General features: G+C 36.9%; 5 protein-coding genes across 7 annotated transcripts; 2 read left to right on the plus strand and 3 right to left on the minus strand.

The window, feature by feature from the left end:
- Nucleotides 1-496: 496 nt before the first annotated feature.
- LOC105041189 (pyridoxal kinase) lies at nucleotides 497-29,586 on the plus strand. The gene is made up of 13 exons (XM_010918047.4): nucleotides 497-651; nucleotides 755-869; nucleotides 7,868-7,961; nucleotides 8,118-8,222; nucleotides 11,539-11,622; nucleotides 13,522-13,595; nucleotides 17,343-17,407; nucleotides 20,373-20,436; nucleotides 21,818-21,883; nucleotides 24,922-24,978; nucleotides 26,862-26,906; nucleotides 27,009-27,062; nucleotides 29,185-29,586. The coding sequence occupies exons 1-13, from the start codon at nucleotides 575-577 to the stop codon at nucleotides 29,323-29,325; spliced, it is 1,041 nt and encodes a 346-aa protein (XP_010916349.1). The 5' UTR covers nucleotides 497-574; the 3' UTR covers nucleotides 29,326-29,586.
- Nucleotides 29,587-42,492: 12,906 nt separating this feature from the next.
- LOC105041188 (multicopper oxidase LPR1 homolog 4) lies at nucleotides 42,493-47,558 on the plus strand. Its single transcript, XM_010918046.3, has 4 exons — nucleotides 42,493-42,570; nucleotides 43,923-44,170; nucleotides 44,657-46,123; nucleotides 47,152-47,558. The coding sequence occupies exons 1-4, from the start codon at nucleotides 42,516-42,518 to the stop codon at nucleotides 47,203-47,205; spliced, it is 1,824 nt and encodes a 607-aa protein (XP_010916348.2). The 5' UTR covers nucleotides 42,493-42,515; the 3' UTR covers nucleotides 47,206-47,558.
- A 629-nt stretch (nucleotides 47,559-48,187) lies between these two features.
- On the minus strand, nucleotides 48,188-54,670 carry LOC105041187 (multicopper oxidase LPR2). Of its 2 annotated transcripts, none has more exons than XM_010918045.3 (3): nucleotides 54,349-54,669; nucleotides 49,893-51,347; nucleotides 48,188-48,340 (listed from the first exon to the last, which is right to left on the minus strand). In XM_010918045.3, exons 1-3 carry the CDS (start codon nucleotides 54,556-54,558, stop codon nucleotides 48,287-48,289), a joined length of 1,719 nt encoding a protein of 572 aa, XP_010916347.1. In that variant the 5' UTR covers nucleotides 54,559-54,669; the 3' UTR covers nucleotides 48,188-48,286. The 2 variants fall into 2 exon arrangements, with proteins under 2 accessions (XP_010916347.1, XP_019704589.1); XM_019849030.3 differs by lacking the exon at nucleotides 48,188-48,340 and adding an exon at nucleotides 49,536-49,751 and having other exon boundaries at nucleotides 54,349-54,670.
- Nucleotides 54,671-66,333: 11,663 nt separating this feature from the next.
- Nucleotides 66,334-72,953, minus strand: LOC105041185 (multicopper oxidase LPR1 homolog 1). Of its 2 annotated transcripts, none has more exons than XM_010918043.3 (4): nucleotides 72,900-72,953; nucleotides 72,173-72,410; nucleotides 68,484-69,938; nucleotides 66,334-66,726 (listed from the first exon to the last, which is right to left on the minus strand). In XM_010918043.3, the coding sequence occupies exons 2-4, from the start codon at nucleotides 72,395-72,397 to the stop codon at nucleotides 66,673-66,675; spliced, it is 1,734 nt and encodes a 577-aa protein (XP_010916345.1). In that variant the 5' UTR covers nucleotides 72,398-72,410; nucleotides 72,900-72,953; the 3' UTR covers nucleotides 66,334-66,672. The 2 variants fall into 2 exon arrangements, with proteins under 2 accessions (XP_010916345.1, XP_019704518.1); XM_019848959.2 differs by having other exon boundaries at nucleotides 72,870-72,952.
- A 31,730-nt stretch (nucleotides 72,954-104,683) lies between these two features.
- Nucleotides 104,684-111,499, minus strand: LOC105041186 (multicopper oxidase LPR1 homolog 1). The gene is made up of 4 exons (XM_010918044.2): nucleotides 111,386-111,499; nucleotides 110,468-110,700; nucleotides 106,781-108,235; nucleotides 104,684-105,037 (listed from the first exon to the last, which is right to left on the minus strand). Exons 2-4 carry the CDS (start codon nucleotides 110,690-110,692, stop codon nucleotides 104,984-104,986), a joined length of 1,734 nt encoding a protein of 577 aa, XP_010916346.1. The 5' UTR covers nucleotides 110,693-110,700; nucleotides 111,386-111,499; the 3' UTR covers nucleotides 104,684-104,983.
- Nucleotides 111,500-144,179: the final 32,680 nt, after the last annotated feature.

Consider the following 144,179-nt stretch of genomic DNA (forward strand, 5'->3'; position numbering starts at 1 on the left):
TCGCCCTCCTAAAAAAAAAAACCTAAAATCATCGGTCTAAGCGATGATTTCAGTAAAATCGTCGTTCCAAATAGAACGATGATTTCAATTTTTTTGCCAAATCTATCTAATTCACTTGGAGATGGACTGAGGTGGCCATGCAATCATTATTTGAAGCGGCGGTTTCACGGGGCATTAATTTTAGAAATAAATTGGATGAGGAGGTATTTTTAAAAATATATAATAAAAAATTAATAAAAAAATCGATTGCTATCCCTTGTACCTTGAATTGTTCGTACCGTGCGCCGATGACTCGCTGCATGTGGCTCCTCCGTCCTGCACCCGCCACCGCATGAGATCCGTGGCTTGACCACCAGCGGCCGCCAACCCTGAAACACACCTCCAACTCCAAGCACTTTCATATAAATTTTATTTTCCCGACTTTACTGGGACCGTTGGATGCAACAGCTCCATAAAATAAAAAAAGGCTCCGAAAGGGCGTATCCGTAAATTAGAAAGATATCCTTGCCTAGGGGGTGCACGCTAGCGCTTTAAAATTGCGCCCATCCCGGTCTTCGCTCCCTCACAAAGTCGTATGAGAGGCGTGCTCCTCCCCAGTCCCAGCCGCCCCGACCTCCGACCAAGAACCGCCCTTCTCCCCATCGTCTCTAGGTAAGAAAGAAACTACCCTCATCTTCCCCCTCTCGCTTCTCCAAGAACGAGAAAGATCGCACCTTTTTCGAGTGTCAGAGGAGTTCTTCTTCCTCGCTGGCAGGTCGTGGAAGCGCTCCTTCTCGAGGAGATCGGCAATGGCGCCTCCTCCGATCCTCTCCTTGGCCCTCCCATCCGAGACCGGCCGCGTCCTCAGTATCCAGTCCCACACCGTTCAGGTTTCATCCGAATTCTTGCTTCTTCTTCCTCGATTACCTTTTCGTCCCTCTTATTTTCCTCTTCTTGGTTGTGGAATTATATACCTAATTTTATGTTGTCTTTGATCTAATCTGGTTTCTTGATATAAGTTAAGCTGTAAACTTTGCACCCTAACCCCTGGATTTTACCGTGGAAAATGGCGGAAGTTCTGGTTAACGATGAAAGAACTGAAGAGAGGCTTGCCTTTTTATTATGTTTCTCCTTTTTTTCCTTCGTTTTCTCGGGGGAAAGATAGACGGGGTTCAAGAAAGGGGGAAATACCTCCAGAACAAAGCTTTTGAAAGGCCAAAATGTGCCTTTTACGGTCCACCGACCGAATGAGTGATTAATACAAGAAGATGTGGGAAAAATATAAGATATAACCTTGATGCACCATGAGATCGGCAACATGAATTGAGTGCAGCCTCAAATTCCCGAAAGATTCCTAAATGACTCCCTTGACTCAAAAAAGTTTTTTTTTTTTTTTTGAAATCACGGGAGTTTTGTCAACAAAAGAGGGAAAAAAAGAAAACACACGATTTCCTCCTCAAGAGATATGCGACACATTGACTGAGATAGTTTCTTTAATTTTGCGCTCATAGAGTCAAAACCCCAGGAAATATGGTCAAGAAAACCTGTATATATATATATGGTGTGAGTGAAATACCGAGAAGTCACTTTTTCTGGAGCGTGGATTTTCTACCGTACCACGTGTGAGGACAAACTCAGGGACAAGCATTCACAATGGAGACATATTTTGTAGATCAGCGAGCAAGAGGGATGATTAATGCAGAGTTTTAAGTTGTTGAAGTCCATAAATATTGGGTGGATGTCTGGTCAGGACATTACCTCCCAAGATTTTTTTGGTACTGCACGATGCAGTAGGAAGAAAAAAGAAATAAAACAGAAAGAACAATCAAAATACGTGGATCAGTTACAAAAAGACTCGCCTCCATGGGACATGTAAATTTCACTGTGAAAAAAAAAATTTACAAGAGGAGATCTCACCTTTAACCCTCGTACATCCAATTTCTCTCTCACAAAAAGTTTTTCCTCACAAAAGTTCTTTTTCTTGGAAGATCCCCCTGAACTTCTGAAGCGACCACTGTCCGCTGTCCAAGAGCCTTCCTGCTCCTCCTCTTAGCGTCATGCGGCTCACTCTCTTCACGGGATTTTCCTCTTCACTGGATTTTCTGCGCCCACGCGAGACCATGGGCCGCCGACCACAGGTCTTCACAACAGAAAACCACCACGGGTTACTGTTCCTGTGAGAAACCAAGCCACCACATCGCCAATCCACTGTTTCCGACCTTTTAAAGGCTTTAATCATGAGTTAGTTTAGGATTAAGAGTCCTAAGATCAACCAAATAAGGCCCTGCACCGTTGGATTGAAATCAGAATCATCCCAGGCCATCCGATCGCGCTCAAAACCTCCTGAACCAACCGCGACTTCGGTCCACGTGGCTCCCGTAGACTGCCAGCGCCTCGTGGGCCACACCAATGCTGCGTGCCTGGGCCCGGGCCGTGCGCCCCGAGCGCACGCACCTGTGCTGGGCCGCGCGCCCTGTGCCGGATCGGGCCGCACCCTGCATACTTGGCACGCACGCTGCCGTGCGCTGGACGGCGTCCCGCCTCCTGCGGCAGCGCCGCCACCGCTCCGTCGCTAGCCGCCGACGGTCCTCTGTCGTCTCGGATTTCGTGTAAGCTTCAAAAGCACGTATCTCCTCCGTACGAGCTCCGTTTGAGGTGATTTTGGTCTCGTTGGACTCCATTTTTCGTCGTGGATCTCACTGTGGGCTCAATGTGGATTGAATATTGAGATGTCAAATCCTAACAATCTCTATCTCGACTCGATATTTGGCCTCTTCCTAACTTCGAGAGCTTCTGAATCTCCTTGCCCTCATGTCCTGGGGCAATCACCTGCTGATCATGGATGAACAAACATGAAAGTCGAGTCAGGCCGCTCGATCCCATCTCCGTTATATGCTGTGCTCCTCATGACCTGAGATCTACTCGAGGCATCATCCTGCGGCAATAGGAATCTCACCTTGCGACGTCGCCTCTCGTCCTCCCGAGTCTCCTGTCTCGTGCCCAATCCACCTCCATCTGGAGCTCCACCTAGCTTCCGAAACTCCACCTCGCACTGGGCTTCCTGCCAGGTAATAATGTCTTCTGCTCTCCTTCTTCTCCTCCAGCATAATCCTATCGCCGCGTAGCACCCTCAGGATTCCTCCACCAGCTATCGTTCTGCAGCCTTTCGAATTCAGTCTGCTAAGTGAGATAAGATTCTGTCTGAAATTGGATATGTATCGGATCTCCTCTAATCTCCCACTGTACCATCATGTGTTCTCCAGCTGGCCATTCCAATGCCTCTGATCGCACAGCTCGATCCATTCGGCAGATATACAGTGCCTTCACTGTTCTCCAGAGAGTCAAACTGCTCCTCTCTGCAACATACATGATGGGTGCATGCAGAATCTAATATCCACTACTGGAAAGAAGTAGATACCTCGTCAGATATCTCCCTCTGAATCACTGCTGGCCGTCGCCACAGCAGCCACCGTTCGATTTTTTAGTTGAGGGCAATCTCTGGCTAGATGCCCAAACTCCTCACATCGATAACAACTGATTTTGCTCAAGTCCCTCCTGGACTTGGATCGCCCTCGTTGCGATCTCCTGTCGCTTCGTCTACAGCCTCTTGCTCCTCCAGAAGCCACCAAAGCTAAGCTACCGCTACCTGAGCTCGAAGCCGGATTCTCTCTCCTGAGAACCTCGTTCTGGAGTATTGTCGTGGTGACCTCGTCCATCTTGATGGTGCTCTTTCCCACTAGAAGAGCAGTCACCAAGGATTCATACGAAGGGAGAAGCGATGCTAGCAAAACCAGCGCCCTGGTCTTCTCCTCAATATTCTCGCCAACGCTGAGGAGGTCGGTGAGGATCTTCTGGAAGGAGCTTAGATGCTCCTACACGCTCTATCCCTCAGTCATCCGCAGTTGGTAGAACTGCCTCCAGAGGAAAAGAGTATTGGTGAGAGACTTCGCCATGTACAGCTCCTCGAACTTCGACTACAGCATTGTCGGAGAAGTTTCGCTCAGCACATGGATCACCACCTCATCCGCTAGGTATATACGGATGGTATTCATCGCCTGCATCTATAGTCGTTTTCAATCCCGCACCTCCATGGTGATTGGCTTTTCCTCGCACAAGAGAACATCGATCAATCTCTGTTGGATGAGCACGTCCTTCACCTTTGCCTGCCACAAGGAGAAATTGTTCTTACCATCAAATTTGTTGATCTCCATTTTGATTGTTCCTATTTTCTTCATCTTCAGTCTTTCTCACCACCGCTTCAATTTGCGTCTTTGTACCGCCTTGCTCTGATACCATTTGTTGGATGGATGTCTGACCAGGATACCACCTCCCAAGACCTTTTCGGTACTGCGCGATGCAGCAGGAAGAAAGAAAAAATAAAACAGAAAGAACAATCAAAATACGTGGATCAGCCACAAAAGGGCTCGCCTTCACGGGACATGTAAACTTCACCGTGAAAAAGAAATTTTACAAGAGAAGATCTCATCCTCAATCCTCGTACACCCAATTTCTCTCTCACAAAAAGTTTTTTCTCACAAAAACTCTCTCTCTTGGAAGATCTCCTGAACCTCTGAAGCGACCGCTGTTCGCTGTCCAGGAGCCTTTCTGCTTCTCCTCTCAGCATCACGCAGCTCTCTCTCTTCACGGGATTTTCCTCTTCACCGGATTTTCTGTGCCCATGCGAGACCATGGGTCGCCGACCACAGGTCTTCACGACAGAAAATCACCACGGGGTACTGTTCTCGTGAGAAACCAAACCACCACATCGCCAATCCACTGTTCTCGATCTTTTAAAGGCTTTAATCACGAGTTAGTTTAGGATTAAGAGTCCTAAGATCAACCAAATAAGGTCCTGCACCATTGGATTGAAACAAGAATTTTCCCAAGCCATTCGATCGCGCTAAAAACCCCCTGAACGACGCGTGGACCGTGACTTCGGTCCACACGGCTCCCGTAGACCGCTAGCGCCCTGCGGTCCACGGTGGACCCCACGAGCGCTGGGCTGGGCCGGGCCACGCCTTGTGTGCCTGGCCCGTGCATTGCCGTGCGCTGGGTGGTGTCTCACCTCCTGCAGCCGCGCCGCCGCTGCTCCGCTGGCCCGTCGCCGGCCGTCGGCTGTCCTCCGTCACCTCGGATTCCGTGCAAGCTTCAAAAGTACGTATCTTCTCCGTCCGAGCTCCGTTTGAGGTGATCTTGGTCTCGTTGGATTCTGTTTTTCGCCGCGGACCTCGCTGTGGGCTCAATGTGGGCCAAATCTCGAGGCGTCAAATCCTAACACATAAAGATGTAAACTCAATGGCTGATTCTATTCAGGAGGAAGCCAACCCTAAGAATAGTAAATTAGGAAAGGCCTTCATGTGGAAGTGGTAGGACTTGGGTCCATATTGGCACGTTATCTAGTTAGGATTGTATGCATTTTAGCTAAATTTAGTAAAGTCCTTTTCTTATTCAGATTGGAGTCCTTATATTGGTGTTATTCAAAAAGTTTAGTTATATTTTTCAGCCATGGAAGGTTTCCTAGTGGATTAGAAAATAACTTTATGAGTCTCTTTTGACTAGAAATAATGTTTGTAAGATTTGAATTAACTGAATCCTGAAGTTATTAGGCTTGTTTATGCAGAGTAGGCATTTACGTTTCTGTTAGTTTGTGAGGAAGTTTTAGAAGATTTACTTGTACCACATGTATAAGTATGTAGGTTAATAATAAACGTATTCTTATTTAGTTTGATCCTTTAGCAGATTTTAATTCAATACAGTTTCTCCAACACTTACTCCTGGTTCTGGAAGTATATTAGACAAAGATTTAGTGTGGCATCAATTCAAAGTAAGCATGCAAAAATTCAGTTAAGATAATTCATTGCTAAGTAGGCACACAAAAATCTCTATCTAAGGTGCATCACTTGCTTTGAAATCTCACATTGCTCTTTCTCTAACTATTTGTTTGGCATGTTTCATTCAATATCTTTTGCAAAACCATGTGTGCTCGAAAACCAAACTTTGATAATATATTTTATGGTAGCTTTTGATACACTACATTTGTTAATTTTTTCCTGCAATCTAATATATCTTGTATTTTTTATATGAACACTTTTTTATCATTATTGCGTACTATTTTGCATAAATAGATCTGTTGATGAGAATTGATCTTGATGGTCAAGTTCCAAGAGGGGCTAGATATAATTTTGTTTATCAGATCTTACAAATTTGTGGATGGAGGATTCTGATTGAGTTCATGATAGATTACAAGGGAAAGTACGTGAGCCCTAATGCCAAATCTACCATAATGTATGGAAAAGAAAACATAAAAAGAAAAATGTTATTACATTCTTCTTCAATCTCTCAGGGATGGTCTCACCCAAATGACTTAAAGCTTGAAAACATAGCCTATTGGGCCTGTAATTTAGTCAAACTAATCTTGACCTTTGAAACAGGGACTGGGGAAAAGAATCTCAAGATAACACCTTCATGCCATAAATGAGCCCTTCTGAAACATCTATCACTCTCAATGGTATGCTTTAGTAAGGGTTCCTTTATCATATATTATCAAGCTGAAATGGATGCACGCATCCTAAGCTGTGCTCACTATTTTAAAATGTTGTAGTGCATAAGGCCACATATTTGGCCACACGTGCTTTTGCGGTCTCTTGATTGCACCACGTACCCTATATTTGGCTGCTCTGTGTGATCTAGCTGCATATGAGCTGAAAAGATGGTTTGCTTAGCATGTGGACACGTGTATAATGGAATAGCATTATTCAACAGCACATGTAGCCAATTTAGCATTGCGTGACCACATATGTGGCCACTCTTATGCAAGCCTATGTGTAATGAGGTAGGTTCAATCTAATGGTTGAGTTGGATGTGGGTTTCAAGCAAGATTTTAAATTCTGTGGGATGGGGTTATCCTGATTTTTTCATAGAATGGGACACGTCGCCGTCCCATTTTGTCCCGATATTTGGGACAGAGGATGTCCCAAGGCATCCCAATTGGAACATTGGGATGCTAGCGGGACGGTTCTGTGCCAACACATAGGATGGTACCTTATCTCAGTGTCCCACAGAACGTCTCAGGACGTCCTATTGGGACCTAAATCTCTAGTTTCAAGTGGCTTGGATACATGTATAATAACAATGCTGGTATGTTAATTATGCTATAATTATTGCTTCTACGAATAAAGGACTAAGCAATAAGCACTAATTACTAGACATTATTGTTATTAATATTGCTAGTATTTATCTAAGTATTGCTATTATTATTTAAACATTCAAATATCAAGTGCATAAATTATACTGAAAATAGAAATTTTATAAATCTAAAGCTAAGGGTTTTTCTATCACTAGACTAGATCATTAACTACCACTTCTTTCTTGTTATATTACGAACTCTTACTTTAGGATCCTTAATGATTGAAGTAGTCAGCATAAGGGTTTGAACTTGCAAAACTTGGAGAGAGTCAATTACTAATACAGAAGTTTTGAGCAAGGTTTTAAATCCCGTGGGATGGGACTGTCCCCATTTTTTTATGGAACGGGATGCACCGTTGTCCCGTCCCTTGGGACAGAGGATGTCCTAAGGCATCCCGATTGGGACACTGGAACACTAGCAGGACGACTTGTCTCGACACATGGGATGGTACCTTGTCCTAGTGTCCAACGGGACATCCCGCGGGGATCTGAATCGTTGGTTTTGAGATAACATAGAGATTTTGGATCAATCCTTGACAGTCATAGTGCCAAATAGAGTATTTAGAAAGCTGGCCATTTATGGATTTAATGTTTTGGTCGCGCTACATTGCATGATGACTTTTATTTTGTTTGTGGCTTCACTTCTTGGTAGTTTTGCCATTTTTATATCATGATGCTTACACTTTCTGGTTATTATTCATAGGGATATGTTGGCAACAAATCGGCCGTCTTTCCTCTTCAACTTCTTGGCTATGATGTGGATCCAATCAACTCCGTGCAGTTCTCTAATCATACAGGCAAGCTGCTTTATATAACTTCCTTCAAACAGTCTCAGAAATCAGAAGCTCAATATATGGTGCGACTTTATCTGCTGCTGTGTACAAGTGAATGGCTAAATGATATGTGGTTTGATACATGGTGAATCATGGTCTAATTAATAAAATGTTATGCAGGATACCCAACGTTTAGAGGGCAGGTTCTCAATGGTCAACAGCTATGGGATCTCATTGAAGGTCTAGGAGCAAACGAACTATTATACTACACTCATCTGTTAACAGGTAACTTATTCCATTTTGTGCCTTGCTGCTATAAGTTTGCTGCAATTACTGCCCTGTTTATCATTGTTTCCATGCCATTCTCCAATTGACTACTGCTTGAAGGTTCTTGGAAGTATGAGATGGCATTTTATCTTAGTTAATCTTGATTTAAAATGCTCATTTTCCTTGCTCGTCATTTTAACTTCTTTCATTGTTTTTCTTGTTAAGGATTTTTCATGTACCTATATGCGGCGAATGAAGCCAATTTTTAGTGTATTTGAATGTTTAAGATTTAGTATATTTATAAATCAGTGTTTGCCATACTGGTTAGTATCGGTGCATACAGACCATACTGTACTAGTGTACTGCATTGGTACCAAACTGATATGCAATATGGAGGTGTACCAATATTGTAATAGGATGGTACTGCCGTATAGGTATGGGATTTGGTACCAAGACACCAAACCTTGATATGAATTATTGCAAACTATTAACTAGGAATATAGAAACATGACTAAGTGATTTAATAGGTGAGAATCATAGTGAGGGCCTGTGTTGGTGTGTGATTAGTCCTATATAGGTCGTGCATTGGGAAGATCTTGGATATCTATGTAGAACCAAGAACTTAAGTCATTCCTTTGGGCTAGCCTTTTTGGATGAGGTCCGGGTCTGAACGGACTCAACCTATAGCTCATGTGGATTAAGAGACATTATAGCATGGGCTCTTTAAGGATCTGACCATGGGTTGGTCGTGGTGTTTGTGATTAGATTTGGACTTTTAGCTTGGTAAGGATGCCGGAGCTTAAACGAGGTTAGTATGTGAGAGCTTATGTTGGTGTGTTTATATTTTCACATTAGCTATGCATTGGGAAGGTCTTGGGTACTTATACATGAACCCAAACAACACATTTCGAGTAGCCTTTTTAGGTGAGGTCTTAAGTTGTTACAATCATACTTGTTAATTTACTATTTGGGGTCACATGCACTAGTGCAAGAACAGATTTTAGAGATATATCTTTTGAATTTATTTATTAGAGAAATTCGAGAGTGAGATTAACCTTATAGTTTAGGGTAAAAGAAATTTTATCCAGATCAATTTTATTATGCACAAGAGACTAAAGGAATCCTAATTTAAACTGCAAATCAAGATGTTGGAGTTATTCTGAAGACAGAACCTTAAATAAGCTTTCAGTAAGATGGAATGAGTAAATCAGGAATAGGCTTGAAGGGATTAAAGAGTAGGGTAAAAATGTTAAATTAAAAGATAAATATAGAAAAATGTAAAGCTGGTACGGGGATAAGGGATTTTCGACTTGCTTGATTAAAGATCAAAATGGATAGTTTAGGGAGTAAAATATGCAAAGGATAAATAGGGAAACTGCATATAAAGAATATGCCACTGTTAGCAAGAACACATTTAGAAGGAATATTTACAGTTTTTTGATGCAATTACTGCAAAAAAGAGAAAAATTTGACAGAATTTTTTTACTATAGAAAGCTAGTTAAAGGCATATCATGGAGTTGCTGCCTTTGTTGGGCCCTGGACTTACCACCAAAGTCTCTTGAAGAAGACCTAATTCTAGATAGCCCCTCTCGTCATCCTCCCTCACAAATATCTACTACTATAATAAATAACGGGAAGGGCGTTGAAGCTTGCTACTCAGAGCCGGAAGCTTTTGTCCCAAAAAAGTCCAGTGTCAAGTGGATAGAGGGAAAAATTTCTGCTTCTCTCAAACTGTTTGGCATAGCATGTATTTATCTCTCATGGTGGGGCCCACATCCATAGTGTTGGGATCTGAACTCTCTAAAATTCCCTCCCAAGGTCTTCCTCTTGATCACTTATGTTTGGTTTCTTCCTATCTATGTCATGGGGCCCAGAAGTGTGCTTTCCTTTTTGTTTTTTAAATTAAATATGTTCTCTCATGATTATACTACAGTAAATAAAACAAAGAGTGCATGAATTTAAATATGGGTATGTATCAAATTTACTTCAAATATGTTTAGTGGGAGAGTCATTTTGTAGCTGGACAATGCCAAATGATCCTTCTCAAAATCCATCAAATGCCCTTCTCCACCTCTAATCCTGATAATCCATCAGACATTCTTCTTATTTAATCTCTTTTTGCTTTAATCAAATCATCCATCAAATACTACTCTTCTGATCACAGCCATACATTGAATACTTTTCCTTCAGAAAAATGTGGTACTTTTAGTGTAAACACATACATTGCACATGTAGAAGCTGCGCAGCTTTTGCTTTCTCAAGAAAAAAATAAAAGTTCCCTACACATACCCACAACCTCTTTCAAGTGAAAAAAAAATGATGTTTCCTTGCATGCCCTGGCCTCACCATATCATGGGAGAGAAGATCTCCTTCCTTGCCCCAATCCCACTTTATCATGGATTTTTCCCCCTCGCATGCTCAATCCTTTGACAAACAAAGTTTTTGACAAAATCCTAAACCGACGAGTGATGCATGGGTGATGTGCCTGCTGTATTCCATTCATTCTAATGTTGAAAAGGATCATGTTTGTAAGGATTCAGCCCCTTAACCTGCACACAACAACTAAAGATGAAAATGACTTGTGGAGGGCTCGATTTCAAAGCTACTGTAACTCTGAGAAATCAAATATGACATTTCATAGTCCTAAACCTAAAGATTTCTGGGAAAATCTGAACCAGTATTTGCCATACTGCATGGTAGAGAGTGTACCATACCATACTGACACTGGCATACCATACGGACCCGCATACCGACACTATAATAGGATGGAATTGATATAAGGTCTAGTACCAAGATGGCGAATCTTGATCTGGACTGATGTAAAATGAAAACTGTAAAAGCAACAACATTCTCTTTGTGTCTCATCCACTTTCTGCTACTACATAGCTCAGAACTATCTGCCATAGGCAACAATAATCACAAACAGGTGTAAGATTTTTTTGGTTTTCCCCTTCTCTATTCTATATGCATTATAAACATGTGCTTGTTCAGCCATGCACAAGTATGCTGTTGATGCTTTCAGTATACGGCATATTAATTTTCTGGTGCTTGAGCACTATTGACAGATTGCATGCTAGCAACATTTAGCCACGTACTTCCTTTTTTTTTTTTTTTTTTAAAGTTTGTCATGATGTTTGACAGGACTTAATTGCATTCATGAACTAGATATTAGATATTTTATCTTAGTATTTACCTAGCCATGTATGTATGTGGAAACCATGAAGTGGCCCCACGATCTCCCATCATTCTCTATCTACCATTCCTTCCATCTTCTTGTTAAGTTTTTTTTTTCTCATGTAATGTGGCTTTCTCTGTTTTTGGTGCACTTTTCAGGTTATATTGGTTCAGTTTCATTTTTGGATACTGTGTTACAAGTGGTGGAGCGATTACGCTCAATCAATCCTGGACTTATTTATGGTAAATATATTGACTTCTTATCTCTATTTCCTTTATCTGGCAACTAATATGTTCATGCTTCATCTTCTAAATACAATTTGTGCTTGCTATTAATGTAACAAAAGGCATATTGTTAGTTACATCTTTTATAAGGTTGGTCATGTTTGGTTGATCATCAAATTCTTTCAGAAGCCTTGGCATTTATCAAAAGTGGGTGAGTTGAGCAATAATGTCCAGGAGTCTTTCTGTGTAACATTTTGATGCATGTATCTACTAAATGCTAGAGCAATTTTCCATTTTATTTTACAGGTAAGATTTTTGATTTGTGTACTCTGACTGAAGGGAATGGAAATGATACCTGAAACTTTAATTGGGGATGAATTAGTTTCATCAGTTGGATTGAGAGATCCCGAAAGGATAGGACATCATTCAAAGTCTCATGTTGCAAGGCCTATCTAAAAGCAAACCAAGTACTCCTTATCGGTTCTGATTATCTGAACATTTTAGTAAGATTTTGTAGTTATTTGCATGTGACATTGTCCATAAGGAATTTAGTCCACCGCAGTTAAGAGAAAGGTACTTCTTTTTTTTTTTAAATGTGGATAGCAACTACTATTTCCAGAAACAGTGCATATATGTGATATCTATCCATATCTATAAAATCTAGCCTAACCTTGCCAATTAAATTGTATTGAGTTCATTTCAGGTGAACCGATATGTAAAAAATTAGATCTTTAACTATCTGAGGCCAAAAATGGTCTCTCAAAATCTTTTACCTGGCTGAGTTGCTGCGGTGGACATATACCAGTATACCTGTATGGATATTGATTCTATCCAAATTATTCTTGATTATTCTGAATAAAGAATTTAGAATTTTTAAAAAACAATCTTATAATCCTAGAGATTATTTCCATAATGTTCCATAATACTCATATTCTTTGGCTATATGTTACCCATCAGATTACATGAAAAACCTATATTAATAAATATAACTTATTTAAGAAACATGAGGAATGTTACTATGACAAACAGAGAGCTTTAGCATAGGACTCATGAGGATGTATTATGCCATGTTTGGATTGCATCTATAAGAAATTCTTCTTTTATGGTCTAATTGTTTTGTCTATTTGCATGAACAAGATAATTGTTTGATAGATACTTGAAACTTGTACATTGACCAGTAATATTAACTCAAAATATGGGTACTAGCACCTATCTTGTCTAATAGTTGCCTATTATTATGGGTGATATTTCATCTATTTTGTGTATCTTCTGCCACATTTTAATAGCCTGCTTGAATTCAATCATTCTGATTGAATGAGACACACGTTCTCCCTATTCATTCCATCTAGATTTGTTTCTCTACATGGTCAATTAATATAGTCACTCATCTTCATTTTCCATTATTTCTCCATCTTTAGCCAAATATTTATTACCTGTATGTTAAGTGCACCTTTGCAATTGATATTCTCGTTTTTTCCCCTTCACTAGCCTTATCACATTATCTGGAGCTTAATTAATGTATTTACTAATCTACATGCAAAAGTCTCAGAATCTTGCTTTGGCCAAATTGCTCGATACTTGTTTTCAGTCTTCTTTTGTTGTGCAATTCACCAACATGACAATTTGTATCAATGTTAGCTGTACATAATTCTTGTGAGAAATTCTGCATTTTCAGCCATCAGTTGAAGTATGAGAGTTTACTAGATGAAGGACCCCTGTTTCCAGTGAAAACAACTTACTATTCTGTGATTTTCTGTGAGAAATTTTCCTCTGGGCTTTGTTTTCCTTCTAACAGGACTGAAGAAAATACTGTCTTTTGACTTGATGACTGGCTTTGGCATAAAAAGTTCGGATGTCCAAATATAATGCTCTCAGAAAATTTCTCTTGTTGGTATTTATTGAGTTTATTCTCTCCAGTCTGTGATCCGGTCATGGGAGATGAAGGAAAGCTTTATGTTCCAAAGGAGTTGGTTGCTGTATATCGTGAAAAGGTGATTTATTTTTGACAGTTTGACCTATATTTAAGATATGACCATCTGTATCTTGTATGCCACTTAATAAGCAAAGGTTAAGTTCTGTGGTCACTTGTTCTGTTCCTGTTCTATTATTGGATGGTATGTATTGCTAATGTTTGATGAACTCACAATGCAGTAACCGAGAATTATCATAACTTCTCTTTTCTGTCAAACTATATGGAAATAGTTGGAACAGTTTTCTATAAAAATACTAAAGTATAATGGTTAAAATTTTTTTCCTGCCATATAATTTACTCTTCAGGCTAGCTCCTAACATGAGGTTGTACTGTTTTAAGTCTAACAAGTTAAACGCATGTGCTTGTGCACATGATATACTATTGCTTGTGTATATAGAAGACTGTCCAGAAACAAATTTGAACTAAATTGGAATATTTTTATTGCTAGTCATGCTGTCATATTCATATTTGAAACATATGTTATAGATTATCCAATTTTTCATAAAATGCTTTGGATTTGATCATAATAATCCAAAGAAGGTATGTGAGTTTACTAACTCCATCATTATGCACAGGTTTGCCAAGAATAGCGACCTAAAGTTTTATGTTAATGTGGGTCTATACTCTTACCAAATCTTGAAAAAGTAGTTATAGTGGACATTTATGATATGTTACATGAAGCAACTGCATGATCCCCTTTTTTTTCCCCTTCAGAGCCTTAAAAAGATTGATGATTTTTTAATTTAACAATAGCTTGAATATCATTCAAATCAAAATATTAAGAACCATATAACATATCATGGCATGGTAACTTTTTTCCCTGTTATACTAAACAACCATTGTCTAAAGGCTACCTCGCTTATATCTAAGTCACTATTGTACCTTGGGCATTTTTATCCCATGAAGCTAAGGCAGTTGATCATCAACGTCTACATCGAAGTTGTTTAAGAAAGGCTTCCTTTCTTTGGTTATTTGAGAAAGTGAGGGTGACACTTTAATGGGACCATGATTATGGAAACCTTCGTAAAGGGATCAATTCATTGAGAAGATTTGTCAATTTTGCATAAATAATTCATTTAGTTATTGATTTTGCAAGAAAAGTCTTTTTCTTGCATAATAGTACATATTTAGAGATTTTTGGATGATTGTGTCCTTGAATCTATATATGAGATGGGTGATTCAGATTTACTAGATGCCCGATGCATATAGTTTGAATATCTCATATACACTTGTTTAAATTGCTGCCTCTCTTGTACTTGGATCCAGGGGCAAAATCACTAGGGGATCCTAAATGTGCATCATTCTGGAAGAAAGGTTAATATTACCAGTTATTTCAAAATCAGTAACCAGGTGGGTTTTTGGTGCAAAATCCACATAGGATTTGGATTGTGCTGGGAGAAGTTTGGCTGTGAGAGAGTATGATGGAAGAGTGAGGACCTGAGTTGTGATGGTTAAGTATCATAAATAAGTACTTTTGAGCTATTTCTGGCAAATCACTTGAGCGATCCTCTGATTCCATGATGTCTCTCTTAAACTCTTGTTTCCATTCAGGATCAAGATAATGGGAAAAAGGATGGAGCCTCCAGGGTCTCTGATTATTTTTTTTTGGTGATTAAGTTAAAGACAGTGAGAGGGATGGTCGGTCTTTCACATGAAAGACCTAATCTGGACCCCCATTCATTTAATATGTATATTAATGATTTTTCTTCAAATATAAAGCACTTATTTTCTTCAAGAAAAGAATGTTAGGCACTCATTAAGATCTACACTTTCCAATCACTTGATGTTGCAAGATTATATAGTTGGCTAGTTAGCTAGGCCTGTTCAATTCAACCATGGATTGGAGAGGTTTCCAACTCTCCTTTTTCTAGTTTCACGGCCAACATAAACTACTATACCTTGGGACATCAATTTTTACAACATTCACATTTTAGCCAAGATGTTCAAAACTTCCTTTTACCACCGTTCATTGGATTTTCTTTTAGCAAACATAATAATGGGTTTGTTATCCAACACCTTGGCCCAAAACTCGAGATGGCTACGTCATACAAGACCACCAGAATAATGATGCTAGTTGAATGTCGGTGGTGGATGGAGTAGGCAATACCAAAGGAAAATGGATTTTGGTGGAGCAAGTATAGATCTTGTCGTGGACATGTCCTAAAGATGATGCATATGGCTTGAATTATCCTATTAAAAGACCAAGAAGTCCCAGTTAGGGGGTCATCCAATTAGGACAGCTATCCAACCCAATTTAGGCAAACTTGTTTTGTGACAGACCTGGCTGTAACCATTTACTCATGCTGATTTAGACTTTCCCCAAATTTATCCATGAGCCCTAGATCTTGCGTGGTTCCCAATTGAGATCCCAACTCCATGTATATAGGGTGTGAATGTGGTGAAATCAATTGTTAATCAACTTAAAAGGACTCTTGGAAAAAAGAATTCACATGTAGTTTGACACAGTATGAGACCATGTATAGCCATTCTATTTTACTAATCCTATAGGCTTGCAAGGTAGATTCCCTGCAATCCAAGGATGATAGGGAGAAAAGGGCAAAAGATGTTGAGAGTATTTGAAGACCTTGGTACGGACTTGAGAACCTAGTCAACCATGGTGGAGTTGTGGCAAGTAAGGACCTTTGCCTCATCCAAAGGTTCAAGGTGAGGTGCTTGGAGAATGTTCTAAAGGAATAGACTGGTGCTTGATCTAAAATATTTCACTATTTGATGTATAAGGTTCGCCGCGGTAAAATCCTATTGCAGCATTAGTATGGTATGGTATGCTGCACCAGTATGGTACCTATGTGGTGTGGCACACCCCGTACCGGGCGGTATGGGGTAGTATGGCAAACCTTGATGTATAAATTATTTTACTACTAAGCAATAGTTTGGATGAAGAATGTTCAAAAAAATTAAAATATTTAAAATATTAATAGGTATATATGATAGGAGTATTTTGAGAATATGAAATGACAAGTATTTTAAGAATAGTTAAAAATTTTTTGATAGTTAAAAAAATCCGAAGATCATTAGTGTTATGAGATAGGGGCATTCTAAGAACAATGAAGGTTTTTACATGGTTATTCCCACATTTATATAGTTATTAGGTTTATCATCTCCTAAACATAAAATTTGTTGTTTTAGCCTATGGCTCGATTTTTAGTGAACTTTAATTCTAATTAGTGGATAATTTTTACCCTCTTCCCAATTTCTAAGAAGTTGCAATTTCTTTTTTAAAAAGATAATTTTGTTTATTGACATGTTTATATAAGCTGCTGTCATAGGTTGGGTGAAGCTTTGTTCATCAGCCCTGAGATTGTTTATATAACTATGATAGGCATCTTGAAATGTAAATTTGTAGATTGAAGGTTGCTCTCTACGGTTGGTAGAATTTAGCTTTCTCCAGCCTGCCTAGGTCCAATTAGCATAATCATGACACCTTATGCTGAGTATGGACCCATTAATGTTGTATTAAGCCTTACCCCAGCTTGTTCATTGATGAGTCACATAGCTGTAGCCTGAAATGGGCTTATAGTGGCTTAAAGATCCTTGAAGATAGCTTTAGCCTGTGTGGCCTCCTGGCCTTAGTTGAGCATGGTCAAAATTTCATGTTTCATTAAAGAATTCCGATAGAAATACATTAGACTCACATTTAGTTGTTTTTATATTTTTATTCCTTGTTTGTTATTATACACTTCTAATAATTATCTTGTCAGGCTACTTTATGATGATTTACCAACCATAATAATTGTTTCCCTGTCAGGTTGTTCCAGTTGCTTCAATGCTTACGCCTAACCAGTTCGAAGTTGAACTACTGACAGGTTTGAGGTACTTATGCCTCTTATTTTTTGTGTGAAAGACGAAAATTTATTTCCCTATGTCTTTTAGATCATCAAACATAAACTTATGTTGCAAGGATTGGTAAATTTTCCTCCTATATCTTTCTCAAATCATCAAATAAAAGATTACGATTCGAAGACTGTAGGAATTTCTCAAGCTTAGGTGCAGTAATGTTTCAGTTGGCTTCATCACTTGATCATAAATATGTAATTATTAATTTATGTTTCTCATGGCATCAGGACTGTAGGAATTTTCATTCCTTAATTATTTTGATTTTTTTGCTACATTGGGAAGTTGTATCATAAATATATAATTATTATTTCACACTTTTTATGCAGTCATGCTTCACAGCCACTACTATTAGTTACAGGATGCTTTGTTATGCTGGAGAGTTCAGGTTTTGGTTGGTTCCGCTCCATTTGTGCCCCCCTTACCAACCCAAATTTGCCATTTCGACCAGGAACCACACTGGTTTGGGTTAATTTGGCATTCCTTCTCTTGCCTCTTTTATTTTTTTTCTAGAACTAGGGTAACCGTAAGAGTATAGAATCCCTCCTACCACCACTGCCCTTCCCCTCCACTTAGGGTTGAGCACTGTGATGTGGGCTCTTACAGCACCTCCACCACTAGGTCATAGACCACCCCATTGTGGCTTGCCACCATGAGAAGCCTCCTAGCAAGGGCAATGCTACAATGCATCCACTCCTCATGGAGGTGGGACAGGCTAGGGATGGTGGCTCGAGCAGCATGGGCAGGGTCAAGGGCCTCGACCAAGGCATAGGTTGGTGGGTGACACCCATTGATGCTGTAGATCCCATAGATGAGAGTGCCTATGGTGGTAATCTCATTGGCTATGGACCTGTAGGGGTCAAGATACGAATGGTGAAGGTGGGCTTTGAAGAGCTGGGATGGAAGTGAAGGCAATGCCACGGAGGGCACTATTGAGGAAAAAGAGGACAGGGCCGAAGGTCGTGCAAGCAAAGCCAATGTTGAGGGGCAATGGGTGGGGTGGGAGGGTTAGAGTTCCAGCATAGGGTGGGGTCTAGGAGGTACTAGCGAAACTAGCCGGTGGAGACCTGAATGTTGAGGCAGAGGAAGGGTTGGATGAAGCTAAGGCTAGATTGGATGACAAAGAAATCAGAGAGTGGAAGAGGGAGTGTCAGGACTATGACATGAGGGCCAAGATGGGCTGGGAGGATTGGGGACCCTGGTTTACAGTGCCCAAGGGTGAGATAGTTATTTCTTACTCTGGTTGACTAGCTAGGGACCATGGTTAGTATGGGAGATCGAAGCCTATTAAAAGGGCACTTTTGCAAATAAATATAGCATTATTTGGATTAATTTTTATAGGGATAAGGGGAGGTTTTGCTAAATTCATGGGCTATGCATGTTGGGGCATGAGAGTTTCCTACTACCAAAACTATGAGGCTAGTTAGTGGGCCAGGTACCCTATTTTTCAAATTATTTCTATGTTGAGGAGAGTACGAAATATTTATATGGAATATGCTTTTAGGTGTCTTTATCTGTCATTATGATCATCATTCCTAACATCTGCTTGAATTCATTCACTTTCCTCATCTCATTATGTTACAATCTTAGTCCTATGCTGGTATTTCAAGTACAAACAATAATACAAGTTTCTTGTCATCTTATTTTGATATGTACATAGTTTAGTTTCAGTGACTGCAGATGAGAAAGATGCTGCTCATGAGATCGATTTCTACCATTTGTTTGAAATGATTGATTGTAATCTATACCAATTAAACTGGGCATAATCAAATTCTAATCCAACTTAAAGGAGCTTTGGTATATTTATGAGTTGATGGTTAGATTATGCATCAGAGTGGACCCTTTATATGGCCGATAATGCCCCTGGTCTCATGTTGTAATTTTGAGTGTGGGGTATTTTGTACCATCTTCTTCTACTTTTTTTGTTCTTATCATCAAGACTAAGCTAATGTGACTTTTTATTGACATATTTATTGCTCTCAATCATGCTCATTGCACTGTATGATACTCCAAAGCCTGTAACAAGAAAGTGAGATTTATGGAAACCTTATTCCAGACTTCTATTTAAGCTGAAGGATGGTTGGTGATACTCATCTTAAATCTGGTGACTCCATGTTGGTGTCTTCTATCCTGGGATTTCATGCTTTCTTCGAGCATTTTCTTGTAGTTTTTTCCTTTTCGATCTTCCACAACACTCCAGTCATCATTTAGAAGAATTAGATGCATGATCTGCACAATATCGTTTAAGAATGGAGAGAGGAACTAGGCAGCCACATTGTTCAACTGCTTTATGAAACTTCCTAGGTAATGATCTCATGGGCTTACTGATACCATTGCAACTATGTATTTTGGTTGAAACCAGTCCTGTCTCATTAGAAGATGTGATATTGGAAAATAGTAATTTGATCCTTCTTTTTAGTTTAACTGGGCCAAATGGATAACTATGGTGGACTAGATTTTGATTGCTATTATTTAAACCAATATCAAAACAACCAATAGGAGTAACCTTAATGTTAAATAACCACTTGACAAGAAATAGTTTTTGCCTAAGGTGACAAAATGTAAATAAACAATAAGAAAAATCTAGAATATCCTTCTTGTGTTACCAGCATCTGTTCATCTGGTGATCACGCTCCAGATTTCTTCTTTCTGCATTTCATAAGAATATATTATTTCATCATTTATATATTATTTGAATTAGTATTACACATGTGATGGATAAATTATGTATCTTTTTGTTAATTGTTGAACTTGGATGTAACTTTATGCCATAGCATGGTTCTCCCTTGTCATTGATTTCCAAGAGTTGCTTCACATATCATAATCTGTTTTCCATGCAATCATACCTTGTATGAATAAATTTTTCTTCTATAGAAACTTGCCAATTGCTTGTAGAAAGATTATATTATCCATTTTGGTCATCTAATTGTTTGGTTAATTGCAGGGTTACTTGCGAAAGAGATGGACTGGAAGCTTGCAATATCCTTCATGCTGCTGGACCTACAAAGGTTCGTATTTCATGTACAGCTTTATGATAAAAGCTGCATGTGAATTGCCTTTTTAGTGTGAAGTGCATGATTGATTTATCTCTAGGATTGCATAATGGATTATGCTGGTGCCAAATTTTATAAGCTCACCTTTGCAATTAACATATATAGATTCTTGATTTGCAATGTAGAATTCATTTTTATTTAGTAAAGATATTACCAAGATTATCAGAATTACAAAATGCATTCTTTTGCTCCATTTTGCAAAAACCTTGTATTTGTATATATGTAAAGATATCTTCACAGAACAAGGACTTTAGAGAACCAAAATATTTTAAGAACCACTAATTATTATGTAAGCAAAATCTTTTTTGTTATATATATATATATATATATATATATATATATATATATATAGAGAGAGAGAGAGAGAGAGAGAGAGAGAGAGAGAGAGAGAGATTTTGTTTATTATATATATATATATATTTATATTTATTTATTTATTTATTTATCTTTAGAATAATGTTTAAATTCATCAAAATTTGATTATGCAATTAGGAACAAAATATTTTGTAAAACATGCAAAATATAAGAACAATGCCAAGATTATGTCATTTCTGTATCGAGGCTTATTGATTCCATAACAAATTTCTGGTGGTCTCATAATTGTGGCAGTTCACTGAAGCTTCATGAGCTGTTTTGTGCTGTGGACTGATTACTGCCTTGGTAGCATGCATTACTGAAAATAATGTTTAGCTAGTGGGGATACACCAAAGATAGAACCATGTTTAAGTTGGTTGCTGTTGATGCCTTTATTAGGCTACCCACATCTTTTCTCATCCTTAGTGTAAAAGCAGGACTTGATAACCTAAACACATGATTTACATCTATTAAGCATTTGATGCCACATAATAAGATATTCAAATATACAATTTCAACTATTATTAGGTAGTATTTTTATGGGAAGAAGATGAGTGAAAACCAAATAATAGAACTGTGCAAGCTACTGCAGTCTAGAGGTAAAGATGCATGTGTCTGTTTTGCTTGGTCGGAGGGTAAAGTGTTTGGTTCTGCAGCAACCCATGGATCTGTGCTAATGGCCAACTAACGAGAAACCATTAAACTCTGACTATAAGTACTTTTACAGTATGACCAGTTACAAATCCATGTCCTTGATTGATTCTCACGAGACTATAATTCCTGTCGAATATATTAATCAAACAAGCATATATTTTCTTTTTTCAGGCATTCATTTTGTATTTTGTCTAGCTTAGGTCCCTGATACATAATATAGTATATTACATGAATGATATGGCCTGTTTTTTAATGTTTGCTAAGTTACACTATTTTTCGCTATTCATAAATTAGACGGCATAAAGTTTGTTTTGTTTTCATACTGCAGGTTGTGATAACTAGCTTGCACATAGAAGACAATCTCCTCCTTATTGGCAGTCATCAGAGAGTAAAGGTACCACAAATCTTTTTCTATGAATGCTATTGAAAGAATGGGAAAAAAATGTGTTGCAGAAGCTAATTCAAATATGTGAGATATGAGTTGTTTTATATGTTGTTTGTTTTATGCTTGAAATTGTGCGGCTAAAATGTTTTCCTATTGAAGTTTGCATTGATTGGTTCTGCTTTGCTATCAAACTAGAAAAATCAAGCTTGATGAGATATCTCACTAAGTCATTATTAATCATTACAATAGTTCCGTGAATCATATGGTGCTGTTGATTTTGCTGAATGAGCTCTTGATGCTTGTTTAAATTTGGGTCCTTTTGATATGATAATTGGGTGTTGTTAGGGTTGGAAGTGGCCTTGGGCCAGCTTGAAGCCTATTGGATAGGCTGACTTCATGTCAAGCCATGGGTTAGGCTCGAGTCGATTCGGATTGGATTTGGGCTTAGATTTAGAGCCCATAGGTAGTTTGGGCTAGGCTTGAGTATATATTTGGCCTAGCTTATGCTCAGCCTGAGCTTGAGTCCAAATTGAGCCTGATATCAAATTCGGAGACGGACTAGACTAAGGGAGAGAGAATGGGATGCCTTACAGTGCCGACTGTTGGATCAAGATTAGGCATCGACTGTAGGGCCAACAGAGGCAACGGCTCCACTAAGGAAAGGAACTCGAGGGTTGCGGCGCAAATGTCCCAGTCGTTGACAAAGAAGTCCTTGGGCACGTGAACAGCCCCTTGGATGGTGACGATGGTGGCGCTAACCATGAGAGTGGAGGTGAGGAGGATGAGGGCGCTGACGGTTGCATGGTCACCTTTGGGGCCAGTAGAGGCAGCGGCTCCACCAAGGAACGAAAGGAACCCAGAGGCGGTACCACTAGTGTCCTGGTCGTTGAGGAAGAGGTACTCAGGATGCATTATCGGTGAGGGAGTCCAGATTGGAGAAGACAGAGCGGTCGATGAGCTCTAGCCAAGCATGGTGGTTGGTGAGGGAATGGCAGATGGAGTCAAAGAGATGAGAGAGGAAGTGGCAGAAGGTTGGGTTGGCTAAATTGGGCTTTTTGGTTTGGGCCCGTACTTGGGCTCAAGTCAGGCTCGACCCTTTATCTTCGAAAAGTTTTCAGGTCAAAGCTTCGCCCACAGCTCGAGTAAAAAATTCAGGTGGGCTCGGGTAGAGGCATGGCCCAGCCCATTTCCAGTTCTATGTGTTGTACATACATACACATGCATGATGGAGGTAGATTTGGCTACATCGAGCTGATCTCCACTTAGATCTAGTCAGATTTAAGTTGGACAATTGCCCCTTGGAGGTCACTGATGCACTTTTTTTGAGTTCATTTTGCATCCCATCTGATTGCCACAATTGAAATTTATTTAGTCATTGATGGTTTTAATAGAAGTAGACTTAGCTGCATGCAAATGAATCTCCAGTCAAAACCGATCAGGTCTAGGTTGGTCAATTGCCGCTTGGAAGTTACAGATGCACATTTTTCGGGTCATTTTGTATCCAATCGGATTGCTATAATTGAAATTTATTTACTCATCGATGGTTTTCAACTTATAAGTGGGAATTTGCTAGCACATGTTGTTTTTTGTTTTTTTTTTTGATACTGCATTATTTTTACAGAATTTTATATTGATAATGTGCTGCTTTTGCTTTTTATTGATTTTGGAGAGCTTTATAAGAAAGTTTCGTCAACTCTTATTCCAGGTTTCTGTTCCACTACCTGTGATCCTCCTGCAAATTATGCTCTCATAATTCTCTCCCGACATCACCTTTTGAAAGACATTATTTTGCAGTTCGCTATAATACAAAATGCTAAGAAATATGTTTGCCTGGTCAATAGGGGGAAGCTTAATGGGATTTACATGGTGTGTGGTTACTCACAGAAGTATTTGAAGATGATCTTTGATATATGGCTTCGAGCATGAAGGATATTGACTAGGGTCATAGGACTTTGAGATGAGACATTAAACATCTGATCTGATACTATAGAATCACTTTTAGGAATGGCCCTGGAAAGGAGAAATCAGAAAGGTAGAAGAAAGTAATTCTAAATTTATAGAAAAACATATGCTATGTCTTTTTTTCATTTTTCTTTTTCTTGGTCGGAGGTATCACATATTGATGTTTATATCCTGGAATTGGTAAGTGGTGATCATAGGAATCTTGGAAGTAGGATCACTTAGGAAACACAATGTACACTATAAAATGTTGCATAACTATAAATATCTCAAATGGTTGTTTTTTCTTTTTTAACTAGTCATTTGGTCCATCATATCTTGATAGGCTTGATGAAGTCCATTCCTTTCAGTGGTATAACTTGGATGCTTTTTTTTTGGTAAGAGTATAACTTGGATGTTTAAAGATGGTTGTAGTTAAATGTGGTTGCTGTAAAAGATGCATTATCATACAATAGGGTCGGAAGTATCTAGATGCAAGGTGAATTTGATAAAGCTAGAACCTGATGCAGATATGCCATTCCCGGTTGAAGATTCTGGTTATCATGTACTAATATGTATATTGCAGGAAAGAACTTTTGTAGGCATTCCAGTATAACCTCATGCATCTTTTTCTTGTGAAAGTTGCACCCTGTGGTTAACCTTTTGTATGATAAAAATTCGGTTCTTTGAGATAAAAAAGAACACAACATGTTTGCTCTGCCATCCATGTGTATGGTACAAACTTCTGACAGAAATTATATATAGTGTCACTAGGGTTTAATAGTTGGCTAATGAGAACGACAGGCATAGTGGAAGGGTGCATTGACCATGTGGATTCATGTCCAACTCCAAAGTCCAAACTACTGAAATGTGTGTTTGCTTATATCTCGATTACAGAGTGATTTCAAATTAGATGAGCGGTATTCTTGTTGTTACATTAACAGGTTTTATTCTGTCTTTTCTAGTCAACAATCATTACTTAATTGGAATATATGTCAGTATGTTTTCTGCTGTTACAAGTAATATCTGACCCAATGTTTAATTGTAGATCTTTTTTTTTAAAACTCATTTTAGAATAATTTAATGCTTTTTACCTGATTGATTTGCAGGGTCAGCCTCCTGAACAATTTAAGATAGTGATACCCAATATTCCTGCATATTTTACGGTACATGTCTTCTAAGTGACACAGTTGTTTATTGATGTACTTACAAATGTTTGTGGTTCTCCAAATTATATTATTCTATATATTTTTGCTTCATTTGGCTAGGATACGAAGTTGAATTTCTTAATATGCTTTTTGGTGCAATCTTTTGCCAAATAATTTGTAATTCTTTTCAAACCAAAAGTGTGCATTTTTTTTTTCAAATTTAGTTAAATTAATCTCTTCTGATCTAGGCTTCATATGTTAGACTTGTGAAGCTTTTTCTCTTATTTTCCTTAGGTATGGGTATAATTTCATGATCTAGGTTTTAGATATTAGATTCACAGTGATTTTATTATCCTTTCTTGAGTATCTTGGGTTGTAATGCAGGTCTAGAAATGGGCTGGGTTGGGTTGGGCCACACCCCTATCCGAGCCCGGCTCGAAATATTTTTTTCGGGCTTCGGGCCAGGCATAGGCCTGAAAATTTTTTAAAAACTCAGGCCCGAGCCCGGCCCGTCCCCAAGCTCGAGCCCGACCCAAACTCAATAGGGCCGGCCTAAATTATTTATTTGGGCCAAATATTGGGCTAGTCCGAACCTAAAAAAATGAAAGGATAAAATGAACAAGGAAAGCAAACAACAATCTAAAAGTTTACAAATATTCTAATATTTTATCATCACAATTAGCTAACTAACTGACAAGGGATTAGGCTAACTCATGACTCATCCTAAACAGCTAAACCCACTTGACTAGGAATCAGATTGGGGCTGGATATTCGGACTATTGATCGGATTTGAATTCAGGCTCAGACTTGGGCTGGGCTTGGGCCGGGCCAAAGGTATACTCAAGCCCAGTCTAAAAGACAACAGGTCCTATAATTAGGCCCAAGCCTGGCTTGAATTATTTCGGACCTAGCCTGAAGCCCAACCCAAAGTTGGGCTGGCCCAAACCCAGTTCCAGCCCTATTGTAATGTCATGATGATGGTGATATTCTTTATCTTAATGCTATTTTGTGGGCTATAAAAAGAATTCCCATCGAGATGTTTTTATCATTGATATTTCAATTTGGTTCTAGTCAAGGTATTTTGCTGTAAGTGGGTCATATCCCATATTTTTCTTGGTAGAAGGTTGACCACTTAAATATAAGTTTGTTTAACAAATTTTTTATATAGCCAAGGTCTGAAAATTGGTACCAAGAACTGTATTGGTACGTTACCGACTCGGTACGATAAGGTTGGCATGGACCATGGTATGGTATGGATTATGTATTGAGGGAGGCTTCCAATACTTTTCTCACTTTTCAGCTAGGTACCGATGGAAACTGGGTGGTATAAGTTGGTATGGGGTGGTACTGGGCAGTTTCACTTGATTCAGACTGCTACAAATAAGTTCGGCTCATATACTGAATCAAACCTTGGTTCCATATAGGTATCTTACTAGTATGGTGCTGTTGGTATGGGGTGGTCCATATCACTTTGGCAGATCTTGTGTACAACAATGGCCAGAGTAAAATTCCCAAGTTCGTTCAGCCTTGATAGCTGGAAAGTTCCTATTAAGGGTGCTTCACACGAGTAATCATCCTCAAAGTTATAACCCCTATCACTCTAGTGTGAACTTAGTGTCCATTCAAGACATGCTTTCTGATTGATTGGATGGCCATGACTTTTATTTATGTTTCCATCTAGGATGCTGTATGTTCTGTCACTCATCTTTATTTACTGCACTGAATCATTCTTCCAAGTAACCAAATTTCTTGCAATATTTTTGTGTTGCATGCACTTCAGCTGGAAGAAATAGTTGTTGCATACTAGCTTTTGCTGGTAGTCTCTCTTGCTGTTATTATTTGTTTATCCATCATGCTATTTAATCTGTCTTCTATCAAATTTGCTGGTGTATAACTTGCAGGGCACTGGGGATTTGATGACTGCACTTTTGCTGGGATGGAGCAATGTAAGGATTTTACTTACCATTTTCAGCTTGATAGCACCATATTGTGACATCTATTGATATTTTAGAAAGAAGTGTTCATTTATTTTGCATTATGCTGTTCAGAAATATCCAGACAACCTTGACAAAGCATCAGAGCTTGCAGTATCAAGTTTGCAGGTAATTATTTTTTGTGTCGCATTTTTCCTATGATTCACCTTATAAGATTTTTATGAGCCAATTTTTGTTAAGTGGATTCTTACTTTTGTGGAGCTGGTTGATTGTTATCTACTTATATGCTATAAGGTTATTATGGTCAAACTGAATTTTCAGAGAAATATACATCACAATTAAATGAGCTGTACTCATTTTGATAGAAAACAAAGTGGAATATGATACTTTATGGCCAATATGATATATTTGAATTTTCGTCCATAAAGCTTACATAAGAGTTCAAGCCTCAAGTGCCGGAATCATAACTGCTGCTTCAAATTCCTTTTCCACTCATGTTCCTGCTCCCTAGTCCCTAGTGCTTCCACCGCCTACTTATGGCAAACATTTTCTAGTGCTGTCATCTTTAATGTAATCTAAACCTGTTTTTATATTAAATTGTAACTGTAAGAGCTATTACTTCTTATAATCTGTTAGTTAGTCTGTTCAATTACAGCAACAAAAAATAGGTTTGATTTTATTATTTATAGACCTCTCATCATTTTTGAACGTCTTCTTGATAAATGCTTCCACATCCTTGCTTCACTTCCCTAATCCAAGATTTGCATCTGATTCAAGCATCAATGTTAAGAAAAATAGAGAAAATGTGTTTAACCCTCGCTGGTTTATTATTTGTTTAAGAACAGTTTGGACAAGAGTTACCTAAACAAGAATTTAATGGCAGAAGTTGAAATTCGATTGTATTACAAGTTTAATGGACATTGTAAATATGTTTTTTTTTTTTTTTTAAAAAAATGCATTAGAAATTTGAACATAAATTCGTTCTCACAAAAAAAAGAACATAAATTTATTGTGTCATCTCTTTCAAAGAAAGGGAAACTAAATGAATGACTTGTAAATTTCCAGATCTGAGATGATTAACTTTGTAAAGTAGAGAATGCTTTATTCAATTAAAAAAGCTTTGGACTAGTTTCTTGGGGAGTGGATTTTACTGTGAATTGGGAAGTGGTGCTTTCAATAGGTTATCACTCATCAAGGATTGGACAGTATAAGAAAGAAAAAAGAAAAGAAAGGTATTTAATTATTATATTGCTATGCCATAGCATGGTATATATTTGATAACAATGTAGTATAGGGCAATACTGGGAACCATGTCCCTTGTCGAGCAATTATGCTCTTGGCTATATTAGTATGGCTATTATTTCCTCATTAGCATTCCATCTATTTACTAATGTAGAGAAACATGAATATTAGCTGACTTGTATGAAAGTAAACTCGGAGCATATAATTTTATGCAGTATATGCATATTGAGGCATTAAAGGGTGAGCCTTAGTGCAGTGGGAAGGTTGCTCCATCATGACATGGGGCTCATGTTGGAAACATGGAAACAACCTTTCCACTCATGGGCGTAAGGCTGTTTACATTTGACCCTTCTTAGATGCTTGAATGTTTATAGCTACATGCATATTGAATCTTGTATTTTATTTGGTCTTTGACTACTAACTTAATAGGCTATCTGACTCCAAGGGTATACATTATCCATCATTTTTCTTGGATAACACATTGTAGTAAATAGCTTTAGTGACGTGCTGTAGCAAAATTATTGGGATAGGTGAACATGCTATAACAACTTTATTGTCTCATCTTGCCTTGACAATATAAAAGATTTCGGATTTAATTTTGGTGCAAACTTTATTCGCACTAAGTCTGTACAAGCTGTTTCCACAGTTTTAACTCCACTTTAATGGAAGCTATCCCAGAGTTAATAAATTGATATTAAAATTTATCTTATGATGCAAAAATAATGAAAAAAACAAATGTAAAAACACGTTAGATATCATGCTAGAGCATAATATATTGCTCTTGTCCCTAATATTAGTAGTTTCAATCCAAATGATTAAAATATATGTCAAAAAAAATTTTTTCCCTGTAAAGTGACATGCTGGTACTAGTTCTCTTGCATATTGAATAGAAGAAATCCAAAACCAGGATATATATGGATACGGGCTGATTCTAGCAACTCTTTTCCCCCAGCTAATGATCATATCTGCCCTAGAATGCTGTTCATTGCAAGACTTCTCTGGATATATGTTTGGCAGCTATTTAAGAGTTCTCATTCAATGTGTGCAGGCTGTGCTACAAAGAACAGTAGGTGACTATGAAAAAGCAGGTTTTGATCCACAGTCAAGCAGTTTGGAGATCCGATTAATTCAGAGCCAAGATGACATCCGAAGCCCACAGATTAAATATAGGGCTGAAAAATATACTTGAAGATAAAATGATCATGGCGAGAAGCTACACCTGCCTGAAGGATAGAGAGTAGAGCTGCTACATCATCATAGGCATACTGATACCATTTCGTACGTCATTTGCCTATCAAGGCTTTTTAACCATGTGGGTCGAGGATTTTGAAATCAAAAGGTCATCTCTCATTGATATTTAAAGATATTGTAGAACTATATTGCTCTAATTACAGATGTACTGGTTATTGACCATAAAATAAAATAGGAATCGCTACAATGCTTCTTTTTATGTTTTTATTGAAAAGCAGAGATTGGAACAAAGCTTGTACGGAAATCACTTGAATAGTGGCCGTTGTGAACTTTCTATTGGTGCTTTGCGATTAGTGTTTCGGAGGCTTCTTGTGTGATCGCGAGCGATCGGCTTCAATGTAGCGGTTGGCAGTGTCGGAGGAGATGGTGGACAACGAATGGTTTGGGTCTCTTCGGAACCATCACTAAAGGAAGTGGAGGTGCTTGTCCGACGGTGTTCGGAGGTGGTTGAACTCTCGGAGGATGAGGTGTGGGAGGAAACAGAGGGGTGGGCAGCTTCGACGGTGGTGGCGAGAAGCTTTGGTCAGTGAGTTGCGGTGGAGGCGATGCTTAGGGAGTTTCGGCAGTGAGCAGACGTGAAGGGGGAAATGGTGGGCTATAATCTAGAGCTGGGCCACTTTTTGATCTGATTTATGATGGTGGTGGAGAGGGAGTTGGTCGTCGGCCAGGCTTTGGCGATGGAGTCTTGGCGGTTGAGATTCAACCTTTCGGAGGGAGCGATTTGGTCAGCACTTTTGTGGGTCCGACTGCCGCATCTTCTAATGGAGCTATGGGGGGAGGCGTCCCTCCGAAGCATCCTCCATTTGGTCAGTGAGTTAGTGGCAGTCGATGAGTACACGGCTGAGTGGAGGTGGCTCGATTTCGCTCGGACGTGCCTCAAGATTGATCTTGCTCGGCTGCTGCAGTCGAGGGTTTTGATGGATAGACCAGAGGGCTGTCAGTGGTAGCGGTTTGTCTTCGAAAATCCAGATGGGATTTGCTTCCGGTGCTGATGTTTCCACGCTCCAGCAGCTTGCCCATTGGGCAGGGGAGATGGGGGACTTCCAATTGGGCTCACCTCATAGAACATGGTCATCGGAGGAGAGGAGGTACTCGGGTTGTGGCTGGTCGCTGTCCGGCAGTGGTTGTCGGAGCCCGAGGAATGGGGAAAAAAGGGGTCGAGTCAAATTAGGCCTCTGGCGTGGAGACCCAGTCGGGCCGACTCAAGATGGAGCCAACTCAAGGCAACTCGAACCGAGTTAACCCGGTTGAGGGATCCAACGGTGGCTGGATCAAGCCTGATAAGATTGTACGGCGGTGATCGCTTCCCCGCTCTATGGCTGGATCGGAGTCTGGGGAGGGCATGGAGATCTGTGCGGACCCGAGCTTGGGCTTGGGCTTGACTGCAGGCTTAGGCGTGCACGTGGATCGGACCGCTAATAGGTTTGGCTTGTTGGCGGCGGGCTGTGAAGGAGGAAGCCCATGTGATGCGGGCTTGCCTTGGCCTCGAGTTGGCCCGACTGAAGGAATGGGGGTTGGCATTGGGAAGCCCAAGCGCACCTAGCCCCGTGAATTTGATGTGGGCCGGATGCCTGAGAGGCCCAATGGCCGTGGAAAAGGGGCCAAGGACAAGGGGAAAGGCCTTGCTTCTCTAAACAGGGTCAAAGGCAAGGGTCCAGCTTGTTCAGTGGCTCAGTTGGATGCATCTGCTACCTTAGAAGGATCTGGGGTCTTCTTCTTTTCTACTGAGGCCCCAGAGGGAGGTGAATTGGCTATGGTTCAGATAGAGAACTTAGTAGAAGGTAAAGGAGGCCCAGTAGTGGTGGGACACCTAGAGCAGGGGATGGAGGTTGAGACAGCAGGCGATCTGGCGCATTTGGCCCCTACTTCGAGAAGTTAGGGCTTGGATCATGATGAGGCTCTAGTCTGACTGGATAAGCTATCCAGGGGGAGGAGTGACCGACAGAGATGGACTCGACGACAGGAGGGGCGGAGGTTGACATTCAAGTGGAGGGGAGTACTGGGATGGATTTTCTTTCTTAGCTGCCCTCCCAATGAGATTATTGATTTGGAACATCCAGAGGGTGGGCAAGCCCTCATTCCGGACGATATTCAGAAGACTCATCCAGCAGCACAGTCCAGATAACTGTATTTTGCTTGAGACCCATCATTTAAGGAGGAGCTTTGCTCGAGCCAGACGTCGTATCTCGCTAATATGGAGCACTTATGTAGTGGAGTCCAAGGGATTGTCCCAAGGATCATGATACTTTGGCGTCAAGGCTTAGTCAGGGTGGATGCATTCTATAGATATGAGCAGCAGGTAGCCTTAGTCATCTCGGAGTAGATTGATGGCCCCTGACTTCTTTCGGGTGTATATGCGAGCACTGAATATTGGGAGCGAAGGGTCCTATGGGCTGAGATATCCAGGCTGCTATCGCAGAGCCTTCTCTTATTACTGGGACTTCAACTGCATTATGGAGTCCCATGAGAAGATGGGTGGTAAGCAATATACTGATTTCATTGACTCCAGAGAGTTTAGAAAGTTCATCGACGATCTGGGCTTGATTGATCTCGGCTACTCTGGACCTAGGTTCACCTGGTGCAACAACTATCCAGGGAAGCCAGGGTTTGGGAGCAGATTGATCGGACACTTGCCACTACCATCTAGCTCCAATGCTTCCCTGGTCATTGGGTGTGGTACCTTTCGAGGATCGTTTCGGACCACTGTCCTCTTCTCATCACGACTGATGGCCCCCGACTGCCTAGAGCTTCTTTCAGATTTGAGAAGTTCTAGACATTCTATCCTCGTTCATGGGAGCTAATTAGGGAGGTTTGGAGGATGTCGGTGCATAGTGATGTGAGGTATCAGATGATCAGAAGGCTCAAGCTGGCAAGACGTAGACTCATTTGGTGGAATCATTTGGAGGTTGGTGACATCTTCAAATAGATTGAGGGGGTGGAGGTTGACATTGCGGAGCTATAAAAGAGAGAGAGGATCAGGAGGGGGGCCTCCAAGAGCCTGATTTGTGGGTGCTTCATCGCAAGTTCGCTGAGCACCACTTCTTATTGAGATAGCAGAAGACATTATAGAGACAAAAGTTTAGAGTGCAGTGGATCAGAGAAGATGATCGGAACATTAGATTCTTCTATCAGTTAACGATGATCCGAAGGGCTACCAATTGTATTAAATAGCTGAAGGAGAGTGATGGTAGGATGGTGGAGGACAGTGAGAAGATCAGAGATCAGATTCTTCAGTTCTTCAGATCTCGTTGGACTGCCCCTTTGGGTGAGGATGGTCCCCTTCCGGACCTCATCCTTTGCACCGCATCTCTAAGGAAGAGAATGAGGTCCTGACTCTTTCGATGTCAGTTGAGAAGGTTCGTGGAGCCCTTTGATCCCTCAAGGAAGATAAAGCCTTGGGGTCAGATGATTTTTCACCTTTCTTCTTCTGTCGATACTGGCCGATTGTTGGTGGTGAGGTGACTGAGGCTGTGCAGATGGTTTTTGAGACAAGAGGCATTCTGAAGCAGTGGAAGAGGATGTTGATCACCCTCATTTCGAAGAGACTTGATGCATCAGCTCTAGGATACTTTAGATCGATCAGCTTTTGCACTATTCTCTATAAAGTGTGTGCGAGGGTCCTTGTTGGTCAACTCCGATTGATTATTCCACATTTGATCAGTCAAGAGCAGGGTGCTTTTCTCAGTGATCGCTGCATCATCAATAACATCTTGCTTGCATAGGAGTTTATGCATGACTTACAGTGTGCCCCTGCTCGTTAGAGCTTGATGGCGATCTAGCTGGATATGGAGCGGACGTACAATCGGATGAGTTGGCCTTTTTTTACGGTGGACACTCCCGGAGTTTGGATTTCAAGATAGATGGACTGGTTGGATTATGGACTATGTGCAGGCCCTAAGCTATACTATCCTGATCAATGGCTCTCCGACGGACTTCTTTCACTCGACTGGTGGCCTTTGTCAAGAGAGCCCCCTCTCTCCCTATTTGTTTATTTTATGTGCTGATGCTTTATCTCATGCTCTTCGAGTGGTGGTCCAAAGGACAAAGCTAGAGCCCTACTGATCTGCCCCCAGGATGTAGCCACTCTCGCATCTTTTGTTTGTAAATGACTGCTTGCTCCTTGGTCAGGCTTCATTATGGAATGCTAGATGCTTCGCATCTATTATTGACACATACTGTCGGGCTTCTAGTCAGCTGATGAATTTATGGAAGTCTACTATCATTTTCAGCCCCAAGACAAAGATCCAGGTGAAGTAGGTGATTCGAGATAGGCTAGAGATCCCTGAGCAGAGAGGGGCCCTGACCTACCTTGGGGTCCTATCATGGGACGACGACTCCAGAGGGCCGATTGCAGGGCCATGGAGCAGTAGGTTCAAGGGCATCTCAAGGGCTGGTAGGCCACTGTCCTCTCAATGGTGGGGAGGATTATGCTCGTGAGATCTGTTTTGAGTTCAATACCGAGTTACCTTCTGGCAAACACCATTGTGCCATGTTCTAGTCTCAAGGGGATGGAGCAATAGTTTTGAAATTTTCTCTAGGGCTCCAAACAGAATAGTCATGGGCTTCATCTGCTATCTTGAGAGGTCGTCTGCTAGTCAATACATGATGGGGGTTTTGGTATCCGATCCTTACTGATTACGAGGGAGGTGATGATTGCCAGACATGTTGCTAGATTTCTTATCCAGTCTGATTACTTGTGGAGTAGGATGATGAGGGTTTGTTATGGAGATTGGAGATAGGCTTCTCAGATTTGCATGGACCGCAAAAGTTCCTTCATCTGGAGAGAGATTTACATCCATGCCTCGACAGTAATGGCCCAGATTAGGTGGCTTATTAGTGATGGAATCTCGATCGATGTGAGCCAGGATGCTTAGATATTCAATCTCCCCCTCTCACGTTGGCCCACCTATGTTAGCATGGAGGTGAATGAGGGCTTGCGAGTTAGTGAGCTTATCACTGACAACGGTAGGGGTTGGAGGAGTCATGATATCATCCGCCTCTTTGGTGGTCAGTTCGTTGATAGGATCCTTGCCATTCTAGTGCCTATCTATTAGAGTCATGATTTGAGGATGTGGGACCGGTCATGTTGCCCCAAGGCCCCTGCCTCTGATCTTGCTGTGATGTACAGATCTGCACTAGTACGGAGAATGGATCTTGCTTGGATATGGAGAGTGGTTATTCATCCCAGGATTCGACTCTTTATCTAGAAGGTCATCTGGGATCAGCTTTTGACTTAGATTCTTCTCAGGGATAGAGGTATGGGGATTTTGCCCATCTGTCCGATCTATGGGTTAGAGGATGAGACGATGGAGCATGTTGTGCTTCACTACCCGAGGGCATCCTTGATAAGGAGGATAGCGGGCAGCCAGTCCTAGGGGGGCACTAGTGGCTCTTGCCTTTCCTCATTCATGGATGCGATTTGCCAGAGTTCGATGAGTGCCAGCCTTCAGGCAATAGGATGGTATACATTGCATATCAAATTTGGCTTTCTAGAAACACCTTCGTCTTCGAGGTGGAGGTGGTGCCTACGCATCGAGTATTGGAGAGAGCTTGCTGTCTTACGAAGGAGTACCGTCGGTTCGATACTGCTGGATAGCCCCCAGGTAGCTCGAGATTTTGGAACTCCTATATTGCATACGCAGCGATGACCTGTAGGGTTCTTCTCATTTCCTGAGAGCCTCTCCTCTTGGATTTTGTTAAGATCAACTTCGATGATAGTGTTAGAGATGGCAGAGATGGTATGGGCTACATCATTCGAAATTCGGATGATAGGCTGCTTACTGTTGAGGGCTCCCTCCTTTTTGAGCCTTCGATCCTTGAAGCGGAGCTTTGGGCTACTTGGGCGGATATCATTTGTGCTCGGCAGGAGCTGTGTGCAGAGAGGATCCTTGTGGAGGGCGATTCTGCCATGGTCATTGGTTGGATCTAGAATGACATGAAGCACATGCCAGTTCATCCACTCCTCCATGATATTTGGGAGTCCCTCCGTTAGTGCTCTACGATGGTTATTCGTCATATCTATTGGCAGGCGAATAGTGCCGTAGACTGGATGGTCTCCTCTGTTGCTGATCACACTGATGATTGATCTTGGCATCAGGGAGATAAATGTCTCCGGATATTGTGTGACATTTTGTATTCTGACTCCTTGGATTGCTCTCACATTAGAATGGTATAATCACCCGCTTGTATCAAAAAGAAAAGCAGAGGTTGATTCTGACCGTTGATCATCTAGAAATCTAGATTGGTCACTTCTCAGTTACTTTTATTTGTCTTTAAAATTAAAACAGGTGTATTTGCATTTTGTCTGCATCAGAATTCAGGATTAAATGATCTTATCAGTTAAAATTCTGGGGAATTATGAATCGTCAACTAAGTTTACAGTGTTTTGACATCCAATATAAAGCTAGCTTCTGTGAGTACCACAACCTGCATTTGCCAAGCTGTTGCCCCCGCCGAGGGGATGATTGGATGGGTTTGATGAGAACTGCTGACATGGCAACCACAGTGGCCCTGAAATCATTGATGTCCATTTGGATGCTGGTAAAGTGAAGGCAAGGAAATTGAATGGAAGCTTGAATCTGATCTGTCTGGGGCCTCCAGGCATGATTTTTCGACAACTTAAAGCACCGCTAACGTGAACTTTCTTGTGTTTCAGGGCCCCTCATATGATACACCGCGCATTAGTGGGGAATAGTACTTGTTTTTTTAGAGGTTATGATTCATGGTTTTGTCAATCTAGTTATGATCGATCAGCATTTCTCATTTTCCATTACCTTCCCAGAATCCTCGTGCTTGTGACGTCCTGTACATTGGTGGGAAGTATTAGAGAATTCGATTCAGCGGAGACAGCTAATTGCACATGCTTGTAACGTCGATTCAGCAGAGAGCTAATTGCACATGCTTGTAACGTCCTGAACTTGGGCACCATATCGAGGCATGTTATCTGTAAACAGAGGACCATGGGCCATGGCTTATCACGAAAAAGGGTAAGACAAGCACCTATAAGTTGATTTTAGATATTTCAGTTTTGATGTCACATAAGTAGCAGTCAAAGTTGGCAAGTCCGAATCCATTGAGCCATGACTGTGCCTGCCAGCTCCTTACCAATTGAATCCTGATACATACTTCCAAAGAACCGCACTCCCATAAATTTTTCGTTCTGCCTTCCGATGTTGCTCACATGCCTTATGGCATTATGATCCTTGGTGCATCCATGAATTCACAAAGATGTGAATAATTGACTTCACCTTTATAACTTAGATAATAAAATCTAGATTATTTGATATGATCTAGAAGATTTAATACTACAAAGAATTAAATATTCTAAAGCTCCCTTTATGTGTAAATTGTCGCAAAGTCAGTATCTTGTGTTTCGTGTCATTGAACTCGTGTATTTGCGCAATATGCAGTTCTAAGGCAATTATCAAGAACCGATGAAACTTCTTCATCTACTTGTCAAAAAGCAAGAGGAAACAACCATAAAGAATTAGCCATTTATTTCCTTCCGTAACGAGGACCAGCAAATTGTGATACAACGTAGATTCCAATAGAAAGTCAAGTACCGCCTCTCAAGAAAGCGTGCCACACCAGCTCAGCTATATGACGTGTTCCTACATGCATTCAGATGATTTACACCCTTCCTCATTTACGTCTACACGACTTCTTGACAGCACCCTTTGTTTCGCTTACTTGATTAACACCTTTTTTCATGCTCGTCTACGTGGCCCAGTGAATCATGCTGCACACCTCCGTGGACGAGGCAACAATAAGAAAAACGTCAAATTTCTACACCGGCAATAAGTTTGCCCCTCTTGAAGCCTCTCCCTATACCGCTGCCTGCACATTATTTTATTTAGCTGGATCAGATGCCCAGAGATCACTCTTTATATATATATATATATATATATGATCTGTTTATTTAAACAAATGAGATTTTAAAATTCAAATCCGACTGACTTAATAAATAAATTATTCGACTCGATCTGCTTACGACCAATTATAATTTAATAAAAAAAAATCAACCCATTTAATGACCCATTTTTAAAATAAAAAATTAAAAAAAAAATCCTGCTCTCCTCTCCATCTTCGATCTCTGCAGCTTTGCCGTCGCCGCATCTCCGCTCGACTACCTCTCCTGCCTCCACCCTCGCCAAGCTCTCGACCACCTCCAGCTCTACTCGATCGGCTGCCCTCGTAGGTTTCTGAAATAGTCAGAGAGGGAGATCCCAGAGACATTAAGCTCTAGGATGCCATTGTGGGTGAAGCCGAACTCATCGAAGTAAATGATGGTCCGCCCATCAGATTGGACCTCTGTCATCCAAATTTTTGCTATCGATGGCCGAAAGGAGGCCAGAAACACCACCGTGAGGAGGAGGAACAAGCGGAGGAGGGCCATTATCACCGTCGAAGGCTCCAAGGTTCCCAGATCGAGTGATTCGAAACTCCATTATGTCGATCTCCACCACCGACAATCAGAAGGAGGCTAGAAGCACCACTGTAAGGAGGAGAAACAGACGAAGGAAGGCCATCATCACCATCTAAAGCTTCGAGATTCTCAGATCGAGCGATCCGAATCTCCACCACTAACGGTCGAAAGGAGACTAAAAGCACCACCATGAGGAGGAGGAACAACTGGAGGAGGCCATCATTGCGGTCAAAGGCTCTTGAGGTTCCACTAGATCTCGATTGCTCAATTTGATGGCGAATGGTACAAGTGGCTGATGGGAGCGACGACAGGGCAAGCGGCTGTAGGGGTGATGGCATGGAGGAACTTGCGAATCTCAGCATGTCGGCATGAAAAAGGAAGGCGATGGAGGGTGATTGGGTGAGGCGGTGAGAATTTTTCAATTTAGTCTCTAGGGCTTTTAGGGAAGGAGAAGAAGAAAAGCACGAAGCGCGGAAGCAGGATGACAGAGCGCTGAAATTTCATATGCTGGAATTTCATAGATCCGATTCACAACCGCAGGAACCTTCAAATAGGCCGTTTATAGTCTAAATATTTTAAATAAAAATCATAAATAGATTAAATAGGTTGGACAGGTTAAAAAATTTAAATTCAAATCTTATCTGTTTAATAAATAGATTAAACAAGATGATCACCTGAATCTATTTAAGCCAAACCCAAATCTGTTTAAGATGGATTGAATGTGGATCAAATTGGCGGATCGAATCATATTTTGCCATTCCTATTTAGTACTATTATATTTTAAAAGGATATAGTTATGGTGGCAAATTGATCTGGAACGCAGATAGAAATTTTATTCATCTTTTTTTAAAAAAAAAATTAAATAAATAGAGGACCTCCAACTTCTTTTGATCTTTTTACAAGAATATGGAGGCTATAATTTCTTTCGATCCAAGCTAATCTTTTCCCGTCTGCATAGGAAGGGAGACATGGGAGACGGACAACGATTTCCAACTGGTCGTTGGGTGATTAACTCTATTTATTTTTGATCCAATCATATATATTGACTTAATCATGGGATAGTATATACATATTTGGGGGTGTATTTGCAATTGTCTAAAATGATTTCAACTTTAGAAATAAAATTTTGAATATTTGATTACGATCCAAAAATAATTCTAGATCATATATAAGACTCTGCAAAACCACTACAAGCTAAATATCGTGTTTACAAAAAATTAATTTTTTTATAAAAAAATTATATGATATCTTACCTCTCGTATTTTATTTTTTTGTCTATCATGATTTTTTTCAGATTAATCTCATCTCCATCCACATCCCTGAATAATCTTTTTTCATCTCTATCTTTTTTTTTTTATGATTTTCTTTTATCTCTATGTACATCCCTTTCAGAAATATTAATCTTATTTCATTTCTATCTATATCCCGTACATCCACTATTCGACTTTTCATCGAAATTTTTTTTTTCAGATTAATCTTATCTCATCTTCATCCACATCCTCAATTAATCTCCTCTCATCTCTCCCTTTTTATCTAATTTTTTTTATATATCTGTATTTTTTTCTTTCTTCATATTAATTTTTTCTCATCTCCATCCAAGACATCTTTTTTTTCTAACTTTTCTGACTCTTTTTCTGATTAATCTCTCCTTATTTCCATCCCCATCTAATGACAACAAAAAATTTTAGATCCAAACAATTTAAGAATCATTTAAGATATTTATTCTTTTTGATTATTTTATTATTCAAAAATAATTTTTGTGTTTGTTAACCAAACATACAGTAAATTATTTTTATAATTTTATAATAATTTTAAGATATTGATAGTCAAATAAAAAATTATTTTATTTTAAAATAATTTTACCTAAAAATTATACTTTGATCTAAAACTACAGCATTCCCAGACATACCTCATGTCGAAGGCATAAACATGCTTACACAAAACTATAAAGAATGGCGGGCGCCCATGTGGAAGGTAAGCAGGAGTCACCAACTTCGTGCATGTCTTCCGAGTCCAAAAGTAATCAACTAGTACAGCTGCAATGGTGGAGCCATCTTCTAGATCACCAAGTGGCCCAAACGAAGGGATGTATGAAACCAAAGACTTCTGAATTTTGTTAGCTGACTTTTTCTGATAAAAATCGGTTAGCTGACTTGTGAGACCAGTCAGAAAACAAGGCAGCATGGTCTTCGGTGTATTGGATAAAGAAGGAAGAAAAGCAATGCATTACTTTTATTTATTTATTTATTTTATCTTTGGAAGTAGCCGTCAAAGTGATATCCAAGGATTTCTTCCCTCGTTTCAAGAAAAATATTTTTGCATGATCTGAGAGGTCTGAAGTGGTTAACTTCCTATCTTAGCAACATGGTGCCGGTTGGTGCACCGTCCTCCCCATGCAAACGTTTCTATGTGCTGGTTTTGTTTACTGCTTCCTCCCAAATAAGAGGGGGCGCTCCATGTCTGCCATTCCTACCTATCAAGGGGGGAAAAATTGATTTATTTATCTTGAGCTAGTTGTGATTTATTTCCCATTCCTATCCATAGAAAATAGATATCTTTTTCGTGTGCAATATTCATTGTCCTTTTTAAAATGTGTGTTTTACAAGACTCACGGATATATATATATATAATTGTGTGCGAAGAGTCACATTTGATGGTATACGTTGATGTACTTAGAAGAGAAGCAAGTTGTTGAATTGGAGTACGTGTTAACAAGAGAAGAATTTTTGACTAATCTTTCTTCGTATACTTCTCAGAGCAGATTCGTTCATCCTTTCTTATCCTTCCATCTGCATATATGTTCTTACAACACTACCCCTTTTGGATGCCATGATCCCGAGGAGAGATTGTAAGATATCAGTACATGCATAAATACATACACATACATATGCGCATACATATATAAATAGGTGTGTATATACACACGCACTCATTTTCTTACTGGATTGAGTTTGAACTTATTTCTGCGTCCAGAGTATCAACTCAAATTAACTTCTTATATCTGGTGCCAAGCAAAATTCATGTATGACAAGAAGAACCAAAATACACTTGGGTGGGTGGGTAGGGAAAATTAAATCATAGCCCAACCTTGCACGACATTGTCCCCGAGGGTCCAGCAACTGCAGTAGAAGGGCCCAGGAGGCCTAATGACTATCCCAATAATCAGTTTAGTCAACTAAAATTGAAAGTTATAATGTGCTTTGTTGTGTCTTGGCCTCTTGTATTTAATTTCTAGTTATTTTAGATGTCACATATTTTGGACTATGTTATGTTTGTAATTGTGAGGACCCCTACTGATGTATATTAATTATTAATTTTGATTAAATAATAGATAGATTTTAAATATTTATATAAGATCAAAAAATTTAAAAAATATTTTTGATTAATTTTATTGGATGAAATTATAGGTTGTTACTGTAATGATCCGTAGACTTGTTATTTTCTTATCATGTAATGTGAGGCAGATGTAGCCGACATGTGTAGCTGGCATTTATGACTTGTTTTTATGTAAGGACGACCGAGATGAAAGTGAGTGGCAAAACAAGGCAGCTGATTATGAGGCTCTACTACCCAGCACCAATATTTATCCCTCGCCGTCACTCCCAATCAGGCTTGAATCAAAGCCAACAGCTAAGAGTAACTGGCCATTCAACTTAGATTTATGGGCGATTACTGAAAAGTGGGGCAAAAAAAAAAAAAAGAAAAAAAAGAAGGAAAAGAACACCTTATAACTAAGTTAGGCTGGAGTTAGCTCGCCTCTATTAACATAAGAGAATGCAACAATGAAATCCCATTTTCAGGATGTCACGTGTACAAGGAATGCGCATCGAAAGAAGGTTGGATTTCGGCAGCATGAAAACATGACTAGGGCCTTGCCCAACACCGCAAAGCTTCCCTCGTTCTCATCTCCTATAAGTTCACATTGGAAAGAAAAGTCTCCTCTCTCTCATGCCCAATGTGAGTTGGAGAGTTGTACTTTTATCAGTCATCTTTTGTCCTGTTAGTATTTTTCTTTTTTAATTAATCTTTTTTGCCCATCATGTTCAATGACGGCCCTTTGCGATTTGGTAGCCAGCCAAATCTATCAACATCTCAATCTTAGATCTACATGACAATCTGAGATTTGGTTAAGGACTCGTGGATGGCAAGACAAACATTGTGGGGTCTCTCTTGCGCTGCCCACAGGTTTTCATGCATTTAACCACTACAACTGCTTTCATTGCGTGTCTGACTCCAATAGCCCAATGTGGAACTTATAGATTATCTTTAATTCTAAAATATGCATGGGACCATGTTTGGTTTGATGCACTCCACCAACCAAAACCCAAAAAGCAAAGAAACGAAGTGGAACGAACAAGAGATGCTTAGTGCAATCAAGCACGTAATGCCAACCATAACCATCCCATTGCCTCCGGTGGATTCTTTTTAGTTTTAGTTGTTGACGTTGAACCTAGAAATTGATACAACGATAAGAGGCAAAGAAAGGAGCTGTCACTTTACAATCATGTACCTTTTTTTAATCGTGTAATTTGGTTTCTTGGCACCAAATGGAAGGCCAGCTGGGGTTGAAATCTCTCTTATGGCAGAATATAGAGATGGATTCCAACTATGCGTCCTTTTAATATATATCCTCAAGATGAGGCCAGGTTGCATCTGGCGGAGTGGCTTTTGTATCCTCCACTATAAAAAGGGACCATCACTCGATGGCCAAGGCAGCGGACTTGCGCCCGGCACACGCCCCCCTTAACTTTTCCTTAGGTTGTGGTCCCTTTCTCTCTCTCTCTCTCTGCGCGCAAAATATTTTATTATATATTGTCTTGATCGTCAAAAAGTTCCATAGCTCTTTTTTCCCATGATTAAGTTAATTCCATATATAATCATGCATTGGTTAATTGACATCTTTTGTAGAACACTATATACGTGATGAAGGCTAATATTTTGATGAAATCTAGATGCTTTATTTTTTTTTTTTTATTTCAGGTTTGGAATGTTGCTGGCCATTAATCACTTTGGCGTTAATTCTTCGTTCCAATATTATTACTTTTTTAGAAATATTCTAATATTATCTATTGTTTCAATGATTTGTGGTATAATAGTAATGGTAGAATACTTTATCTTGATTGAAGGGAAATTCTTACTCAAAAAATAATATTAGATGATTCTTATATTTGTTGTTTATTATCTATCTAAACACTACAAAAATAGTTGCCTTAGAAATTTTTAGATAGCAATATTTACAGTGCTATCCACGTATTTAAGTGGAGAAATTATTGGTTAGAATATTTCCATCACATGTATTTGGGATCGAGCAATAAAAAACCGCCACATCATTTATTGTTGGAAAAAGGTACATTGTTATCTGAGCTTGATTAAAAAATTTTGAATAAAAAAAGTTTCACTAATTGACCAACACGATGACTTTTACTATTTTGAATGGGAAAAGATACAGTTTCTTGGTTGATCCAAAGTATATTTGGTAGACTTGTTCTAATCAATAATTTTTTTATTTGAGTGCCACTTCTATCAATCCCTTATAAGCATGGCAAAAATGAAGCCCATAGTCACCAACCAGTAATTGGTCTAGGGATTGGTGCCGTGGCTTGTATTTCCAAGGAAGTAGCGACTTAGGTCATGCGATTTATTGGTGCATGGTGTTATAAAGCGTGATAATGCAGCCGCCTGCTGGTGCACAGGTGAATTTGGGTTGCCCTAATTGTATGGCGGATATATATCGATACAACCATATTGGGCCTATTTAGGGGAGGACTAGCTAGCCTTGCTGTACTAATTATGTTGCTAGTTAGAATATGGGCTGGTCTTTAGTTTTATGTGGAGTTGGGAATCTTTCACATGGCACAAACAATTCTACCCTTGTCCACAACCAATCAAACATCCACATCAAGTTGAAATAGAAATCAATGTTATCGGTTTAATACCTAATGCCACACCAAAATCAATTCATGTCTAACATTGGAGTCAACTCCACTCTGGTGACAGTTTTCATTTATTTGGAAACATGATTAGAAACTACGCATAATAAACTACATGTATTCAGGACCTTAATTTGAGCTGGTACTAAACATGGGTTATTCATGCGCGAATTTTAACAGCTAAATCGCATCGCACAAGAATGAAGAGTAAAATGGAGCTAGTTCTTATGCTTCTCTTAATGGTGTCCCTCGCTGGTGCACAAAACCCATCGCCTTCCGTGACGCAGCAAACTCTTCAACAGGTGGCTGCCTCGTTGCGGATGTATGTCGATCAGCTTCCCAACATGCCCAGGATTTATGGCTACTCCATGCAAGATGGCTCCCCAAAACCTGTTACTCTTACTATAGGCATGTACCGAAAAACATGGGTATGCTTCTGGTCTTAATCTGTATCCTTACCCCTACACAATGTGCTACAACTAGACAATGGTAGAAATAACTACTCTACAGCTCGCTTTTTTTTTTTTTTAATTTTTTTTTGAAAAAAAAGACGAGAGCTACCTAAATTCTAAAAGTTTTCATCTGCAGAAACTAAATTGATACGGTACTAGTAAAAACATGAATAATATTTTTTGAAATCACTATCAGTATTAAAGTTGTCTTTTCTATATAAATGAGAACTTGCAGATTAGCTATCTGTCTGTTTGCGTGCCCCGCGAAGACCTTTTCACAACCTAACAGAATATTCAAGATTTTATTAGCATATCTCCATATATGTATTTTTTTTCTTGGTAGCTTCAAGGACTGCCTTTGTATGTGGGGCACCAAGAACTAAAGCAAACAAAAGGGTGATCATGTACGTTTTCGTACAAATAGCTCCATTTATTTATCATTATTCCTATGTTGTTCTGCAGAAATTCCACCGCGACCTCCCTTCCACGCCGGTCTTCGTCTTCGGCACCAGCGCCGAGGCCGCCACCTTTCCGGGCCCCACCATCATCGCCCGCCAAGGCGTCCCCCTCTCCGTCACCTGGCAGAACCACCTCCCGTCCTCCCACATCCTCCCTTGGGACCCCACCGTCCCCACCGCCATCCCCAAGAACGGCGGCGTCCCCACCGTCGTCCACCTCCACGGCAGTGTCCACCCCCCGGCCTCCGACGGCAGCGCCCTCGCCTGGTTCACCGCCAACTTCCAAGAAACCGGCCCAAAATGGACCCAGGCTACCTACACCTACCCCAATGTACAGCCCCCCGGCAACCTCTGGTACCACGATCACGCCCTCGGCCTCACCCGCGCCAACCTCCTCGCCGGTCTCCTCGGCGCCTACGTCATCCAAAACCCCTCCCTAGACGACCCCTTCAACCTCCCATGCGGCGACACCTTTGATCGCCACCTCGTCATCGCCGACCGGAGCTTCAACGTCGACGGCACCCTCTTCATGAACGCCACCGGCATCAACCCCTCCATCCACCCCCAGTGGCAGCCCGAGTACTTCGGCGAGGCCATCACCGTCAACGGCAAGGCCTGGCCGTTCCTCGCCGTCCACCGCCGCAGGTACCGCTTCCGTATCATCAACTCGAGCAACGCACGTTACTTGCGGCTAGCATTATCCAACGGCCTCGCATTCTGCGTCATCGGATCCGACGCATCGTACCTGGCGGCGCCCGTCACGTCGCAAAACATCCTTTTAGCCCCTGCGGAGGTAGCCGACGTCATCATCGACTTCTCGTTGTCGACAACCAATGAGGCCGAGCTGACCAACGATGCACCGTACCCATATCCGACCGGCTCGCCGGCGGGGCCTCTCAACGGTAAAGTGATGAAGTTCGTGATACTGCCAAAGGGAGCGCCGCCGGAGGCTCCCGATAACTCGACGGTGCCGACGAAGGAGGTGAATTTTACATCGGTGGTGCCGACCGACGTGGCAGTCACGAGGTACATAACGATGTACGAGTACACCAGTGCGTCGGGCAGCCCGACGCACCTCTATATCAACGGCAAGAGGTTCGAGGATCCGGTGACGGAGACACCGAGGTCCGGGACGACGGAGCTGTGGAACGTGATCAACTTAACGGGGGATAACCATCCGTTACATATACACCTGGGGGTGTTTCAGGCGATTAAAGTGCAGGAGTTGGTGGACTTGACGACGTTTAAGAATTGTATGACGGCTATCAATGACGCCGTCAAGTGTAACGTGGCAGGGCACGCGGTGGGGAAGGTGGTGCCGGTGCCGGAGCACGAGAAGACGTGGAAGAACGTGGTGAAGATGGAGCCTGGGTACATGACGTCTGTGGTGGTGGCGTTCAAGCTGGTGGAAACCAATCAGAAGTATCCATTCGATGCCACGGGGGAGCCGGGTTACGTCTACCACTGCCATGTGAGTTCCTAATCTGGGATCCAATTTAATGCTTAGGGTGCGTTTGGTTAGTCATTAAAACAACATTTTTTTTATTTTTTAATTTAAAAAATTAAAAATTAAAAATAATATTTGATAATAAAAAATAAAAATTAAAAATTAAAAAAAAATTAAAATAATTATTTTATATGCAAAATAAAATTTTTTTATTTTTTTAATTTTTTTTTTTCTTTTTTTTGCTTCTCCACGTCTAAAATACCAAATCAAAAAAAAAAAGTAAAGAATCCAAATCCTCCTCCCTTGTCCAGCTTTTCATTTTTTCATCATTTTTTTCCTCTTTTTCCGAATCCTTCTTTCTCTTCAGACTCTTCACTTGCTATTCTCATGCTTTTTGTAGTTAGCAAATATATTTTTTATTTTTTTATTTTTATTTAATAATAAAATTAAAAAAAATAAAAAATATTTTTAAAAATTAAAAATTAAAAAATAAAATATATGACCAAAAACTCTCTTAGTTGGTCCGACCCATCAGCATCCATGATATTGAAAGCAAATGCAGTAGGTCAAGGAGATTGCAGATCCGTGAATCAAGTTTAAATTTATGGCTGAGGTACGGGTCTGAGAAGGAAATTGCTGAATGAAACCTGATCCAGTTAGGTCCGAGTGGACATAGTAATCTGTTACAAGAGGACTTAGAAAATATAATCTTCAAGATAGGCAGAACCAGTGAATCTGTAACGGTGATTTTAGCCTTGGGTGCGGATCTTCTGCTGTACACACGATGCACCATTTGATGCGATGCAATCGTGCACTGCATGTATCGCAGCGCAGAGGATCCGTGCATTTTAGGCTTTAGGCTTGCAGCGGATTCGAGTCGAAGTGGACGCGCATTCTTAGCCCATAAGAATGTTGATCTCAGCCTGATCTATTTGACCCTCTAGATTTCGCCAAGCCGGCCCACGTGATTACTATGAGGCATGCTTTAAGGCCATCTTAATTCCTAATGCCTCAGATAGTTTTACTCACTCTCTCTCATATCTACTTTGCAGATATTGGATCATGAGGACAATGCTATGATTCGGCCAATGAAGATGCTTCCTTGAAGAAAGACGCTAGTCATACAAGCAAAACCTTTGTCGGTCACCAGTGGGTTTAGAAGGAATGGAAATCCTAGGAATTGGATGAAGCATGTGTTTGATTGTGATCTAATAGCCCTGCATGTTTATTGTTTTGGGAGGAGTTAGAAAGTTCTAAGTATTGTACCTAGGTATTTATGGGGTTTTAACTAGTGGTCCGTGTGAGAGAAGTTTTATGAAATAATGTAACTTATTAAAGCATGCATCCACGTCTTCATGTCATTTTTAGTTTCTATATGCCGTAGTATCTACATGTATAATGTAATCGATTCATTTATAGTATTACTCATTTTAATAAATCTTCACATTTCTTTTTTAAATTCATGCCAGTTTTCACATTGGTGATGAGCATCATTTTAGAAATTGATAGCTACAGCTGAGTCGATATCTGCTGCAAACTGTCCAATTCAAACCATGCTTAAACAAACGCCTTGTAATTTCAACTTGAAAGGTGCGACCGAAGGAGCAGAAAAACTACCACTATTTCTTTCTTTCTTTTAAAGAAATAAGACTGGACATGCGATTTGAATCTTGAGGTTCTCCCAGAGGGCAAGTGGGAATTAGCTAAGCTAAGACTGGTGGAAAGAAAGCTAATTCTGAGATAATTCTTTGGTGTTGCATTTTCTTTAAAATAGTGCGAACCTCCGTAATCTTAACTCCTTAAAATATACTTATCGTCATGGCCTAATACAATTTAAGCACAGGTATTTGAACATTCTAGAGTATATATAATGTGGTTGGCAGCATTTGTAATTTATTTAATGGTTTCTATGCACACCAACTTCTCATTCAGTACTCGGTATATGTAGTGTCTTGCTGGTTGGTATGCATTGCGCCGAATCTCCACTCGAAATGTTTGTATTAGTAGTCATTTTTGTTAGCTCTGTAAAAGTTAATCACGTTTGATATTATGGTTGCAACCTGGCAAATATAATCTTTAGATACTTAATTTACTATGATAAATAGCATGATTGCTTTTCTCCTTTATTAATTCAATATCTGTTTAGACAGAACCTGACCTTTTGATCCATCAATAGTGCCTCATCTCTCAAGATATGAGCTTTAAGGGCCTCATCATTTCGTTATCTTCATGATCTAAAATCTGCATTGCAATTTGAAAAAATAATATAGTCAATTAAAATTCTTTTAACAAACTATAAACACACGCAAGAAGTTAACTAAAGCCCTAGTAAATACAAGCAAGAAGTTAGTTTAAACTATCAAAAAAAAAAAAAAAGGAAGAAAAAGCAAGAAATTAATTAGAAGGCTAACATTTTTTTTTTTTTGGGTTCAGTTTCTCCAAAAAGAGATAGACTACTAGCTTTCCACTCTGACAATCAGTCAGAGACATACATGGCCCCTCTGACTAGAAACACATCACCAGAATCTGATTGGATTTGGTTATAATGGTGGTGATTTTTCAGTGATGCAAATGTTTTCCATCTTGGTTTAGTGGTGGACAAAATGGAGGCACTGATGGTGCACAAGTTGGGTGGGAAAGTCCAAGATAAATGTTGAAGGCAGTGGAGGATTTAAATATGATTGGTGGTGGGTGCCCCACTGCCGATACAGATGTTAAGAGGGAGAAGTAGTAGAAGACTTTAGAACAAAGGAACAATCAAACGACGAAAAGAAAGATCCTTACAAACATAGAAAACATTACCAGTTTGAGCAGCTTGTGACATTACCGTGTCACATGGATGGCCCAGAAAACATCCAAGTGCTCCTATTTTAAACTTTGGATTACAGGGTAGGGGTCAGCTTGAATTGCTCCTAACTAAATATAACAGGCCAGTGAGAACTAAGAAAAGAACAACATGACATCCTGACGCAAGAACGAGATGACATCTTCATGTCAGGTGTGTAACATTGTGTTGCTGTGGCCAAGACCTCACCTAGTGGAGACTCAACGATGGCAGTGGAAACCCTCGTGCGTGGGATGTTACCATCCAGAACACGGGATTTAGTACATTTATTTTTAGACAGCACCGGACCTACATATTATAATTGACATACGGGAACGATATGGGATTGGATCCATGTGATAACGAGAGGCCGTGACGTTTTAACCAAACAAGAAGAAATGCGGAGCTGTGGACATTGAGTGCTTCAATTTTGAAATACTTTTACATTTAACTATTAAATATTATGAGGATGTCTAATCTTGTCGTGTTATCTTATTTTATTTTATTTTTTCTCATAAAGCTAACCATGCTGCGTTTCACCACGCCATGTCTCTCTACCAGGAGAAATTCTTGGTAGACTACTGCAAATGATGTAGATAAGGTCAATAAAAATATCATAATCTGTAACATATGTATTTAATTCTCTCAAAGTAGTGCCGCGGAATTTTTTTATTGATTTTATCTGCAGCATTTATGATAGACTAACGAAGAATCTCTCTTCCACTAGCGTCCAACCCCGGAGCAATCGTTTGTACAACCCAAAAAAAAAAAGGAGCAATCAGATCCTCTGATGAGTCACGTTTGAGGTGGCAGCCACCAGCGGACCGCCTGCAAATAGACATTGTGATTCGTGCGCAGGGAACAATTATGATAACGATCATATCTCAGTGACTATTTTGATTTTTGCAGCGAATTAAAAAAAAAAAAAAAACAGAGAGAAAGTGCGTGAGAGAGTATGAGAAGGCTTACGTGGCAGTGATAAACGTAACCCGGCTCCTCGGTCGCATTGAAGGGAAACTTGGTCTCCGGTCCCAAGGGCTTGAACCGGACCAGGATCCTGGTCACGCATCCGGGCCTCATCTTGAACACGTTCTTCCACCCTCTTTCGTACCGCGGCACGCTGTATCTCCTCCCCCTCGCGTGATCCCCCACGCGGCACTTGATCGCGTCGTTCAGTCTCATCATACAATTCTTAAACCCGTCCTGGTCCACCAGCTCCCGCTGCTCCAACACCACGAAGACCGCCAGGTGGATGTGGAGCGGGTGATTGTCGTCCGTCAGGTTGATCACGTGCCACACCTCGCTGCTCCCCTCCCTCGGCGTCTCCGTCGCCGGCTGCAGGAACGACATCCCGTTGAGGTATAAATGGGTCGGCTCCCCCGTCGTGCTCTCGTACTCGTACATCGAGATGTACCGCGTCGTCGCCGCCCGGTGCACCGCCGGCGCAGGATACTTGAACAACCTCTTCGGGATCCGCGATGGGTCCGCCTCCCTCCGCCGCCCGATCACGAACTTCATCACCCGGCCGTTGATCTCGTCGGTCAGGTCGCCAGAGGGGTACGGGTATGGCGCGTCGTTGGCGAGGATCGCCGAATCTGTCGGCGACTGGGCAAAATCGACGATGACGTCAGCGATCTCGGAGGGGGCGAGGAGGAATTTCTTGGAGGTCACCGGTCTGGGGAGGTAGACGGAATCGGAGGCGACGTGGACGAAATGAAGGCCGTTGGTGAAGAAGAAGCGGAAGAACCGGGCGTTGCTGGCGTTGATGATTCGGAAGCGGTACCGGCGGCGGCGGACGGCGAGGAAAGGCCAGGCCTTGCCGTTGACGATGATGGCGTCGCCGAAGTACTCTGGCTGCCACTGAGGGTGGATTTTGGGGTTGTTGCCGGTGGAGTTCATGTAGATGGAGCCGTCGGAGAGGAAGCTCCGGTCGAAGACGACGAGGGGGAGATCGAATCGGGGGCTGGATGGGAGGCGGAGGGGGGATTCGAGGTGGGGGGCGAGGAGGGAGTAGGCGCCAAAGAGGCCGGCCAGGAGGTTGACGCGTGTGAGGGCCATGGCGTGGTCGTGGTACCAGAGGGAGCCGGGGGTCTGGGAGTTAGGGTAGGAGGAGGTGGGGCGGGACCATGTGGGGCCGGTGGAGGAGAAGGAGGAGGTGAACCAGGCGAGGGAGTGGCCGTCGGAGTGGGAAGGGTGGACGCCGCCGTGGAGGTGGACGACGGTGGGGACCCCGCCGGCGGGGGGGCGGGGGGCCGGGAGGGTGGGGTCCCAGGGGAGGATGTGGCGGGAGGGGAGGTGGTTGGTCCACGTCACGTGGGTGGGGACGCCCTGGAGGGCCTCGATAGTGGGGCCCGGCACAGTGGCGGTTTCCTTCGAGGTGCCGAAGGCGAAGACCCGCGAGTGCGGGAGGTCCCGGTGGAACTTCTGTCCCATTAAAAGAAAAAAAAGGGATAAAATAAATAAATAAATAAATAAATAAGTAAATAAAGATAATTATATTTTATGACTGAAATTTGTGGTGACGTTGGGGACCAATTTTGGGCAGCTCTTAGTGAAGATGGGATGCCTCACTTTTTTTGGTCTCCAATGTCACCGCAAATTTTGAGAGTGGTCGAAATTACAGAATCTTGAATAATTACTTTTGTCACTGTTCTCCCAATACCGCGTAAAGGAGATAATTGCTTTTGTCACTGTTCTCCCAATACGGCGTAAAGGAGATATTCAAGCAAATGAAGTTAACATAACATTTAGGAATGTTGACGCGTGGAAATAAAATGTTGATCAATGTTGATCGGCCCTGTGCTTGTCCCTGCACTCGTAGGGTTCAAGACTCGCAGATCAAGCCTTGTCATGATGCGGTGATCCTTAAAATATCGCTACTGGCTCAATTCTAACTATATCTAAAATAAAAAAAAAAATTAGAAAGAAAAAGGGATGGACCTACTAGAAGTTTTAGGAAACCACTGGTCTAAAAGGGGAATTATAATAGTGTTGATTTTTCTATTACAGACACCAACGCGACAGGAAAATAAAGATGAAGGAGAGAGTGCAGGTAACAAAATAGAGAAATACGAACGATTTGATAAAATAAAATAAATAAATAAATAAGTAAATTATAAAGAATCAATGAAATCATCGTCTAGAGAAATACGAATGGTCTGATAAAATAAATAAATAAATAAATAAATAAATAAAGATAATTATATTTTATGATTGAAATTTGTGGTGACGTTGGGGATCAATTTTGGGCAGCTCTTAGCGAAGATGGGATGCTTCACTTTTTTTGGTCCCCAATGTCACCACAAAGTTTGAGAGTGGTCGAAGTTACAGAATCTTGAATAATTGCTTTTGTCACTTCTCCCAATTCGGCGTAAAGAAGATATTTAAGCAAATGAAGTTAACATTTAGGAATGTTGATGCGTGAAAATAAAATGTTGATCGGCCCTGCGCTTGTCCTGCACTCGCACAGTTCAAGACTCGCAGATCAAGCCTTGTCATGATGCGGTGATCCTTAAAATATCGCTACGTCATACAATGGATTTGGCTCAATTCTGACTATATCTAAAAAAAAAAAAAACTTAGAAAGAAAAAGGGGTGGACCTACTAGAAGTTTCAGGGAACTACTGGTCTAAGAGGGGCATTATAATAGTGTTGATTTTCCTATTACAGATACCAACGCGACAGGAAAATAAAGATGAAGGAGAGAGTGCAGGTAACAAAATAGAGAAATACGAACGGCCTGATAAAATAAAATAAATAAATAAATGAGGATAATTATATTTTATGATTGAAATTTGTGGTGATGTTGGGGATCAATTTTGGGCAGCTCTTAGTCCTTATATTATTAAAAATTAATAATATAAGAAATCAATGAAATCATCGTCTATAAAGAAATATGAACGGCTTGATAAAATAAAATAAATAAATAAATAAATAAAAATAATTATATTTTATGATTGAAATTTGTGGTGACGTTGCGGACCAATTTTGGGCAGCTCTTAGTGAAGATGGGATGCTTCACTTTTTTTGGTCCCCAATGTCACTACAAATTTTGAGAATGGTCGAAGTTACAGAATCTTGAATAATTATTTTTGTCACTAGATATTTAAGCAAATGAAGTTAACATTTAGGAATGTTGACGCATGGAAATAAAATGTTGATCAGCCCTGCGCTTGTCCCTGCACTCGAATAGTTCAAGACTCGGTGATCAAGCCTTGTCATGATGCGGTGATCCTTAAAATATCGCTACGTCATACAATGGATTTGGCTCAATTCTAACTATATCTAAAATTTGGCTCAATTCCAACTATATCTAAAATAAAAAATAATTAAAAAAAAAAAAAGATGGATCTACTAGAATTTTTAGGGAATTACTAGTCTAATTTTCCTATTACAGACATCAACGGGACAGGAAAATAAAGATAAAGGAGAGAGTGCAGGTAACAAAATAGGGTGTCGAACTAAAACGAATGATGATATATGGCAATCATGTCTTGCCGATGCATTCCTAAGAAAAAAAAACTTTACTCAAAATAAAAAAAAGAAAACTATCACTTTCTTATTGTACATTGCATAGGCCCTCTTTTTTAATTTTTCTCTTCCTCACACTGCACAGGCCTTTCACTTGTTGAGGAATAAACTAACCCAAATATCTGCTCACTCTACTCGTCTGTGTTGTTTATTTTTATCTCGAAAACTCATGATTTTTGGGAGCACAAGGCTGCTTAGCATTTAGACAGTATTTAACTCAAAAATATTATTTTAATCCCATTTTCCTTCAAAAAAGCATTCAAGAAAACAAGAATGCCAAGTAGGAAACTGAGGTGTGGAGAACGTTAGCCTTGCACGGTGTATGCTCCAAGAAAAAATATTCATGACAACGGTGATACCATATTATATTTGTGGTAAATTAATAAAAAATAAAAAATCAATAAAATACAAAAAGATAACATAAAATATTATTTATAAAAAATAATAAAATATATTAAAATTAAAAGAATATAAAAAAATTATTAATTTATGATAAATATGATGTGGTATCATCGTTATAACGAATATTTTTTCGTGCTCCAGGCTGTTAGTCCAAATTTAAAAAAAAATTAACATCAAAATTTGCAATCAAAAAAAATGGATTGCCCTCTCTAACTATTCTAATTGCAATTTCTCTATGTAACTTTTGCACCTAGATCTTTCATTCACGGGAACAAAAAAAAAAAAAACTTTTGTATCTAAAAGAAATTATCGGATATTAGACGAACTAGCTAGAATGAGATGATTGGATCAGAGTCTTCGATGGTCTAGGGATGGATCCGCCGCTCCGCCGGTGGACCGATAGCTCACCACTCAGCGGCTCAAAAACCATGGGCCGAAAAAAATAAATAATTAACAAGGGCAGGGCAGGGTTTACGGGAACAAGGGAACTGACCCATGTCTTCTCGTACATGCCGATTGTGAGATTACCAGCGGCCGGAACGCCATTCCTGACTTTATATCCTCGAAGCCTGGGCATCTCGGGGAGCTCGTCCACGAACATCTCCAGCTTGGAGGGTCTGAAGAGTCCCTCCCCATCCGCAGCACCACCCCAAACTCCCTTCACGCCCAAACAGAGCACGAGAAAGAAGAAAGCCATCTCCATGGTCGATTGCTGTTTTCTTTTGGAGTTTTGTTCCTCTTCCTATCTCCCTCTTGCGGGTTCTGGGCGGAGAGCGTGTAAAACGATGTGTGTGGGGTCGAGTGCTAGTGAGTGGCTCCCTGAGAATACTATCCCTTTTACAAGAGATCGTCTTCCCATCCGGGGCAGTCCATATCTCGTCAGTGGGGCAGCCCATTTTTATCCGAGTATATCGGTAAATATTACAAAAATATCAAAAAATATTTAAAAATTTTAATCGATATATCATATTAAAAAATATTTAAAAATATCAGAAAATATCAAGCAGATTTTCAGCTAATATATTATATCCGAAAATTTTATGTAATATGTATCACATCTATTAAAATCATGAGGTCTCTGTTAATTTTTTATAGTAAAATATAAGATTCTGATTTTCTGAAATCCTATACTCTTGTATGCGTGCGTGTCTATATATTTTGGTGAATGTAAAATTATAATATATTTTTGTAGCTCAGCTCCAATATTGTATCAAAATTATGGTGCAAGGAGAGGGCGGCGTGCTCGGACTACAGATTGGCGGTCGAGCAACTTTGCCACAAGACCCTGATGGGGAGAGTGGTGGCACACGAAGAATCTAGAGGGAGTTCGAGATGAGCTGACAATAGAAAATAGACCAGAGAATGATAGCACACAAAAGTCGGTCTGTAATTTCAATAAATTCATTCAATATATCTAGCAGAGAACAAGATTCGGAAAGATACCGATCAATGGCATACTAAGATAGTGAACGGAGAGGCACCGAAGTCAGAGAACAACGATGAAAGAGAGCGAAAGAGTGTGGCAACGGATGAAGATTAGGTGCAAGGATTTCGCTAGGCATGAAGGTAAATTTGAGCGGCGTTTCGAAAGTGCTTAGCTTTTTTTTTTTTTTTTTCCCTTTCTTATTCTTTTAATATGATATATGGTGCTGTTTAATAGGATTAGTCAATCGCTAAATTGATGGATTAGGCCTAACAAACAATTTCTCGCGGACGGATTTTGGTTGCTCGGAGTGTATATATTCCATCCGTGCGTTATCCATCGCAAGGCTCCACGTGGTCTCTAGCGTTGGATTTGTCTGAGCTACGTTTTGGTTACTCGCTGTGGGTTTAGGAAAAAGCAGCGCGCATATTCGTTAACGTCGGCATTTTTCATTCGTAATAATAGCTGGCAATTAGACCGAATCAGATTCGATAAAGATTAGATTAATATAAGTTAAATTAAAAAATTATCAAATCAAATTCAATTTATTTATTAAATAAATCAAAAATTCAAATATGAATTCAATTTTTATATTGAACAGATAATCTGATTCGATCCGTTTAACCAATTTATTAAACAGATCGAATTAGATTAAATATGTTAAATAGATCGGATTAAATGAATCAGAAATAAGTTAAGCATACTTTAAATAGATTAAATAAATCTTAAACGAGTTAAACATGTCAAATAAATTGGATTAGATATGTCAGAAATAGGTTAAACATGTTAAATAAATTATCTAACTCAATCTGATTTGAATATTAAATTAGTTAAATGGATTAAATAGGTCAAATATTTTAAATTCAAATTCGATCTAAATATTTAACGAATTAAATGGATCAATTTGTTTAAGATTCAAATTTATTTAAACTAAACCTAAATCTACTTATAGCAGATCAAATATGGATCGAATTGATGAATTGAATCATATTTTGTCGATCCTATTCATAATCCAAAAAAAATAGGACTATAACTAATTAGGATATTACCTTTTATTGTGGGTTAGTAGATCTCGCCGAGATGCCTCTTTTTTTAATTAAAAGAAATTATTGGAAAGAGAAAAAGTAGGCTAACACCGCCCACTCGAAACACCTTCCTCTGTTAACTTTGCCATTTACCAATGTATTGGCTGTTGTTGTTTTAGGTGTTCTAAAACACCTCAACCTTCCTTGTTTTTATCCATAGAAAACTAACCGTTGTATGCTTGTATCTGTCGGAAACTTTACCATTATATGTAAAAAAATGGACCGCTTGATTAGATTAGTCACAGAAGACTCCTCTATATATATATATATATATATATAATCTCTTTTATCTTCTTTGCAAAAAAAAACCCTCTATTGTTCTCTTTGTTTTGCTACAGTGTTATTACATCTTGATACTGGAGGCGCGGGGCAACTAGAAATAATTCAATCAAATCTTGGTTATTAGAAGTGCATTTTTATAAAGCTGTTATTATAGTAGAATATTGAAGGGTAGATGGATTGGGACCTTTTACACCAAATTATTGATTTTGAGAAACACAAAACCTATCTCTGCTTTCTGTTTGGTAAAAAGAAAGGATTAAAGAAGAAAAGAGAAATGAGAGAGAGGATGGATGGATGGATCTTCCATCAATCCTCTTATCTTTATAAAAATTAAAAAGATGGATAAAAATGATTCTCTCTTCTATTTAGTATAGAAGAAATGAAAAAAAAGATGGATAATATTTCTATAATATTTTTACTAAATTATTCTTTCATAAAAATATTATTATTATTAATTTATAATATTTATTTATATGAAAGAAATAAATAATGTATAAACTTATAATCTTATAATCTATAATTATATAAAAATAATATAAATATTTAATTTAATTTAATACATGAGTTTATAAATTAATGATTGATGAATTATTATATTAATTATATAAATAACTTATTAATTTATAATCTAATTTAAATAGTTAATTAATACTATATAAATAGTTAATTAAAAATAAAAAATATAAATAGAGAAATAGAAGATAATTCTAATTATTTAATTACTATCATGAAAATTATGTAATAAAATTAATATAATTATAATAAAATTTAATAGTATATGATTAATACTATATATATTATATATATATATATATATAATATAATATAATATAAATGAAAAAGTGAAGAAAGGTTATAATTTTCTCAAAAAAATAAAATGAAAGATAATTTTGTTAGTACAAAAATCCATCCATCAATATTCCATTCATCATTTTTTTCATTCTCTCAATTTTAGGAGGATACAAATTGATGGGCTAGGATGGATGAGCAATCTCTCATCTTTCATCCATCCTTTTTATAATTTTCTGAATCAAATGATGGATGAATATTATACATCCTTTCAACTATATCTATTCACTCTCTTATGATCCCAACCAAACACTGATTAAAGACCCATATTTATATCTAAGTTTCTCTTACTCATTAAAATTCATTCTGAGTTTTAAAGTTAGCCTAACATTAATTGAAACATTAGTGATAACTTGCTTGGCCTGATTTATAGGACCCACATTTGTTGGTTAAACATCATCTTTGTTATGTCAGTCTTTAGAATATATCAAAAGATTCACCAAAGCAATATTCGTTTTTTTCTTTCTCATAAGTCATATACTTTTGTAGGATGGGTTTCTCTCCTATTCTAACACTTCCATATTGTAAATTAGAATTGGCCAATCCATTTGCCACAAACGGGTTACTATTAGCCATATTCACCAAGTATTGGTTGGTGGATATTATGGTGTCTAGTATTGATTGGAAACTTCAGGCCTCTCAGCTTGCTTTGCTATTAAAATCGAGAAAGACTCATGCCGTTATATAAATGGTCTCAACATTGGAGCCAAATGGCTCATAAATACATTCAATAAGTCTAGCTAGTTTTCTTCTATTTAAAATTTGAGTTACGATACATTGTTATGCTATTGACCGACTAGGGGTTGAACTAACCCCACCTGAGAAATTTGACCTTAAACATAACGAGGATAAGTTCCAATCATAGAAAACACTACCACTTCCACCCCTGTAATCTGTCACAGATTTTCTATTTGCTTGAAGTTTCTACAAGAAACACCCACTATGTTCTCATAGGCTATATTTAGAATTTCATTTCATGATATTTTATGGAACTTCAAATCTCTGTAAGTAATGATGTTGACTTGAATCCAATTTGCATGCCAACAATGTTTAAAGAATATCTTCTCATCCTCACAAATAATTAGTTATGCCCTGAGCGCAATAAATGGTTAAGCAATACAAGGTTTCCTATGATGACACTCGAGGCATGATCTTGGGCACCATTTAGAGACAACTTGCACTAAACATCCTTTTATAACAGGTAGAAAAAATAATGAAATAAGAAGAAGAAGAAGAAAAAAAAAGAGCAACAATATTTATGTGGTTCGATCTATGGACTTACGTCCATAGATAGAGATAATGTAAAAGTTTAATATAGAATGCTGGAGATTACAAAATATAAGATTTTCCCAAAAATCTCAATCCCTATTAATATACATAATCTTCAGAACACTTAATTACTCCCTCTTCTTTTAGGCTTACAAGAGATATGTATGATAAAGTAAGTTGATCTGGACTCGAAATCATGTCTTACAATAATCAGGTTTGTTCGGTCTATGGGGCGGAGCCTCCGCACCCTAGCTAACTTATTGTACAATCTAAACAAAACAAGCATGGCTGCCGAAGGATGGGGAGACCCTTTTTCCTCTGCTTCGCATATTATATTATGTTCCACTTGCTTCACTCGCTCTGCTTGAAAAAAATAGAAAAGATCTCATTTTATGGATCTAAAGCTTGTAAACCCATGACATACTCACATCTAAATCTCGTTTAGTGCATGGCATCTATCCTTGAGTGCATGCCATTGGATAATGAGAGGGCATGTTTGTAATAACCCAGCTCATTTAGGCTCTTGGACCCAGCCCAAAATTTTAAAACCCAAAACCCTTAGGACCCTATGCTTGGCGGGTTGGGAGTCTTCTTCCCTTTCGTTTCTGATGAGATCGGGCCGTGGGAGTCCCGAATAGTGTAGGAGAGCTTCCCTCTAAAAAGCCCTCTTTCCTCCCTTATATCTTCATCGTGGATTGTTGAGAGATCACCGACAATCAACCAAGATTCTCAAAAGTTTCTCCATGAGTTGTGGATGAAAAAAGAGTCACTGGAGTTCTCTTTAGCCGCCAGAGCAAGGTAAGCTTCTTTCCCTCTTTGTTTTCTTTATTTTGGTTGATTTCTTGCCGCTGGCATGTGAAGGAAGCCATCGATTTCGGGTTCTAAATAGGGAAGTCATTGTTTTCATATTTTTTTCTGCTTGTCGACGACAACAGTTGCCATTGGGGTTGTCGTCGGAGCCATGGTGTTTGCCGCCACTGGGAGCCACCATGGGTGGCTGGCTCTGATGGTCCATGGCCATGTGCGGTAGAGGAAGAAGGGGGGACAAACCTCTATTTTGGAAGAGGAGGAGAAAAGAAAGTTCTTCTCTCTCTTCTATAATTTTTAATAATTAGTAAATTATTTAATTATTTATTTACCTATTTAATTCTCTTTAGATGGATTATGGAAAAAAAAGAGAAAAATTTTAGAATAGAAAATTTTGAGACCGAAAGGGGGTGGACCCTGTTGAATACTGATAGAGGGTTCTAAGAAATTATATTGATTTATTTGATTTATAATATTAAATTAAATATATAGGAGAGTAATCTATTAGACAGGAGCATATTGAGTAAGAATTTTAACATCCAAATCATAATCTAGTGAGTCTAGTTTATTGCTTATCGATGTATAAGAATCTCTGTACATAATCACCATTATATATGCTATTTTTACTATTGAATTTATATTGTTAGTTTTGTATCATTGGATTCATGTTTATGAATTTGTTATATTTGAGACACTATTGTTTCTTATATAATTTTTCAGCATGAGTATATTTGATTGATGATATGATTATGTGGATATGATATATTTATCTTGATTATACGGAGAATGAAAAATTGATTGATGAAATCAACATGTAATAATTAGACGAAAAAGATGTGGTTTGGATTAGTCTCGTCATGTGGAACAGTCTCCATGGGCTTATGTATGAAAATTCGATCAGATAAAGATTCAGGGATAGCCGGTCAGGAGCTTATATCTGGGACAACCCTCACAAGTTTATGCATGAAAATATGATCCGAGACATGTCATAAAGAATTCAATCCAAAAAAGATCATAAAAATTTGATCTAATAAAGATCATTAAAAGTTGATCCGATGAAAATCATAAAAAATTGATCCGAATAAAGATCATCACATGGTCATGGTTCATCCAAATTTGGAAAGTTAAAGATTATCATACTAGAATTGTGGAAAAGAAGAAACAAATGTTAAGATCAGATGGACTTTATATTGAATAAAAGACCTTACCTGATGGCATGTCATGATCTATTGCGTGATTATATGTTCAATGCATGTTATTTCAAATATGTGTTATGAGTCTTCATGATTTCATCTTGATATGCTTATTGATATATTTTCAGAATACCTATTATTCTGGTGTAGATGTACGATAATTCTTACAGAGCTGGAAAAGCTCATATCCTTATATTAATTTTTTTCAGAGACTCCAGAAGCTTAGTTCGGATGGGTTAGACGAGAAGTCGAGTATTGAAACTCTTAGTGCTTAGCTAATTAAATTTTTTGATACCATTGGATATTTGAATATTTATAATTGGACAAGTTAGATATTTATTTTGATGGATTAATTTGATTGACATGATTGGTATTTACTTGATTATTTTGAAAATATTTGAATTTAAATTTATTTTAGGCCTTACATGATCTCTAAGGCATTGCTCTAGGATTCATGTAGCCATATCATATATCCGACCCCAAGTGCTGGGTTCAAGGCATGACAGAGTAATATCAGAGCCTAGGTATTAGGATTCTAGGATTAAATTTGAGGAGAGTGTACATGGGTAGACCTCTAGATTAAGTAAAATTAATATAAGGCATGTTTACGCATGTGTCTAGATCAATTAAGACTAAAATAACTTAGGAGATGCTAACAATAATCTGTGTAGGTTGTTATGGCACGAGGGAGTGACCGTGGGTGTAATAGAAGGTCTACTTGATTTGCTGATGGTTCTAGTACTTAGGAGCCTCCTACCCAGCAGAAAGATACCCCATCCTCATCGATTAGTGATACACCACAACAAGAGCATCCTAATGAGCCTGCTGAAGTTACTCCAGGGATGGAAATCCCATGTGAACCTGAGATTTAGCTCGAAAAATAAATTAGTGCCTTCCAACTAATGCAAGTATTAGTTCAATAACAAGCTGCTTCTAAAGAAGATATGAGAAAAATATTAGAGGTGGAACAAGGACAACAACAGCAGATCATACAACAACTAATACAAGAGCGATAGCCTCAGCAGCAATAAGGAGTTGGAAATCAACAGGAGCATCAAATCAATTTAATAGACTTCAAAAAGTATGCACCACTAGTATTCACAGGAACCTCAGACCCTATAGAAGCTGAAGATTGGTTGAAAGCAAGAGAAAAAGTGTTTCATACCTTGAGATATTCTGCTGAGGAGAAGATCACTTTCGCCACCTTCATGTTACAAGATGAGGCAGTCTATTGGTGGGAAATGGAGGTCGGAAAGCTAGGATCAGATGACACACCCTTCACATGGGAAGAATTCAAAAGAGTCTTCTATGAAAGATATTTTCCTCAGAATATCTGACTCCAAAAGTTCAGAGAGTTTGATTGACTAGAATAGGAAAATATGTCGGTTGCTCAATATGCAGCTAAATTCGAAGAATTATCTAGATATGCGCCTGCACTGATAGCTGAGGAGGGTGTTCGAGTCAGAAAATTTAAAAATAGATGTAGGGGTCGAATCTAGCAATTGGTGATTGTGTTTGAACTACCCACCTATAAAGAAGTTGTTAACAAAAGTCTAATAATAAAAAAAGGGACTTAATGATGCTCAAACTATGAGAGAGAAAAATTTGAAGAAAAGAGGCTGATCAAATGAGTCTCCGAGCCAAAATAGCGAAACTTTCAAGCCGAAGATCCTGAAATCAAACCAAGCTGCTACTGAAGGTAAAGCACAATCTCAAGATCCTATTCAATGTTATAAATGTGGAGGACCCGATCTTAGACGGGATTGTGCATGGCCTGGATGAAGGTGTTATAAATGTGGATGGGATGGCCATAATGCAATTGTTTGTCATAGTGGGAGAGAATCTCAGAAGCACCAGGTACCTCAGTATTTTCAAGATGTCCCCACGAATCAAACACCTCAAGATGGACGACAACAAAATAGGGGATAAAAAAAGCCTAGAACCCAAGAACGAGTCTACGCACTTATGCAACAACATGCCAGTGCTTCTAACTCGATGGTGATATGTATTGAACTAGTCCTTTATCTTTCTTATTTTAGAGCACATGCTATGAATGTTATGAGTTATGTGCTCTCAATATAGAGACATATAGCTAAGGATGATAAAAGTGTGGGATGAAATCATGTGATAGATATGATTAAAATATCATCCAATAATGTGTAGATTCTATTTGACCCTTGTGCTACCCACTCCTTTACATCAACTAGTTTTGTTGAGAGGAATAGTGAATTGTCCCCTGTACCCATAGAAAATGATCTAGAGATGAAGAATTTTGATTTAATTCTAGTGATGGATTGATTAGCAACATATCATGCCACTATTGATTATTTTGAAAAAATAGTAAGGCTCCAAATCCCAAGCCAGTCAGAGTTTAGTTTTTTGAATAATAAATTTTCTTTCCACTAGAAATTAATTTCAGCCACTCATGCCAAGCAACTCCTTGAGAAGGGGTGTGAAGGATTTCTAGCCACTACAATAGATATCCAGCATAAGGAACTCAAGTTGGAGGATATTCTTACTATATGAAAATCTTTTGATGTTCTCTAGATGATCTACCAGGGCTACCTCCTGATAGAGAGATTGAGTTTTTTTTTATCAAATTAACTTTTAGCATAGGTCCAATTTTCAAAGCACCATATTAGATGGCTCCTTTCGAAGCATTATATGGTAGAAAGTGTAGATCTTCTATTTATTGGAATGATGTAGGAGAGAGCTAGAGTTCTAAGTCAGTGATCATTTTTTTCTGAGAATTTGTTCCACTAAAGATGTGATGAGAATTGGAATTTATGGCAAATTGAGTTCTAAATATGTGGATCTTTTTGAGATAAAGTTAGAGAGAATGCATATCGATTAGTATTGCCACCAACTTTGATTGGCGTGCATGATGTGTTTCATATGTCGATCCATATCTGAGTCATAAGGTGCATTATGAGCATTTGCATCTTCAGAAGAATGTGACTGATAAGGAGTATCCGATACAGATTACTAATAAGAAGGATCAGAAATTGAGGCATCAAACTATACTTTATGTGAAGATGCATAGGAGTAATCATAGTGAAAGAGAGGCTACATGGGAGCTCGAAGTAGAAATAAAGACCAAATATCCATAATTCTTTGAAACTTTAAGTATGCTAGTTTCATGGACAAATTTATTTTAAGGGGGGGAGAATCTAATAGCCCAGCTCATTTAGGCTCTTGGACCTAGCCTAAAATTTTAAAACCCAAAACCCTTAAGACTCATGCTTGGTGTGTGGAAGAGAGGAGGAACAAGACTTTGATTAGGAGTCTTCTTCCCTCCCATTTTCAATGAGATCGGGGCTGTGGGAGTCCCAAATAGCGTAGGAGAGCTTCCCTAAAAAAAAGCCCTCTTCCCTCCCTTAGACCTTCATGCACCGTGGATTGTTGAGAGATCATCAGCAATCAACCAAGATTTCTCAAGGATTTCTCTATGGGTTGTGGACAGAAAAGAGATCGTCGGAGTTTTCTTTGGCCATCAGAGCAAGGTAAGCTCCTTTTCCTCTTGGTTTTTTTTTTTTTTTTGGTTGATTTCTCACCATCGGCATGCGAAGGAAGCCATCGGTTTTGGATTCAAAATAGGGCAGTCCCTATTTTCATATTTTTTTTAGTTGTCACTGGCAACAGCCGCCATTAGGGCTATCACTGGAGTCGTGGTGTTCGCTGCCACTGGGAACCACCACGAGTGGCTGGCTCCGATAGTCTATTGGCCATGTGCGGGAGAGGAAGAAGGGGAGGGATGAACCCCTATTTTGGAAGAGGAGAGAAGAAAGTTCTTCTCTCTTTTCTATAATTTTTAATAATTAGTAAATTATTTAATTATTTAATTATCTATTTAATTCTATTTAGATGGATTATGGAAGAAAAAGGAGAAAAATTTTAAATAAAAAATTTTGAGACTGGAAGGGGGTGGACTCTGTTGAATCCTGATAGCGGATTCTAGAAAATTAAATTGATTTATTTAATTTATAATATTAAATTAAATATATAGGAGAGCAATCTACTAGACAAGAGGACATCGAGTAAGGATTTTGACATCCAGATCACAATCTAGTGAGTCCAGTTTATCACTTATCGAGATAAGAATCTCTGTACATAATCACCATTATATATGCTATTTTTATCGTTGAATTTGTATTGTTAGTTTTGTATCATTAGATTTATGTTTATGAATTTATTATATTTGAGACACTATTGTTTCTTATATAATTTTTCAGCATGAGTACGTTTGATTGATGGTATGATTATATTGATATAATATACTTATCTTCGTTATATTGAAAACTAAAAATTAATTGATGCAATTAATATATAATAATTGGATAGAAAAGATATGATTTGGACTAACCTCGTCATGTGGAACAGTCTCCATGGGCTTATGTGTGAAAATTTGATTCGATAAAGATCGAGAGATAACCAACCAAGAGCTTATACTTGGAACAGTCTCTACGATCTTATGCATGGAAATGTGATCCGAGAAAAATCATGAAGAATTTGATCCAAGAAAGATCAAGAAAATTTAATCCGAGAAAGATCATAATAAAAAGTTGATTCAAAGAAGATTAAAAAACATCGATCCGAATAAAGAGCGTCGCATGGTCTTGATTAGTCCAAAGCCGGAAAGTTAAAGATTATTATACTAGAATTGTGGAAAAGAGGAAACAAATGTTAAGATCAGATGGATATTATGTTGAATAAAAGACCTTACTTAATGGCATGTGATGATCTATTGTGTGATTATAAGTTTGATGCATGTTATTTCAAATATGCATTATGAGTCTTCATGATTTTATCTTGATATGCTTATTGATATATTTTTAGTATACTTATTATTCTGATGTAGATGTACGATAATTCTTACTGAGCTAGAAGAGCTCATATACTTATGTTGTTTTTTTTTAAGAAAGTCCAAAAGCTTAGTTCGGATGGGTTGGACAATAAGTCGAGTATTGAAACTTTTAGTGCTTAGCTAATTAAATTTTCTGATATCATTGGACATTTGAATATTTATGATTGAATAAGTTGGCTATCTATTTTGATACATCAACTTAGTTGACATGATTGATATTTATCTGATTGTTTTGAAAATATTTAAATTTAAATTTATTTTAGTTCTTACATGATCTCTAGGGTATCGCTCTAGAATTCAGATGGCTGTATCACATATTCGATCCTAGGTGCTGGGTTTGGGGCGTAACAATGTCTAGTTAAGATGTTGTCCACTAATCACTTTGAGATAATGGAACTAAGTCTAGTTGTTGTTAGCCAAGGCTCAGTATAGTTGTAGCAAATCAAGAATACTGGCTAAGGAGATAGTATTAGAAGACATTAATGACATAAATGTAGGCATGACCTTCCTATGGAGATGCTGGAGATTCCCATCCGGAAGATAAGACTGAGAAAATATTTGAAAACATTAATGGCATGAATGTAGGGACATTAATGGCATGCATGACCTTCCTAAGGAGGTGTTGGAGATTCTCATCTGAAAAATAAGACATGCATAGTTTTAGCTATTTGGAGCCTCACGATTTTAATTTTTAAAAGACATCTTACGGAGAAAAAAAAGATCTTATTCCATATAAATCATATTTTTTCTTGACTCATAATCGATATGGAACTAAAAATGCCGTCCTCCGATAACACAAACTAGGTACTTAAGCCACTCGTAGAGCATCTATATATCACAATCCCATAAACTTCTACTTACATTATTTTGATAAAATAAACTTTTACATACATGAAAGCAGTTTATCAAAATATTTAATCCATACTAGACTTTCTTCAGCAGTGGGGGCATCTCCAAAGATTTGTGGACCAAGCTTCCTGCTTAAGATAGTGAAATGTCGAAAAATCTCTAAGAAATGCTCGTCTTTTTCCGGTTTGGCATGGCGTCAAAGAACTAGCGCCATGGGCCGACTCATTTCATTGTCTTCGTGGTCTAGAATCTGTGCACATGAAATGACAAACGATCAATACACTAAGTGACAAGAAAATAGACCTCGCAACCTCTTCATTAAGTGCAGGTGAAAATTTCCACATGGATGGGTTTGTTATTGTTTTGCTTTGTTGACATTCTTGGCGTACTTATGAGGGCGCAGATTCTCTACAGTATCATAGTACATAGTATGATATGATATATCACACATGCCATCCATCCCATCATGTATGACTGTACGTAGCCATGCATGTATATATATGGTCATACGTATCATCCATCATATGATGGATAGTGCGTGCAGTATGATACACTGCAAAAGATTCATACGTTATTTAATTATAACACATGCATGCACCTATTATACTCGTAGGGTGATATACTGCATATTATTTTTATTCATGGCCTGTCTTGCCTTACTCCATCAGTCATCCTCTATGATGTATTTTGCAATCAGGGAAAAGGGATTCATTTAAAATGGCATTTTTTAAAGAAAGTAGAGAAGAGTTAAGCCATCAATGCATTCTCCACCCTATCTTCTGAGAAAATATTAGTGGAGCCAAGTCAACCATGGACCACTTCCCATTACACATAAAGCGAGGACACAGGGAAAAGGATCGGTGTTACTTTTTGGTTGGACTGGCCCACGGTGGAGTTGCTCCATAATAATTTCTCACCATTATGAAGGCGGGACCCATGTTTTTCTTTCTGATAAGGACCATGTCTTTTCAATGAAAACTACTCCCATTTTCCCGTGTCTCTTCATCCTCTTCGACTTGTCACTTATTACCATCTCTATCCTCTCCGTCTTCCACTCTCCTTATTAGTCATCAAGGCACGGGACCACGGATTTGAACTTATGACCACATGAATAGCTCAAAAAAACTTAACAATTAAAATAAAATTTGAAGAGCACAAATATATTTAATTAAATAGATATGTTGTGTCATAAATTCAGTTATTTTAAGAAAATTATGGTATTTCAATAATCAGTTATTTTCATTAAAAGAAATCAACATTAGTGATAGAATGAAATTAAAAATATTTGATATTATTCATTTAATATTCTAAATCCTTAGTATGTAACACAATTAAAAATATCGATAAAATTCTTAATATTTTTCTTTGATATATACACACACACATACATACATAATTTTTTAGTTACATGATTTATGACTTTTTTATGTATTATGTAATTGAAGAGTAATGTTGAACACAGACCAATAAGATCTAAAAAATAGTATTAAAAATTAAAAATTTATTAATAATCTGATATATTATTTTTTTATTATATTTAATTTTTTATCTTCTATATTTGAGATATTTTTTTATAATAAATATTTTAATTAAAAATAATTTTATTCAATTAATTAATACAGTGATTGCAATAGCGAACACTTAGCCGAAATAACACAAGTTTGAGTTTAAAGCAAGATGATTGGGGTAGGTGTCCTCAGAAAGGTAATTGGAGTAGGTCAACAAATAGGACAAAAAATATTAATTAAAAAATATTATTTAATTCAAATCATGTGCAAAACATATATTATTTAATTTGATTTTACGAGTTCTTTAAGTTTGTAAAGTTCCATTTTGGAAAACCCTGCCAATATTTATAAATGTAAGCCCGCAACAGGATGTAGAACATAACCGAATTTAGGACTTGTTTCTCTCATTTAGTTAAAACTATTGGGATTATCCTATTAATTAGGTCGATTAAAATAAAGAGCCCGGTAATAAAAAGGGGTGATATAAATGAGAGCTTACATGGCAATGGTAGACGTAACCGGGCTCCGCCGTTGCGTCAAATGGATACGACGCATTCGTATCAATAAGCCTAAACTTCACCACCACCGTCGTCACGTAGCCAGGTTCAATCTTCACCACATTCTTCCACGTTTTCTCGTATTCCGGCACTGGCAGCTTCTTCCCCACCGCATGGCCCGAGACGTTACACTTAACGGCGTCATTGTTTGCCGTCATACAATTGCCGAACGTCGTCAAATCCACCAGCTCCGTCACCCTCACGGCCTGGGACGTCGCTAGGTGGACATGCAATGGATGGTTATCCCCCGTTAGGTTGATCACCTCCCACACCTCCGTGCTCCCCGGCCTCGGCATCTCCGTCACCGGGTCCTCGAAACTCTTCCCGTTGATATAAAAGTGCGTCGGCTTCCCGGTCGAGCTCTGGTATTCATACATTGTAATGTATCTCCTCACCGTCGCCTCCCCCTCGTTGGCCGCCGGATAATTCACTAGGCTTGACGGGATCCTCGAATCGTCGGTCGGGGTATCGGCCGATATGACGAACCTCATTACCTTGCCGTTTAGCTGGCCGGCAGCAGTACCATTGGGGTACGGGTATGATGCACTGTTGGTTAGCTCCGCAGTTGAGGTGGTTGATTTCGAGAAATCGATCACCACATCGAAGGTCTCGGACGGCGAGACGACGATCGTCGGACTGGCAACGGGCTTCGGCAGGTAGGACGAGTCGGAGCCGACGACGTAAAACATTAGCCCGTTGGACAGTGCAAGCTTGAAGTAACGCGCATTGCTGGCGTTGATGATACGAAAGCGGTACTTGCGGCGCTGGACGGCAAGGAACGGCCAGACCTTGCCGTTGACGGTGATGGCCTCGCCGAAGTACTCTGGCTGCCACTGGGGGTGAATGGAGGGGTTGTCACCGGTGTTGTTCATATAGAGGGAGCCGTCGGTGGCGAAGCTCCGGTCGGCGAGGATGAGGTGGCGGTCGAAGGCGTCGCCGCTGGGGAGGCCGAAGGGGACCTCGACGTGGGGGTTCCGGATGACGTAGGCGCCTATGAGGCCGGCGAGGAGGTTGGCGCGGGTGAGGCCGTTGGTGTGGTCGTGGTACCAGAGGTTGCCCGGGTGCTGGACGTTGGGATAGGTATAGGTGGGCTGGGTCCATTTTGGGCCGGTATCGAGATAGCCGGCAGTGAACCAGGCGAGGGCACTGCCGTCGGACTGGGGTTCGTGGACGCCGCCGTGGAGGTGGACGACGGCGGGGACGCCGCCATGCTTCGGGTTGGCTACCGGGATTGTGGGGTCCCATGGGAGGATGTGGCTATGAGGAAGGTGGTTCTGCCACGTCACATGCAGTGGGACCCCCTGGAGGGCCTCGATGGTGGGGCCGGGGAACGTGGCGGTGTCCGGGCAGGTGCCGAAAGCAAAAACGGTCGTCGGCGGCAAGTCCCGGTGGAATTTCTGCATGCGAAAGAGTTGTTATCAGATAATTTGATCGTTTCCATTGCCTGCAGACCACTTTAAGATAACCTATCAGACTAATCATCATCTTATGCTTGAATGCCGTTTCTCCAGAACAATTTGGACTCAGCGACTCCTAAACTTGCAACTGCCAGAACTCCCATCCACACTGGACATTTTATGGAATACAGGGAGAGTCAATAATGTCAATCAAGATCAAAGACATGGAATAGATGCGCTTCTCATAATTGGTCTGTGGTGTCTTTGGAAAGAGCACAACAAACAGGTATTTGAATTCCATGCTTACTATCCTAAACCAAATTGCTCAGCAAATTGCAGCACTTTTTATCTTCTGGACAGATGAAACAAAAATTTTCCTGCGACAGACAATGCATTTAGTGGTACACAAATAAAAGAAGATATGGGCACTCATCAGATCGAGGACTCTTTTTTGGGGAAACTTGGCGGCAATCTCAGAAGGAAACATCAGAGGTCTTATATTCAGGGAATAGTGGGGAAGAAAAAAAAGGAGATAAGAGAGGATGGATTTTCGGAGCAAATAGACACTGATGGAGACAGGTTTTCAGAATTACAGAGGTTACGACAAATCAATTTTCAGAGCTAACGAGTTCACAAAATCGGATTCTCTGCTTTCAATATTTAACCAAAAATCTGTTTTCAGATCTGTCGAACTTTTCAGAGTTTCAGAATCAGATTCTTCTTTTCCTGTCTTCAGAGTTTTAAAGGTGATATAACCAAGATTGCTTCAAAGAAGTAAGCTGGACACCTGAGGTTCAAAAGCCTGATTGAGACTGCTGTTGGGAGATAGGTTATTGAAGACTTCTTTCCTGCTCAAAGACAATCATTAATACTTCACGAGGAAACGACTATATTTCCTCAACCCAAATTAGGAAAAAAGAGCTAAGCATATATAGTAGAGATGTACTGAAAGGTTACAACTATGTAACTCTTTTCAAACTGTCTAATTTAAGTACTAATAAATAATGGAGGTTTCACCTCCTTTTCATCAAAAAAAAAAAAAAAAAAAAAGAAGAAAAGAAAAAAGATAACCTATCAGACAGCTTGAGGCTCTACCAATAACACTAGCTTGCACTGGATCATAGGATTATCTTTCAAGAGATACACTTGACTAGATTTAAAAAGGTTCCAGGGCCCAAGTGAATTTATTCAAGCAAAACCAAATCAGAAACTTTATAATTAAAAGGAAAAGGAATTAAAAGCAGAAAGAAATGGGAACTCCATTTTTTTTCTTTCTTTTATTTATTTATTTTTTCTTATTTTTCTTTTTTTTTTTTATGAGGAGTTGATTTTTAGATTGTTATCTGATTTTCTTTCTTGTTTTTTTAAAAAAAGTAAATTGAATTCTTTTTACCAAACCTCCTGCAAAAGAGATATAATAAGGGGGAAATCTTTGGATTTATTGAGAGACCGTCATTAACACTAATCAACAGTGTTGCGCCATTAATGTATTATGTCCATTTTGCGCCCTAGTGCGCGGGCTGCCATTCAGAAAGGTGGATACCATTAGCTTGCATCGGTTAGGATAAATAATAAGTCCGGAATATTCTTGGCTTTTTCTAGCTACGAGAATAACATGTAATTCTTTTAGTTTTATTTTCTCTTAAATATAACCCCTTTTTTTTTCTTTTGCGAAATGTTATTTGACTAATATGCAGTACGAATCTGTCCAACATTTAAAAAGAAGGTTGATGTTGTAACAGTGTTTTAACGAGAACATGTGACTAGCCCGATCGAGGCTAACGAGTCATACATGCATATTTGAATCTAACCGGCTTGTTTATTATATTAAATTGATTTTTAGAGCTAGGCCTATAGATTTTTAGGTAGAAAAAATTATCTATAAATTTCTAAATATTTTTGGAGACAAAAATTATTATCCATGGTAATCTCTGAAATTTTGTTATGGACAAAAAGTTCATCCACTTAGCCATTTATCGACTGGGAGTTTATTACTTAGCAGAATTGGAATTCCCATAGTCACATCTCTCTCTTTATCTTAGGTCTAGCTGCATGTCCGGCAAATTAAGTACCATATCAAGTATATATTGTCGACAACAAGTAGATTAATATATAATTTTGATCTGTGAAAATTTTATTTTACAGATGCTCTGCACCGACGACAGATGGTAGAAGATTGGCCACAGTAATTTTTATGTTTGTATAATGCAGGGCAGAAGGATATTGATTCTTACCCATTTCTTTTCGAACATGCCGATGATGAGTGTGACGGACTTTGGCCATCCATTTACGATTGAATAGCCATAGAGCTTAGGCATCTGCGGGAGGGGTTCGATGTACATTTGAAGAGAGCCGGCGACGTTTCGAAGGATTTGCTCAGTTATTGGAGGTGGTGGTCTGGTCCCGACTGCCAGACCGATGATTAGATAAAAAATACTCAACAACAGCGTAGACCTCATTCCTGTAGCTTTCCTGTGAAAAAATATAGAAATAAATCAGACAAAAGGTGTTTATATGGACATAAAGATAAATACTAAGTTGGACCTTAAGAGATATACTAATTATTTGCGAATGCAGTGAACAGCTAGCCCATTATCTGAAACAAAGATTAGCAGTGGTTGTAGCACTTGCAAAATTAATCAACTATTTGTCTCTAAGCTTCTACGGTTGGCCATGATCATGCTTGACTCCATTTTAGGCAACACCAAACAGAAAGTCGTGAGATAGTAATCATTTGTATTTGATGGCAGAAGAACTTTCTTCTCAAGAAGGATGGAAATGAAGATCATACATGCCACAGAATCCTTAAGTTTCTAAAATCCAGCAAGAATCAAAGGGATGCTGGAGTTGCTTGCTCTAGATTGAAATTACTCGACTTACTAGGTAGTCCTAAAAAATAACACGTAATTGTGACAAGGAAAAGTAGCTAACCGAGAAAGTGAAAGAGAGACTGCTGCACACCTTATAGATAGAAACAAGAAGTATAATGCTAGAGATTAAGCGCTGGAACCCGATATCGATGATGATGCCAGAGCCCCTCCTTATATATACACAAAAAGAAGGCTACCCTGGACCCACATGGCATGATTGCTTGTAAGTTAACATTATGACCGATTGCGTGTAAGTCCAAAAATAAAGAATAAGCCGGCGATAACGATTTGGTCCAAGAGAACTGAATAGAGTTCCAAACAATTCAAGCAACGGTGGACCGACAGAACAACGGCCAACTATCGATGACATGTCATGGTATTAGACAATGAAAACATATACAGTTTATGTACCAAAAATATAAAAAAATATATATATATTCCTAATTAAGGTTGGCATGATGCCTTCGTATACGCATTAAACTGGGATTTTGTATTCGTTTGGTGACACCTAACAGTACGGTGTCATTATTCTCCCATAATGAAAAAAGATGGCTGTCCTTCCGCCTGTTTAACAAATGAAAGAGTGGAGACGGACGAAAAGGAGAGATGGAGACATGAAGCCATCTTTTTGACAAACGTGATTTAATGCATCCAGCAATGGAGGTTCGCAGTGATTGACCTTCCAACAACATCCCCATCACCTCACCATGCTGTTCAGCCAGGCATTCCGACAAGTCTTCTTCTTGAAGTGGTTAATTAGCACATAATTTTTTTCTTTTCCTTTTTTTTTTTTTTTTTGAGAATAATGGTGGGAATACAATACCCCACGTACATTCCACGTTGAAACGTAGTCGCCCATCCTTATCTTCCATGCATGGTTCCATTCAACACCACCACTGCCTGGAGGTTTGGTCTACGCTGTGCTTTCGTGTTAAGATGAGGCGGGAGATTTGGTCATCCCGTGACTTACGTCCCTTTGGAAGATTCCTCGTTCCGATTGAAGCAAATATTGGTGGTTGACATGGCTGCAGCACGCCAGAGGGCTTGCAGAGGCGCCCCTCAACCCCGACAAAGCGCAATGATTCTGGTCCAGTTCGCTGTAGTTAAATCATGTCAACAAAGTAAGGCGGGGGCCCTATCAGATAAACAAGCCAGGTCGGATACCTCATGGAATAAGCTGAGCCCGGTTGGTAAACAGGATCCATATCTTGTTACAGACTAGGCTCATTTTAATCGAGGTAACCAAGGCACGATCTAATCCACTTCTAACCAAGAAACGAGAGTAAGGAACTATTATTGGTTAGCGTAATTGTTGCTTATAAACACTGTTTGGTTGTCTATAGTTTTTCCCTAAAATAGAGAACTATTGACATATGATTTCTGTAATTACATTCTATTAGAAAGGGAAGAAGTTGTCCTCTCTAAAGCTAATGTGTGGATTCTGTAACTCGCCAATTTTGATAAAATAGATTTTTTAAAAAGAACAAAATAATTAATGTAGCAAACTCCATCATTTTAATATTTTCGTGAAGTTACTTTAGTAAAAATTGTCAACCAAAGTCCCTAAAGAGCATTTGTGCAATTGTTTTTAATAAAACTTGTGACTTGTGATATCATTTTGTGGTGTTTGACACACAAGTCATTTGTTACTTGGGTAGGTGATCAGTCTTCCTTTCATTTTCATTTCAAAGTGGTGGAGCAACGGTTGTGAAATGGATGGTGTATGGTCAATTTTGGCAGGCCAATTAGACATATATAGGACTCACTGCAATAAAATAGGTTATTAGTGACGAAAATTTTTCGTCACTAATAATCGATTTTTGTCGCTAATACATATTAGCGATAAAATTTTGATCGTTAATAATTCATCGCAAATAATTTCATCATTGATAATATTTTACAACGAAATAATTTTTTGTTGCTAATAATGATATTTTCGATAAATTTTTTTCATCATTAAAAAAAATAAGATGAAAAAATTTAATCTAAAAAAAATATTTGTGATGAAAAAAATCATCGATGATAAATAAAAAATTAATAACAATGAAATTATTTTTGTCACTATTAATTTAATTAGCGACAAAAAATTTACGTCGCAAAAAAAATTTTTTACAACGAAAATAAGTCATTGCTATTAATTTAATAAAAAATAAATAAAATTGAACAATATTAGCAACGAAAATTTTCGTCGCAAATAAGGTAATTTTTGACGAAAATTTACGTCACTAATAATTATTTACGATAAAAAAAATTTCGTCACTGTTAAGTATATATTTATTGATAAATTAAATTATGTTAGTAAAATATTTTTGATGATAAATATTTCGTCGAGAATAATTTCATCGTTAATAATTTGGCCATATTTTTTAAAAAAATATTATGAATATATATTTTAAATTTATATATATAATATTTTTTATAATTAAAAAAATTAAAATAAAAATTTTATATAATAAATTAATAAATAAATTTTATTATTTTATTATATTAAATTAAAATTATAAAATATTTAAAATAAAAAAAATACATCAATAAGTCATTAAATATTGACATCTGGAGAACGAGCTGGAGACGGAGAGCGCTCGACGAAGCTCGGATCGGCCTGCTGCTACCTCATCAGCTGTATCGTTTGCTCCATCTGCACTATCTGCTCCATCATCTGGATTTAGAAGTGCTGATAATCGTCGACGCGTCCGCTCTACCATTATTGTCTCGTCTGATTCATTGCATTCTGGACATATTTTCTCTGTACAGTTATCCAGTTAAATTGGTAAATAATAAATTTAATTTAAGAATAAATGATTCAATAGTTAAACTTAAGAAAAAAGTTTGGATGTCTCCAACACTCTAGAGCGAGGTTCTTCGATGGACCTCGTCCCCGCCTCACTACCGATGGAGACTGACCTGAAATAACAATAAATAAATCATTAATATGATAGCTATCCAAATTAAAAAATTTAAATTTTATTATATAAAAAGAATAATAATACCACTCAGATCCGCTTCACTCAAACCCATCTCACCGGGACCTGCCAGTGCAGGACTTTTTGATGATGGAACTGGTGCGGCAATAGAAATCGATGAAGGTGCCTCAGCCTCCGAGGTAGACGGCGAACATGAACGTCGTTGTCTGTCTCCTTGTACCATACCTATAATTTTTGATATATAAATGAATATAATATTAAATAATAATAATAAAAATTATAAATAATTGATTATGCAATAAATATAAAATAAATTTATGCAACAAATATAAAATAAACTATAAGCGGTTGAGCATGTAAAATAATATTAACATAAAATAATAACATGAAACCTAATTCCGAGAACTCGATGATTTTTTATTTTTTCTAAAATATTTTTAACCTAAATTTTATTTTATAATTTTTTATTTTTTTAAAATATTTTTTTTCCTGAATGAGCTTCGGAGTCGGCCTCCCATGGCCTCTACTCCCCGAAATCGGCCGACCCCTCCCTGACCCCATGCCGCCACCGGCAGCCCATGGCACCCCACCCACCCACCCCGCCACGGACGGCTTCGCCTTCCGGTGGCCCGATCAACACAAAAAAAAAATAGTTGAAAATCTTACCTCCGACGGACGGTGGATGGCGGCAGTGGAGAGGGGCTCGCCGGCGGAAAGAGATGGAGGGGAGAGCATGGAGAGAGGAGAGCTCAGGGAGAGGGAGAGGGAGAGAGGTCAGGGAAAGAAGAGAGGGGGGGTGGGGGAAATAAGGGTTTCAAGCGGTTTCGCACAAAGAGACGTCGATTTGATGTTGATGAAAGTAAGAGTATTAGTGATGTAATTTTTTGTTGCTAATAATATTATTAGCGATGAAAACTAATTTTTATCACTAATAATTCAAAAAAAAATTCTTCGATAAAAAAAAAATTTGCCACAAAAAAAATTATTTGCGACAAAACATAATTTTTCGTCGCTAATAACCTTATTAGCGATGAAAAAATATTTTTTATCGTTAATAATTCTCGCCAAAAAAAAAATTTCTCCCATTTTCTCGCTAAAAAAATTCTCTTCCCACCAAAAAAATTTCTTCGATAAAAAAATTTTGCCACAAAAAAAAATTATTTATGATGAAAAAAATTATCGTCGCTAATAATATTATTAGCGATGGAAAAATAATTTTCATCGCTAATAATTTTCATCAAAAAAAAATATTCTCATTTTTTAAAAAATTATTTAAGATAAAAATAAAATATTTCATCGTTAATTATCTTATTAGCAACAAAAAATAATATTCATCGCTAATAATTCTTGTCAAAAAATAAAAAAAATATTTACGATGAAAAATATTCATCGTCGATAATGTTACGAAAACTAATTTTTCATCGTCAATAATTCTATCAAAAAAATAAAAAAAATTTTATTAAAAAAATTTTTTCTCTTAAAAAATCTTATTAAAAAAATTATTTACAATGAAAATTAAATTTTAATCATTAATAATCTTATTAGACTATTAACTAATAATCAAATATAATTTATAATTAAAAAATCTAAGTAATTAGATTTACTTTTTTGATGGTAACACTGCCATGAGTTGATCGAAAGGTTTGAATGGACATCCGAACTCAAATTTAATCTGCAAGCAGCTAAGACCCTTGAGATCCGATACAAAAGGAGCATAGTAAAAAGGATAATATCTGCCCAAGAGTATGTCAATCTTAGAATAAATCTTGAACTGAATAGCAATAATAAGAATACAGCTAGTTAGAGAGTATCTGCGACAAACAATCATCGCATACCAATTAAGATCATGAATATACTCTTCAAAAATAATACTGAAGGATCTAGCAAAGGCCTTCTGCATGCAGTTTAGAAGTATATGACACAATTTAGTCCATCGAATAGTTGATAAACTTTTATTTTTTATACAGTTGAAAGTTTAAGTATATGAAGTATTTACGATATTTCTTGCATTTCATCACAAAAAAATTTATAATTTTTATAATTTTTAAATTTTTTATTTTTTAAAAAATATCAATGATGAATTTTTATTATAAATAATCAATAATTTTTTATTTTTTATTTTTTTAAATATTAATGATAAAAATTTTTTATCGTAAATAATTGAGATCTAGTATCATATTTTAATGTATAAAGATTAAGTACCATATGAATAACTTTTTTGTAGATCATATTTTAACATATAAAGATCTAGTATCATCTTCTTTTTATATTTTTGGACAGATACAAGGTCTTTATACTTTGTGACCTTTGTCGGTTCATGGAACCAACAATCTATGTAAAATTAAACAATGAGACAGATTCAAAGAAACTTAGAAATGAAAAGTATTATCGCAAATAATGATCAATTTTTAATTTTTTTATTATAAATAATAGATTATTTATGATGAAAAATATATTTTTATCGCAAACACTAAGTTATTTATGATATAATATTTTCATCGTAAATAATTTATAATTTTTATAATTTTTATAATTTTTTATTTTTTTTAAATATTAATGATAAAAATTTTTCATCGTAAATAGTAGAGTATTGACGATGAAAAATGACTTTCCATCGCCAATACTCCAGTATTTATGATGTAATATTTTCATCATAAATAATGTATAATTTTTAAATTTTTAAATTTTTTTATTTTTTTCACGTATTAGTGATGAAAATTTTTCATCATAAATAATTAGTATTGGCAATAAAAAATGACTTTCTATCATCAATATTCAAGTATTTATGATGTAATATTTTTGTTACAAATAATCTATAATTTTTAAATTTTTTAAATTTTTTATTTTTTTCACATATTAGCGATGAAAAAGTTTCGTCATAAATAATAGGTATTTATGATGAAAATTTTATTTTTATCATCAATACTTTATTATTTACAATGTAATATTTGCATTGTAAATAATTTATAATTTTTAAATTTTTTTATTTTCTTTCAAATATTAGTGATAAAAATTTTTCATTGTAAATAACTAGTATTTGCGATGAAAAATGAGCTTTCATCACAAATACTTATATTATTTATGATAAAATTATTTTCATCATTAATATTTAAAAATTTAAAATTAAAATAAATATTTTATTATTCATGATGATTAATATCATCATAAATAATAGATATTTATGATAAAATTTTTTTTTCATCACAAATATGAAGCTATTTATGATGAAAATAAATTTTTATCATAAATATTTTATTATTAACAATGAATTTAATTTTTCATCATAAATAATCTTATTGATAATGAAAATATTTTCATCGTCAATAAATTCATTATAAAAACTCTCTTTTCTTGTAGTGACTGTCGCTAGGTAAAGCTTGATTGCAACGATAAATTTTTTTTGACACGGACGATGCGTTATGAGACTATCTCAAGGTTACATTTATAGTAACCCAAAACTGTAGCATATATGAACAGAGCTAATTGAAGAATTCATTAAATTGATTGCATAAAGAATGATATTTTTGTTTTTTCAAAAGTAGAACACAATGATATATTTTTTTTATTCGAAAGTAGGACTTATTGGGAGTTTTTACTTTTTTTTTTTTTAAGATTGAAGTATTGAGGAGGTCATATGACACTTGATGTGAAAATAATTGGACTTTGGAGAGCTTTCATAGGTGTAGGTTGCACCAGCAGCTACTAGCGGACACATGAATGTGGTTTTGTAAGTAGAGCTGATCATGGGCTGAGGTTTGAATCTAAACTCTATTCATTTCTAATCAAGCTTCAGATCAAATTTATATAAAATTTAATATTTTCTAGGCTCAAGCCCAACCTGCGATTAGATCTAAGAGGATGCACGATTTGCCGTATGCAAATAGCTTTTTGAAAAATTGAGACCCCTTTTCATCTTGTGAAATTCTTTGTACACTGCCTACAGTGTAGAAAATTTGATGTGGAGCGCATCGTATTATCTAATTGATCTACATAGCGTCCTCGTGGTATGATGTGATAGATGTCACTTTATGTCAAATCAGATATTTGAAGGCTTAAAAAAATTAGAGGCAGTGCATTATTCCATCGTCGAATATATTTAATGCACGTCATAGCTTATTTTTTAAATTAAATATAACTAAAATACCCTTTTTGCCTTCAAAATAAAATATTTTTACTATTTTGAAGTCGGGATGGACATTACGAATGCGGCTCTTCTCTCTCTCATTTTTTTTATTTTGTTAAGCTTTTGCCTTAATGTCTAGATGTCCGAGATTTATTCTGCGATGAGAATTGTACATTCGAGGCTATTGGCTAATATTTGGATAATATTGTCTATCTAAATAATATATCCAAACCATTAGAAAGTGAAATACCATTTGTAAATCCTTTATTACAATTTTTTTTGTAGTTCCTTTATTACAACAATTCATTTGATAGGTTTAAATGGAGTTTTTCTTTTTTTAGTTCTGAATACAGCGTGTCATATATATAATTTTTTTCAAAAAATTATATAATAAGCCAGGATGTCATGATTTCTATTCAAGATAGTTTTTTATAATATTATGACATCTAAAGCAAAAATTATAGCATTATAGATTCATATTGTGATATTGTAGGTTAAAATTATAACATCCTATAAAAAAATATTTTTTAAAAATAATTTTAATAATATTATGATATTCTAAATCAAAATTATGATATTACAGATTAATATAATGATATTCTATAGATAAAATATCTTTCAAGTATATTTTATGATATTTTTATGATATTATAGATCAAAATTATGATATTTTATATTAAAATTATAACATCCTATAGATAAAATATCTCTCAAAGATAGTTTTGATGATATTATGATATCCTAAATTAAAATTATAATATTTTAAGTTAATATTATGATGTCTAAAAGATAAAACATCTTAAAATTGATACTTTATAATAATTTTATGATATTCTATATCAAAATTATGATATTTTATATTAAAATTATGACATCCTGTAGGTAAAATATATTTCAAAGATAGTTTTGATAATATTATGGTATCCTAGATCAAAATTAAAATATTTTAAGTTAATATTATGACATCATGTGGGTAAAATATCTCAAAATTTATATTTTTTATCAATTTATGATATTTTAGATCAAAATTATGATATTCTATATTAAAACTATGATATTTTATAGATAAAATATCTTCTAAAAATAGTTTTGATAATATTATAACATCTTAGATCAAAATTATGATATTTTATATTAGTATTATTATATCCAAAAGATAAAATATCTCAAAATTGATATTTTTTGATAATTTTATAATATTATAGATCAAAATTATGATATTTTATGTTAAAACTATGACATTCAAAAAGTAAAATATATCAAAATTGATATATTTTAATAATTTTATGATATTTTAGATAAAAATTATGATATTTTATATTAAAATTATGATATCCAATAGATAAAATATCTTTCAAAGATAATTTTGATAATATTATGATATTCTAAATCAAAATTATAATATTTTATGTTAATATTATGACATCCAGAAGATAAAGCACTTCAAAATTGATACTTTTTGATAATTTTACGGTATCTTAGATCAAAATTATCATATTTTATATTAAAATTATGACATCTTATAAGTAAAATACCTATCAATGATAATTTTGATAATATTATAATATCTTAAATTAAAATTATAATTTTTTAAATTAATATGATGACATTCTATAGGTAAAACAACTCAAAATTAATATTTTTTATCAATATTATGATATCCTGAATCAAAATTATGTTATTTTATGTTAAAATTATTATATTTTATATTAAAATTATGATATTCTATAGGTAAAATATATTTCAAAGATAATTTTGATAATATTATGATATTCTACATCAAAATTATGATAATCTAGACTAATATTATGATATTCAAAAGATAAAAATATCTTAAAATTAATATTTTTTAATAAGTTTATAGTATTCTAGATCAAAATTATGATATTTTATATTAAAATTATGATATCTTGTAGATAAAATATCTTTTAAAAATAATTTTAATAATATTATAATATTTTAGATCAAAATTATGATATTTTAGATTAATATTATGATATCCTGTAGGTAAAATAACTCAAAATTGATAATTTTTTATCAATTTTATGATATCTTAGATCAAAATTATAATATTTTATATTAAAATTATAACTCTTATGTTAAAATTATGACTCCTATATTAAAATTATGGCATCCTATAGGTAAAGCATCTCTTAAAGATAGTTTCAACAATATTATGATATTCTAAATCAAAATTATGATATTATAGATTAATATTATGATATCCAGAAGGTAAAACATCTCAAAATTAATATTTTTTGATAATTTTATGATAATATCATCACATCCTAGATCAAAACTATGACATTCTAGATTAATATTATAATATACACAAGATATATAAAATATATTAAAATTGATATTTTTTGATAATTTTATGATATCTTAAATTAAAATTATGATATTTTATATTAAAATTTAGACATTCTGCAAGTAAAATATCTCATAAAAATAGTTTTGATAATATTATGATATTTTAGATCAAAATTATAATATTTTAGATTAATATTATGACATCCAAAAGATAAAATACCTCAAAATTAATATTTTTTAATAATTTTATAATAATATTATGATATTCTAAATCAAAATTATGATATTTTATGTTAATATTATGATATATAAAAGATAAAATATCTTAAAATTAATATTTTTTAATAATTTTATGATATTCTACATCAAAATTATGATATTCTATGTTAAAATTATAGCATCCTATAAGTAAAATATCTTATAAAGATAATTTTGATAAGCTTATGACATCTTAAATCAAAATTATGATATTATATATTAAAATTATGATATTCTGTAAGTAAAATACCTCACAAAGATAGTTTTGACAATGTTATGATATCCTAGATCAAAATTATGATATATATTTTAGGTTAATATTATGACATTTAGAAGATAAAATATCTTAAAATTGATACTTTTGATAATTTTATGATAATATTATGACATACCAGATTAAAATTATAATATTATAGATTAATATTATGGCATGTAGAAGGTAAAATTTTTTAAAATTAATATTTTTTGATAATTTTATAATATCCTAAATCAAGAATATGATATTCTATGTTAAAATTATGATATCTTTTAGGTAAAATATCTTTCAAAGATAGTTTTGACAATATTATGATATCTTCGGTTAAAATTATGATATCTTAGATTAATATTATGACATCTTATATATAAAACACCTCAAAATTAATTTTTTTTGATAATTTTATGATATTTTGGATCAAAATTATAGCATTCTATGTTAAAATTATGACATCTTCTAGGTAAAATACCTCCTGATGATTGTTTTGACAATATTACGATATCTTAAGTCAAAATTTTGATTTTCTAAATCGATATTATGACAGTATTATGACATTCTAGATTAACAATTATGATATTTTAAGTTAAAATTATTATATTTTGGTTAAAATTATAGCATACCATGGTCTATATTCGAAGAACTTTATATTTATGTCTTTTACATGTATTATATTTAAAAATTAAAAATTAAAAATTAAAAATCAAAATGTACAATCAAACACTCTCTTAATTGGTCTGACCCATCAGCATCCACGATATTGAAAGCAAATTCAGTAGGTCAAAAAGATCGCAGATCCGTGAACCAAGTTTAAATTTACGGCTAGGGTGCGGGTCTGAGAAGGAAATTTCTGAATGAAACCTGATCCAGTTAGGTCCGAGTGGATATAGTAATCTGTTACAAGAGGACTTAAAAAATATAATGTGAGGCCCGGCCCAAGCAACGAATCCAAAGTCCAAACAAAAGAAAAAAAAATGAAGAAGACTCCCGCAGGGAGTCTTCTTCTCCCGACCGGCTCCTAATCGGAGTCAGAAACCTCATCGGAGAGGAGTCAAACTCCTCTCCTCCGATTCTATTTAAAGGGGAGACCCTTCTTCCTTCTTCCTACCAAAGAATCCTGGGGCAAAACGGCGGCAATCGCCGAAAATTCCTCGTGGAGACCCGTCACTGTGCCATCCAATTTCTCGCCGGAAAAGCTTCGCCAGCGACGGAGGTAAGCCTCCTCCCCTTTCTCTCTCCTCTCCCTTCCTTTCCGTGCCGATGTGCACGCTCGCCAGCGACCGGAGTCGCCAGATTTTGTTGCGGAAGAATCTTCTTTTTTGCCATTTTTTCGTCGCCGGTGGTCACCGCCGACCACCGGTTTGGCCGCCTCTTGCCGCCGGATCACCTCTCTTTCGGCCGCCGACCATCCTCGTGCCGGCTGCGCCGCCGACCGACCAACCAATGAGGGGATCAAAGATCTCCTGTTTCGATCAAAAACAAGCCCACGGGAAGAAGAAAAGAAAAAGAAGAAGAAGAAGAAGAAGGAAAAGAAAAAGAAAAAAAGAAAAGAAAAAGAAGGAAAAGAAAAAGAAAAAGAAAAGAAAAAAAAGAAAAAAAAAGGGAAAAAGAAGCAAAAAAAATAATATAATAATAATATAACAATAATAAATAAGATTTTCTCTCTTCTCTCTTCTGTGAAGAAAAAGAAAAAAAAAGAAAGAAAGAAAAGAAGAGAAAAGAAAAAAAAATTATTAAATTAATTAATAAATAATAATATAAATAATAAAATATGAAAAAGAGAGTTTCTCTCTCTCTTCAGCCTGAACTAGTATTTTTTTCTCTAGAATTGAACTTTCTCTCTCTACTTTCTCTCTCTAGAATCCTTCCTCTAGATTATTTCTCTCTTTTAAGATTTCTAGAATTTTGAGAAGAATGATGACAAATTTAAATGATCATAATGATGGATTTTTGATCTGTGATCGTCGGACGGTACATCGACATCCACTTTGATCAGATCAGGTATTTTTAGATTTTAATTTCTATAATTTTATTAAATTATCCACATGATAATTTTAGCATGATTTGATCTGATCGATCAGGATTTGTTGAATCATATTGTCTGAAGAATTCAAGATGAGTTTTTTCTCTCTAAAATTTTCTCTCTCTAGAATTTTCTCTCTCTAAAATATTCTCTCTCTTGATTGATTCTCTCTCTAAAAAGGTTAGTGAATGAAGAAATTTCTTTTAATAGTTCTGATCTGATTCTAATGAAGAACCCTGATCCATGGTTGTCAGACAGCGTACTAACACCCACCTTAATCAGACCATGAATCTTTAGATTTGATCATCCATGATCCCGATCTAGCCATGACTTGATTTGATCATGTTGATTTCATCAATCAAGATATTGGATCAATCGTAATGTTGGATTGTGTCACCTGATCAATTCGAATTGTACCTCATAAATTCTCTCTCCTCTGATTTTCTCTCTCTACTTGATTTTATGAAATCGATGAAGAAACCTCGGTCCTATCACTTCTTATCCGATTTGATCTGATAGTCAAACTTTGGATCGTTTAGGTCCTAATTAGATTTTGATTAGATAAAATTAGATGATCAGACCCAATCTAAACCATTGAAATATGGTATTCGTATTCTTTCTAATTATTGAAATTGATTCTGTATAGGATTGTGGATGTTTGATCATGGGATATTGTGATATGATCTACGAACAAAATTTTTGGAAGAAAATTTATAGAATTATGTAGATTTATAGGAATGCGTTCGAGGTAAGTAATATTTCACTTTTTCTAGATTTATCGATAAATTATAATGTATTTTTCTGACATGATTTGTGAAACGATGCATGAATTGGATGAATGGTATTTTGTTATGAAAATATCTTATTTGAAATGTTATGATAAAGCATGATTGAACATATTGATTTCATGATGCATTATATTGATTGATTTCGATACTACATGATTATATGTTTTATTATCGAAATTAGAATATGAAATATGATTTATGAAGAATTATGATATAAGAAATATTATGAATTGACAACCTGACTATGTAAAGGACCCTGCCAATGGGGGCATATACGTTGGCAATTGATTTGTCCTGAGGGTTTACGTCGCCAGAGAGACCAGCGACAAACCGCCAGCGAGACCAGCGGTTCCAAAGGACATGGCTGCCAGATGATTCGCAACCTACCGCAAGCAGATACGCGGTATTATGACCCTGCCACAGGAAAAATATGGTCATAGCTCATGGTTGACGAAAAGAATTTAAGAACGAAAAAAATTGAAATCCGGAAAAAAACTTGAATTTTCGAAAAAAAAATAAATTTGGCATGAATTATATTGCATAATTGAAATTGATTTCGAATTGATGAACGATATATGTTTATTTTCTATAAATGATTATTTACTTAAATGCCTGATGAAATATGTTGAAAAGTGATCATTGCTTACTGGGCTGTCTAGCTCATTATCTCCTATTTTATTATTTTTACAGATGTTGAGGAATTAAGATGATACAAGATATGAATGGAAGAGTGATCAGAAGCAAAATCTCTATACTTTTATTTTCGATTGAAAGTCTTATTGAATTTGGTGTAAGGCCTATGAATCATTGTTGAATTTATTAAGATATTAAAGAAGAAATTTAAGATCGTTATGTTTTGAATTTAAATTATTGATTAATTATTCCGCTGTTGTTTTAGGATAGTATGATAAGATGCCTTGCATGCTTATGGGAAGAGTTTTCTATGAGTATGCGGTGGTTGCCATGACCCTCGATTCAAAATCTCGGATCGGGGGCATGATATATAATCTTCAAGATAGGCACAACCAGTGAGTCTGTAATGGTGGTTTTAGCCTTGGGTGTGGATCCTCTGCTGTACACACGATGCACCATTTAATACAATGTATCATACATATTATCCATCGTATGATGGACAGTTGTATGGAATCACGCACTGCATGTATCGCAACGCAGAGGATCCGTACATTTTAGGCATTAGGCTTGCAGGGGATACTAGTCAAAGTGGACGCGCATAAGACAATACACGCGCATTCTTAGCCCATAAGAAAGTTGATCTCAGCCTGATCTATTTGACCCTCAAGATTAAACCAGCTTGCCCTGCCAAGCCGGCCCAAGTGATTACTATCAGCCATGCTTTAAGCCCATCTTTGTTCCTAATGCCTAAGATGGATTTACTCACTCACTCGCATATCTATTTTGCAGATATTGGATCATGAGGACAATGCTATGAATCGGCCGATAAAGATGCTTCCTTGAAGAAAGACGCTAGTCATACAAGCAAAACCTTTGTTGGTCACCAGTGGGTGCAGAAGGATTGGAAATCCTAGGAATTGGATGAAGCATATGTCTGATTGTGATCTAATAGCCCTGCATGGTTATTGTTTTTGGAGTTAGAAAGTTCTAAGTATTGTACCTAGGTATTTATGGGGTTTTAACTAGTGGTCCCTGTGAGAGAAGTTTTATGAAATACTGTAACTTATTAAAGCATGCATCCACGTCTTCATGTCGTTTCTAGTTTCTATATGCCGTGGTATCTATATGTATAATGTAATCGATTCATTTATAGTATTACTCATTTTAATAAATCTTCACATTTCTTTTTTAAATTCATGCCAGTTTTCACATATTGGTGATGAGCATCATTTTAGAAATTGATAGCTACATTTGTGTCGATATCTGCTGCAAACTGTCCAATTCAAACCGTGCTTAAACAAACGCCTTGTAATTTCAACTGGAAAGGTGCGACCGAAGGAGCCGAAAAACTACCACTATTTCTTTCTTTTTTTGAAAGAAATAAGACTGGACATGCGATTTGAATCTTGAGCTTCTCCCATACGGCAAGTGGGAATTAGCTAAGCTAAGACTGGTGGAGAGAAAGCTAATTCTAAGATAATTCTTCGGTGTTGCATTTTCTTTAAAATAGTGCGAACCTCCATAATCTTAACTCCTTAAAATATACTTATCGTCATGGCCTAATACAATTTAAGCACAGGTATTTGAACATTCTAGAGTATATACAATATGGTTGGCAGCATTTGTAATTTATTTAAATATAGTGTCAATGGTTTCTATGCACACCAACTACTCATTCAGTACTCGGTATATGTAGTGTCTTGCTGGTTGGTATGCATTGCGCCGAATCTCCACTCGAAATGTTTGTATTAGTAGTCATTTTTGTTAGCTCTGTAAAAGTTAATCACATTTGATATTATGGTTGCAACCTGGCAAATATAATCTTTAGATACTTAATTTACTATGATAAATAGCATGATTGCTTTTCTCCTTTATTAATTCAATATCCGTTTAGACAGAACCTGACCTTTTGATCCATCAATAGTGCCTGATCTCTCAAGATATGAGCTTTAAGGGCCTCATCATTTCGTTATCTTCATGATCTAAAATCTGCATTGCAATTTGAAAAAATAATATAGTCAGTTCAAATTCTTTTAACAAACTATAAATACAGGCAAGAAGTTAATTAAAACCCTAGTAAATACAAGCAAGAAGTTAGTTTAAACTATCAAAAAAAAAAAAAAAAAGGAAGAAAAAGCAAGAAATTAATTAGAAGGCTAATATATTTTTTTTTTTGGTTCAGTTTCTCCAAAAAGAGAGAGACTACTAGCTTTCCACTCTGACGATCAGTCAGAGACGTACATGTCCACTCTGACTAGAAACACATCACAAGAATCTGATTGGATTTGGTTATAATGGTGGTGATTTTTCAGTGATGCAAATGTTTGCCATCTTGGTTTAGTGGTGGACAAAATGGAGGCACTGGTGGTGCACAAGTTAGGTGGGAAAGTCCAAGATAAATGTTGAAGGCAGTGGCGGATTTAAATATGACTGGTGGTGGGTGCCCCACTGCTGATACAGATGTTAAGAGGGAGAAGTAGCAGAAGACTTTAGAACAAAGGAACAATCAAACGACTAAAAGAAAAATCCTTACAAATATAGAAAACATACCGGTTTGAGCGGCTTGTGACGCTACCGTGTCACATTGATGGCATCTATTGGGATAAATCAATCAACCTTCGATACAGTATAACTGATTATCAATTTTGATTCAACAACAGTCGATCAATCGAACATATAACTTCGATTCTACATCGACTGAATATGCGATTTCGATTCTTCATCGATCAATTGAACGAACTGCACCGACCTATGACCGGCTGACCGATAAATAAATTGGATCACAACTATCCGACTCAAAGTGGCAACAACTAATAAAATTACTTAGAGCCAATACCAATATTTTTGCTTGTCGACCACCGATATGTCTGGGATTCCTTCAAAAATAATAACTCACCGACTTAACATCAACTCAAATGTTAAGCCGGTGAGACAGAAAAAGCGACATTTTGCTCCTGAAAGATAAAAAGTCATTGATGAAGAAGTCGACAAACTCCTCGCAGCAAGTTTCATTAGAGAAGCTACATATCCCAACTGGCTTGCCAATGTGGTAATGGTAAGAAAAGTCAATGGAAAGTGAAGGATATGCATCGACTATACTGATCTGAATGTAGCTTATCCGAAAGACAGCTTCTCGTTGTCAAAAATTGATCAATTGGTTGATGCGACTTCTGCCCACCAACTTTTGAGTTTCATGGATACCTTCGTTGGATATAATCAAATCCGTATGGCACCAGAAAATAAAAAGCATACGGCTTTTATGACCGACAAAGACATATACTGCTACAAAGTAATGCCTTTCGCTTTGAAAATGCCGGTGCTACCTATCAACGGCTTGTCAACAAGATATTCAAGACACAGATCGGATGAAACAAGGAAGTATATGTGAACGACATGCTGGTGAACAGCTCCCAAACTTCAGATCATGTTCGGGACCTGGAGGAAGCTTTCGACACACTCCGACGGCATCAGATGAAATTAAACCTGACTAAGTGTGCATTTGGGGTAACCTTCAAAAAATTCTTCAAATTTTTTGTTTCACAATGAGGAATCAAGATTAATCCCGAAAAAATCAAAGCCATTATCAATATGAAGCATCCAAGCTCGAAGAAAGAGATACAGCAACTCAATGAAAGGATTGCTGCACTCAGCTGATTTATTTCTAGGTCGGCCAAGAGATGCTTGCCATTCTTCAAAATTTTGCGACAGACGAAAGATTTCTCATGGTTGGATGAATGCCGACAATCCTTCAAAGATCTGAAATAATACTTGGCTTCTCCACCTTTGCTCACAAAACCAAGGGTCGGAGAAATATTGTATCTCTACTTGGCAACTTCGACAGAAGTGGTTAGTTCGGTGCTCGTCCAGAAAGATGAGAATCGAATCCATCGATCAATCTACTACACCAACAAAGTACTTCACAATGCCGAAGTCCGATACTCAAGAATGGAGAAAATAATTTACGCCCTAATCATATCGGCATAGCGACTTCGTCCGTACTTCCAAGCCAATTCGATTGTGGTCTGACAGATCAGCCGCTGAAGGCAATCTTACATTGACCTGACACTTCAGGTCGGATGATAAAGTGGGAGTGAAGCTTGATGAGTTTGACATTCAATATCACCCATGACCATCTATGAAGGCGCAAGTTCTAGCCGATTTTATCATCGAATATACTATATTCGACAATAAGCCAGAAGATACAGATGACAACATAATAAAAAAGGCTACGATTTTCAAATCCGACTCAAAGTCGACCTGGGTGCTGCACATTGATGGTGCATCTAATGCACAAGGTAGTGGAGCTGACCTCATATTCATAATTTCGAAGGGGTAGTTACTGAATATGCCCTTCGGTTCAACTTTAAAGTCTCAAATAATTAAGCCGAATATGAAGCACTTTTGATCGGCTTGAAAATAGTCAAGGAGCTTGAGATTTACAGTTTGAAGGTCTTCACCGACTCACAACTGATTGCTGGATAGATCAAAAATGAATTTGAAGCCCGCGACCCCATTATGATGAAGTACCTTCAGAAGGTGAAAGATTTTACTGCAAGCTTGAAATATTTTGAGATCTTTCAGATTTCTAGAATCGAAAATACTCGAGCAGACATACTTTCATGACTGACTGTCACTGCTTTCAACTCGCTGGATCGGATATTTGTTGAATGCCTCGAACATTTGAGTATCGATAAAGTCGAGGAGGTATTGCAGCTCACTATCGAAGCAAGCTGGATGGATCCGATCGTTCAATACCTGATCGATGAGACCCTTCCTGCAGACTCTTCAGAAGCTAAACGACTCTGATGGATGGCCTCTCAATATGTAATAATGAATAGTCATCTCTACAAAAGATCTTTTTCTCTCCCCTTGCTGAAGTGCTTAGGACCTACAGATGCCGACTACACACTTAGAGAAGTGCACCAAAGGATATGTGGAAACCACTTGGGGGGTAAGTCTCTAGCTCATAAAGTTCTGTGATAAGAATATTACTGGCCCATCATGAAAGAAGTGCAGCTAAACTCGTCCGAAGGTGTGAATCATGCTAAAAGTATGCAAATATACAACATCAAACGGCAAGTCAGCTGACGTCGATTGTAGCACCATAACCCTTCGTACAACAGGGGATTGACATACTTGGCTCTTTTCTCCCGATATCTAGACAAAAAAAATTTATATTGATCGTCATCGACTACTTTACCAAATATGTATAAGCCGAATCTCTGGCACAAATCACTGAAAGTAAGATAGAAGACTTCATTCAGAAATTCATCATTTATAGATTTGATTTACCACACACCATCATCACTGATAATGGTCGATATTGACAACCAAAATTTCAGAGAGTTTTGTACGAAGTTCCATATTACGTACAAACTCACGTCAGTTGGCTATCCACAGTCAAATGGCGAGGTGGAAGTAACCAACCAGACAATCCTATATGGACTAAAAACCCGACTGAATGAAGCTAAAGATCTCTGGGTAGAAGAATTATATCCAATCTTATAGATGTGTCGAACGACTCCCCACGTACCAATTGAAGAATCTCCCTTCAACTTAGCTTATAGGACACAAGCAATGATACCGCTTGAGATCGGATTGCCGTCAACAAGAGTGGGACAATACAGTGAGCCGAGCAACTCTGAATGCTGGAGAGCCGACTTAGATCTCCTCTCAGAACTCCGACAGCAAGCTCAAGTTTGGATGGCTGCATATCAGCAAAGGATAGCCCCGTATTACAACGTAAGAGTCAAGCCAAGATTTTTCGATCAGGAGATTTGGTCTTAAGAAAAATAGAAATCTCAAAACTTCTGGATCAAAAAAAATTATCTCCGAACTGAGAAGGATCTTACAAAATATCGAAAACTCTTAGACCGAACACATATCGGCTAGAAACTCTCAAAGGATCGAGCAATTCTCTGAACATGAAATGCTGACAATTTGAAGATATATTATCAATAAAGGTGTCGATATGTACATTATTTAAAATATAATAAGAATTTCAGAATCACAAGCCTTTGACAAGTTTTATCAACTACTGGCTATATATCGACTTTCATTACTAAAATCGAGCTATCTACTATACTTTGACATGAAGTTTATCTCAGCCTCCACTATAAAAATAGAAGAATCAACTACTTCAATGATGACTGTATTTTGATTCTCATGCAAAAACCGACATACTGACTGCAATCTCAACCGACATCGACTACATAGGCTTTCACTGCAAAAATCATAATACTGATTATATCTCAATTTTTAATATCGATTTTTTATTGTAAAAGCTGACTACAGTTAAGAGACTAATATGCCAACTTAGTTCTAACTAAGCAGAATAAAATGTCAAAACGATCAAAGTCGGATTGAAACTATACTAACCAGGCTACGGCCAGTCGAGGGATATTCGGCTTGCTACCTATTATCAGATAATTCGACGTACAAATCTGACTAAATGTCGGGCACGGGATATTTGATTTACAATCGTTATCTTAATTTCTATCAAGTATGTCAAAATGACTACGCGACTAACAGATATTCTACAAGTCTTACCGAATGATTGGATCATCGATTAATGTTCGGTGACTACTTTACATTGCAGACATTGCAGACAATATTTCAGATGAATAAAGTTTAAACTTAGAAAAAAATACTTTCATTCATTGCTTAAACAAGAAGCTACAAAATTAGACCGAAGTTCGATTACAGATATCTGATTGCAAAAAAAGAAGTAAAATACACCGACTAAGCTTCATCATCATTTCGTTGCTCGGGTGTAGGATCCTCAATTTGAACAATTTCAGGCTCAGTCGGTGCTTCTTCTTGAATCAGAACGGCTTCTTCTTGAATCAGAACGGCTTCTTCTTTAGCAACTCCATCTTCTGATCTTGGAGGGACGATGCTGCTCAAGTCGAGATTTGGGTATAGTTTTCCGACCACATCTCGATCGTCTTCATACCCGACGCAGTATGAAGCATAGCCATTTTCGAGGATCTCTTTCCTGTATTCTTTCGAACCTCGAAAATCCTCAACTGTCTGACTCAGTGCTTCTCTTGCCGACTCTGCTTCCACCTTGGCCAAATCAGCATCGACTCGAGCAGAGGATAATTTTTCTTCGGCCAGTGTCAATCTTTTTAGACTGGTCCGATGATATCCACATTCGACTTCGAGTTCTTCGATGCATCCATTTAACTCTCATTAAAGCTGGTGGATAGAATGCTTCTTGCTCTTGATCTGTGATTCAAAAGCCGAAATAGCCCCGTGAGCCGATGCAAGTTCGGCCCCCAAGGATGCCAAGTTATCAGTGAGTCAGAAAACCTCCTCCTGAAGTTTGACTTTTCGCTCCACTGCCGACTTGAGTTGTTCAAGTGCAGCCGCTTTCTCAGCATCGGTGGCTGCCACCTTATTCTTCCACGCGCTGCGGATGTTGGCGAACTTCGTATAGCCGACCTCTAGGTCAGACATATCGTGGATCAACTGCAGACAGAAAATAGGTCGGATTATAAAAAAAAAAAGAAAGAAAGTTTATCAAAGAGACTTACCCCAATGATGGTCGGGTAAAGGAACGAAAATATTTCGACCACCGACTGTTTCCTCCAACACTTCTGATCGATCAGAAGGAGAGTTGCCTAGCACAATCGCTTGGCCAGTACAGAATTAGCCAGGGCTGATTCATCGACGGGCACTTGGAGGTTCAAATGCACCATATGGCCCTCCGACACTACATCATCCACCGATGCCACCGGAGCTTCCCCCGATCTGTTGTCGACGGCCTAATGTTTAAAAGTGAGGAGAAGCTTGAGCTTGACTACGCCCCAATTGAAGGAGCAACTGGTGTAGTCGCAGATTGTTCGGGCTCTCTTGCCTCAGCTCGAACCTCAGGTGACGAAACTACCGATGTTGTTTCAATAGTTTCCTTCACCGCCCTTTCCTCAGACAATGCAGCAGGGAGCACTGTCGGAGCTGATAGTGCCAAGACTGGTTCAAGAATCGATGTCGATGGGACACGAGTTCCATGACTGACGTCGAAACGTCGATTGGAGCCGGTGCTTGATACCTCTTCGATGGTCGCGAAGGCCCGACCTCAGATGCTGTCTTCTTCTTGGCAGCGTGCAAATGAATGTTAGCATTCGACACTTGCACCCTCTGCTGTATGGCTGCAATTACAACGGAGGTCAGTATAATTCAGCAAGTAAAAGAAAAATCAAAAATAACTGACCAACTATACTATACATCGATGAGGAACCGAACTAAGGCCGGCGTCATAAAGGGCCTGTTCGGTTACAAGCTCTTTCTGCTTTGGCACCGACATGTCCTTCAACCGGTGAAAGTTCTCCTGGTCGTCGATCTCTACCTGACTGTTGTCGTTGGGACCTGTTCGAGGATCGCCCCAACGAGAAAAAAAATTTCAAGGGAAGAAGAAGCAAAGAAAAACTGGTTCTTCCATCCATGAATGGAAAATGAAAGACTGATGATAAAGGAAAGGCTGTTTCAGGGGTTGAAAAACAACCACCCTCAGGCCTTCGAAAGAAATCGGAGGATGAAGAAAGCTCGAAAAAGAGAAGGACGAGGTATGGTTGACAACATTCGACACAGCAAAGCAAAGCTAATGATCAGTCGGACCGAGTTCGGTGCCAGCTGAGTTGGGCAAAGTTCGTAATAATCCAAAATATTTCGGACAAATTTTAAAATTAAAAATCGAAGACCCGTTCGAAGATCTTCGACATAGAAGGCCACTTGGTCCGAAGGTGGGTTATTCATCCAACCATTAACCTTAGGGGCGAAAAGTTGAAACTGCTCCGGGATACAAAATTATTTTCAGAGCCGTTCGACATTCGATCTCGAAAGCGAAGAGGACTCCACATCCAGACTTGACTAGGATTCATCAGTCGGATTCTCCGATCGATCTTCCGAAGAAGGAGAAGCCCTAACCACGAGAATAACTTTGAAGAAGACAGAAGACTTTAGAGGAAAGAAGAAAATACTCGAAAGAAAGATAAAGTTAACCTGAAAATTGGGAGCGATAACTTTGAATGTTGGGACAACAATCCGGCAGAGTCCCAGCAGCAAAAGCAGTGAAAAGTAAAAATTTGACTGAGAGTGACCCTATATATAGGATCCCTCAATGATCGAGATGGAGGCAGTCAATCGAAGATCTATCAGATGATGATACGTGACAACATCTGGATCGACCATTGATCGGACGGTTCGACGTACCTGCTTCAGATTGAGTCACTTCACCTCTTTCCACGTCAACAATTCTGACCCAATAACTTTCGAATACATGAAACAAATTCACTAGTCAGAATCATATCGTCAAACATCGAATCGACTTTTCGAAACAACGTCTGACACTGACAACTGATACGAAATCGTCCAGTCAGTGCGACAGATGACTATACCTGCCAATACGATAAAATAGCCGATCAAGATTCGATGTGACAATAAATAACTCCCTTCGTCCAATGCGATAAATTACGTGGTAATATACACGTCGACTCACCTTGGACTTGGGAGTGGAGGACAACGTTGGGGTAAGTCAATCGACCCCCGATGCAATGCAACCGACTATCGACTCCGACTCAACAACAGTCAACCGAATGGACATACAATTCCGACTCTACGTCGACTAAATATGTGGTTCCGATTCTTCATAGATCAATTGAACGAACCGCACTGACCTATAACCAGCTGACCGATTAATGATTCGATTTTTATCAATCGACAGCAGACAACTTAGATCATCGACATAACAGAACTACTAGTCGATGGTCCCTTATGGAACCTACCGACATATGGTCGGTCAATCTGCTTAATATATCATAACCGTCACCAACGGTTACTGACCGCATATCACGGCGCGATCAGTGGGAATTAACAATCTACTATGTGATTATGGTCCGATGATTTAGCGTCGTAAAATATGGGACTACATTCGATGGTTACGAAAATTTCATATATAAAAAGGGGATAAAGAAAATAAGACTGATAAACTTATGCCAGGCAAAAGCTCTGCGACTGTTTATATTCAGTTTCTGTTCATCAATTTTTTTTTCTAACTTACATATCGAAAGATTTTTATCAAATATAAATTTAATTTATATAAATATTATTTTGTATATATTTATTTTTGACGATGATGAAAAGTTGACTGCAACAGCATCCCAAAAAACCTCCTAGTGCTCTTATTTTCAACTTTGGATTACAGGGTAGGGTCAGGTAGAATTGCTCCTAACTAAATATGACAGGCCAGTGAGAACCAAGAAAAGAACGATATGACATCCCGATGCAAGAACGAGATGACATCTTCATGTCAGGTGTGTAACATTGCGTTGGTGTGGCCAAGACCTCATCTAGTGGAGACTCAACGATGGCAGTGGAAACCCTCGCGCGCGGGAAGTTACTATCCAGAACACGGGATTTGGTACACTTATTTTTAGACAGCACCAGACCTACATATTATAATTGACATACGGGAACGATATGGGATTGGACCCATGTCATAACGAGAGGCCGTGACGTTTTAACCAAACAAGAAGAAATGCGGAGCTATGGACATTGAGTGCTTCAATTTTGAAATACTTTTACATTTAACTATTAAATATTATGATGTCTAATCTTGTCGTGTTATCTTATTTTATTTTATTTTTCTCACAAAGCTGACCATGCTGCGTTTCACCATGCCATGTCTCTACTAGGAGAAATTCTTGGTAGACTACTGCAAATGATGTAGATAAAGTCCATAAAAAAATCATAATCTGTAACGTATGTATTTAATTCTGTCAAAGTAGTGCTGCAGAATTTTTTTATTGATTTTATCCGCAGCATTTATGATAGACTAACCAAGAATCTCTCTTCCGCTAGCGTCCAACCCCGGAGCAAACGTTTATACAACCAAAAAAAAAAAAGAGCAATCAGATCCTCTGACGAGTCACGTGTGAGGTGACAGCCACCAGCTGACCGTCTACAAATGGACATTGTGATTCGTGCGCAGGGAACAATTATCATAACGATCATATCTCAGTGACTATTTTGATTTTTGCAGCGAATTAAACGAAAAAAACAAAAAACAGAGAGAAAGTGCGGGAGACCAGCGAGTGGGGGAGGTCCCGGTGGAACTACTGTCATATATATATATATATATAAAAAAGGGTAAAGTTAAAAATTAATAATATAAGAAATCAATGAAATCATCGTCCATGGAGAAATCCGAACGGCCTGATAAAATAAATTAAATAAATAAATAAGTAAATGAGGGTAATTATATTTTATGATAATAAAATACCGCTACATCATACAATGGATTTGGCTCAATTCTAACTATATCTAAAACAAAAAAAATTTAGAAAGAAAAAAGGGTGGACCTACTAAAATTTTTAGGGAACTACTGGTCTAAGAGGGGGAATTATAGTAGTGTTGATTTTCCTATTACAGACACCAACGCGACAGGTAAATAAAAGATGGAGGAGAGAGTGCAGGTAACAAAATAGGGTGTCGAACTAAAACGAATGATGATATATGGCAATCATGTCTTGCCGATGCATTAATAAGAAAGAAAAACTTTACTCAAAATCCAAAAAGGAAACTATCGCTTTCTTACAGTACATTGCACAGGCCCTCTTTTTTAATTTTTCTCTTCCTCACACTGCACAGGCCTTTCACTTGTTGCAGAATAAACTAACCCAAATATCTGCTAACTCTACTCGTCTGTGTTGTTTATTTTTATCTCGAAAACTCATGATTTTTTGGAGCACAAGGCTGCTTAGCATTTAGACAGTATTTAACTCAAAAATATTATTTTAATTTTATTTTCCTCCCAAAAAGCATTCGAGAAAACAGGGATGCCAGGTAAGAGACTGAGACATGGAGAACATTAGCCTTGAACGGTGTGTGCTTCAAAAAAAAATATTTATTATAACGATGATACCACATCATATTAATAATAAATTAATAAAAAATTAAAAATTTATAAAATATAAAAAAATAATATGAAATATATTATTCACAAAAATTAATAAAATATATTAAAATAATTAAAATATAAAAATTTTTATTGATTATGATAAATACAATGTAATATCACTGTTGCAATGAATATTTTTCCGTGACTGCTGGTCCAAATCTCGGAGAAAATTAGCACCGGAGTTTGCAATCAAAGAAAATGGATCGTCCTCTCTAACTATTCTAATTGCGATTTCTCTATGTAACTTTTGCACCTAGATCTTTCATTCACCGGAAAAGAAAAAAAAAACTTTTGCACCTAAAAGAAATTATCAGATATTAGACGAACTAGCTGGAATGAGATGATTGGATCAGAGTCCTCGATGGTCTAGGGATGGATCCGCAGCTCCGCCGGTGGACCGATAGCTCACCACTCACCGGCTCAAAAACCATGGGCCGAAAAAAATAAATAATTAACAAGGGCAGGGTTTACGGGAACAACCCATGTCTTCTCGTACATGCCGATTGTGAGATTACCAGCGGCCGGAACGCCATCCCTGACTCTATATCCTCGAAGCCCGGGCATCTCGGGGAGTTCGTCCACGAACATCAGCCATCTCCATGGTCGATTGCTGTTTTCTTTTGGAGTTTTGTTCCTCTTCCTATCTCCCTCTTGTGGGTTCTGGGCGGAGAGCGTGTAAAACGATGTGTGGGGGTCGAGTGCTAGCGAGTGGCTCCCTGAGAATACTTTCCCTTTTACAAGAGATCGTCTTCCCATCTGGGGCAATCCATATCTCGTCAGCGGGGCAGTCCATTTTTATCTGAGAATATCGATAAATATTACAAAAATATCAAAAAATATTAAAAAAATTTCAATCGATATATCATATTAGAAAATATCTAAAATACCAGAGAATATCAAGCAGATTTTCAGCTAATATACTATATCCGAGAAATTTATGTAATATGTATCACATCTATTAAAATCATGAGATCTCTGTTAATTTTTTATAGTAAAATATAAGATTCTGATTTTCTGAAATCCTATACTCTTGTATGCGTGCGTGTCTATATATTTTGGTGAATGTAAAATCATAATATATTTTTGTAGCTCAGCTCCAATATTGTATCAAAATTATGGTGCAAGGAGAGGGCGGCGTGCTCGGACTACAGATTGGCACTCGAGCAACTTTTTCACAGGACCCTGATGGGGTGAGTGGTGGCGCACAAAGAATCCAGAGAGAGTTCGAGATGAGCTGACAATAGAAAGTAGACCAGAGAATGATAGCACATAAAAGTCCGTCAGCAATTTCAATAAATTCATTCAATATATCTAGCAGAGAATAAGATTCGAAAAAATATCGATCAATGGTACATTAAGATAGTGAATGGAGAGGTACCGAAGTCAAAGAACAATGATGCAAGAGAGCGAAAGGGTGTGGCAGCGGATGAAGATTAGGTGCAAGGATTTCACTAGGCATGAAGGCAGATTTGAGCGGCGCTTTGATGGTGCTTAGCTTTTTTTTTTTTTCCTTTCTTATTCTTTAATATGATATATGGTGCTGTTTGATAGGATTAGTCAATCGCTAAGCTGATGGATTAGGCCTAACAAACAATTTCTCGCGGACGGATTTTGGTTGCCCGGAGTGTATACATTCCATCCGTACGTTATCCATTCAAGGCTCCGTATGGTCTCTAGCTTTGGATTTGTCTGAGCTACGTTCTGGTTACTCGCTGTGGGTTTAGAAAAAAGCAGCGCGCATTTTTTATTCATAATTAGAGATGGTAATTAGGGTAAATTGGATTGGATACGAATCAGATCAATATGTATTGAATTAAAAAATTATCAATTTAAATTTAATTTATTTATTAAATAAATTAAAAATTTAAATTTAAATTTAATTTATTTATTAAATAGATAATTTAATCTGATCTATTTAATCAGTTTATTAAATAAATTAAATTAAGTTAAACAAATTAAATAGATTAAATAGGTCAGATTAAATGGATCAGCAGATTAAGTAGATTTTAAATATATTAAACATATCTTAAATAAATTAAATAAGTTAAATAAATTGAGTTAGATAGATTAGAAACAGATTAAATAAATTTTAAACAGATAAATGAGTTATCTAACTCAATCTAATCTGAATATTAAACAAGTTAAATGGATTAAATGGATCAGATATTTAAAATTTAAATCCGATCGAAATATTAAATAAAATAAATTAATTAATTTTTTTAAGATTCAAATTCAGTTAGACTAAATTTAAATATTTTTATGATAGATCGAATATAAATTGAATTGACGGATCAGATCATATTTTGTTGACCCTATTCATAATTCAAAAAAAGCAAGACTGTTACTAATTAGGATATTATCTTTAGCTGCGGGTTAGTACATCCCGCCAAGATCAAGATGCCTCCCTTTTTTTTTTTCCCCCTTTTTTTTTATAAATTAATTAATTTTTTATTGGAAAGAGAAAAAGTAGGCTAACACCGGCCATATGAAACACCTTCCTTTGTTAACTTTGCCGTTTACCAATGTATTGGCTGTTGTTGTTTTAGGTGTTTTAAGGTACCTCAACTCTTTTTACCCAAAAAAAAACACCTCAACTTTCCTTCTTTTTATCCATAGAAAACTTGCCGTTGTATGTATGCTTGTATCTGTCGCAAACTTTACCATTATATATAAAAAAATGAACCGCTTCGACCGCTTGATTAGATTCGAGATAGAAGCCACCTCTCTATATATATATATATATAATTTTTTAAAATTTTTTATATAATCTCTCTTATCTTCTTTGCAAAAAAAAAAACCCTCTATTTGTTCTCTTTGTTTTGCTACAGTATTATTACATCTCGATACTGGAGGTGAGGGGCAACTAGAAATAATTCAATCAAATTTTTATTATTAAAAATATATTCTTATTTAGCTGTTACTATAGTAGAATATTAAAGAGCAGATGGATTGAGACCTTTTACATCAAATTATTGATTTTGAGAAACACAAAACCTATCTTCACTTTCTGTTTAGTATGAACGATGGATTGAAGAAAAAGTAAACGAAGGAGAAAAGAAAAATAAGAGAGAAGATGGATGGATCTTTCATCAATCTTCTCATATTTAGTAAAAATTTGAAGGGTGGATAAAAATAATTTTCTCTTCTGTTTGGTATAGAAGAAATGAAAGAAAAGATGGATAATATTTATATAATATTTTTATTAAATTATTTTTTAATAAAAATAATATTATTATCAATTTATAATATTTATTTATATAAAAAAAATAAACAATGTATAAACTTATAATCTTATAATCTATAATTATATAAAAAATTATATAAATATTTAATTTAATTTAATACATAATTTTATAAATTAATTATTGATGAATTATTATTTATTAATTATATAAGTAACTTATTAATTTATAATCTAATTTAAATAGTTAATTAATATTATATAAATAGTTAATAAAAAATAAAAAATATAAATAAAAAAATAGAAGATAATTCTAATTATTTAATTACTTTCATGAAAATTATGTACTAAAATTAATATAATTAGTAATAAAATTTAATAGGATCTGATTACTACTATATATATAAATGTATATAAATAATATGAATAAAAAGTGAAAAAAGGTTATAATTTTTTCAAAAAAATAAAATAAAAGATAATTTTATTAGTAAAGAAATCCATCCATCAATATCCATCTTTTTTTTCATTCTATCAATTTTAAGAGGATGCAAATTGATGGACTAGAATGGACGAGCAGTCGCTCATCTTTCATCTATCCTTTCTATAATTTTCTGAATCACCTGACTGATGAATATTATGCATCCTTTTAACTAATATCTGTCCACTCTCTCATAATCCCAACCAAACACCAATTAAAGACCCGTATTTATATCTAAGTTTTTCTTACTCATTAAAATTTATCCTGAGTTTTAAAGTTAGCCTAACATTAATTGAAACATTAGTGATAACTTGCTTGGCCTAATTTATAGGACCCACATATGGTTGGTTAAACATCATCTTTGTTATGTCAGTCTTTAGAATATATCAAAAGATTCACCAAAGCAATATTCATTTTTTTCTTTCTCATAAGTCATATACTTTTGTAGGATGGGTTTCTCTCCTATTCCAACACTTCCATATTGTAAATTAGAATTGGCCAATCTATCTGTGACAAACGGGTTACTATTAGCCATATTCACCAAGTATTGGTTGGTGGATAGGGGCGGCTGAAGGGCAAGGCCACCGAAGCCCTTGCCTTAGGCCCCCGCTCGCTCGCATCCGGCATCGCGGTCCAGCCTCCACCTCCGGCATCCCGATCCCACCTCCAGGCCCTCCACACTCCATCAGTGACCGCATCTCGGCATCCCGATCTCGCCTCCGACGTCCCGATCCCGCCTCCAAGTCCAGTCGCGGTCCAGCCTCCGCCTCCACGCCTCCACCTCTGGCCGTTCGGCATCCTGCCGTCCTGGTCCCACCTCCACGCTCCATCAGTGACCGCATCGGCGCATCCCAGCATCCCGATCTCGCCTCCGCCTCCAGTCCCGCTCCACGGCTCCACCAGCCCCGGTCTCTCCGGCCTGGCAAGGCCTCCCCGGCCGGCAATGCGGCAAGACAAGACCACCAGGAGCCAGGAGGTGAGGAGATCCAGCCGTCCAGGACCACCACAGCTCGTCGGCTCCACCGATAAGTTTCTTCATTTTTTTTTGTTTTTCGGCACTCCCCCTCCGTCCCGCTTGGTGCGCTGGGCCGGCGGGCCGCCGGTCCGCCGGAAACAATTTCTTTTTTTCGTTTCTCGAAAGTCGGAGCCCGGAAGAAGATCCCTCCCTGGCCCCTGCCGGACCCTGCAGCCTGCGCAGCCCCCAAGTCCCTCCTTCCCGCTCGGTTCGAGAGTGAGAAGTCGCCTGTCGCGGCTCGCCGACGGTCGATCGGCCGGTGACCAGTCACAGGTGGAAGATGAAAGGGCTGTGGCATCGGGGTTTTTTTTTTTTTTGTCAAAAATCAAAACACGTGGCAGAAGAAAATGTGATGGGCTCGTGGGCAGATAGCGTGGGACGGTGGAAGTTTTTAGCTTTAGGCCTTCAAATATGTTGAGCCGCCCCCGAGTGGATATTATGGTGTCTAGTATTGATTGGAAACTTCAGGCCTCTCAGCTTGCTTTGCTATTAAAATCGAGAAAGACTCATGCCGTTATATAAATGGTCTCAACATTGGAGCCAAATGGCTCATAAATACATTCAATAAGTCTTGCTAGTTTTCTTCTATTTAAAATTTGAATTACGATACATTATTGTGCTATTGACCGTCTAAGGGTTGATCTAACACCACCTGAGAAATTTGACCTTAAACTTAAGGAGGATAAGTTCCAATCACAGAAAACACCACCACTTCCACCCCTGTAATCTGTCACAGATTTTCTATTTGCTTGAAGTTTCTACAAGAAACACCCACTATGTTGTCATAGGCTATATTTAGAATTTCATTCCATGATATTTTATGGAACTTCAAATCTCTGTAAGTAATGATGTTGACTTGAATCCAATTTGCATGCCAACAATGTTTTAAGAATATCTTCTCATCCTCACAAATAATTAGTTATGCCCTGAGCGCAATAAATGGTTAAGCAATACAAGTTTTCCTATGATGGCACTCGAGGCATGATCTTGGGCACCATTTAGAGACAACTTGCACTAAACATCCTTTTATAACAGGTAGAAAAAATAATAAAATAAAAAAAAAAAGAGAAAAAAAATAAGAGCAATAATATTTATATGATTCGACCTATTGACTTACGTCCATAGATAAAAATAATATAAAAATTTAATATAGAATATTAGAGATTTCAGAATATAAGATTTTTACAGAAATCTCAGCTCCATTAATATACATAATCATCAGGATATTTAATCACTCTCTCTTCTTTTAGGATTATAAGAGATATGTATAATAAAGTAAATTGATCTGGATTCGAAATCATGTCTTATGTACGATAATCAGATTTGTCCGATCTACAGGGCGGAGACTCTGCATCCTAACTAACTTATTGTATAACCTAAACAAAGCAAGCATGGCCGTCGAAGGATGGAGGAATCCTTTTTTTTTCTTGCTTTGCTTATTATGTTATATTTCACTTGCTTCACTCGCTCTGCTTCAAAAAAAAGAAAATCTCATTTTATGTTTCTAAAGCTTGTAAACCATGACATACATCTAAATCTCATTTAATGCATGGCATCTATCCTTGACTACATGCCATTCGATAATGGGAGGGCGCGCAAGTCTAATCAAGATGTTGTCCACCAGTCACTTGAGGCAATGGAACCAAGTCTAGTGGTTGTTAGCCAAGGCTCGGTATATATAGTTGTAGCATGTAGGCATGGCCTTCCAAAGGAGATGCTGGAGATTCCCATTCGGAAGATAAGACAAAATATTTGAAGACATTAATGGCATGAATGTAGGCATGACAGGAGATGCTGGAGATTTTCATCCGGAAGATAAGACATGCATACATTAGGTAGCCTTGATAATTAATTTGGAGCTTCAGGGTTTTGACTTTTAAAAAATACCTTACGTAAGAAAAAACATCTCATTTCACATAAATTATATTTTTTTAATTTATAATTAATATGAAACTAAAAATACCGTCCCTCCATGATACAAACTAAGTGCTTAAGCCATTTGCGGAGCATCTATATATCACAATCCCATAAACTTCTACTTACATTTTTTTGATAAAATAAACTTTTACATGCATGAAAATAGTTTATCAAAATATTTAATCCATCCCAGACTTTCTGCACCAGTGGGGGAATCTCCAAAGATTTGTGGACCAAGCTTCATGCTTAAGATTATGAAATATCGAAAAATCTCTAAGAAATGCTCGTCTTTTTCCGATTTGGCGTGGCGTCAAGAAACGAGCATCATGGGCCGAATCATTGCATTGTCTTCGTGGTCTAGAATCTGCGCACATTAAATGACAAACGATCAATCCACTAAGTGACGAGAAAATAGATCTCGCAACCTCTTCATTAAGTGCAGGTGAACAAAATTTCCACATGGATGGGTTTGTTATTTTATCTTTTGTTAGCATTCTTGACGTACACTTATGAGGACGCAGATTTTTTAAAATATCAAAATATACCATACGATATGATGCATCACATATATCATCTATCATACGATAAATGACTATATATGATCGTGCACATACATATATGATCGTGCATATCATCCATCGTGCGATGGACTGTGCAAACAGTGCGGCGCACTGCAGAAGATCCACGTGCTACTTATAAATGCATGCATTCACATATTATACTCACAAGATCATATACTGCATATTATCTCTATTCATGCCTGTCTTGCCTTACTTCATCAGGAATCATGATATTTTTGCAATTAGGGAAAAAGGATTCATTTAAAATGGCAATTTTGAGAAGAGTTGAGCCATCAATGTATTCTCCACGCTATCCTCTGAGAAAATATTAGTGGGGACCACTACCCATTGCACATAAAGTGAGGACAGGGGGAAAAAGGATCGGTGTTACTGTTTGGTTGGACTGGTCCACGGTGGACTTGCTCCATAATATTTTCTCACCTTTATGAAAACGGGACCCATGCTTTTTCTTTCTGATAAGGACCATGTCTTTTCAATGAAAACTACTCCCATTTTTCCACTGTCTCTTTATCTTCTTCGACTTGCCACTCATTTCCATCTCCATCCTCTCCGTCCTTCACTCTCCTTATTAGTCATCAAGGCACGGGACCACGGATTTGAACTTATGACCACATGTATAGCTCAAAAAAATTTAACAATTAAAATAAAATTTGAAGAGCACAAATATATTTAATAAAATAGATATGTTGCATTATAAATTCAGTTATTTTAAGAAAATTATAATATTTCAATAATCAGTTATTTTCATTGAAAGAAAACAACATTAGTGATAGAATGAAATTAAAAATATTTGATATTATTCATTTAATATTCTAAATCCTTAGTACGTAACACAATTAAAAATATCAATAAATTTTTAATATTTTTTTTGATACACACGCACGCACACACATGCACACACACACATACATACATAATTTTTTAGATACATGATTTATGACTTTTTTATTTATTGTGCAATTGAAGAGTAATGTTGAACACTGATCAATAAGATCTAAAAAATAGTATTAAAAATTAAAAATCTATTAATAATTTAGTATATTATTTTTTATTATATTTAGTTTTTTTATCTTCTATATTTGAAATATTTTTTTATGATAAATATTTTAATCAAAGATATTTTCATCCAATTAATTAACACAGTGATTGCAATAGCTAACACTTAGCCGAATTAACACAAGTTTGAGTTTAAAGTAAGATGTAGGGTAGGTCTCCTCAAAAAGATAATTGGAGTAGGTCAACAAATAGGACAAAAAATATTAATTAGAAAATATTATTTAATTCAAATAATGTGCAAAACATATATTATTTAATTTGATTTTAGGAGTTCTTTAAGTTTGTAAAGTTCCATTTTGGAAAACCCTGCCAATATTTATACATGTAAGCCAGCGACAGGATATAGAACATAACCGAATTTAGGACTTGTTTCTCTCATTTAGTTAAAACTATTGGGATTATCCTATTAATTAGGTCGATTAAAATAAAGAGCCCGGTAATAAAAAGGGGTGATATAAATGAGAGCTTACATGGCAATGGTAGACGTAACCGGGCTCCGCCGTTGCGTCAAATGGATACGACGCATTCGTATCAATAAGCCTAAACTTCACCACCACCGTCGTCACGTAGCCAGGTTCAATCTTCACCACATTCTTCCACGTCTTCTCGTATTCCGGCACTGGCAGCTTCTTCCCCACCGCATGGCCCGTGACGTTACACTTAACGGCGTCATTGTTTGCCGTCATACAATTGCCGAACGTCGTCAAATCCACCAGCTCCGTCACCCTCACGGCCTGGGACGTCGCTAGGTGGAGATGCAATGGATGGTTATCCCCCGTTAGGTTGATCACCTCCCACACCTCCGTGCTCCCCGGCCTCGGCGTCTCCGTCACCGGGTCCTCGAATCTCTTCCCGTTGATATAAAGGTGCGTCGGCTTCCCGGTCGAGCTCTGGTATTCATACATTGTAATGTATCTCCTCACCGTCGCCTCCCACTCGTTGGCCGCCGGATAATTCACTAGGCTTGACGGGATCCTCGAATCGTCGGTCGGGGGATCAGCCGATATGACGAACCTCATTACCTTGCCGTTTAGTTGGCCGGCAGCAGTACCATTGGGGTACGGGTATGATGCACTGTTGGTTAGCTCCACAGTTGAGGTGGTTGATTTCGAGAAATCGATCACCACATCGAAGGTCTCGGCCGGCGAAACGACGATCGTCGGACTGGCAACGGGCTTCGGCAGGTAGGACGAGTCAGAGCCGACGATGTAAAACATTAGCCCGTTGGACAGTGCAAGCTTGAAGTAACGCGCATTGCTGGCGTTGATGATACGAAAGCGGTACTTGCGGCGCTGGACGGCAAGGAACGGCCAGGCCTTGCCGTTGACGGTGATGGCCTCGCCGAAGTACTCGGGCTGCCACTGGGGGTGGATGGAGGGGTTGTCACCGGTGTTGTTCATATAGAGGGAGCCGTCGGCGGCGAAGCTCCGGTCGGCGAGGATGAGGTGGCGGTCGAAGGCGTCGCCGCTGGGGAGGCCGAAGGGGACCTCGACGTGGGGGTTCCGGACGACGTAGGCGCCTATGAGGCCGGCGAGGATGTTGGCGCGGGTGAGGCCGAGGGTGTGGTCGTGGTACCAGAGGTTGCCCGGGTGCTGGACGTTGGGATAGGTATAGGTGGGCTGGGTCCATTTTGGGCCGGTATCGCGATAGCCGGCGGTGAACCAGGCGAGGGCGCTGCCGTCGGACTGGGGCTCGTCGACGCCGCCGTGGAGGTGGACGACGGCGGGGACGCCGCCGTGCTTCGGTTTGGCTACCGGGATTGTGGGGTCCCATGGGAGGATGTGGCTATGAGGAAGGTGGTTCTGCCACGTCACATGCAGTGGGACCCCCTGGAGGGCCTCGATGGTGGGGCCGGGGAAGGTGGCGGTGTCCGGGCAGGTGCCGAAAGCAAAAACGGTCGTCGGCGGCAAGTCCCGGTGGAATTTCTGCATGCGAAAGAGTTGTTATCAGATAATTTGATCGTTTCCATTACCTGAAGACCACTTTAAGATAACCTATCAGACTAATGATCATCTTATGCTTGAATGCCCTTTCTCAAGAACAATTTGGACTCAGCTACTCCTAAACTTGCAACTGCCTGAACTCCCATCCACACTGGACATTTTATGGAATACATGGAGAATCAATAATGTCAATCAAGATCAAAGACATGGAATAGATGAACTTCTCATAATTGATCGGTGGTGTCTTTGGAAAGAGCGCAACAAATAAGTATTTAAATTCCTTGCTTACTGTCCTAAACCAATTGCTCAGCAAATTGCAGCACTTTTTATCTCCCGGATGTCTCAAGTGACAACAGAACAGATGAAGAAGTTAGCTCCGATACGACACATGTCGGAGGCTGATCGTGGTGCAAACAGACGAAACAAAAATTTTCCTGCGATAGATAATGCATTTAGTGGTACACAAATAAAAGAAGATGTTGGCATTCATCAGAGGACTCTTCTTTGGGAAAACTTGGCGGCAATCTCAGAAGGAAACATCAGAGATCCTATATTCAGAGAATAGTGGGGAGGAAGAAAAGGAGATAAGAAAGGATGAATTTTCGGAGCAAATGGACACTGATAGAGACAGGTTTTTAGAATTACAGAGGTTACGACAAATCAATTTTTAGAGTTAACGAGTTCACAAAATTGGATTCTCTGCTTTGAATATTTAACAAGAAAGCTGTTTTCAGATCTGCCAAACTTTTCAGAGTTTCAGAATCAGGTTCTTCTTTTCCTGTCTTTAGAGTTTTCAAGGTGATATAACCAAGATTGCTTCAGAGAAGTAGGCTGGGTATCTGAGGTTCAAAAGCCTGATTGAAACTGCTATTGGGAGATAGGTTAATGAAGGCTTCTTTCCTGCTCAAAGACAATCATTAATAGTTCACGAGAAAACGACTATATTTCCTCAATCCAAATTAGGAAAAGAGGCTAAGCATATACAGTAAAAATGTACTGAAAGGTTACAACCATGTAACTCTTTTGAAATTACTTAATTTAAGTGCTAACAAATAATGGAGGTTTCACCTCCTTTTCATCAAAAAAAAAAAAAAAAAAAAAAAAGATACCTATCAGACAGCTTGAGGCTATATCAATAACACTAGCTTGCACTAGATCATAGGATTATCTGTCAAGAGATACTCTAGACTGGATATAAAAAGGTTCCAGGGCCCAAGTGAATATATTCGAGCAAAACCAAATCAGAAACTTTATAATTAAAAGGAAAAGGAATTAAAAGCAGAAAGAAAAGGGAACTCCATTTTTTCTTTCTTTTTTTTATTTTGTCTTATTTTTACTATTTTTTTAATTTTATGAGGAGTTGATTTTTAGATCGTTATCTGATTTTCTTTCTTGTTTTTTTTAAAAAAGTAAATTGAATTCTTTTTACCAAACTTCCTGCAAAAGAGATATAATAAGGGGGAAATCTTTGGATTTATTAAGAGACCGTCATTAACAGTAACCAACAGTGTTGCACCATTAATGTATTATGGCCATTTTGTGACCCAATGGGCGGGCTGCCATTCAGAAAGGTGGATACCATCAGCTTGCATCAGCTAGGATAAATAATAAGTCCGGAATATTCTTGGCTTTTTCTAGCTACGAGAATAACATGTAATTCTTTTAGTTTTATTTTCTCTTAAATATAACCCTTTTTTTTTTTTTTTGAGAAACGCTATTTAACCAATATGCAGGACGAATCTGTCCAACATTTCAAAGGAAGGTTGATGTTGTAACAGTGTTTTGATGAGAACATGTGACTCACTTCAGGCTAACGAGTCATGCATGCATACTTGAATCTAACCGGCTTGTTTATTATATTAAATTGATTCCTAGAGCTAGCTCTATAGATTTTTGGGTAGAAAAAATTATCTATAGATCCTTAGGGATAAAAATTGTTATTCATGGTAATCTCTGAAATTTTGTTATGGACAAAAAGTCCATCTACTTGACCATTCATCGACTAAGAGTTTATTTCTCGACAGAATTGGAATTTCCATTGTCACATCTCTCTCTGTGTGTGTCTTAAATTTGGTCTAGCTGCATGTCCGGCAAATTAAGTACCATATCAACCACATGTTGTCGACAACAAGCAGACTAATATACGAATTAATCAGTAAAAATTTAAGACTTCTATGTTTGTGTAATGCAGGACAGAAGGATATCGATCCTTACCCATTTCTTTTCGAACATGCCGATGGTAAGTGTAACGGACTTCGGCCATCTTTTTACGATTGAATAGCCATAGAGCTTAGGCATCTGCGGGAGAGGTTCGATGTACATTTGAAGAGAGCCGGCGATTTTTTGAAGGATTTGCTCAGTTAGTGGAGGTGGTGGTCTGGTCCCGACTGCTAGACCGATGATTAGATAAAAAATACTCAACAACGACGTAGACCTCATTCCTGTAGCTTTTTTGAGAAAAAAATATAAAAATTAATCACACGATAGGTGTTTATATAAATATAAAAGTAAATATTAAGTTGGACCTTAAGAGATATACTAATTATGCTAGTGCCTGAGCATGTGGCAAGCACAAATGGGCGGATTGACAGTGGAGGTGGTGCTATGGTGCTTGCCACATATATATATTTTAATAAACTATGACAGAATAAAAAATAAAAAAATATAAGTAAGAAATCACTTGATGGTTAAATTTATAATAAGTGGGCAAGATGGATTCTGGAGCATGAGTGCATCTTGCGTATGCGGTGAACAGCTAGCCCATCATCTGAAACAAAGATTAGCAGTGGTTGTAGCACTTGCCAAAATAAATCAACTGTTTGTCTCTAAGCTTCCACGGTTGGCCATGATCATGCTTGACTCCATTTTAGGCAACACCACACAGAAAGTCGTGAGATAGTAATCATTTGTATTTGATGGCAGAAGAACTTTCTTCTCAAGAAGGATGGAAATGAAGATCATACATGCCACGGAATCCTTAAGTTTCTAAAATCCAGCAAGAATCAAAGGGATGCTGGAGTTGCTTGCTCTAGATTGAAATTACTCGACTTACTAGCTAGTCCTAAAAAATAACACGTAATTGTGAAAGGAAAAGTAGCTAACCGAGAAAATGAAAGAGAGACTGCTACACACCTTACAGATAGAAACAAGAAGTGTAATGCTGGAGATTAAGCGCTGGAACACGATATCGGTGATGGATGCCAGAGCCCCTCCTTATACATACACGAAGAGAAGGCTACCCTGGACCCACATGGCATGATTGCTTGTAAGTTAACATAATGACCGATTGCGTGTACGTCTAAAAATAAAGAATAAGCCGGCGATAACGATTTGGTCCAAGAGAACTGAACAGAGTTCCAAACAATTCAAGCAACGGGTGGGCCGACAGAACAACGGCCAACTATCGATGACATCTCATGGTACTAGACAATGAAAACTGGTATAGTATATGCACCAAAAATATATATAAATATATATTCCTAATTAAGGTTGGCATGATGCCTTCGTATACGCATGAAACTGGATTTTGTATTCGTTTGGTGACACCTAACAGTACGGTATATAATTCTCCCATAATGAAAAAAAAATGGCTGTCCATCCGCCTGTTCAACAAATGAAAGAGTGGAGATGCACGAAAAGGAGGGATGGAGACATGAAGCCATCTTTTTGACGAACGTGATTTAATGCATCCAGCAATGGAGGGTTCGCGGTGATTGACCGTCCAACAACATTCCCATCACCTTACCATGCTGTTCGCGGTGATTTTTTTTTTTTTTTTTTGAGAATAATGGTAGGAATACAATACCCCAGGTACATTTCACATTGAAACGTAGTCGCCCATCCTTATCTTCCATGCATGGTTCCATTCAATACCACCACTGCCTGGAGGTTTGGTCTACGCTGTGCTTTCGTGCTAAGATGAGGCGGGAGATTTGGTCATCCCGTGATTCTTATGACCCTTTGGAAGATTCCTCGTTCCGATTGAAGGAGCTCTTTTCTTAAATAATATAAAAAAAAAATTATTTACATAAATAATATAAAATTTAATTTATTTATAAAAATAATATAAAAAAAATATCATTTTGAATGACGTTTTCTCCCTGCCACGTCACCTTTTTATCCACATTGGCATCGTCTGAAAAAAATATATATATATATATTTAAAATGGTATTTTTAAAAACACCATTCAAAATGGCATTTTCTATTTTTCTCTCAAAAAAAAAAGAAAAAAATCCAAAAAGAATGAAAAAAAAATTTAAAATTTAAAATTAATAAATAAATTAAAATTTTAATTTTGAATGAAATTTAAAATATAAAAATTTGAATTTGTAATTCAAATAAAAAAGATAATTTTAGATGATTTTTTTTTCAAATTAATTTTTTTAAAAAATGTCTAAAAAAATCTTAAAAATTTAAAAAATAAAAAATAACATAGAAAAAGAAAAAAAGAGAAAGAAATGTGAAAGAAATAAAAATTATAAATTTAAATTTAAAAAAATAAAAATTTTAAATTTAATTCAAAAACATCATTTCAAATTCTTGCCAAAAATGTTCAAAAAAATAAAAAATAAAAAAAATAAAAAGTGCCATTAAAAAGTCAAAATTTAAAAAAAATTGAAAAAAAAATAAGAATTATAATTTAAAATTTAAAAGAAATAAAATTTTTAAAATTAATTGAAATAAAAATATCATTTCAAATTATTTTCTCAAATTTAAATTAATTTATTTCAAAAATATTTGAAAGAAATAAAAAAAATAGCCAAAAAAATTTCATAAAAATAGAAATAAATTTAAAAAACAAAAAAATTATATAATTATAAATTTGAATTAAAAAAAATAAATTTTTACTTGGAATTAAATTTTGATAAAAAAATAAATGCATAAAAAAGTGAAAAAATAAGGAAAAAATGTGAAAAAAAAAATTTATAAATTAAAATTTAAAAAAAATAATAATTTTAACTTTAATTCAAATAAAAAATATAATTTCAAATTATGTTATCCATTTCAAATTATTTTTTAAAAAAAATATCTCAAGAAAAGAAAAAAAATGTTGTAAAAAAATAAAAAATACCCTAAAAAAAGAAAAAAAAGAAAAAAATAGAATTGAAAAAAAATAGAAATTGTAATTCTAATTGAAAAATAAAATTTTTAATTTTTAATTTTAAGAAATAAAAATTGTAATTATAATTGAAATAAAAAATATAATTTTAAAAAACTAAATTAATTTAAATATAATTATTTAAAAAATATTTTAAATAAAGGAAAAAAATACATAATAGAATGCCAAAAAGATAAAAATGGAAGAAAACTAAAATTATAATTTCAAATTATAAAAATTTTAAATTAAATTTCAAAAAAAATGTCATAAAAAAAGTAAATAAAAGAGAAAAAATGGTAATAAAATAGAAATTATAATTATAAATTAAAAAAATTAATTTTAATTTAAATTAAAAATTATCATTCAAATTACTATCCTCATTATTTAATTAAATTTATTTATTAAAAAAATCATAAAAAATAATTAAAGAAATTAAGAAAAAAAATTTAAAAAAAAAGGAGAAAACGCAAAGGGAATGGCATTTTCTCCTTCCCCCCTTCTTCTCTCCTTCTCCCTTCTCCCTCTTCTCCCTCTTCTCCGGCGTCTCTCCGGTGGCACGGCAGCGAGCTCTCGACGGCGGTGAGCTGCCTTTTCTCTCTCCCTCTTTCTCTCTCTCTCCCTCTTTTTCGTTGGACGGCGCCCCCCGGCGGCAGGCCGCGCACCCCGACAGCGAGCCCCGTGCCCCGACGGCGGGCCCCGACCCCCTCCTCTCCCTCTTCCTCTCTCTCTCCCTTTTCCTTGGCCGCTGGCCACAAACGACCGACGGCGGGCCGCGCGCCCCGACGGCGGGCCCCGTGCCTTGGCGGCGGGCCCCGGCCCTGGCCCCCTCCTCTTCCTCTTCCTCTCTCTCTCTCTTCCTCTTTTTCTCCCTTTTCCTTGGCCGCCGGCCACAGACGGCCGGCAGCGGGCCGCGCTCCCCGACGGTGGGCCCCACACCCCGATGGCGGGCCCCGGCCCCCTCCTCTCCCTCTTTCTCTCTCTCTCTCTTCTTCTCTCTCTCCCTTTACCATTGGGATATAGGTATCGAAATGTTATTTTTTTATTTCAAATTTACTGTTTTAAATTCAATAAAATTTATTTAATATTAATATATTGTGAAATAGATGGAACGTTGCATTCAATGTTCATCACGTATCGACGAGAGTAGCACGGGTTTATAGATACCAGTTGGATACATTAGTTGATACATATAGATGGATAAATTTTGAATTTTTTATAAATATCATTTTACAGTATTCATAATCTATTAAAATTTTAGCTTACTAATTTTTTTTATTTTAACTATATCAGTTTTTGTGGGAGCCATATACAGATGAGATATTGGCTATACTGCCGCAGATGTATACAGTTAGACCCGACATATGGACTGCTAGGGTGCCACTTATTTATTTTGATGTGGTAGAGTGGCATCTTTCTGATCGTGTCCTGCGGCAGTTTGGTCAGATTCAGGACATCTCAGAGCAATTTGATACCAGCCAGGGACTTCATCGTATTGATCGACGAGAGAAAGCTCGTATTGATTGGCGTATTAAACATGCAGAGTACATCGATATTTGGGATGCACGTCGAGATCACATTGTTCATGGCGATCCTATTTTGAGAGGCCGTTCATATACCGATGATTACATGGCTTAGTTTTTTAGCATTACGGTGTGACTCATTGGACAGTCTCGGTATGCAGTTCCTGGATACGAGGGCGAGAGTTCTACTGTGCGTCTTTTGGTAAGATTACAAAAATTACTTTATGTTATTTGTGTTATATTTTTGTTTTATATTTTACACTATACTGACTGTTTTATTTTTATTTTGTAGACTGATTCTATGTCGGATCTCGTGTTGGACGCTCGTCGTGCTTTATCTACGACTGATGAGGACGAACGGATTCAGATACTGCGGGAGATAGAGAGAACAAGTTTCGAAATATTGGTGGCGATTGGTGTTGATCCATATAGCTGTGCGCCTTGGTATGGAGCAGCTCCGACACCAGATATGAGATATATGCTGTCATCATATGTTTCACATATGCCATCACCACATATTCTGCAGATGTCATCATTAGATGCTGCACAGATGCCACCGCCTTTTGATCCACAGATGGCAGCGTCTTCTTCTTCCTACATCCTCCAGATGACATCACCGGGTACCAGTTGGTCACATGAGTATGATACTTTCTTTTCAGGTCCATCCGTGTATCCAGATGAGAGGGTTGAACGGGTCTCTCAGTCCGTAGATGATCCGACAGCATCAGTTATTCCTGAGCAGCATGATCAGCAGATCTCCTCTACTGATATAGGAGAGGAGCCATCACAGCAGGAGCAGCCGGCGAGGACCTTCCTGAGAAGGTCCAAGCGACCATGGGCACCGCGACATCCTTGTGGGACTTAGTCTTTGTTATATTTGTACTTAGTATTTTTTACATTTTTATTATACTATTTTTTGTACATTTGATATTTTTATTATATTTAATAATATTAAATATTAATTTTATTTTATATTATTTAATTTCAAGTGATCGGATATTATGCTTTGTGCATATGGATACACATACTCGAATGTGTCTCAGAATATTAGGAGAGAAAAAGTTATGCTAAAAGGACTATAAAAATTATAACGTAAATAATAATATATCGAATGTTGCTCTTTGAATTGATTTTAATGATTACAAAGCATTTGAGGGGATTACTAATGATTTTGGCTTGAAAAAAATTTACTGTATTTCAGGGGTAAAATCATAATTTTATCAGACCTGATTTGGAAGCCTCAAGAGCAAGAACAAAAGATGTGTAATCTATTGGAGGCAATTTCAATATTTTTGAAAGTATATTTTGTAAGAAAAATAGGTTTATATTTTTGAGTCGACCCTATGAATCGACTCATGGCTAAAAGAGCTGAACATCACGTAAAATTTTTAGCTGGTACACTCTGTGAGTCGACACCATGAGTCGACCCCTTGGCTTCTTTATGGTAATTTTTATTTTTTAAATTTATTATTTTTTTGATATTTTTTTAAAAAATTTAATTTTAAATGAGAAAAAAGAGAGAGAGGGAGAGAGAGGAAGCAGCTCATCGTCATGCCGCCGGAGAGATGCCAAAGAAGGGAGAAGAGGGAGAAGAGGGAGAAGGGAGAAGGGAGAAGGAGAGAAGAAGGGGGGAAAGGAGAAAATGCCATTCCCTTTGGTATTTTCTCTTTTTTTTTTCTCTTCTCCTTTTTTTTTGGTTTTTTTAAATTTTTTTCTAAATTTGTTTAATTATTTTTTAATAAATAAATTTAATTAAAATTTATTTATTAAATTTTTTAATGAGGATAGTAATTTGAATGATAATTTTTAATTTAAATTAAAGTTATTTTTTTTAATTTATAATTATAATTTCTATTTTATTACCATTTTTTCCTTTTTATTTACTTCTTTTATGACATTTTTTTTTAAATTCAATTTAAAATTTTTATAATTTTAAATTTTAATTTTAGTTTTCTTTTATTTTTATCTTTTTGGCATTCTATTATGTATTTTTTTATTTATTTAAAATATTTTTTAAATAATTATATTTAAATTAATTTAGTTATTTAAAATGATATTTTTTATTTCAATTATAATTATAATTTTTATTTCTTAAAATTGAAAATTATAAATTTTGTTTTTCAATTACAATTACAATTTTTATTTTTTTTTCAATTCTATTTTTTTCTTTTTTTTTCTTTTTTAGGATATTTTTTATTTTTTTACAATATTTTTTCCTTTTTTTGAGATAATTTTTTTAAAAAATAATTTCAAATGGACAACATAATCTGAAATGATATTTTTATTTGAATTAAAGTTAAAATTCTTATTTTTTTTAAAGTTTAATTTATAAATTTCTTTTTTTTCACATTTTTTCCTCATTTTTTTACTTTTTTATGACATTTATTTTTTTATCAAAATTTAATTCAAATTAAAAATTTAATTTTTTTTAATTTAAATTTATAATTATATAATTTTTTTATTTTTTTTCATTTCTTTCTATTTTTATGAAATTTTTTTTAAGCTATTTTTTTTTTCTTTCAAATATTTTTTAAATAAATTAATTTGAATTTGAGAAAGTAATTTGAAATGATATTTTTATTTCAATTAATTTTAAAAATTTTATTTCTTTTAAATTTCAAATTATAATTCTTATTTTTTTTCTATTTTTTTAAAATTTTTATTTTTTAATGGCACTTTTTATTTTTTTAATTTTTTATTTTTTTGAACATTTTTGGCAAGAATTTGAAATAATGTTTTTGAATTAAATTTAAAATTTTTATTTTTTTAAATTTAAATTTATAATTTTTATTTCTTTCGCATTTCTTTCTCTTTTTTTTTCTTTTTCTATGATATTTTTAATTTTTTAAATTTTTAAGGTTTTTGTTTAGACATTTTTTTAAAAAATTAATTTGAAAAAAAAATCATCTAAAATTATCTTTTTTATTTGAATTATAAATTCAAATTTTTATATTTTAAATTTCATTCAAAATTAAAATTTTAATTTATTTATTAATTTAAAATTTTAAAATTTATTTTTTTCATTCTTTTTTTATTTTTTTTTCTTTTTTTTGAGAAAAAAATAGAAAACACCATTTTGAATGGTGTTTTTAAAAACGTCATTTAAAATGATATTTTTAAAAATACTATTTTAAATGATGTTTTTTTTTTTTTTTTTCTGGATGATGCCAGCGTGGAAAAAAAATAGGTGATGTGGCAGGGAGAAAATGCCATTCAAAATGATGTTTTTCTTTTTTATATTATTTTTATAAATAAATTAGATTTTATATTATTTATATAAATATTTTTTTTATATATTATTTAAGAAAAGAGCTCCGATTAAAGCTTGGTGGTTGACATGGCTGCAGCACGCCAGAGGGCTTGCAGAGGCGCCCCTCAACCCCGACAAAGCGCAATGATTCTGGTCCAGTTCGCTGTAGTTAAATCATGTCAACAAAGTGAGGCGCGGGCCCTATCAGATAAACAAGCCAGGTCGGATATCTCATGGAATAAGCTGGGCCTGGTTGGTAAACAGGATCCATATCTTGTTCCAGACTAGGCTCATTTTGATCGAGGTAACCAAGGCACGATCTAATCCCCTTCTAACCAAGAAACGAGAGTAAGGAACTATTATTGGTTAGCGTAATTGTTGCTTATAAACACTGTTTGGTTGTCTATAGTTTTTTCTTAAAATAGAGAACTATTGACATATGATTTCTGTAATTACATTCTATTAAAAAGGGAAGAAGTTGTCCTCTCTAAAGCTAATGTGTGGATTCTGAAACTCACCAATTTTGATAAAATCGATTTTATAAAAAGAACCAAATAATTAATGTGGAAAACTCCATCATTTTAATATTTTTATGAAGTTACTTTAGTAAAAATTGTCAACCAAAGTCCCTAAAGAGCATTTGTGCAATTGTTTTTTTATAAAACTTGTAACTTGTGATATCATTTTGTGGTGTTTGACATACAAGTCATTTGTTACTTGGGTAGGTCAGTCTTCCTTTCATTTTCATTTCAAAGTAGTCGAGCAACGGTTGTGAAATGGAGGGTGTAAGGTCAATTTTGGCTGGCCAATTAAACATATGTAGGACTGTTGCTAGGTAAAACTTGATTGCAACGATAATTTTTTTGAGCGAAATTCTGTGCACCGCGAGCAGTGCACCGTCCGCGATGATTGATTCTTGCATAGGGCTGACAATTTTTTTTTTTTTTTTCGCACGTTATGTCTCGATTTCGCATGTGAACCAATCACGGGTATTGCGCACGATTCTATACCATCCGTGGTGCACAAAAAAAATTTTTTTTTTAGACAAGCACGATGCATTATAAGACTGTCTCAACGTTACATTTGTAGCAGTCCAAAACTGTAGCATATATGAACAGAGATAATTGAAGGATTCATTAAATTGATTACATAAAGGATGATATTTTTTTTATTCAAAAATAGAATGCAATAATATATTTTTTTATTCAAAAGTAGAACCTATTGGGAGTTTTTTTTTTTGATTGAAGCATCGAGAAGGTCATATGACACTTAATGTGAAAACAATTGGACTTTGGAGAGCTTTCATAGATGCAAGTTGCACGAGCAACTACTAGCGGACGTATGAACATAGTCTTATAAGTAGAGTTGATCATGGGCCAGACTTTAAATCCAAACTCTATTCATTTCTAATCAAGCTTCGGACCGAACTTATACAAAATTTGATATTTTTTGGGCTCAAGCCCAACCTGTGATTAGATCTAAGAGGATGCACGATCTGCCGTACGCAAATAGCTTTTTGAAAAATCGAAACTCCTTTTCCATCTTGTAAAATTCTTTGTGCACTACCTGCGGTGTAGAAAATTTGATGTGAAGCGTATCACATTATTTGATTGATTCATGTAGTGCCCTCATAGCATGATGTGATGGATGTCGCTTCGCTTCAAATCGGATGTTTGAAAGCTTAAGGAAACTAAAAGCAGTGCATTATTTCATCGCTGAATACATTTAATGCACATCATAGTTTGCTTTTTAAATTAGAGATGATCAAAATACCTTTTACCTTTAAAACGAAGTATTTTACTATTTTGAAGTCTGGATGGATATTATGAATGCTACTCTTCTCTCTCACTTCTTTCTCATTTTGTTGAGCTTCTGCCTTAGCATCTGGATGTCCGAGGTTTATTCTGTAACAAGAATTGCATATTCGAGGCTGTTGGTTAGCATGTAGATAATATTATCCATCCAAACAATATGTTCTAACCATCAGGAAGTAAAATGTCATCGGTAAATCCTTTGATACAATTTTTTTGTAGTTCCTTTGTTATAACAGTTCATTTGTTAGGCTTAAATGGAGTTCTTTTTTTAGTTCTGAATATAATATATCATAGAATTTTTTTTGAAAAGTTATACAATAAGTCAGGATGTCATGATTTCTATCTAAAATAATTTTTGATAATATTATGACATTCAAAGTTAAAACTATGACATTATAGGTTCATATTGTGACATTGTAGTTTAAAATTATGACATTTTATAGGTAAAATACCTTCCAAAGATAGTTTTAACAATATTATGATATTCTAAATCAAAATTATGATATTATAGATTAATATTATGATATTCTATAAGTAAAATATATTTTTAATATATTTTTTGATATTTTTATAATATTTTAGATCAAAATTATGATATTTTATATTAAAATTATGACATCCTATAGATAGAACATCTCTCAAAGATAATTTTAATGATATTATGATATTTTAGATTAAAATTATGATATTCTAAGTTAATATTATGACATCTAAAAGATAAAATATCTCAAAATTGATATCTTATAATAATTTTATAATATCGTGATCAAAATTATGATATTTTATGTTAAAATTATGATATCCTGTAGGTAAAATACATCTTAAAGATAGTTTTGATAATATTATGACATCCTGGATCAAAATTATAATATTTTAAGTTAATATTATGATATCATACAGATAAATTATCTCAAAATTTATATTTTTTATCAATTTTATAATATCTTGAATCAAAATTATGATATTCTATATTAAAATTATGACATCCTATAGATATAATATTTTTTAAAAATAGTTTTGATAATATTATAACATCTTATATCAAAATTATGATATTCTATATTAATATTATTGCACTCAAAAGATAAAATATCTAAAAATTGATACTTTTTGATAATTTTATGATATTTTAAATCAATATTATGATATTTTATGTTAAAATTATGATATCTAAAAAGTAAAATACATCAAAATTAATTTTTTTGATAATTTTATGATATTTTAGATTAAAATTATAATATTTTATATTAAAATTATGATATCCGATTAGTAAAATATCTTCTAAACATAATTTTGATAATATTATGATATTTTAAAATAAAATTATGATATTTTAGGTTAATATTATGACATCCAGAAAGTAAAATACCTTAAAATTGATATTTTTGATAATTTTATAATATTTTAAATCAAAATTATCATATTTTATATTAAAATTATGATATCTCGTAGGTAAAATACCTTTGAAAGATAGTTTTGACAATATTATGACATCGTAGATCAAAATTATGATATTCTAGATTAATATTATGACATTTTATAGGTAAAACAACTCAAGATTGATATTTTTTATTAATTTTATGATATCTTGAATCAAAATCATGATATTCTATGTGTTACGGCCAACTCCCTATCTCCTGTCACCAGTGATGAGCACCTGTAAAATAGCATCCTCACAGATCGAAGTTGTGTTTGGAGAAAATCCTCCAATGCTCAAGTCAAAGCGAAAATTGATGAACAGTAATAGATTTGAGTATCGAGTGTAGCAGAGCTCTGGTCAGAAGTGTCTTATCAGTACTACTTTTTTATCTTTCTTTTATAGATGAATCTAATGTAACAATCGAGCACATGGTCTCGCTTTTTATGGTGCTAAATTATTGAGCCACAATTGCAAAATTAGTGGGTTGTTAATTTTCAAAAATTATCGTAACACGTAGTTGATAACCGTTCATAACGGTTACAGCACGTGGAGCAGATTGACTGATTATATATTGATTATCTTGATATGTCGATAGAACGTCTGAGTGACCATTGGTTAGTAGTCCTGATATACTGATGGTTTCAAGTTGGAGATTGTTCTGCTGTTGGTCGGTAGTAACCAAATGTCAATCAGTTTGTCGACCATGAGTCAGTCTCCACCGATGCATAGTTAGAATTGTATGTTCAGTCGATCGACCTTTGTTGAGTCAGATGTTGAGAGTTGGTTGACTTAAGTCAGGGATCGATTAACTTACCCCAACAGTTGCCCCCCACTCTCAAGTCCAAGATGATCTGACGTGTGCCACCATATGGTTTGTCACGTTGAACGAAGAGAGTCTTTTCATGTGATATCGAACTTCGATTTGGCTGCTAGTTTCTTCGGGATATGAGCATCGGTTACTTTGTCATTTTGGTGAGTACAGAATTGTCATTAGACTGTCACACTGACAGGAGATTCGATATCGGATGTCAGTATCAAATGTCATTTCAAAAAGATGAATCGATGTCGGACGATATGATTTTGACTAGTAGATCTTTGCCACATGTTCGAATGTCCTTGGGTCGAAGCTGTTCACACTGATAGCGGTGACATGGCTCGACCTAGAGTAAGTGCGGCGAACCGTCTGATCAATGATTGATCCAGATGTCACCACGTGTTAACATCTGACGAGATCTTGGTTTGAGTGCTTCGATCTTGACCGTTGAGGGATCCTATATATATATAGGATCGCTTTCAGCCAATTTTTATTTTTCATTAGTCTCTTTTGCTGCAGAAGCTCTGCCAGAGGATCGTTCCAGCGCCTGAAGATTCTTCTTTCCTCGTCTTCCTTTTTGAGTTTCATTCTGTCCTTTTCGAATTGTCTTTCATCTTCTTTAGCCTGTTTCCTTTCAATGGTTAGGGGTTCCTCTTCTTGGGACGGTCGGTCGGAGAATCCGACTGATGACTCCCCATCGGGTTCAATAATGGAGGTCTCTTCACTTTTGAAATCAAACGTCGAATGGCTCTGGGAGCAATATCGCATCCCAAAGCAGTATCAGCTTTTTGCCTTCGATGCCGATGGTCGGATGAATGCCTCTCCTTTGGGTCAAAGATTTTTGGATGGATCTTCGATTTTCGATTTTGAAGTTCGTCCGAAATATTTTGGACTACTACAACTACTACAATCTCTGTCCTGCTCAGCTGGCATCGAATTTAATCCGACTAATAATCAGTTTTGCTCTGTTGTGTCGGTTACTGCCGATCGTATATCATCCTTTCCTTTTTTATGCCTTCTTTATCCTCTAACCTCATCCCAAGGCCAGGGGTTGGTGGTTCTCCAACCCCTAAAAAGGTCTTTCTTTTATTACCGATCTTCCATCGTCCATCCATAGGTGAAAAAATCAGTTCTTCTTTACTTCTTCCTCTCTTTTTTGGAGCTTTCCTTCTCGCTGAGGTGATCCAAAAATTGATCCTAATGATAACAGTCGAATGGAGGTCGACGATCGGGAGGACTTTTATCAGCTGAAGGATATTGCGGTCCCACTACAGAGAGAGCTTATGACCAAACAAGCTCTCTGTGATGCCGGCCTTAACTCGGTTGCCAACTTAGATATGGTATAGTCGATAATTTTCAACTTTATTATTTCTTTATTTTTGGATTGTATTGACTTTTGTTTTGATTGCAGCCATGCAGCTGAGTGTGCGAGTGTCGCTCGTCGATGTTCATCAGCATGCTATCAGGAAGAGGGTGGCATCTGAGGCTGGATCTTCCCAACCACTAAAGAAGAGTCGAGTTGCAGTTTCGGTGTAGGCTCCAGCTGCTGCTTCAACGTCGGGTCCAGCTGCTACTTTGATGCAAGCTCCAGCTGTTGTTTTAATGCAAGCTCGAGCTGTTGCTTCAATACCAATTGAGGAACTCGAGATACCATCAGTTCCTAAGCCGGTCCTGGTGCTGTCAACCCTGACAGCACTTCTCACTGCACCGTCCATAGATGGGGTGGTGAGAGAAGGAACTGCCATAGCAGAGTCGGTAGCTCCATCAAGTGAGAAGATTCGGGCCGAGGTGGAGGTTGTGGCCGAACCTGAGCAATCAATGGCTGCACCGATTGCTCCTTTGGCAGGGGTTTCTTTAACGCAATCCAGTTCAAGTATCTCTGCGCTTTCAAATATGGGGTTGCAGCCAGGAGATCAGAGAAAAGCTCTGATGACTTCGGCAAATGATGCAGTGTCGGAGGGCCACACGGTCCATTTTAACCTTGTAGTGCCCGAAGATGAGTCAGCCTTGGTCAATCCGACATTGGCCAAGCGGCTTCTCCACATCGCAATTCTCCCGACTGATCGGGAGAATCGAAGAGAAAGGATAGTGGCCAAAATGTTCTCATCTTTCTACCTGACGATAGTCGGGGTAAGTTGTTTTACCCCTTCATTATATATATATATATACATACATACATATATATATATATAATCTGACTCATCTTTTGTTTGCAGTTGATCCATGACATGTCTGCTCTGAAAATCGGCTGTGAGAAATTTGGCGACTTCTATCGGTTGTGGATGAATAAAATGACGGTCGTCGATGCTGAGAAGGCAGCTGTCCTTGAACAGCTTAAGTCGGTAGCTGAGCGAGAGGCCAAGCTTCAGCAGGAGATCTCCCAATTGACTGATGACTTAGAATCTTCTGGAGCCAAACTTGAGTTGGCTTGTCAAAATATTTCAACTCTTGAGTCGAAGATCAAGAGCAAAAAATACTCCATCCACCAGCTTCGACAGGAATGAGACAGATGCATTGCTGAACTCGAAGCCGAATGTGAACGACATTGGGCCAGCCTTGAAAGGTTGGCACTGGCCGAAGAAGAGTCATCTTCCACACGAGCCGATGCTGAGTTGGCATGAGCCAATTCTGAGCTGGCGAAGGTGGAAGCGGAGTGGGCGAGGGAGGCGTTAAGTCGAGCAATCGAGGACTTCAAAGATTCAGCAAGATCCTTAAAGGTGGGTTAGTCTCTTAGTGCGTCGGGTATAAAAATGGCCGAGACACGATCAAAAAATTATATCCGAACCTTGACTTGAGTAGCATCATACCTACAGGGAGGGAAGACGGAGCTGCTGAAGAAGATGCAGTATCGACTGAAAGAAAAACACCGACATCGCTACCATCAGAAGTCATCCAAATCCCCGAAGCTACTCTAGAGCAAAGAGATAAGGACGACGATGAAGTTTGATCGGTGTAGTTTTATTTTCTTTTTGTAATCAGACATTTGTAATCAGACTTTGATCCAATTTTGTAACATCTTCATAATGAATGAAAAAAAATTTTTTAAGTTAAGACTTCTGTCTGATTGTGCTTGTCTGCAATGCAAATTGTTTAATTACCGAACATTAATCAGTGAACCGACCATTCAATAGAAACTTGCAGAATCATCTATTAATCACAGAGTTCCTTTTGACATACTTTAAGAATTAGGATAAATGATAATAAGTTGAATACCTTGAGTCCGATGATTAATCGATTTGTACGTCATGTCATTTGATAATCGGTGGCAAGTCGAATATCCTTCGACTGGCCATAGCCAAGTCGGTATAATTTCAATCCGATCTTGATCATATTGACATAATGTTCTGCTTAGGGAAGACTAAGTCGGCATGCTAGTCTTTCGACTACGATCGATTTTTATAGTAAAAATTAAAATATATTTAATATCGAGATATAGTCGGTACTCGACTTTTACAGTGAAAAGCCGAAATATATTCAATACCGAGACATAGATGGTACGATGGCCTTTACAATGATAGTCGGTGTAATTAATATTGATTTTTACAGTAAAAAATTGAGATAAATTCTATGTTGAAGTATAGTCAATAGTTTGATTTTTACAGTGAAAACTGACATATAATCGATGATTGATAGAAGTCGACCGATACCTATGATTTTAAAATTCTGAAATTTTAAAATTTTGTATTTCATTTTGAACAATATGTATATGGGCAATTTTATTGATGATTGATAAGTGGCATATTTTTATATTTATTTTAGATATTTTTGATAATTTATGGTGCTAACATCTTCTAAAAAAACTTAATTTCATAAATAAATTAAATTTTTTATAAGAATAAATAATTTTAAAAATATATAAAATTAGAGAATATTTATAAAAAATAGATAGAGTTAATTGAGTAATTTAAGTATCAAAATAATAAAAAAATTTAAAAAATTTAATACATATTTTTTCTTATTTTTCAGATGAAAATCAGAACAAAAATTAAGTAAAAATATCCTAAAAAATAATTTTTATTATCTTTGATGCACAGTGGACCGGCCGCTCGATCCACAAAAGCGATGGCGCAATCCACAGGAAATGGTTCATGATCTTTGGCACAGTCTACGATGGGTGGAGGAAAGTTTTTGCGATCCGACGATTGATATCGATTTTGAACTTGATCTGATGGCTGCTGTTCGTTGTCGGTTGAAAAGAAAAAAATTTTACATGATTTGATGATCGAAATTCAATTTGAAGGTTGATCCAATGGTTGACGTCATTCTTGAGTTTGAATAGAAAATCCGAGGCATTGATCGATGGTCCAGATTCCATCCAAGACTCGATCCGACGGCTATTAGCATCCCCGACTATATTAAGGAGATAAAATGCGCCATCCAATGGTCAGAATTCAATCTATCATGCGATCGGATGGCCGTGGTGGATCTCGACTGAGGTAAAGACTTAAATGCTGATTTTTGGAGCAATCTGGGTGGTCCATTGAAGATCCGACAGCCAGAAAAAATTAATAAGGGTATACTATGATTTTTAAAGATTTTAGGACTCCTTTTGTGATCAGAAAAAAGTAAAAAATTCATCTATAAATAAAGAATCTGAAAATAAGTCTTAGGAGCAGAAAAAAATTAATAAAGAAATTAAAAAAATTAAAAAAAATAGCTTTAGGAACTCAAGAAGAAGAGAAGTCGATTCGCTCTACAGAGTACGAAGGAAGAAGGAAAGATTATCAATCATCTTCTTGATGAGACTAGACTGATCAACTTCAGATCTTTATTATAATTTTATTTTTATTTTATTTTTATTATTTTTTTTTAATTTTTATACTTAAATTTTAATTTTAATTAATATAAAATTTATTTTTTTATACTTTAAATTTTTATCTTTTATTTTTTTACAATTAAATACTAGGATCTAGTTAGTAGATCTTAGTACCAATTTATTTTATATACTTTAAATTTTTATTATTTATTTTTATTACAAGTAAAATATAAGATCTAATTAGTAGATCTTAGTATCGAATTTATTTTTTATACTTTTAATTTTATTTTTTTGACTTTAAATTATTTTTTTCAAAAAAAAATATATATAATCAAATATTTTAAATCAAAATTTTGCCTTCTCTATGGATTCGCCCTGACTCACTACGTTCTACATATTTTTAATTTTTATTAAAGTCGAAATTAGATTAATAATCACGGTGTCCTAACGACAACATCGAGAGCAGATCAATTTTTGACACCGTTATCGGGAAAGGCATCAATTTTAATGTTTCATTTCTTTAATTTTTTTGTAAATATAGCTTACTAACTTTTTTATTTTTTTATCTTTGTGTAGAAAAAAAATAAAAAAAAGACATAGAAAGCTTCCAATTTTACTTGGTGAGATCATTTCTAATCCTAACCCTAACTATTTTTTTAGTATTAATTACTATTTTTTTTCAAATTAACCTAAAATTCATCCACATAAATCTAATAAAAATCATATGACAAGAGAAGAAATTTAATTGTTTAGAAGCATTCATCTTCTTAGATTTACTTTTGATGATTGTTGGAGACAAGATAAGCTTTCAAATTTGATTAGTTTCATGCATCTAATTTTAGTTACATAGGATCCCTTATTTGAAATTGATTATGCATATTCATCTTAAGTCAATTTAAGGGTAACACCCCTAACAAGATAAGGTAGAGATTTTATCATCCTTTCTTAGCCCAAAAACAACCAACTAGCATCCTGCATTAATCCTAACCTAATTAAAATTCAGTGGACATTGGCCTCTAGGATCAATTGGGTTTAGTTTGAGCATTATGGTGAAGTCAAGTGCAAATTAAGTTTGGACTCACTCCTGAAACTGATGTCTAAGGCAAGAGGTTACAATGACTCAGCCTAAGTGGACTCGTGATTATTTAATTGATTCCATTAGCTTACCTGGCCAATCTAATTAGTGTCTAAGATAAGCAACGAGGGGACCCTCACGACCCCACCTCTTACCTGGCTAGTTGAAAAAAGTGAGAACAAATCCAATTTGTATTTAGGGTAAGCCACTCTACATCGAACTGTTAGATTTAAGAAACTTATAGGTATCTAGGTTTAATTTTTTGCTAACTTAATTGCAATTAACACTTAATCACAACTAATTCTCCTCATCTTTCGTCTTTAGGTCTAGAACTTTCTTAAGATTCTCATCTTTAGAATCTCTCTCTCTTTCTTCCTCTTCTCTTTTTCTTTCTCCTTCTTCTTAAATTAAAAAAAAATAAAAATATTCAATCACACATTAGGGTTTGCACTGATATATGCACGGTAGGAGATCTCTTTATCCTGACCTAGTTAAACCTAATCTTGAAATTGAACGACTGATCCATGCTAAACCTGAAAATCTAATGGCTAGAGATCCTAGAGAACCACCCAAGCAGATGAAAGAATATTGTAATCCTTCCATCTATAATCCATCGACTTGTATCCACTTACCTGATATCCTTGCAAGCCATTATGAGATCAAGTCGATCACAATCCAGTTGCTCTCATCTTTTTATGGGAACACTAATAAAGATCCTTACAAGCATCTAGATGAGTTCTTAGAAATCTGTTTCACGGTGAAAATTCAAAATTTTATTGATGATGTACTTAGACTGACCCGATTCTCCTTCTTGCTTAAGGACAAAGTCAAGTCTGGCTTTGCACAATAGGAAAACCAATCTAAATATGAGTTGAAATGCAGCATGACTTTCTTAAAAAAATTTATCCCATAGGTCGAACTAACACCATGAGGCGAGCGATCACTGGATTTGCTCAGATTTCAGAGAAACAAATTCATGAATTATGGGAGAGACTTAAAAAACTTCTTAGAAAATATCCACACCATGGTCTATCTAAGTGACAAATTGTTCAAACTTTCTATGAGGGTTTAGGTGACCAATATAGACAGATGATAGATGCATCTTGTGGAGGTGCATTCATGAGTAAGAGTGAGGATGAAGCCTATACTTTGTTTGAAATTTTGAGTGAAAATTTGATCAATCGTGCTTTATTATCTTCTTATGAAAGATCAATCTCTCATAAAAAATGGACAGAAATTTTCTAGATCAAGCAAACAGACTTTAGTTCTAAGGCTGATTTGAACCTAATAGCCCAAAAATTAAGTAAAGTTGACCTTCTTGCCTAAAAAATAGATCACTTCCTAATCCTAGATCAATAATCTCCTGCACAATACACACAATCTTTCAATTATCAGGAGATTTATTCTATTTGTGCTAGTCCAGCCCATCATGTGAGTGAATATCCCATGGCTACACAGTTTTCATCTCTCATCCAAAAACAAGTTCAAGCTGCCCAAAGGTACTCTAAGCCTGCCAATGATCCATTCTTTAACACATAATTCAAGCTGGAGGAACCATCTTAATTTTTTTTGGAGATCCCAACAGACTCAAGCTCAGACCCAAATTCCTCCGGTGCAAAACTTTTAGAATAGGCCCTAATACCACAATTATGTCTATAATAGAGATCAACCTAGTCAGCCTACCCATCTACCATATCACAATCAACTGTCATATCCACATCCTCAACAGACCAATCTAGGCGATAATAGATTCAATCAACTCCAATAATTGATTATGATCCAATAGCAATCTATCGCTAGATTAGAAGTACAAATAAGATAGTTAGCTGAGTCTACCATGAGAAGAGAACCAGATCAATTGTCAAGCCAACCAGTACCAAATCTCAGAAACAATCCATCTACCTACCAACCATCTGGACCAAATCATCAATCTAATATCCCACTTAAGACTCTCCAATTTGAGAATGCCAAAGCAATTTCTGAGCTTAGAAGTGGTAGGATTCTTAAAAACCTCTATCAAGACCAGGTGAGAGAGGTTAGTACTGATGCTAGCCAAAATAAAAATTTGAAAGAAGAAGTTAGTACTGAGACTAACCTAATAGAAGAATCTGAGTCTAAAATTGTTACTGATTCGAGTGAAAAAAATAAAGAAAAGAAAAGAGCGGATGAGTTACCTGAGATATATAAACCAAAAGTTTCGTTCTTCTCATAAAAAGCAAAGAGCACGCAACGAAGAATTAATGGAGTTGTTTAAGTAAGTTCACATTAATCTACCCCTCCTCGATGCAATTCAACATGTCTCGACTTACGTTAAATTTTTTAAAGAACTTTGCATTCAAAAGTGTGAGCCATGAAAAATAAAGAGAATTGTGCTATCTGAGGATATTAGTGCAGTCTTGTTGAATCCATTACCTCAGAAAATGAAAGATCCTGGTGCTCCTTTAATTTCATGTGTTATAGGAGGTATCACCTTTGACCGAGCCCTATTAGATTTAGGAGCTAGTGTCAACGTACTTCCAACCTCGATCTATGAAAAATTTAGGATAAGAGAATTAAAACCCACATCGGTTATTTTGTAACTAGCTGATAGATCTGTGAAGACGCCACGGGGTTTGATCGAGGATGTTATAGTCAAAGTTAACACATGCTATTTTTCAATAGACTTCCTCATACTTGATATGGAACCATCCCAAGAGCTTAATCAAAAATCCCATAATTTTAAGACGTCCATTCCTAGCCACTGCCAATGTCAATATTAATTGTAAAATAGAAGCTATGGATATTTCTTTTGAGGATCAAAAGGTGAGAATTAACTTTTTTAATGTCTCAAAGTATGCTCAAAAGGAGAAAAACTGTTCAGTAATTGATCTGATAGATGAGATAGTTGAATCTGATTCCTCCTTAGATTTGAAGGAAGATGATTTTTTGGATGAATCCATTGAAGAAACCCAAAATCAGAAGATGAATATCTTGCTTGATTCACCTCACCCAGCACATTCACTACCTTAGTCAATAAAAATTAAGCCCTTACCTAAGCTAGAAACTGAACCACTACGTCCTTCAATTCAGGCTCCACCATAATTTAAACTGAAATCTTTACCTGAATCACTTAAGTATGTATTTCTAGGACTTGAAAAAATTCTGTCCGTAATCATTGCTTCTAATCTAACCCCTGAGCAGAAAGACCAATTGCTGAATGTATTGAAAACACATAGAGAGGCCATAGGTTGGATCGTTGCTGATTTAAAAGGCATTAGTCCGTCAATATGCATGCACCATGTTTACACAGAGGACAATGCCAAATCTATCCAAGAAATGCAAAGATGACTCAACTCGAATATGCAAGATGTAGTCAAGAAGGAGGTAATTAAATGGTTAGATGCTAGTATCATTTATCCTATTTCTGACAGCCACTGGGTGAGTCCTACTCAAGTTATTCCAAAAAAATTTGGACTCACGGTTGTCCATACTGACCATGGAGATCTAGTGCCAACACAATTTTTTACTGGGTAGTGTGTTTGCATAGATTATAGAAAACTCAATGCAGCCACCCATAAAGATCATTTTTCTTTACCTTTTATTGACTAAATCTTAGAGAGACTTGCTAGCCAACAATATTTCTGCTTTTTAGATGGATACTCAGGATACAATCAGATAGCAATCTACCGAGGAGATCAGAAAAAGACCACCTTTACATGCCCCTATGGAATATTTGCTTTTCGTAAAATGCCTTTTAGACTGTGTAATGCACCCACGACCTTTCAAAGATGTATGATATCAATATTTTCAGATATGGTAGGAGATTTTCTAGAGATATTCATGGATGATTTTTTAGTCTTTGAAGAATCTTTTGAGAGTTGCCTCAACAATTTGAAGAAAAGATTAAAACGATGCATGAAGGCCAATCTAGTTTTAAGTTGGAAAAAGAGCCATTTCATGGTTAAAGAGAAAATTATATTATGGCATTTTGTATCAAAAAGAGGGATTGAGGTTGATAAAGCAAAAGTTGAATTGATTTCTAAACTTCCTCCATCGATTTCTGTCAAACAAATCCGATCTTTCTTTGGCCATGTAAGATTTTACCATCACTTCATCAAAGACTTTTCTAAAACATCCCACCCTTTATGTAATCTACTTACTAAGGATGTCCCTTTTAATTTTGATGAAGAATGTCTTAAGGCTTATGAATTTTTGAAAGAAACTATGACCAAAGCTCCAATCATCCAACCTCCATACTGGTCACTATCTTTTGAGATCATATGCGATGCTTCTGATTTTGCCATAGGAACTGTCTTAGGCCAAAAGATAAACAAATATCCTATAGTGATTTACTATACCAGTAGAACTCTGAATGAAGCTCAAATGAATTATACCATAACTAAGAAAGAGTTACTAGCTGTAGTATTTGTCCTGGAGAAGTTTCGATCATACTTGTTAGGATAAAAAATCATGATTTATTTGGATCACACGGCTTTGAGACATCTACTCTTAGAGAAAAATGCTAAATCATGATTGATTAGATGAATCTTACTGCTACAAGAATTTGATATTGAAATTTGAGACAAGAAGGAATCAGAAAATATTATAGCAGACCACCTATCGAGGATCCTAGTTGAAGATTATAAACCTACATCGATTGGAGAATCTTTTTTGGATGAACAACTTCTAGTAGTTTCTCATACAAAGGCTCCTTGGTTTGCAGATATTGTGAATTACTTAGCAGTTGGACAAATTTCGGATGATTGGTTTAAGAATGACAAGGATCGATTCTTTGCTTAAATCAAGTATTATTTTTTGAAAGATCCTAAATTTTTTTAAATTTGTACTGATCAGATCATTCGTAGATGTGTTCCTGAAATTGAACAATTGAGTATCTTGAAATTTTGTCATACTCATGCTTGCGGAGGATATTTTTCTGGATGAAAAACTATGGTCAAAGTATTACAAAGTGAATTTTACTGGCCCACATTGTTTAAAGATGCTTATAATTTTAGTCAGAAATATCTTAGGTGTCAAGCTTTAGAAAATATTTCAAAAAAAGACATGATGCCTTTGAACTCTATCTTGATAGTTGAAATTTTTGATGTTTGAGAAATTGATTTTATGAGATCCTTTCCATCCTCCAATGGTTTTGAATACATTTTGATGACCATCGATTATATTTCTAAATGGATTGAGACAATAGCAACATGAACCAATGATCATAAGGTAGTCATAAAATTTGTTCAAAAGAATATCATTTCTAGATTCGGATTTTCACGTGCTATCATTAGCGACGGAGGTACCCACTTCACAAACTATCATTTTTGAATACTGCTACAAAAATATGAGGTCACACATAAGATAGCTACACCATACCACCCGCAAACAAGTGACCAAGTTAAAGTATCTAATAGGGAGATCAAGAATATTTTGCAAAAGACTATTAGGCCTGATCATAGAGATTGGTCAGATCGATTAGATGATGCATCATAGGCCTATAGGACAGCTTATAAAAATCCTATTAAAATATCTCCCTACAGATTGATTTATATAAAAGCATGTCATCTTCTGGTAGAATTTGAACACAAAGCATATTGGGCAATCAAGCAACTCAATTTTGATTTGAAACAAGCTGGTTCCAACCGGATGTTGTAATTGAATGAATTGGACGAATTGAGACAAGAGGCTTATGAAAATTCATAAATTTATAAAGAAAAAATGAAAGTCTTTCATGACAAACATATTTCAAGGAAGACCTTCGAGCCAAATCAACAAGTCTGGTTATTTAATTCAAAGTTAAAATTATTTTCAAAAAAATTGAGATCTAGATGGGATGGACCTAACATTGTTAATCAAGTATTCCCACATGGTGCAATCAAACTTTTTGATCCTAAATCTGAAAATTTTTTTAAGATAAATGATCAAAGATTAAAACCATACATTAAAGGGATGTCATTAAATCAAACCATTAATCAAGTAGCATTAACAGACCCATACTGAATTAAGCTGAAATATAGTCTTACTGAAGACGGTACACTTAGCGCTTCCTGAGAGGCAATCCAGTTTTCAATTTTTAGTTTTTGCTTTTTGTTATCATTCGTATTTTGTTTGGGTTAATCGAGTCTTACTTAGTATCTTTTGTAGGGATCTGAAGATAATATTGGCTAAGTTGAGGAGAAAATCAATTTTGAAAAGACTTCTGAATCAGGTGACATCTCTTTTTTTCTTTCTCTTTGCATGCACCTTTTATTTTTTCTACTCCATTGAGGACAATATCGATTAAGTTGGGAGGAGAGAATAATAAAAATTTTTAAGTCTTCAAGTAAGTTAGTATTTAGCATTTAAGTACTTGATTACACTTAAGAATCGAGTTAAATCAAATATTTTTAAAAGAAAATTGATGTACAGATCAGAGAGTTTGTAAGATATTGAGGGATTAAGTATTAAGAAAACTCAATAAAGAGTTAAGTTTAGAACTTAAACAATTTTTTTTGAGTATTTTTAAATTTTTTTACCAGCATCAAAGAAGAGTTTACTTCCTATGGACTTATGTAGGATAACTATACATTTGTTCATATATTAAAACAAAAAGAGAAAGAGAGTTTTCAAGTACTTTATGCTGAGTAACCAGACCTTTTTACCTAAGTAAGTATTGAGTTTCACGTCAAAAGGTATGAAGGACAAAGAAGTTTTGTTGTAAAGCTAGTTTTAACTCGTAACATGTTTGATTCGACAAGTAAATCTAAAGAATATTCTATACCTAGTACCCTAAAGCCATCTGATTTGTGAGTCATTGGCTGAAAACTCACTACATGGGTCAAACAGCAAGCTTAAGGGGTTAAGACACTCAATAGCGGTACAACGTTAAAAAAAATAAAAAAAAATTAATAAATGAAGGACAGAAGTAACAATATACTTGTCCATATGAAGGATAATGATTTGAAGATAAAGATAGAAATAATTTAAAAAAAATTCAAAAAAAATTTAGTATTCTTGGTTTAACTCTCACATTGATTAGTATTAATATCCCAATGACATACCTTACTCATGCTCTACTGAATATCAGTGGCTCTTTTAAAAATTATTTGATAAAATTTAAAACTTTAAGTTAAACGAGACTTAATTTTAAATTCTTTCTTTACTCGAGGACGAGCAAAATTCAAGTTGAGGGGTGAGATAAGTGGCATATTTTTATATTTATTTTAGATATTTTTGGTAATTTATAGTGCTAACATCCTCTAAAAAAATCTAATTTCATAAATAAATTAGATTTTTTATAAAAATAAATAATTTTAGAAATATATGAAATTAGAACATATTTATGAAAAATAGATGTTGAGTTAATTGAGTAATTTAAGTATCAAAATAATAAAAAAATTTAAAAAATTTAATGTATATTTTTTCTTATTTTTCAGACAAAAATCAGAGCAAAAATCAAACAAAAATATCTTAAAAAATAATTTTTATTACCTTCAGCGCACGGTGGATCAGCCGCTCGATCCATAGAAGCGATGGCGTGATCCATAGAAAATGATTCATGATCTTTGGTGCGGTCTACGACGGGCAGAGGAAAGTTTTCGCAATCCGATTGCTGATATTGATTCTGAACTTGATCCGATGGCTGTTATTCGTTGTCGGTTGAAAAGAAAAAAAATTTATGCGATCCGACGATCGAAATTCAATTTGGAGGTTGATCCAACAGTTGACGTCGTTTTCAAATTTGAATAGAAAATCCAGAACACTGATCGACGGCTTAGATTCCATCCGAGGCTCGATCCGACGGCTATCAGCATCCCTGACTGTATTAAGGAGATAAAACATGCCATCCGACGGTCAAAATTCAATCTATTATGCGATCAAACGGCTATGTGGATCTCGACTGAGATAAAGACTTAAAAGATAAATTGATAAGGGTATACTACGATTTCTAAAGATTTTAGGACTCCTTTTGTCATCAGAAAAAGATAAAAAATTTATCTATAAATAGAAAGTCCGAGAATAAGTCTTAGGAGCAGAAAAAATTAGTAAAAAAATTTAAAAAAAAATTAAAAAAAATTAGATAACTTTAGGGATCCAAAGAAAAGAAAAAGAGAAGCCGGTTCGCTCTACAGAGTATGAAGAAAGAAGAAGAGATCATCGACCATCTTTCCGACGAGGCTAGACTGATCAACTTCAAATTCTTATTACAATTTTATTTTTATTTTATTTTTATTATTCTTTTAAATTCTTTATATTTAAATTTTGATTTTAATTAATATAAAATTTATTTTTCTACACTTTAAATTTTTATTTTTTATTTTTTTATAATTAGATGCTAGGATCTAGTTAGTAAATCTTAGTACCAATTTATTTTATACACTTTAAATTTTTATTATTTATTTTTATTGTAAGGAGAAGCTAGAATCTAAATAGTAGATCTTAGTACCAGATTTATTTTTCATACTTTTAATTTTTTTTTTTAACTTTAAATTACTTTCTTCAAAATTTTATTTTTTTATAAAATTAAAGATTTCAAATCAAAATTTTATCTTCTTTGTAGATTCGATCTGACTCGCTACTTTCTATATATTTTTAATTTTTATTAAAATCAAAATTAGATTGATAATCAATGTATCCTAATGACAACATCACGAGCGTATCAATGATACATCTTTAAATTGTTAACATTCCATGTTCGGAGAATAGCCGATCGTTCAAGTGTTTCTAGTCGATATGCATCCGATTTGAATGTTTCAGCTATTCTGTAAGGTCTTTTCTAATTTGGGGATAGCTTTTCTTGATCCAAAAGTTTTGAGACTTCTGTTTTCCTTAAGATAAGTCTCCTAGCCAAAAGACCTTCGGTTTGACTCTTGCATTATAGTATCGGGCTACTCTTTATTGATATGTAGCCATCCGAACTTGAGCATGCTGTCGAACTTCTGGAAGTAGATTTAAATTATCTCTCCGACATTCGAAATTGCTTGGCTCACTGTATTATTCAACCCTTGTTGATGGCAATCCGATCTCGAGCAGGATCATCACTTCTGTTTTGTAGGGCAAATTGAATGGTGACTCTCTCATCGATATGCGAGGAGTTGTTCGGTATGCCCATAAGACTAGATATAGTTCTTCCACCCGGAGGCCTTTAGGGTTATTAAGTCGGATCTTAAGTCCATGCAGGATCGTTTGGTTGGTTACCTCCACCTTTCCGTTTGATTATGGATGGCCGACTGAGGTGAGTTTGTGCGTAATACAAAATTTCACATGAAACTCTTTGAAGTTCTGATTGTCGAATTGCCGATCATTATCAGTGATGATGGTGTGTGACAAACTAAATCTGTATATGATTAATTTTTGAATGAAGTCTTCTATCTTACTTTCGATAATTTATGCAAAGATTCAACTTCTATCCATTTGGTGAAATAGTCGATAGCAACCACAATAAATTTTTTCTGATCAGATGCTAGAGAAAAATGATCAAGTATGTCTCTCCACTGTGCGAAGGATCATGGTGCAATAATCGATGTAAGCTGGCTGGCCAGTTGGTGCTAGATATTCGCATATTTCTGGTATGGCTCACACTTTCGGATAAGCTCAGTTGTATCTTTCTTCATGATGGATCAATAATATTCTTGTCGCAAGACTTTATAGGCTAATGATTTGCCCCCCAAGCGATTTTTGTAAATTCTTTCGTGAACTTCTCGAAGTGCATAATCGACATCTACTGATCCCAAACACTTTAGTAAGGGAAAAGAGAATGACCTTTTGTAGAGATGACTATTCATCATAATATATTGAAAGATCATCCATCAAAGTCGTTTGGCTTCTAAAGGATCCATAGGAAGAGTCCCATTTGTTAAGTACTGGACGATCATATGCATCCAGTTTGGTTCAACAGTAAGCTGTAATACCTCCTCAACTTTGTCAATACTCGACTGTTCGAGATATTTAATGAATGTCCAATCCAGTGAGTTGAAAGAAGTAGTTGCAAGTCAGGAGAGTATATCGACTCGAGTATTTTCAATTTTTGGAATGTGAAAGATCTCAAAGTATTTTAAGATTGATATAAGATCCTTCATCTTCTGAAGATACTTCATCATGATTGGATTTTGGGCTTCAAATTTGTCTTTGACTTGTCTGGCAATTAATTACAAATCAGTGAAGACCTTCAAACTGTCGATGTCAAGTTTCTCGATGATCCTCAAGCTGGCTAAGAGTGCTTCATATTCGACTTGATTATTTGATGCTTTGAAGTTGAATCGAAGAGCATATTCAGGGATCACTCCTTCGAAATTTGTAAGAATGAGATCTGCTCCATTGCCCTACGCATTAGATGCTCCATCAATGTGCAGCACCCAAGTCAACTTTAGGTCGGGTTCGGGAGTCACAATCTGCTTTATTGTATCATCAGTTTTATTCTCTGATTTATTATCGGATACTGTACATTCGACGATGAAGTCGGCTAGAACTTGCACCTTCATTGACGGGTGTGGACGATATTGTATGTCGAATTCATCAAGTTTTACTGCCCACTTTATCATTCGATCCGAAGTATCAGGTTGATGCAAGATTACTTTCAACGACTGATCGGTCAAGACCATAATTAGGTGTGCTTAAAAATATGAGCAAAGCTATTGTGATAATATAATTAGAGCGTAGACCATCTTCTCCGCTCTTGAATATCTTACTTTGGCATTATATAGTACCTTGCTGATGTAGTAGATCGGTCGTTGGATTCGGTTTTCATCTTCTTGGACGAGAACCAAACTGATCTCTTCAGTCGAAGTTGTCAAATAGAGATACAATATTTCTCCGACCTTTGATTTTGTGAGCAGAGATGGAGAAGTCAAGTACTTTTTTAAGTCTTCGAAGGACTGTCGGCATTCATCCGATCATGAGAAGTCCTTCGTTTGCCGTAAAGTTTTGAAGAAAAGCAAACATCTTTCAACCGACCTAAAAATGAATTGGCTGAGCGCAGTGACTCTTCCATTAAGTTGCTGTATCTCTTTTTTGGAGCTCGGATGTTTCATGTTGATGATAGCTTTTATCTTCTCGAGATTAGCCTCTATTCCTCGTTGTGACACAAAAAATTCAAAAAATTTCTCAAAAGTCACCACAAATGCATACTTAGTTGGATTCAACTTCATTTGATGTCATCGAAGTGTGCTAAAAGCTTCTTTCAGATCCTAAACATGCTTCGAAGCTTGAGAGCTTTTCACCAGTATGTCATCCACATATACCTCCATGTTTCACCCGATCTGTGCTTTGAAGATCTTATTGATAAGCCATTGGTAGGTGGCTCCGATATTTTTCAAATCGAAAGACATCACTTTATAACAGTATATATCTTTATCGGTTATGAAGGCTGTGTGCTCCTCATCTTCAGATACCATCCGAATTTGATTATATCTGGTAAAGGCATCTATGAAGCTTAAAAATTAATGGCTTGAAGTTGCATCAACTAATTGATCAATCTTTGATGAAAAATTATCCTTTGGACAAGCCTCATTCAAATCTGTATAGTCAATGCAGATCCTCTATTTTTCATTAGCCTTCCTCACTATTACTACGTTGGCAAGCCAGTCGAGATAAGTAGCTTCTTTGATGAAGCCCGCTGCAAGGAGCTTGTCGACCTCTTCGTTAATGACCTTCTGTCTTTCGGAGGCAAAAGATCGTTTCTTCTCTCTCACCGGCTTGACATTTAGATTGATGTTGAGCCAGTGAGTTATTACATCTGGAGGGATGCCTGGCATGTCGTTGGCCGACTAAGCGAAGATGTCAGTATTTGCTCTTAATAGATTTATTAATTGCTGTCGCTCCAGATCAGACAGCTGCGATCTAATTTGGACCGTCCTTTTTGGATCTTCTTCTTTTAATGGGATGAAAATCAGTTGTTCAGCTAGTTCACCCCTCTCCTGATTCTCTCTTTGGTTCAACTTATCGATGAATAGAGAGTCTTCAGATTTATTATTTTGAGTGGAGACTAAGAAGCAGTATCGGGCTAACTATTATTCTCCACACATTTCTCTGACTCCATTCTTTATCGAGATTCAGACCAATAAATGGTATGTTGAGACCACCGCTCTTAATGCATTAAGGTTAGGTCATCCAAGTATGGTGTTATAGGCCGAAGGAACTCGGACAACCATGAATGTCACAAAAATAGTGCTCTACAGTGGTTCAATTTTTGCAATTAATAGAAAAAAAAATTTTCCTTCCACAATCACAGCATCTCTAGTAAAATCGATCAATGGCGTTGAGGCTCTTTTGAGTCGATCAGTCGATAGTCGCATTTGGAAGAAAATCGAATAAAAAAAATATCAGTCGAACTTTTATTATCTAGAAGGATTTTTTTTATATCATAATTTTCTATTATTGTCGAAACAAAAACAGCATCATCATGGAGAGTTTGAATTCTTCGAACATCTTCTTCTGAAAAAGTTATTACATCATTGAGTCATCACTTTTTCGCTGACTCTTCTTTGAAAGTTGCCCCCCATTTCGATTGCCCAAAGATCATATTGATTACTCCTGCCGTTGGCTGATTATTGATAGCCTCCTCAATTTGCGGCTGAGGTCGTTGGTCGGCAGGAGGTTGAGTCGGCGGAGGATCTCTTCGGTACTTCTCGAGGTAGTCTCGTCAGATCAGGACCTCTATCTCATCTCTGAGCTGGACGCATTATTCGATATCATGATCGTGGTCATAATAGAACCGATGGCACTTTCTCCGATCATGATTCCTCGAGGGTGCCTTCATCGGTGGGGGTTGTTGTGGGTATTTTGCTCCTTCGATTTTCATGAGAATCTGCATACGAGGAGCAGAGAGATGAGTATAGGAGTCATACCTGTCATAGTTAGATTTTGGACTGTAGTTCGGCTTCAGACTCCATCATTGAGGTGAAGCTCATTTATTAGAGGGTGACCGACTTGATTCGACCGGAGCTTCATTTTTTTTTTATTTTTTCTTTTGATTTTTATCTTCTGTCTGGCATCGGGCAGAAGTAACCTTGTCCGTGTGGTACTTGTACGCGCGTTTGAGAAGTTCAGTATAGGTCTGGAAGAGAGTCTTGTTCAAAGAGTAGGAGAACCTGGATTCTCTCAGACCCCTCTTCATGGCCGATATGGCCATGTCTTCGTTGAGGTCCCTGACCTCAAGCGTGGCCATATTGAAACGGACCACAAAATCTTTTAAAGTCTCAGTCTCTCATTGTTTGATTGAGAAAAGACTGTCGGATGTTCGTGGCGGCCTTCGGCTAATGCTGAAATGAGCTACGAAAGAATGTTCGAGCTGCTCGAAGAAATCGATGCTTCCCGACTGAAGTCCGAAATACCAGGCCCAACAGCTTTTCGATATGTTGCTGAGAAGTCGATACATAAGAGGGCGTCGGTTGTCCTCTGGATCATCATGAGAGCTTTATAGCTCTCTAAATGGTCGATTGGGTCGATGAAGCCGTCGTATGCTTCCACCTGTGGCATCTTGAATCGAGACAGAATCGGCTCATCCAAGAGTGCCAAGAAAGAGGTTGGATGGTGGGGAAGTCGTAGTCACTGGAGGATTTTTGACCTTCCACCTGGAGCTGGACAAGTCGGTGCTCGATTTTTTGAAACTTGCGTTCATAGTCATCCAACCGTTGTTGTCGGAAGACTCCAGGGGTGGAACCTCCTGACGAATTTGAAGGAGAAGCAAAAGACATCTGCAGACATTTTTCCTTCCTAACATTGTGGAGATGGGAAGGAGAGGGGGAATGCTGCTAGTGGTGGGTGGCACGGTGAGAGTGCCAAGAATGTGGTTGTTCGTCTCGATGGGAGTGTCGAGACGGTCGCTTCAGGAAGGAAGAAGATGTTCATCATGGAGGACGGTGGCTGTGCCTAGAAGGCACTAACTATGCCATCAGTTGTTCCATCGGCGGCTGCTGTTGCTGCTGGATTTGCTACTATTAGAGGCTTTTGACTGTCTCCGTCAAAACATTCATCTACTGCATAAGTGCAGCAATCCGGACGTCCGTGATGACAATAGAATGCGAAGAACTAGGCTCTGCTATCAGAGATGGGGGAGGAGGATCTTTTCGGCGAGAAGAGTGCCTTACCGAATCGATTGAAAGTTGGGCTCTGATTTTCGACATGATTGATTACAGACTTTCTTGCCCCCTACTTGGCGCACCAATCTGTTGCAGCCAACTTTCTATTGTCTGTCATCGGTGATGAGCATCTGCAAAACAGCATTCTCATAGGTCGGAGTTGTGTCCAACGGAGATCCTCCGATGCTTAAATCAGAGCGAAAATTGATGAACAGTAGTAAATTTGAGTATCGAGTGTAGTTGATCAGAAATGTCTTATCAGTACTGTTCCCTTATCCTTCTTTTATAGATGAATATGATGTAACCGTCGAGCACGTGGTCCTATTTTTTATGATACTAAATTATCGGACTATAATTATGGAGTTAGTGGGTTGTTAATTTTCAGTAATTATCGTGACACATAGTCGATAACCGTTCATAACGGTTACAGCACGTTGAGCAGATTGATCGACTATATGTCGGTTATCTTGGTACGTCGATAAAATGTCCGAATGACCATCGGCTAGTAGTTCTAATATACCGACGATCTCAAATCGGAGATTGTTCTGCTGTTGATCGATAGTAACCAAGTGTCAATCAGTTTGCTAACCATGAGTTGGTGTCCACCGATGCATTGTCAAAATTGTATGTTCAGTCGGTCGATCTTTGTTGAGTTGGATGTCAGGGGTTGGTTGACTTAAGTCGGAGGTCGATTAACTTACCCCAACACTATGTTAAAATTATCACATCTTATGTTAAAATTATGACATTCTATAGATAAAATACCTCTCAAAAATAGTTTTGACAATATTATGTTATTATAGATCAAAACTATGACATTCTAGCTAGGCTAATATTATGGCATTCAAAAGATAAAATACCTCAAAATTGATATTTTTTGATAATGTTATGGCATCTTAGATCAAAATTACGATTGTTGGGTATAAAATATCCACAGCCGAAGTCCTCAGCGGAATCAACTACATGACAACTCCGTCCAGACTCCTACGGGAGCCGGGCTCCGTCACCGACAATTTCAACAGCGAGCAGACTCTGCCCGGACTCCTACGGGAGCCGGACTCCGTCCTCAACAGAAATAGCTGCAAGCAGCCTTCGTCCGGACTCCTACGGGAGCCGGACTCCGTCCTCAACAGAAATAGCTGCAAGCAGCCTTCGTCCGGACTCCTACGGGAGCCGGACTCCGCCGACAATGTCAACCGCAAGCGGACTCCGCCCGGACTCCTGCGGGAGTCAGGCTCCGTCCTCAACTCCAATCACTGGTAAGCCCCTGTCTGGACTCCTACGGGAGCTGGACCTCTCCTTCGATTTTAATTGCAGGGAGACTACACCCAGACTCCTACGGGAGCCGGACTTCGTCCTCAACTCCAACAGCTGCAAGCAGCCTTCGTCCGGACTCCTACGGGAGCCGGACTCCACCGACAACGTCAACCGCAAGCGGACTCCGCCCGGACTCCTACGGGAGCCGGGCTCCATCCTCAACTCTAATCGCTGGTAAGCCCCACTCCCTACGACGGATCCCACGCGGCTCCATTACTACCTGACAGGCCACGATAAACGGCCCCGATCCTGCTCCACCTCCTGCAACGGATATCGCACGATTCTCCCATCTGCTGGCAAGACACGACAGCAAACGCCGCCCCACTTTCCGCGGCAGATTCCACGTGGCACGCCCCAGTGATGGCCACGAGTCTACTCCACTACTCTTCGCAGCAAATTCCGCCTGACCCCGGGCAGCCCACTACCAGGCGGTTGCAAACGTCGCCATCAATCCGTTACCTCCTCCGCCTATAAAAAGGAGGACCCAGATACGTTATTCGATAAGCTCATTTCTTATCTCAAAACTCTGCTAAATTCTCCGTTCGAGCACTCCATTTTTGTTGAGGCAGAGAACTGACTTGAGCGTCGGAGGATCTTGCCGGAGCAACCCCACCTCCGGTTTAGACTTCTTTTACAGGTCCCGACGGTGACCGCGACTTCTCCAACTCCAGCTTATCCGATGCCAGCTGATTTTTGCACCAACAGGGATTGGCGCTAGAGGAATGGGCCTGTGTCTTCGCAGTACCCTTGTTCTTAAAGGAGCGTTCAACGGAGCCGCCCCGATCGTCTCCTCCGACATCCACTCCTTGTTTCCCCCCCGTG

The sequence above is a fragment of the Elaeis guineensis genome, chromosome 3 (assembly GCF_000442705.2).
Source record: "Elaeis guineensis isolate ETL-2024a chromosome 3, EG11, whole genome shotgun sequence".
NCBI classification, from domain to species: domain Eukaryota; kingdom Viridiplantae; phylum Streptophyta; class Magnoliopsida; order Arecales; family Arecaceae; genus Elaeis; species Elaeis guineensis.

Coding starts and splice junctions, on each gene's coding strand:
- LOC105041187 (XM_010918045.3), bottom strand. CDS start 54,558: ATGGAGATGGCTTTCTTCTTTCTCGTGCTCTGTTTGGGCGTGAAGGGA. Junction 51,348..54,348: donor GCATGTACGAGAAGACATGG/GTCAGTTCCCTT, acceptor TTAATGGGACAG/AAGTTCCACCGGGACCTCCC. Junction 48,341..49,892: donor GTTACGTTTATCACTGCCAC/GTAAGCCTTCTC, acceptor ATTGCAATGCAG/ATTTTAGATCATGAAGATAA.
- LOC105041185 (XM_010918043.3), bottom strand. CDS start 72,397: ATGAGGTCTACGCTGTTGTTGAGTATTTTTTATCTAATCATCGGTCTG. Junction 69,939..72,172: donor GCATGTTCGAAAAGAAATGG/GTAAGAATCAAT, acceptor TTTCGCATGCAG/AAATTCCACCGGGACTTGCC. Junction 66,727..68,483: donor GTTACGTCTACCATTGCCAT/GTAAGCTCTCAT, acceptor TCATGTGCACAG/ATTCTAGACCACGAAGACAA.
- LOC105041186 (XM_010918044.2), bottom strand. CDS start 110,692: ATGAGGTCTACGTCGTTGTTGAGTATTTTTTATCTAATCATCGGTCTA. Junction 108,236..110,467: donor GCATGTTCGAAAAGAAATGG/GTAAGGATCGAT, acceptor TTTCGCATGCAG/AAATTCCACCGGGACTTGCC. Junction 105,038..106,780: donor GTTACGTCTACCATTGCCAT/GTAAGCTCTCAT, acceptor TAATGTGCGCAG/ATTCTAGACCACGAAGACAA.
- LOC105041188 (XM_010918046.3), top strand. CDS start 42,516: ATGGCCAAGGCAGCGGACTTGCGCCCGGCACACGCCCCCCTTAACTTT. Junction 44,171..44,656: donor GCATGTACCGAAAAACATGG/GTATGCTTCTGG, acceptor GTTGTTCTGCAG/AAATTCCACCGCGACCTCCC. Junction 46,124..47,151: donor GTTACGTCTACCACTGCCAT/GTGAGTTCCTAA, acceptor TCTACTTTGCAG/ATATTGGATCATGAGGACAA.
- LOC105041189 (XM_010918047.4), top strand. CDS start 575: ATGAGAGGCGTGCTCCTCCCCAGTCCCAGCCGCCCCGACCTCCGACCA. Junction 7,962..8,117: donor GCAGTTCTCTAATCATACAG/GCAAGCTGCTTT, acceptor AATGTTATGCAG/GATACCCAACGTTTAGAGGG. Junction 17,408..20,372: donor GAACTACTGACAGGTTTGAG/GTACTTATGCCT, acceptor GGTTAATTGCAG/GGTTACTTGCGAAAGAGATG.